Source organism: Eumetopias jubatus, unplaced genomic scaffold (genome assembly GCF_037043125.1).
Source record: "Eumetopias jubatus isolate StellerSeaLion01/CBP00866 unplaced genomic scaffold, mEumJub1_p1.0 scaffold_3, whole genome shotgun sequence".
NCBI lineage: Eukaryota > Metazoa > Chordata > Mammalia > Carnivora > Otariidae > Eumetopias > Eumetopias jubatus.
This window is the reverse complement of record NW_028274809.1, coordinates 82,568,953-82,713,131: the sequence shown is the minus strand read 5'-3', so window position 1 is coordinate 82,713,131 and position 144,179 is coordinate 82,568,953.

Sequence of the window (144,179 nt, the reverse complement as noted above, 5' to 3'; positions counted from 1 at the left end):
TGTATTTGAAACTCAGATTTTTGTATCCCTCATTCTTATTGTGTTACAAATATCCATACTTGCTCAGTTAGTTTAAAAGGATGGAGAGCTGGGGCGCCTGGGTGGCTCAGTCAGTTAAGCGACTGCCTTCGGCTCAGGTCATGATCCTGGAGTCCTGGGATCGAGTCCCATGTCTGGCTCCCTGCTCAGTGGGGAGTCTCCTTCTCCCTCTGCCCCCCCCACCCCACTCTCGTGCTCTCTCTCTCTCTCTCATTCTCTCTCTCAAATAAATAAATAAAATAACGGATGTAGAGTTTAGGGGAGAAAAAAGAAAAGAAGGAAAATTGACTACCACATCCAAAAACCTCGGTGTCCATGTCCTAGTAATGACAGTAGTCATTTATTCACCTTTATATGATTATATGTGTCTATATTGACATGTAAATACCATTAATCAATATATAACCAATGATTGATCTTTCCCAGGCAGTCCTGTAAATGAAATGGTCCACATATTACAACAGGGAGATGTAAAAGGGAAATGACAAGTAGGAAATATCACTGGAATCGCTGGAAAGATCCCAGGGCTAACAGGTCATGGTTCCGATCTTGGCTTGACTAGCAACTAATTGGCTTGTGGTCTTAGATAAAACCCTGAGCTTCTAGATATATTTCCTCACATATAAAATGAGGATGATCACTATAATTCTAATCTAATATATTCTCATTTGGCTACAGAGAAATGTGAAAGAGGTATTTCTCTTCATACCAAGAACCAGTGAAAGTTAAAGTGGGTAGATGTGCTCTAAAGTTAATATACCTAAATATAAACTATAAACCTGAAAAAATAATAATAATAAACTATAAACCTGTCACATTCTCACTGGATAAGTTGGTCACTTAGAACTCTATGCATCAGCAAAACGGGTATAACAACAATTTCTACTTCACAAGGCTATGTTACAAGTTTAAATGACAGAATGCACATAAAAGAATATACCATGGTAATAAAGTAATATGAAGACTTCAGTGAATCTTAGCAGCTAGTTCTAGTAATAATAATGGTAGACAAGACACAGAAGTAGTACTCCAAAGTCAAATACATTAAGGAGACAGAAAGCCTTCAAGGTTAACAAAAACTTAGAACCTGACTGAAGATAATAAATAATTCAAAATAGCCAACAACCCAAAGGAAGACTATTTAGCAACAGAAGCATAGGTACAGAAGAGCCATGAGGAAACAGCCACTAATCATGCCATCATTATCAATGCAGGAGAGGTTGTGTTAGATGTATGGGAATACAGGTCCATCAGACAGGTACATTCCTATTACAGGAAATGACTTATCAAGTTATGAGCTCCTGATAATATTAAAGCTCAAAAAACATTAAACAACCTCTATTCCTGTTGTGATTTCAAAATAGCCAAACAACTATCTGATAATTTTTCTTTTTGCATTTTTATCTATATCAAGAAAATGTAATGATCAAGCTAACAAGAGAATTCATTCATTCATTCTGTCTGCCACATTACTTATTGAGTCAACAACCTAATATTCTGGATTTCTACTTCAGTCTCTGTGAGTTATGACAGCAAGAAACAGCACCTGAATTTGATCAAGACTTCAACACTGAAAAAGTAGAATTAGTTTATTAGCCATAAAGCCAGACTCAGGCTTATAATGAATTAATTAAAACATTGCTTTGAAACCCCTCTTAGCATCTGACCTTTGTTTTTGATATGCGAATCTCTTTAAGTCCCATTGTTTTGATTTTCTAATACAATTCAAACATTATGCAACACATTAACCTATTAGCAAATCATCACTGTAATACATATATAAATATATATATTAGTAAATCAATGTCCTACATTACTTCTTAAGGTAGCAAAAAGAAATTATATACATATATATGTATCCCAAAGCCAAATGCTAAGGATAAAACATAAAACAGTTAAGCATCTGACTCTTGGTTTCAGCTCAGGTCATGATCTCAGGGTCCTGATTCGTCTCCCCCTCCGATTCCCCCCCTTTATTTTTCCCTTCCTACTATTTTTTTTCTTTTTCTTTTTTAAATTTATTTTCTTTAAAATTTTTATTTATTTATTTGACAGAGAGACAGCGAGAAAGGGAACACAAGCAGGGGGAGTGGGAGAGGGAGAAGCAGGCTTCCCGCGGAGCAGGGAGCCCAATGTGGGGCTTGATCCCAAGACCTTGGGATCATGACCTGAGCCAAAGGCAGACGCTTAACAACTGAGCCACCCAGGCACCCTTTTTTTTTTATTTTTAACATATAATGTATTATTTGTTTCAGAAGTATAGGTCTGTGATTCAACAGTCTTACACAATTCACAGCACTCACCATAGCACATACCGTCCCCAATAAAAAAAAAAAAATTAAACAAATGACCTCAGGGTCCTGAAACTGAGCCCCACTCAGTGCAGAATCTGCTTGAGATTCTATCCCCCACCCTCTCCCCCACTCCTGCTCACACACTCTCTCTCTCAAATAAATAAGTAAATAAAATCTTTTTTTAAAAAAACCTATATTGTTCAGGTAATGATGTGGAAATCTAAAAGAATACAAATGCTTTGGAAAGAAAAATTTTTTCATAAATGGCAAAAATTGCACTAATTGGAAAAAGCAGTATAAATTCAGTCTATGTAAATCTATAATTATGCTAAAAAATTAAAATAATAAAACATGAATAAAAAAATTGAATTCAAGTTTTTCAACACAGTGGACTAAAATACAGACTTCCACCTCATTCCAAACACATAACAATGCTGAGCAAAATATAACAATTAGAACAAAGAAAGAACACAGCTGACCTTAAAGAAAAGAAAAATGTCCAGGTGTCAAGAACTTGAAGTCAGCAAAGCAAAGCACATGAAGTAACCCTCTAATATTAAGATCTAAAATATGAGATGAGGGTAATAGATCTAAAATGATCCCAGCATGTAAAGAGCAGAGTACTATTACACAAGCAGGGAACATGTTCTTGGTTCCCTAAAGGCCACAGAGTTGGAAATGTAGTCCCTGAATGAGACTTAGACCCTGAGAAATCTTCCCTCTTAATGAAAATGGAATTAGAGAAATTATGCCCTTGGGCCCAGGAAAATCATAAGTAAGTTTTTGTGTCTGACTAAGATTTTATATAAATATTTATTTATTTATTTATTTATTTATTTATTTATTTATTTATTATTTATATTTAACTGCTTAGAACCAGAACCCTCAAAACTACTCTGCATATATAAATATCAAATTTACAGTATGCCAGTGGGTACAGAAATGACTATGAAATTTACATAAAAATTCATACTGGACCAATTAAATCTCTGAGGCCACTGGCAAATGTAAACTAAAAATCACTCTGAAAACTACTTCCATAACTTTGGCCTCATAGAACACACACACACGGAAAAAAGGAAAAATAAAAAAGAAATTCCTAAAAGTGATTTCCACCAAGAGGGAGAGAAAGAAGATGTAATGAAAACTGAATGGTGAATTTCCAAAAAAGTATCACAGAATGTGGAAAGGGTTGAAGGAATAAATTAACTTAATAATCCAATGAAAGGGAGAAAGGTAGAAAAACCAGGCAAGGAAAACAGGGTAAAAAGAAAGCATAAGCTAGTATAGAAAGCCAAACATAACAGCAATCACAGCAAAACTTTATCACATTCAACTCAAATAACGAAGGACAGATTTTCAGATTAAACACAATAGGAATTCAGCTGTTAAACTAAAATTCAGCTTATAAAATTAGTATTCAGAATAGACTATACTGTGATAAATTAACTCTACAAACTCAGTGACGTAAAGAAACAAATAATTCTTTCTCCCATGAACTTGAAATATTCTATCTATGGCTAGATATCCTCTATCTATGAAACATGATCACCATGCTCATTGGCCAGGTCTAGTCACAACTGAAGTGAGGCTGGGAAAAAACAGAGATGACATCCATAACTTGATGAACACTATCTCTTTCTCACTTTTTTTTAAAGGTTTTATTTATTTATTTGACCAAGAGAGACACAGCGAGAGAGAGAACACAAGCAGGGGAAGTGGGGGAGGGAGAAGCAGGCTTCCCATGGAGCAGGGAGCCTGATATGGGGCTCGATCCCAGGACCCTGGAGATCACGACCTGAGCCGAAGGCAGACGTTTAACGACTAAGCCACCCAGGTTCCCGTCTTTCACACATTTTTAAATGTAACTCAGAAATATTGAAAATAAAGCTACAGAACAAGTTACACCTTGCAAATATTAACCAAAAGAGACCAAGATATTCATTTAATAACTATGAAATTGAGAAGCAGTCACTCTTCCACAAAAGAAACAATTTGCTAGGAAGACATAATAATCCTTAACTTGTATAATGCAACAAGACAGTCTCAAAATATTTAAAGAAAACATTGCAGAAATATAAGGAAAACCTAGTAAATCCACTATCCACTATATAATATAGATGTATTAGTTAATTTATATATATCTCTAAAATACTCTTGGATATATATAACATATAACAAAAATTTAATTATCTGAAAGACAGAATCATATAGAGCCCATGAATAAAAATGTAATCTAATAGATGTATATAAATAGATTTATATACAGGAGACCACATCCACAGAATATACAGTTTCCAAACACACACATAATTTATAAAAAATGACTATGTACTATCGATGAGAGAAGTTTAAACAAACCCAAATCCATGATCAACCAAATCCTCTTATAAAATGCCATGGAATTATAATTAAAAAGTCTATTACAAATACATTTGAAAATTTAAATTACATTTGTAAATATGTCTTTGGTCAAAGAATGAATCACAAAGGAAATAATAAAGTATTTAGAACTGAACAATTAAACTGCAATGCATCAAAACTTGTGGGATATAGCTTAGCATAGAATATAAAGTCTTCTAAAGACATACTTATGACCTAAAAATTGGATCAAAAAATTTGACACACACAAGACATGAAAGCAAGCCCAGAGAGAAAACAAGGGAAGGTATGATGATAAAAGCAGAAAACTGGAAAAAGTAAAGAATGAGTAGAAAGTATCAGTGAAACCAAAAATAGTCTTTGAAAAATACAAAAAAATTATTTAGAAAATGACTGGTTAAGCAAGGATACAAACAAGAATTTTCAGGGATTGTAAAGACAGATGCATGAAGACAGAGTAGAAATACTATGAAGAAATTTATGAACACGTAGATAAATTGCATATCCTTTCAGAAAGGTATAAATTATGAAAATTCAGTTGCACTGATATAGAAAGACTGAGAAAATGTGTAACTATGGAGAAAATGGAATTACTAACAGTCAAAAAACTACTCAGAGAAAAGCCCTCTTAAATTAATAATTCATTTTTACGCAAATTGATCCAGATTATGAAGAACAAAAGGAAAAGTACTCCCAGCCCATTTTATGACACTAGAAAAACCTTGATATTAAAACTGGGCAATGGGGGCACCTGCGTGGCTCAGTTGGTTAAGCGACTGCCTTCGGCTCAGGTCATGATCCTGGAGTCCCGGGACTCGGGATGGAGTCCCACATCGGGCTCCCTGCTCGGCAGGAAGTCTGCTTCTCCCTCTGACCCTCCCCCCTCTCATGTGTTCTCTCTCTCTCATTCTTTCTCTCAAATAAATAAATAAATAAATCTTTAAAAAATAAATAAATAAAACTGGGCAATGACAGAATAATAAAGTTACAAGCTAATTAAACTTTTTTTAAAGATTTTATTTATTTATTTGAGAGAGAGAGAATGAGAGATAGAGAGCACGAGAGGGAAGAGGGTCAGAGGGAGAAGTAGACTCCCCGCTGAGCAGGGAGCCCGACGTGGGACTCGATCCCAGGACTCCAGGATCATGACCTGAGCCAAAGGCAGTCGCTTAACCAACTGAGCCACCCAGGCGCCCGCTAATTAAACTTTTAAGCACATATGGAAAAATCCTATCTAAATGATTGGTGAATCAAGTTATGAAATGTCTTTTATGATGAGAAGGGTTTACTCGGTAATGAAAGGATGTTTTAATTTTAGAACATCTATTAATGTAATTTTCCACTTCAAGCTGTCATATGATCATATAATTATCTCAACAGAGAAAAAGCATTTAATAAAATCCAATTCTTAATTGTGATTCAAAACTGATAGCAAAATAGTAACACTAGGGATTTCCCCTAGATATTGACTAAAAATTATAGTAAATATCATACTAAATAGTGAAATTTTGGATTTCTATCTTTTAATTCAGGAACCTAGCAATGGTATTTATTACCACTGCTATTAAACATTGTATTGACTATATTAAAGAATGAATATAAACAAAAAGATGACTGAAGAATTTCAAAAACGGAAATGGTAAGAGGAAATTGCCATGATTAACAAATAATATGAAAGTGCACTTCGAAATGCAAGAGAATATCTAAACAAAACTTAGGTTTAGTAAGAAAATTCAGTAAGTTTTCTAATTACATGATAAACACATGAAAAAATTTTTTATTCATCAGAAAGTATATTTTTAAAAACCTATTTATTAGAATAACAAAAAAATATATAAAGTACCAAAGAGTAATTTTTGGACAAAATAATTTTTTTAATAAAAAAAACAAAAAAAAGATATGGATAAATGTAGAGAAATACCATGTTCATGAATGGCAGGATTTAATATTGTAAATATGGTAATTTTCCCTAAATGAATCTGTATTTAGTTAAAGACAAATTGATACTTCATAGAAACCTTTGAAGAATTTGAGAAGCCAATTCTAAAATTAGTGTGAAGAACAAAGGGAAAGGAGAAGCCAAAACGGGTTTAAAAACTAAGAAAGGAACACACTCTATAAAATATTAAGCATTTTTATACAGCTAATCTAAAATATGTATATGTATATATTCAAATTGGCAGTGTACATTACATTTACATAATTACATAATGTATGTACATATACTACATGTGCATGTATATGTCTAATGTATATATGTATATAGTGTATATATAAATAGCAATTATGAATTCTAAATATGTAATATATTTATACATTAGTTATATATTAAATAGATTTTATTTATGTAACATTTATATTAATATATAATATCTTTAAATTTATTATATAGTTTATATATAAAAACTCTAATGAACATTAAATTTTTTAGTCACTAAATGGTTAAAAGTGACACTGAGGGATGCCTGGGTGGCTCTGTCAGTTAAGCATCTGACTCTTGATTTTGGCTCAAGTTGTGATCTCAGAGCTGTGAGATTGAGCCCCAAGTGGGGCTCCTTGCTCAGTGTGAAGTCGGCTTGAGATTCTCTCTCTCCCACTGCCTCTGCCCCTCCCCTTGTGCTTTCTCACTCAAAGTATATAAACAAATAAATCTTTAAAAGTGACATTGAGTATTTTGGCTATTGTAAATATTTATGCTAAGTGAAATAAGTCAGACTGAGAAAGACAAATATCATGATTTCTCTTATATGTGGAATCTATGAAGCAAAACAAATGAAAAAACAAAAATCAGAATCAGACTTCTAAATACGGAAAACAAACTGATGGTTGTGGGGAGAGGGAGAAAAGGGTAGAATGGGTGAAGGAGAGTGGGAGATACAGGTTTCCAATAATGGAATGAGTAAGTCATGGGACAAAAGGCACAGCATAGAAAATACAGTCAATGATACTGTAATAGTGTTGTATGGTGACAGATAGTAGCTATATTCGTGTGAGCATAGCAAAACACAGAAAGTTGAGGAACTGAGCTGGACACCTGAAACTATTGTACCATTGTGTGTCAGCTATACCCAAAAATATTTACATAAATAAATAAATAAAAATTTTAAGTGACAATATGTAGTAATTGAATGATTGAGAACTGGCACATAAAAAAAAAAAGCATAATAGGCAAGTTATCAAAACCACTCCATGAATATATGACATAGCATTACAAATCAATTAAAAAATGAGTAGTATGTTTATTAGTTTGGATCTCATCAGGAGCCAGAAAATACACAGAAATTTAAACATGGGAAGTTGATATAATTTTTTTTCTTTTTTTCACATTTTTCACATTCACATAAAATAAAATAAGAATTTTATTTTATTATGTTATGTTAGTCACCATACAATACATCATTAGTTTTTGATGTGGTGATCCACGATCCACTGTTTTTGTATAACACCCAGTGCTCCATGCAGATATAATTATTTTTATGAAAGAACACGAAATATGAAAGTGTAACAAGATCTCTCTTAAAGACTACCCTAGAGCTGAGGAAGTATCCAAAGAAGGACAAACTTGAAATGAGAGTCCCTAGCCTATAGGTGGGAGTCCAAAAGGTGTTCTTAAAGCCCACTCCTGTCAGATAAGTCCACTGGACTGGCTAGGCCAGAGCAGGTCTGGAGCATGTAGTGTCTGCCTCTGAATGGTCTGGAAAGATGGTCACTATACAGGCCAGGATAGAGGAGTTGCCAAATGACTGAGCACTCTGGACACACAATTGATCACTGTCAGATTTTCTCCACACCTGCGCCATTGACCAGCCACACAGCAGAAGCAAAAAAGCAGCAGAAGGAAACACATCAGAAAGAGGGAAGAGAAGTCCTCTACCTACTGGAATGTCCTTCAAGGCCCCTCTCCAGAAAAAAACTTAACATCATGCCCATTATGAAAGAGGAATGTTAATAATTCCAGTCCATTAACATAACAGGAACTGGCAAATACTGAATCTTCACAATTTGAAATAAATATATATGTAATATTGAATACTTGAATACTGAAACTTAAAATTTTCATAAATTAGACTATGTTTAGCTTAAAATTTTCTGTACAACAAAGGACATGTTAAATAAAATTTGAAACAAACCACCATTTGGGAAAAGATATTTACAACTCATGTAATTGACAGTTTTAGTTTCAAGAAAGAACTCCTACAAATAAGTAAGACTTACTAACAGAATATAAGCAGACAATTTAAAGAAGAGAAATATCAAGTGAGTCAGTAAATACATGAAAACATATTCAATCTTACTATTACTTAGAGACTGCTAATTAAAATAACAATGAGGTACATTCTCCCACCATTAAGCAAAAATTTGAAAGGCTAAAAATACAAACTTTCAATGAGACTTTAGGAAAAGAGATCTCTCACAGAATGGGATTATAAATTGTTATATTCAATACTAAGGGCAATTGGCAAGACTAATAAAGTTGGTATATGTGGATTTCATGTCCCAGCAAGTCCAAGTACATATTCTAGAAAAACGTCCATGCATGTGTAAAGAAAACATATATGATGATTTTAATCTCAACACTATAATAAAAAATCAGAAAACAACCTATACATGTGCCTACCAATAAACAAATTATTGTACATTTACACAATGAGATATTATGTATCCATTAAAATAACATACCAGATCTATGAGTACCAACAGGGAAGTCTCTAGAAAAGAAAATGAGTGAAATGGAAGATCAAGTTTCAAAAGAATAGCACAATATGATACTAGAAGTCTTATTTGTACGTACATATATGTATTTCAGATAGCAAAAACAAGGTATTTAATATTTATGTATGTAAATGATGTAGACTAGTTTTGTTCACGGTATGAGAAAGACTTAAAATTGTATGTAGATATGAAGGTAGGTATATACAATTATTCCAACATGTATTGACTAGCTTGTTCCTTTCTCTCCTATTTTAAATAATATTTTTGTCCTGCACTAAATTCCAATATATGTGTTAATACATTTCTTGGTTTTCCGTCTCTTTTAATTCACCTGTTTTTCAGACCCTGCAGTAACACTGCATAATTTTAAATACTACAGCTTAATAAAAGTCTTGCTTTTAGATACAGTAAATCAGTTTTCCTTGTTTTAAGAAATTATCTGAGCTAATCTGGCCATTTCTTCAGGTGGCCTTTTCCTTCTTTATTATTATTTAAAGAATACAATCAATTGGACATGAATCCATCAAACATTTACAGAGCTCCTACTGTGTGCTAGGACTGGTACCAAGTGCTTTCCAAATTGAAAGCAAAATACTCTTATTGAAATATATCAACAGTTTAAAGACTCAACTTTAAAACTGAGAGAGTAAACCCTGCAGGCAAAGAGAAACCTTTTAGAATTATCTAGGAATAAGATGTGTGTCTTCAAGAGAGATTCTAAGTCCATACATCTGATTTAGAAGCTTCCTTTCATCTCGCTCCATGGTTCTCAAATGTTAGTATACATAAGAAAACAGTACAGCCTTATACACAAACGTGATGCACCAGTTTAAAGAGTTGTTTTAACTACAAATGATTTATACCCCATGTGCCGACTTTAGAATCTGAACCTTGAGTAAGTTACATTGATATATTAAGTGCTTAATTCTGTGGCATATACTATATGAGAGAAAACTGTAGAGAGCCTAATGGCACAGTGTAGAATTGGAGTTCCATTTCATGACTTGGATTGAGGCAAAAGTTGGACTTTCCAAATAAAAGAAGCACCTCAAGTGATGATAAGTGGGCAGAAATAAGGTGAAGTACTCAAAAGCGTAATACATATATACAGTTGTACAGGTTGAGGACTGGAGAATATAATGGGGTGCATTAACACTGGAGTCTATGTGAATTGTCCAGTACACAAAGGGTACAGCACTATCTGACCACCTTAATTACTTGAAAAATCATAATGATATTAATCTTATTTAATTAGTTAAGCAAGCAGACTGGAAGAGACACAGACCAGTCAGAAGCTGCTGACATTGCTACTTTACACATGGACACTCACTTTCTAATAGCCACAGAAATAGTAACTGGTTGAAATGTTGATTTCTAATATTGTTATTATATAAAGAGTGATTACTTTGCCCAGTCTCTCTCTGAAGGAAATGTTGTTAGTGGCCACTATTCTATCATGTAATCTTTCCACCACTTAACAGCCATTCACTATTAGACTAAGCATAGTGGACCTGTGGGCTGACAAGCATCAAATTATGTGGCATAGAAAGATAAGGTGAGACTATAAGACACCCACCAGGAAATTAGCTACTAAAACTACCTACACTTCTTTTCCTCTCCTTCTTAACCTCCCATTTATTCAGTATCTAAACACCAAGAAACACATATAAACACAAGAGTACATATTATAAAATATAGTGTATCTATACACACACACACACACGCACACACACACATTTTGTTAATTAGACAAAATAACTCTGGTAATCAGAAAACCCTGAAATCTCAGGGGCTTAATACAGGTTATTTCCCATCTGTGCAAAGTACATAATGTGTCCAGTGGCTCTCTAAAGCAACTCCTGTCCAGTGACTCAGGGATCCAGGCTAATTCAATTGTGAGATGCTATTGTCTCAACATGTGGATTCCAATCTCACTTGGCAGAGGAAATGAGATGTATTATTCCAAGTGGGTGGAAAGGTCTTCCTACCCACTAGGAAGGGGAAGAAAACTAGATATGGTGAGCACTAGTCATGTATGTAGTCTCTATATTCTACATACAAACATGAATGAGGAATTTAACAAATAGTTATAAAGGGAACTCATAAGTACCAACAGAGTAAAGAAGTAGAACACTGCCCATAGTCCCCAAGGGCTCCACATGCCCTTTCTAATCACAAGACTCTCCCTGCTCCCTGAAGTTGATCACCACACTGATGGCCACAGTGACTGACTGACTTCAAAGTTATGAGCCAAAGAAAACAGAGTGTTAAACTCAATTAAATTTTAACTTAATCAAGTTATTTTTTTAAAGATTTTATTTATCCATTTGAGAGAGAGAATGAGATAGAGAGAGCACGAGAGGGGGGAGGGTCAGAGGGCGAAGCAGACTCCCTGCTGAGCAGGAAGCCCGATGCGGGACTCGATTCCGGGACTCCAGGATCATGACCTGAGCCGAAGGCAGTCGCTTAACCAACTGAGCCACCCAGGGGCCCCCAAGTTATTTTTTAAACTGATGTAAAAATTCAGGGTTTTTTTTTACTTATTGAACAAATTTTGTCATAAAAATCCTTATGAGTATTAATATATTGTTATACAAAACCACATTTTTAATTTATGATATTACTTAAAGATACTAAAATATTATAGCTTAAAACTAACACTTGACACTAACTTGGTTATTTTAGCATTTTGTTTTGATTAGCTGGAAGAGAAATATGTGTAAAATCTTGAAGAAAAATATGTGTAAAACTGGGTAAAATTACATGGTGAGATATATATATATCCTTTTTTCTTTCTTTTTTTTACCCAGTTGCTTAAATAACTTGGATGTTGCAGTGTGTTTAAATGAGCTTCCTGTTAATATTATGTAAAGACAGTACCCCAAAAATGAAAAGATAAAAAAGTACCTAACTACCTTCAGAGAAGCACTGGGGAGAGTTCTAAGTATTTAGATAGAAGTGCATTTACATAATAAATAAGAAAAAGTACAGATAAAAATAAATTATTGAAACACTGTTTAAAGATTCTCCTTTAATACTTCATTTTTAAGAACAAAGACCAGCCCAATCTTACTTAATCTATCGCTGGCTGGTATCCCTCAGCTATTAGCCCTCTCTGGAAATTGTCCTTGCTTATATACAGCTGTTCGGCTCAAGTCATACACTCTTCATAAGGTCAGCTACCATCCAATGACTTGTCCAAATGAAAGTATAAAGACCCGGCCCCTTTGCTCCAAAAGAGGACAACTCTGAAGGGCCATCCCAGCTTCAGAATTTCCATAGCAGTTCTCACTCAGCCAGTCCTCTTTCCTCCTCTTCTTTTCCACAGATACTGATCTCAGGATCACCCCCTAATAAAATTTCTGCATGCCTATCTCTCAGAATCTACTTCCTAAGGGATTCAACCTGCACTATCCACCTCAAAATTAGCAACATTAACACACACACACACAGACACACACACACACACACACACACACACACATACACAGTTTGTGAATGAAAATCTTTTAGAAACATAAAAGGTCTGATAGGAAAGAAATTTAATGGCTTACTTAGGAAAAAAAATCTGTGAGTTAATAAAAGAACCAATTTAGCACATATAGGGTGGGAAGAAAGCTAAGCTATGGCTAGACAATTGTATTGGTGTGTATGTTAATATTTTTCCCAACCTAATGTTTTGTGTATTTAAATATACTCATTAATAGAATTTGGCAAGATAAAAGGGAGATTAAAAATACAATCAGCCTAGGGAACAGAAGAATAAATGTAAACACATTAAACAAGACTGTTTTGCCATATTAATTAAGAAAGAACCAATTAGTTAAAATAACTACTTTTTATTGAGAAATTTAGTTGGTTAATTAATTTTGTATAGTATAGAATATAGGCCTATTCTGTGTATTTTTTTTTCTGAAAATTATTCTGTGTATTTTTTGTTGTTGCTATTTATCTCTGTTAGTTACAATGCACAAGGTCTTTGCAAGACAGTATTAAGGGAATACAGCTAGAAATTATGCTAACATATATTTGATCCATCCCCTTACTCAAAAATAACTGAATCATTTTTCCAGGTGAGAAAACAAAAACCTGCAAAGGTCTTTAATGCCACTGGGTCTTCATATGATATTTAATTCCATGTTCATTTCCCAAGATGCATAGTACATAAATTGATAGCATCAATGGCTTAATTTCTCTCTATGGACATCTTTGAATTTTGTAATACCTTCTTTTTTTATTAAAAAGAATAACCTTGTGATGTTGAGGTATGTTCCCTCTATACCTACTCTGTTGAGGGTTTTTATCAAAAATGGATGCTGTGCTTTGTCAAATGCTTTTTCTGCATCTGTTGAGAACATCATATGGTTCTTATCCTTTCTTTCATTAATGTGGTGTATCACATTGATTGATTTGCAAATACTGAACCACCTTTGAAGCCCAGGAATAAATCCCACTTGATCGTGGTGAACGATTTTTTAATATACTGTTGGATTCAATTTGCTAGTATTTTGTTGAGAATTTTTACATCCATGTTCATCAGGGATATTGGCTGGAAATTCTTCTTTAGTGGGGTCTTTGGTTTTGGAATCAAGGTAATGTTGGCCTCATAGAATGAGTTTGGAAGTTTTCCTTCCATTTCTATTTTTTGGTATAGTTGGAGAATAACAGGTATTAGCTCTTCTTTAAATGTTTGGTAGAATTCCCCTGGGAAGCCATCTGGCCCTGGACTTTTGTTTGTTGGGAGATTTTTGATTACTTACTCAATTTCTTTGTTGGTTATCAGTCTGTTCAAGCCAAAGAAATCTTGAAAAAGAAAAGCAAAGCTAGAGGCATCACAATTCCAGACTTCAAGCTCTATTACAAAGCTGTAGAGATCAAGACAGTATTGTACCGGCACAAAAACAGACACATAGATCACTGGAACAGAAGAGAAAACCCAGAAATGGACCCACAACTATATGGTTGACTAATCTTTGACAAAGCAGAAAAGAATATCCATAGGAAAAAAGTATCTTCAATGAATGGTTAGGAAAAGTGGACAGGAACATGCAAAATATGAAACTGGACCACTTTCTTACACAATACACAAAAACAAATTCAAAATAGGTGAAAGACCTAACTGTGAGGCAGAAAACCATCAAAATCCTAGGGGAGAACACAGGCAGTAACCTCTTTGACATCAACCATAGCAATTTCTTACTAGATATATCTCTGGAGGCAAAGGAAAAAAAAACAAAAATGAACTATTGGGACTGAATTCATCAAGATAAAAAGCTCTGCACAGTGAAGGGAACCGTCAACAAAACTAAAAGGCAACCTTTGAGATAGGAGAAGATATCTGCAAATGACATATCTGATAAAGGGTTAGTATCCAAAACCTATAAAGAACTTATCAAACTCAACACTCAAATAAATAAATAATCCAGTTAAGAAATGGGTGGAAAATATGAATAGACATTTTTTCCAAAGAAGACAAAGAGATGGTTAACAGACACATGAAAAGATGCTCAACATCACTCATCATCAGGGAAATACAAATCAAAACTACAATGAGATATCACTTCATACCTGCCAGAATGGCTAAAATTAATACAAGAAACAACAGATGCTGGTGAGAATGCAGAAAAAGGGGAACCCTCTTACAGTGTTGGTAGGAATGCAAACTGGTCCAGCCACTCTGGAAAATAGCATGGAGGTTCTTCAAAAAGTTAAAAATAGAACTAACTATGATCCAGCAATTACATTACTAGGTATTTACTCAAGGGGTACAAAAATACTGATTTGAAGGGATACATGCACCCTGATGTTTATAGCAGCATTACCAACAATAGCCAAATTATGTAAAGAGGCCAAATGTCCATCGACTAATGAATGGATAAAGAAGATGTGGTGTGCGTGCGTGCGTGCGTGTGTGTGTGTGTGTGTATACATATATATAAATATATATATATACACATATATAATGAAGTATTACTCAGCCATAAAAAGAATGAAATCTTGCCATTTGCAAAGACGTAAATGGAGCTAGAGAGTATAATGCTAAATGAAATAAGTCAGTCAGAGGGCACCTGGGTAGCTCAGTCGGTTAAGCATCTGCCTTTGGCTCAGGTCATGATCCCAGGATCCTGGGATCGAGTCCCGCGTCGGGCTCCCTGTTCTGCAGGGAGCCTGGTTCTCTCTCTCTCCCTCTGCCTGCCTCTCCCCCTGCTTATGTACTCTCTCACTTTCTCTCTCTCTCTGTGTCAAATAAATAAATAAATAAAATCTTAAAAAAAAAAGAAGTCAGAGAAAGACAAATGACATATGATTTCACTCATATGTGGAATTTAAGAAAAGAAACAGATGAACATGGAAGGAAGAAAAAGAGAAATGCAAACCATAAAACAGACTCTTAACTATAGAGAACAAACTGAGGGTTGCTGGAGGGGAGGTGGGGGGGGATGGGCTAGATGGGTGATGGGCATTAAGGAAGGCACTTGTGATGAGCACTGGGTGTTGTATGTAAGTGATGAATCACTAAATTCTACCTTTGAAACTAATACTACACTATAGGTTAACTAGCTGGAATTTACACAAAAACTTGAAACTATAAAAAAAATAAAACAAATCAAAATAAAATAAAATAAGCTGATAAGTTTTCTATTCCTGTGTTAACCTGGCTGGTTGTGGGGACTAAGAATGGCAGGAGGGGAGAAGTGCCTTGAGGAAGAAAGTGGGAGCATGTTGTACACAGAGGTGTGCAGGTAGAAGTACAACAACCCAGTAATGGTCTAGTGCAACTGACCAGAATGCACACACACCTGTAGTTATGCAGCTACCCATCTCTCTGACTAGAGATAAAATGCTGCCTCAGGAGGGAAAAAGGAGGAGGGGTAAGGAACTACTGTCTCGGCTGACTAGAATTAGTATGCTCTACTGTCACAGCCTTCAATTACAGGTCAATGTTAGAAAAATACATACATCTCCTCTCTCACTGCAGCCAGTTTGATGGCACAGTGGGGAGTAAGGAAGGATTATCTACAAAGCTGCCTGGATTACAAATCGGTGTTATAGATCATGAGTTCAGCTCTGCCTCTGTATTGTGCTGGCAATTTCTCTTCACTAACCTCCCCCTGGGCTTTCAGGAAAACCATGTGGGTGCCAGAGAAGTCACGAGCTGAGCTCCGCATGCTATTCAGCAGCTGCTCTCAATGGTGCAGAAAAGTAGCAGAGAGCACCCATTAGGGAGGAAATGAATAGGACCATGTTACCAGCAACAAAAAAATCAGCTTTTGTCTCCTGAGCTGACACTTCCACTCTTCTCTTGCTGCTCCATCATCATTTTCTTTTTACATCTTCCTTTTTGTTGCAGTTAATATTAGAATTTTATTGGTACTTAAAAGGTCTGAGTATCTCTTGAGAGATAAAACTTAGGAATATCAAACCCAAAATAAGTTCATATTGATTCTGTAGGTTCTTCTCTTCTTGCTTGTATTCCCATTACACAAGTTATTCTAACTCAAGAGTTTAAATCAGTTAAGAATCTCTGATGGTTAATTTTATGTGTCAGTGTGTGCTGTTGGTTCTGTTTCTGTGGAAAACTCTTATAAATAGAGAACCTAAATTCAATCACAGTTATCTTGAAATCAAATGTGGGTGTTTTTTGTTTTTTGCTTTTTTAATCACCAATATTTCTCTATGGGATAAGTACATGTATATGACACGGGCTATATATAGAAATCCTGACTCTAGAATGGCTTCTCTGCAAGAAGGCAGCAGATATTACCTAAACAAATACAAAGATAACCATCACATGGTATCTTTAAAACAATTATGTTGATGCTTTTTAAAAGCCTTTATTTTTTTTTTCAGTTAAAATAGTTCAAAGGGAAGTTAATAAAAATCTCATTAAGTTCTAAGTTTCATTTCATTATTTTAAGCTCCTAATCCTTTCAAAATTTTGCCTAGTTATATTTAACATGACAAACTATTTTTTATTAACATCAATATCTGTAAATTGCTCTAAATCAGCATTTCCTCTACATTTGGGCAGTTTCTATTCATCAATATGATAGGTGGTCCGTTTGTAAATCAGCTGGTTTCTCCCTAGTTGTCATAATATAATAAAATTAATGTTGTACATCATATTCTAAAGTAACCTGGCTGATTAATTCAAGGTGATTCCAGGCTCCCAAAATAATTAATCAACACAGGGATTTATGTCCATGTCTTTCTACATTGACTGATGTCTGTGCAGTGAAGTAGTTATGAAAGTAGCCATTACTAAGAAATAATGTAAAATAATAAATATCAATATCTCCATTTTCCCAATTTTCAATTCTCAGAACATATATATATTTATATATAAATACTATTTATTATCCTATCGTTTAAGAGGTCAGAAGTCCAGTATGGTTCTTACATTTCTAAAATCAAGATGTCAGAGACTCCTGGGTGGCTCAGTTGGTTAAGCGTTTGCCTTCAGCTCAGGTCATGATCCCAGGGTCCGGGGATCAGGTCCCACATTGGACTCCTTGCTCAGCAGGGAGCCTACTTCTCTCTCTCTCTCTCCCTCTGCCTGCCGCTCCCCCTGCAAATGAGATAAGAGCATGATTCTAGACTTCCTGAAATCTGGGTTATAGGGGAAGGGAAGGAGCTTATAAAAGTTTTAATTTAAGGAAACAAAAGAAAAATAATAATTGTACCTGGATGCGCTATATATATTCAGATATTGATGCACTATATACATTCATATATATATATTCATATGTATTATTATATATAAATATATAAATATAACTAATAATATAACGATAACTAATAAATATAAATATATATAACAGCCATTATCTCTACCATCATCATCTTTTTTTTTATTTTTGCAGGACTCTCAACACTAAATAGTTCAGCTATATCCATGGCAACGACAGCAATTTCAGGGACCTTTGGAGATTATTCTCATAATCCTCTAGAGTTACCTGGAGAATCAAAAGTAGTCATTGGTACACAATATAACAATATCCTATTGGCACTCTGACCATCTCATCTTTCTCAGCAGCTTGCAAGGTGGACGACATTCACTGCTATCCATGTACAACTGCCTCAATTCCATTATCTAGATGAGTGTATAACAGCTACAGATTTCTCCTCAAATGCATTCACCCAGCCCTTACCAGTTGCACATTGGAGCACAAATGAAAACCATGTTCAAGAAATAGGCCCATGTAGTTTATGTGTCAGACAGGCCTAGAGTAATCAAGTCCCACAAACAAGCAATCCTGGCACACACCAACATTTCCATAGTATTCCTCTCCTTTGAGGCAACAGTGGTGTGATAGATGGGCTTGTTGATGTAAATAAATTATATATATCACATTAAACCCAATAATATAAATGACAAGACTTCCAGGAAAGTGACATTTCAGAACTTCAAGCTTGTAGAACCTAAATAGAAGCCCACTTTCTCCCTCTTTGACCTCACTTAATATAGAAAAAGAAGTTAATTCCTTCCCCACTGCTAATAATTTCTATGAAGAAGGGACATTAAGAGACAATGTATTTAGTTATTATAAAATACATCTGTTTGGAATTTTTTTAATCATCAGGCATCATGGGATCCTCAGTTTTAATCATGGGATAGGCTTTTACCAGGACCTTCCATAAGAACCTGATGAAAAATAACTCCTCCAGCTATACTGTCTTTAATCTTCTAAACCACAAGCTCATAACCAGAAATCATACCTAGATTTTTATCATAATCAGAAAAATATTTATGCTCAAATAACTTCATTCATACTCTGAATTCATTAACAAAGAACCATGTCAAACTTCTACTACTTTTTCTTCCTTTACTGAAGGTTTTCTGATGTCTATAAGGTAATTTCAATTAATTTTAAAATGAATTATATACCTAAACATACAAAACACACTAACGGCACACTGCTTCTCCACAGGGACTTCTTTTTAAATTTTTCTTATTTTTTTCTTATAAATTTTACATTATAAATGTAGAAAATGAAATTTATTATGATGGGGGAATTCACACCCTTTCCCATCTTTAACCCTTGCAGTTTTTGAAGTAATCAGGAATATATTTATTATAGCTCTATTTCTCTAGATTTAGGTTTTATTTTGCAAGAAAAAAGGAGAAACTATCATTTTCTAGACATTTTTTCTAGACAGACTTAAAATATGTCTAGTATATTTTCTAGACACACTAATATATATCTAATTAACCCACATTCTCTTATTTCATCCTTGCAATGACTTTTCTGTAGGAACACCTGAAAAGTAAAGTAACTCACCTCCCTTGTGAAGCACTACATCAAAATTCAAATGATTGTCATATACTGTTCCCAGGGCCTCAGAGAGAAGACCTGGCCAAGATGAAACAGGCAAGAAAGAGGCAAGAAAGAGACAGAGTAGTCAAGTGTGGCTTGTCTATTCATCTCCCACAGAGCTCTGAATCAAGGTTTGCACAAAACTTCTGAGGAAGCAGCAGACTACACACAGCAGATGGTGTCCTCTGATGAGCAGCTACTCCACCGTGACAATGTACAGCTATCATCCAAGACAGCTCAGATTACTCAGTCTATCCATACCCTGGGCCATGGTCAAGTATGCTAAACAAGAAAGAAAGTATTCAGAGATGGTAAATAAAGAAGGCAGGGCTAGGAAATTTGGGACACAGGCCCCATGAAGACATGCTCTGATTAGCTGGAGATAGCTCCAGTTTCCTTCCTACAGGGGGGTGTGACTCATACTTACAGATTTTTAATGTTCTCAAGTTTCTTGAGTCCAAGGAACCATTTTGATATGGCTTTTTGCCATATTTGCAGCACAGAACAGGTCAGTTGTCCTCTGCTCTTTGATATCTTTTCCTACTTGGCAGTTGTATTTCCTCCTGACTCAAATGTGCTTCCTCTCTTTGGGAAGGCACAGGATGCCACTGACTCAACATCAGAAGAATGTATGCTTCAGGTTGTTTTGCCCAGCTGGATCAGCTTCTCTCCTTCACTTATAAGGTACATGACCTTGGACAAATCATGCTGGTGTCTCATATTCTGCATTTGCAGAAAATGAGAGCAGAGGATGTGATAACATACCTGCAAAGCAGAGGTGGCTAAAACAATGGCCTTCTAGAAGTCCCATCTAAATTCAAGTCCAAAATTATAAAAATAGTAACAGCTAATACACTTTTTACTGTGTTCGAAGATCCTTGTTGAACATCTTATATACAGCATCTCTATTCTTCACAAACCCTATATGGTAGTTATCACTAGCCATGTTTCACAGAAAAAAACTGTCAGAGGACTGAATAAATTGTAGCAATGGACCTAAAGTTTTTAGTCCTTTGTCTACATGACTACCAACCCTGTGTTCTTTCCTTTGTGCTCTGCTGTTCTCAGGTGTATGACTTATGCTATGTGTGATCGACATTTCCTATAATTCTTTCAGGTTGGAAGCAGTCAACCATGTTTCATGAGCCCCAGTCTCTGATGGCTGAGTATGCACAAGAGGAATTCTGTGTTGCAATTAAAATTACAAGAAGGTTAATCAGACACATATTTAATGATATGTATAACAGCTATTGTGCTACACATCATTAGGCATAAATGGTAAGCTGCTCATATAAATGAAAATAATTATTTTTACACTGATGAAGAAAGCATGGCCATACTCAGACAGGAATTGAGATGGAATGGAAAAAATGTTGGAATAAAAATAATTGTTTCCATGTATTAACTTATTACTAATATCCAAGCATTGTGCCAGGTATTTTATATGCATTATCTGATTTAATCTTCTTATTAGCAATAGGAGAAAAATACCAGTAATAAATCTTTTTTTTACAGATGGGGAAATAGAAAGGTTAAAAAAATTGTCCTAGCAGTTACTGGGATGATATGCCATGCTAGAAAGTGTCACTTAACATCCTCCTCTAACATACTTGTGTTCCACAGCCACATTTAAATGGAAAAACCACTCCTTTCCTTTCTCATTTCACCATGTTTGCTTGCTCTTAATGGGAAGTGCCGTCTTGCCTTCAACTAATTTAGCCTTAGAACACCAGTGTTCTTTCTGCCTAAATTCCAAATTTGTAATATATGAGCAACTCTTTCAGCCTTCTGTTTCAAGAGCAAAATTCCATGGACTTTTTTTTTAAGATTTTATTTATTTATTTGAGAGAGAGAGAGAAACAGCATGAGAGGGGAGAGGGTCAGAGGGAGAAGCAGGCTCCCCGCTGAGCCAGGAGCCCAAAGTGGGACTCGATCCCAGGACTCAGGGATCATGACCTGAGCCAAAGGCAGTCACTTAACCAACTGAGCCACCCAGGCGCCCAAGTCCACGGACTTGTTATCATGAGGGAAAACAGTGGGAAATATACCAGTTAGGACAGGCTAGCTTCTGTTTAAGATTTGGTAACTTACTAACCAAAACCAGTGGCTCAGAGTTTACCTGTTCATGACAGGATGGAGGCTGAGAGGGTAGTCACTAAATAGTGCTGACCATCTCAACAGAGGAAAGAGAGGATTGCAAAACCTTAGTTCCTTCCTTCTCCTGTTACATGCCACAGAAAGTGATGTTTGGGTCAGCCAAAGCCATTTTGGGATGAGGGCCCCAAGATTTCAGCAGACAAGGAGGAAGTTTTCTTACTGATTAAAATAAGTGATCCATAAGGAGAAAATTCAAAGAAAAATTTCACTAGCTTTGACAATGTTTGCAATCTGCCCTCAGTGACCTAAAAGGTCAATTCAGGTATCACTTAATCCTGGACCATTCCCTTTCCCAGGACCACCCTTTCTTCACCTCCACTGCCTAGAATCCTGAGACTAAGCAGGCAGGGAATGTTGAGATATCCTGCTGACCTTTATTATATTGCTTTGGATGGCCTCTTCGATGTTAATAGCATTTACTTGTAAAGCATATTATTCCTTTAGTGGTGGAAAATATATACATTTTGTGAAACAGTTTGTGTCCTAGGATTGCCCAATCACCATGTCTGGCTTGTATCAAATGTGGTAGGACGGCTAAATGGCCCATAATAGGAATAAACATTGCCCTGATCAGTTCATTGCATGCATTGATGCAAATAACTAAGTCCCAGGGGGCCATGGATTTATATGGCAATAAGTTATTGTAGTAGTAGAATAGTTATTAAACATAATACCAAGAAAAATAAGCAGTAGTGACCAACTTCCTTTCTGGTCAGTTAGCAATATTATTGAGAAAATGTATACCGAACATTTCACAGGATAAAGGGAGTGGTTCTGAGTCAGAAATTTGAGGACTCCAGGCTTCTACCCCATTAGGTGATAATGATATTTCTGCACCTCAATTCCTCAATTTAAACAAAAATAATTAATGAGATATATCTGAGGTCCTCAGAAACCATAATCCAGCATTGTTTCCTCTTCAGGTTTAAGTACCACTGCAAAATATTCCCTTAGTTTTAGCAGGTAAAAGCCTCCAGGGAGAGGATGAGGAAGAAGGAAGAAATGCTCATGCTCCCACTCTGATACAGGACTTCAGGCTTGAATAGGAAAATAATAAAGATAGTTTTGCTTCGCAAAGATCCAATCAACTCAGAATTCACACAGTAATAAAGGCATCACTGATGAGTTAAGATGCTTTAAATTTCCCTTCGAGAGTTGGGTGTGTGCATGGGTATGGCCTCAACTTCCTTGAAAGTGCTTCTCTCTGTCCAGAGAGGATTATTTAAGACTGTAGTCAGAGACTGTGGCAGAGTCACTGAGAGCTACTGGAATCAGGCTCTCCTAGCATTATGAAGGTCTGGTACCTCTAGTCCTGAGATCAGAGCCTTTTCTGCTTGAACCAAGGTCTTCCCTTCACCTGTCCCCTCTCTGCTTTATTCCAAGTTCACTCCTTTCCTTATCTGCCTCCAAATTTCCGATACAAAGCTGTTTCGGCCAAGCATGCTTCCACTCCTCTATACCACCACTCTGACCCCTGCAGTGAAGTATGACCAGACTGATTTTCTGAAGGCCAACTCAAAAATACCAATTCTGCTGAGTCCATTTTCTCTGCCCTCAAAACTTCCATGTTCAGAAGACCTGACAGCATGGTGGGAACTGAGACTGAGCGCAGTTGGACAAGCTGTTCAAGGACTAATCCTGCTTGTGCACAGAGGAAAACAGATGGAAGGAGAGAGATTCCTGAAGAGCATATGGTTGATGGGGCAAGGAACAAGTCTACTGAAATGAACTGCAGATTTGGAGAGATGAGAGGATGGCTCCACTGCCTACCGTGGAATAACATGCTTAGCTTATGCAGGATGTTCGAGATCTGAATTTCAATTTAATCATCAGCAAAATGAAGATCTAAAAAAAAACGTATTTCTTAGAGTTAAAAAGATTAAAAGATACAATCAATTTGAAATTACCTGTTGGTTATTACTCTAATTACTATTACTAAATAGATAGCCTATTGTCTAACACTTTAAAGTAGACAGAATAGAATACTTTTACAGTCATAGATGATTGTGGAAGTCTGATTCTGCAAAAAAGAAAGAAAATTTCCCAAGAAAAATGAACATATTACAAAATGTAGCACATTGATTTAAAGGGGTTCACAAACTCTCTGAAGTCCACCTGTGGATTTCTGGAATGAAATAAAACAAAGTAAAATGCCCAAATATATGACAAGTTTATAGTAGGAACATTTCAGAAACTTCTTTTGAATTCCTAAGTCTTTATTTATCTGATTTGTTCCATAGTCTACCTACTCATTACTCATCTTAATTACTCAATTCAGAAATTCCCAGCAAAATAAATAACTCAACAGGTAACTAAGTAAATGTATGGCTGAAGGAAAAGTAAGATTTGTTTTGATTATTTCACTTATTTCTATGGAACCTGTTTGGAAAGCCATGTTGGCAGAAGCATGGCATTTTTGCAGATACTCCTGTCAACTAAGAATGTGTGTGTGTGCATAATTGTATGCAGAAAAAGAGATCATTAAGATTATATATAATAAACACATATATGAACATGCGTATGCATATATGCATATGTATGTACATACAGATACATGAAATGTCTAAAACTAAAATGAAAGTATCTTAGTAAAAAGCTGAATCTAGAATTCACAAGGAAACTTAGAATTACCACCTCCTTATTTCTTCCCTTCAGACACTAAGGAAGCATCATCAAAGAGGCCAGCAATCCCTTCACCACTTTTTTTCATTTTCCAGGAATAACTTGTTTTTATAAATTTTTCACTCTTCTATCATGGGCTATGAACATGTGAAAGAATGACTTGTACTTGTAATGTACACTATAACAAGGGTAGTGCATACTCTTGTACAGAAGGGGAGGTAAATTAACACTACCTGAAAGGGATCAGGGGTTGATTACCCAGAAGGTGATCTGGAACACAGAAATATGTTCTCTAGAAAAAAAAGAGAAGGAAGGATAAAAAATAAAGCCTTTCAGAAAGGAAGATTATGTGATAAGCAACAGAGTTTGGGAGGCACTAAGTGAAAGAGGGAGCACAAGAAGTTAAAGTTCTTTCATCTTGTAAAAAGAAAGTTAGATTGTGAGCTTACTACCAATCTTGATGTGTAGCCACAGAAAGAGCAGTTGCATTTTTAGTACCTCATCTAATGACTCTAATTCTATTCTCAAGGAGTGAGGAGCTCATTCCTAATGTATCTGCTTTTCTATAAAAAATGTTCAGTGATAATCTCCCAATTCATTAACTCACCAAATATTTACTGAACACCTACATTATACTGGTTTCTATCTTTCCAAAGTCCTGTTTACTTAAATTACTACATTTTGGAATTCCAGTCCCTCCACATTCTGGGGGGAAAAAAATCTCCAAACTTATTTCTCTAGTCCTCTAATAAACCTATCCCTCTAGCTAAAATCAGTTACTTCCTTTTGCTCCATCTCTCCAGATCCACATTAATACTCCCGTCAAGAACATCTCGCCCTCATCACATCTACCTGTGTGGAGCTTTGCCCTTATTAAATCTCATTTTCTCTTCTACCAAGAAGATTTTCCAGAACAACCCCCCCCCCCCAAATTTTTCCTTTCAACAATACATGCTATGAATCTTAGTTACTTCTCAAACATTTTCTCCTCATCTTTGCTACTAGATCTTTTTTTTTAAAGATTTTATTTATTTATTTGAGAGAGAGAGAATGACAGAGAGAGAGCCCAAGAGGGGGTAGGGTCAGAGGGAGAAGCAGACTCCCTGCTGAGCAGGGAGCCCGATGTGGGACTCGATCCCGGGACTCCGGGATCATGACCTGAGCTGAAGGCAGTTGCTTAACCAACTGAGCCACCCAGGCACCCTTTGCTACTAGATCTTAATCATCGTTGGAATTAGAACTACATCTTACACTTCTTGTTATCCCTTTTAGTAGCCAATATAGTGCTTTGCACATCCTATTTCATATCTAATACATGCTCGATTTGAAATTTAGATTGAACCTCTACATTCAATTCTAGCAGAGATGTTTTAATGGCATAGATAAACATGGAAATACCTTTAGATTCGATTAAAAGGATGTGGAAGGTCAATGCTTAGGCCCAGAACTGCTTGGCCATTCTTATTGTTACCTTCCTTTCAATTATAAGAAGTTCAGAATGAGATCCAAGTTTTTGAACATGAAACCATCTGAATTTTATTTCTTCTGAATAATTTTAGCCTTGCCAGAACCCTGATATTTCCCATTTCTAAACTTTAGCACATTATTACTAGCATCAAGAAGGCTCTATCTCCAGATTACACTGCTCCCCTCTGCCTTCCTGGCAGTGTTATATTTGAGCTATATGAAAATCACCAAAGAAGTTCTTACAGCTGTTATGTTTTTCTATGTGCTATGGGAAGAACTGGCACCTAAGGCTATGTCTACATTATTTATACCACTTTGATAGATTAAATCTTAACTGTACCATAGAGCTTTTAAAGACATGTCTGTAAATGTTTAAGGATTCCACAGGTGTTCATCCCAACTGCAAACAAAGACTCCTTTTTGTGGTTGAAAAACAAAATTAAAATTTAACAGTGTCCTGCAAGCCATGGTTTCTGCTTAAAACAGATACTTGACTGGACATGTCAGATAGATTTGTTACTCTTGACACATTTTTGGAGTTCAACAAAGTAACCTACATCAATGGAAACATTTCTGTGATCCCATATTTCTAAAATTAATCTCTCTGATGGTGACATTTCATAAAGGAACTATAATGTTGGTATTCTACCAATGTAGCAAAATCCTAAAGGACTTTCATCCTGAAATGTGCCCAAGCTCTAAAGTATTCTTAAAACTGTTTCATTCTTTTCTCTGCACTGTTACCAACTCCATGGTACAACTTTGATGTGTTACTAAAAGACAAGAGCTTTATTTTTGGAAAGTATTGTTCATAGGGGCCCAGAGGATTTTTTTCTCCTGTTTATAACTAGAGGATCTGATTCTAGTTCCTGAAACTAAGGATTTGCTAGAGTTTCTTTTCAAGCAGGTGGTAATTTCATGAGTTTTCCCTGAAAATAATTATACTCACCTTTGATTCAGTGAAAGATAAATATATTCTCATTTATCTAAGGTCCACATCAGTACATATCATTGATTTACTCAAAATTACAGGAGCTGTGAGATAAGGCAATGAAATATTTAACAAAAAGAATAAGGAAAAGCATGATGGTAATTATAAGGTATAAGGATTGTAATCATGTTTTCCTCAATAGATAATTGAATTCTAATTGGATTTTAGTTTTTCAGATGTCATAGTTTCTAAGTAGAAACCCAATTATTTACTGAATTCAAGCATTCACTCCTCTTTGACCCTCCTTTGTATTTTTACTCTCCCATCTTTTTTCTAGGATATTATTTTTTTTAAAGATTTTATTTATTTATTTGACAGAGAGACACAGCGAGAGAGGGAACACAGCAGGGGGAGTGGGAGAGGGAGAAGCAGGCTTCCCGCTGAGCAGAGAGCCTGACATGGGGCTTGATCCCAGGACCCTGGGATCATGACCTGAGCCGAAGGCAGATGCTTAACGACTGAGCCACCCAGGTGCCCCTTTTCTAGGATATTATGGGAATATCCCACCCTGGAGCAGAGTGAAAGAAGATTCCTCTTATAAATGCTGAATTTGAAAGGCAGAAAGAAAAGACACATAAAAATGGAGAATAGGTTTTAAAATATTTGTCACTGGTCCTTCTTGAGCCATATTAGACTTTCTTCACATTCCTCAATTCTCTTCTAAATCACGTAATCAGATCTATCTAACACAATGGATAGTAGTTTACCATATCATCAGTGATCTAAAGATCATTAGCTCCACAGGCAGGAGAATCATCAGGTCTGGCCAAGGATCAATCAATTCCCTTTTGGACTCCAAATCTAAGACTCCCATCTAGGCTTCAGAGGATACTGTGCATTCTATCCCAGATCAAGAGATTTCAAAATACCAGTAACTCATTATTTTTGTCTTCATCTAGTATTATACTCTTCAGTATGTCAATGTAGAAATTAAATTGTTGGGAACCTAACTATGCTGACTAATATGTAAGACATTTACATATTAGTGTGACTATTTACATTAAATAAATTTTATTCTAAAATTTATTCTAAAATTTAAAATTCAGTTCCTCAACTGCACTAGCCATGTGTCTAGTGTTCAATAGCTACAAATGACTAACAACCACTGAATAGGTATCTCAGATACCAAACATTTCCATCTTCGCAGAGGAAGTAAAGCTAGATATTAAATATTTTTTTAAACTAATACTTGCCTAAGAATAAATCACATTGATGGTCAGAAAATATTTTAAAACATATGAATACTAACCATCACATATGACATATCAAAGCTTGGGGATAGAGCTAAACTAAGGAAAACATAGTCTTAAAGTAGTACTACAGAAGAATATAAATGAGTAGAGTAGAATCCAGAAAAATATGAGCACATTAAAGATAAAGAAGGAAAGAAAGCATACAAAATCAGACATTCACCAATGAAAAAATAAATCTACTATAGAGATAATCAACAAAACCAAAGATGGGTTCTTGGAAAAGATTAATAAAACTGGTAATGAAATAGCATGAGTAAAGAAGGAAAAAAAGGTGACAACACAAATTGACAATATCAGGAATGAAAACGAGGACATCAACAGATATCCTACTGACATTTTTTAAAGATATTATCAAATTTATGCTATAAATGTCCCTAACAAACACAATTTACTAAAATTGACAGAGACATTAAAAATATGAACATTCTTATCTAACAAAGAAATTGAGCCAAATCTTTAAAAACTTTTCACAAATAAAACCCCTAGCTCAAAAAACTTCAACAAAGAATTCTTTCAAATCTAAAGAAATAACTCTAATATTACTTAAACCCTTCTGAAAATAGAAAGAGAACTCATTTCTTTTTATAAGGCCAACATAACTTTGATACCAAAACATAACAAGGACATTATAAGAAAGAAAAGTTAGAGACCAACTTCTCTCTTGAACATAGACACAACAATCCTTAATAAAATATTAGCAAACATAATCCAGATATGTATAAGAAGGATAAATCATTTCCAAGTAGTTTCAGTATAGTAATTCTAGGTTGGCTTAACATTCGAAAGTCAATCCACATGATTTAACACATAGAAAATAAAGTGAAAATCATATGAACATCGCAAATAGATGAAGAAAATTCATTCGATAAAATTCAACTCCCATTCATGACAAAAATGCTATTCAACATTTCTTGGAAGTAATAGCAGTACAATAAGGGGAGAAAAAAAGACATCATGATTGAAGAGGAAAAAATAAAAATAATATTATTTCAGATCTACCAGAACTTTCATTCACTTCTGGACAGAATAAAAGTTGGTAAAACCAACCCCTTTGGAAAACTCTTTGGAAATGTCCACCAACTCTGAATAAATGGATACATGCAACTCAAAAATTCCATTCCTCCTTGGTATATACCCAATAGATTCTGTAAATGACATTTACAATAATGTTTACAGAGCACATTTTTCATAGTACAAACTGGAAAACTGCTCAATTGCTCATGAATGGTAATACATTCATGTAATGGAATACCATATAGTCATAAGAATAAAAATATAGCAATTGCATAGCAGTCTCACAAACATAATGTAAAATGAAAGAATACATACAAGGAGAGTACAGACTGTGGGATTCCAGATACATAAAGATCAAAACCCTGCAAAACTACTCTCTGTGATGTCGGAAGACAGTATAACACCACTGGGGTGGTAGTGAAAGGATAATTACAAAGGTAAGAACAGTAACTTCATTAAAAAGAAACCTCTCAGACATCACCTTAACCTGAGATCAAAGTTTATATAACCACAATTGAGCCAAAATAATATCATGATGCCTCTTGGTATGATTCATTAAGAAGGGCATATCACTTGGGGTTTTTTACCAAAAAATGTGTACCCGAAATCTAATCAAAAGGAAACATCAAGTAAACTCCAAAGGATGTGCTACAAAATGTCTGCGACAAAAATGTCAAACTGAAAAAGACAAAGACTGGGTGAGGAACTGTTAGATACAACAAAATTTAAAAAAACAGTGGACTGGACACTGGACTAGGGGATGGGAGAAGGGGCTATAAAGGACATTTGGGGAACAATCAATAATTTGAACATAGACTGTGGATTATCTCACAACACTGTATCAAATTATAATGTTAATTTTTCTGATTTGTATAATATGTTGTTACATGACAGAATGCCCATCTTCCTAGGAAATACTGGAATATCTAGGGGAAAGGGAAAATTATGTCTCTAATACATCATTAGAAAAATATTCCTGCATGCACATGTATGTATATATACACAGATATCTGTGTGTATACAGAGGCAATAATAAAGAAAATAAGGAAAAATGTAAAGTATTCTTACATCTGGGTAAAGAATATAATAGGAATTCCTTGGATCCTTCTCTCAATTCTTTAAGTTTGAAGTTATATCAAATAAAAAGTATTTTTTTTAAGATTAAGGGATGAAGGGTTTTATTTATCTTCTGCAGATTGCTGTGGATGGAAAAATGAGATTTCAGAGAAGTCTTAAAATTGATCATCCAGGGATCCAATTATGATAATGTTCAAGGAGGCTAACTCATGTTAACTAAGCTCATAAGAAACTGATACATCAAGTGGAATGCCAGTTTATTAATATAACAACAAAAAAATGATACTGCTAAATGGGATGTAAGACTTGTGTGAGCATAGCTGTTACATTTTTCTTCTTGGCAGATGTAAATGGAAAATCACTTGATTATAAGAGGACGGCTTTGTGAGCCAGGTTCAGAGCATATACAGTTGGATAAGGGTATCAGATGCTTAATGTTCAGGTACTGAGAGTCTAATATATCAATTTCACAAATATTCTTTTTACCAAGAAGCATCTTATTTTTAAACTGCTTTTCGCCTAGAGTTAATTATATACATTATGCTTGATTTTACAATTAAACTCTGTGTCAGGAGGGTCCTGTTTAGATCCAGCCTACAGACTGTATGTATTTTAAGCTCCTGTCCAGTCTGGAAAATCAGGACTTATTCTCACTATAGCTAAGAATGTCCTCATATTTCTTATTAACACAAGTAGAAGAAACAAATTCAAATGTGAAAGCTTGAAATGATGAGTTTTTTTGGCAAAACATTTTCACTAAATATAGAATTCTGGGCTGACATTTTCTTTCCATACTTTAAAATTTTAGTTTGTCTTCTGATCTCCATTGTTTCTGAAGAGTTGTCAGCCACCATTCATATTGCTTTTCCTCTGCATATATTGTTCTCTGGCTGCTTTCAAGATAATCTATTTAAATCACATTTGGCAATATGTTAAGTAAATTGATCTTGCAGCCTGGAGTAAATATATTAAATCAGGGTATTTCTATAAACTCCACTAATATGAATTCCATATTTGTATTAGATTCATATTTCAAAAATAATTTTAATGATCTCCCAAGTCATGCACAAATGGAAATCACAGAGCATTTAATATATATTCTATATTTAAATCATAAACATAGTAACAATATACTTTCTGCGAGAATGTACAATAGTCTCAATTGTTGGCTATGTAAATCTTAGATATTTACCCTATATGCTTCCATATGAAACACTGATACCCATCAGCAGCATATAATCAAATTACAGACTCAGTATCTAGCTGGAATTACAGAAAATTCAAATATATATCAAGTGAAGGGGGATACTACAAATTCCTAGCATAGTGTTATGTTTAACATACATGTTACACATTAATACACATCTGCTGTCACTAGACAGATATTTATGATATTGCACAGAAAATATAGTATCTGCTGAGTTTTGCTTCGTAACTTGGACTCCGGGCAGGATGTAACTCTTCCTGTCGAAAAGTGTCTATTTCTGGACTCTCTACTCTATTTCATTGATTTTTACACTACAGCCACAATCACCCCATTGGTGTAACTTTATAGTAAGTATTGAAACCAGGAAGGTAACCTACCAACTTTCTTTTTTTTTTTTAATTAAATTTTTTATTGTTATGTTAATCACCATATATTACATAATTTGTTTTGGTGTAGTGTTCCATGATTCATTGTTTGTTCATAACACCCAGTGCTCCATGCAGAATGTGCCCTCTTTAATACCCATCACCAGGCTAACCCATCCCCCTACCCTCCTCCCCTCTAGAAACCTCAGTTTGTTTTTCAGAGTCCATCATCTCTCCTGGTTCGTCTCCCCCTCTTACTCTCCTTCATTCTTCCTCTCCTGCTATCTTCTTCTTTTTCTTTTTTCTTAAAATATGTTGCGTTATTTGTTTCAGATCTGTGATTCAACAGTCTTACACAATTCACAGCGCTCACCGTAGCACATATCTTCCCCAATGTCTATCACCCAGCCACCCCCTCCCTCCCACCCCCCACCACTCCAGCAACCCTCAGTTTGTTCCTGAGATTAAGAATTCCTCATATCAGTGAGGTCATATGATACATGTCAACTTTCTAAGCCACCAAATTTATGAACGTGGTAATATTGTTCCATCTACCTAGATTTTATTTCATTTCTGGTAGCTCTGATTATTTTTTCCTACAGGTCTTTTTAAATAGGCCAACCTGTAATTCTGTATTTAGTAAGCACATTTTGCCAAAAAACTTACCATTTCAAGCTTTCACATTTGAGTTCGTTAAATAATGTAACCCTAAGTCTTGAGTGTTTCAATGCTAATACAAATAGTATCAGTTCTTAAATTCTGCATATTCAAGTGCTTATAGCTAGTATATTGAAGAGTAACTGTTTTATAAAACTAGACCCTGTAGCCTGTGACTTTAAGTAGTTTTATTAGTTTTGTAGATTAAGAAGGATTTTCCTTGTACCTGAATATTCTAACTGAAAATAAAGACAATTTCCTTTTTCCCCCCAATCTCCACACAATCTCTCTCTTTCTCTCTCACACATTGCACCACTCAGTTTAAGGACTGACAAACTTATTCTTAAAGAATCGCATAATAAATATTTTAATCTAACTAGTTATATTTCCTGCTACACTCAACTCTACCATGCAGGCAAAGGAAGCCATAAACAATATGTAAACAGATTAGCTATCACTATGTTCCATTAAAATTTTACTTACAAAAACAAGTGACTGGCATGCAGGCTGGAGTTTGCTGACTCCTGACCTAGGACTTGCAGAAAGTGCTAAGCAGAAGTGATGAGAGGGGGCATCCTTCCCTACTTCTAATCTGAAGAGAAAAATGCTTAGTCTTTCCCCCATTAATAGGTTAGCCATAGTTTTGGTTTGATTAGATAGATAATAATTTCCTTGATCAAGTTTTCCAAACCATAAAAGATAAATTTCTCCATTTATTTAGACTTCCTTTACTTAGGTTAAACAAAATTGCTTCTATTATTAAAATGCTGAGAGTTTTCCATAAATAGGTGTTCATTGAATTTAGTAAAATATTGCTTCTGTAACTATTAAGAATCCAGTTTTTTCTCCTTTACCCTACAGATGATAAATTACTAGATCTTCAAAGGTTAAACCCATTTTGTATTATTAGGATAAATTCCAATTGGTAATGATTTATTATCTTTTTGATATATTGCTGGATTTGATGTCCTAACATTTAAAAAATTGTGCACCTAAGTTCATATGGATGTCAAATTCTAAGTTACTTTTATTGTAATGCCTCTTTGCCTAGTTTTGGTATCAGGATGATACTGCCTTCATAAAATGACCTGGCAAGTATTCATGTCTATTCTGTTTTTGAAAAAAGTTGTCACTATTTCTTCCTTAAACCTTTGACAGAATTTATCAGTGATATTAAGACTGAAATTTTCCTCCTGGGAGTATTTTCAATTACAAATTTGATACTATTGGATATAAAGCTATTCATTAATTTTTTTCTTTAGCCATTTTGGTTATGTGTTCCTTTCAATGAATTTTTCCATTTCATCTAAGTTATGTTTGACATAATGGCATAAAAATTCACAATATTTACTTATTAAAATGTTAATGGATATAGGTTCTGTACCTATGCCTCTCTCTGACACCATCTATCAATAATATGTTTTCTCTATTTTTTCCTTTGATCACTCTGGAGATTTATCAAATTTATTGATTTTTTTCAAAGCCAAATTTTGTTGTCACTGATTTTCTATTTTTGTCCATTTTATATTTTCTTAATTTCCAGTTTCAGCTATATTATATCCTCCTTTCTACTTATTTTGAGTTTAATTTATATCTTTTTCTAACTTCTGCAGGAAGATGCTTAAATCATTGGTTTTAAACTGAGGGTTGCTGGAGTGGTGAGGGGTGGGAGGGATGGGGTGGCTGGGTGATAGACATTGGGGAGGGTATGTGCTATGTTGGGCGCTGTGAAGTGTGCAAGACTGTTGAATCACAGATCTGTACCTCTGAAGCAAATAATACATTATATGTCAAAATAAAAAGAAGATAGCAGGAGGGGAAGAATGAAGGGGGGGAACCAGAGCGGGAGATGAACCATGAGAGACAATGGACTCTGAAAAACAAACTGAGGGTTCTAGAGGGGAGGGGGGGTGGGGGCATGGGTTAGCCTGGTGATGGGTATTAAAGAGGGCACATTCTGCATGGAGCACTGGGTGTTATGCACAAACAGTGAATCATGGAACACTACATCAAAAACTAATGATGTAATGTATGGTGATTAACATAACATAATAAAAAATAATCATTGGTTTTAACGACTTTTGTTTTCTAATAAAGCCTTTAACTCTATAGCATTTCCTCTAAGCAACTTCTTTAGTAAAATCATTTATTATGTTGTATTCAAACCTTTTTATAATAAAAAAGATTCATGCACTTCAAATCTTTTCTAGTATTCATTTTGATCTCTTAGGGAATTTATGAAGAGTGTTCAATTTCCCAAGTTTTGGAAGGATCTAAATAATCTTTTTGACTTCTAATTTAATTCAATTTTGTCAGAAAACATACTCTATGGAACTATAATACTTTTAAATTTATTAAAAGTTGCCATGTGGCCAAGAATATGGCCAATTTCTGTAAATGTTCCATTTGTACGCAATGTATATTCTGTTGCTTTGGAATAGAGTATTCTATAAAAATAAAAAGAATTTGGTTCATAGTGCAGCTTTAGCTTTCAAATCTTTGACTTTGTTTAAATCAACTATTTAAATCCTTTGAAATTGTTTAAATCCTCAACTATTTGTCCCATCAGTTTTTGCTTCATGTATTTTGAAGCCTTGTCATTAGACACATATACATTTGGGATTGCTGTCTTCTTGATTAATTGGCTCCTTATAACTATAAATGTTCCTTTTATTTTTAGTAATATTCATTGTCTTCAAGTCTGCCTTTCTGATATCAATATTACTACTTCAACTTCCTTATGATTAGGGTTTTCTTGGTATCTTGCTGTTTGTTTTTTTTTTCCTTTTTTTTATTATTATGTTATGTTAATCACCATACATTACATCATTAGTTTTTGATGTAGGGTTCCATGATTCATTGTTTGCGTATAACACCCAGTGCTCCACGCAGAACGTGCCCTCTTTAATACCCATCACCAGGCTAACCCATCCTCCCACCCCCCCTTCCCTCTAGAACCCTCAGTTTGTTTTTCAGTCCATCATCTCTCATGGTTCATCTCCCCCTCTGATTTCCCCCCCTTCATTCTTCCGCTCCTATCTTCTTCTTCTTCTTTTTTATTTTTAACATATAATGTATTATTTGTTTCAGAGGTACAGATCTGTGATTCAACAGTCTTACACAATTCACAGCACTCAGCATAGCACATACCCTCCCCAATGTCTATCACTCAGCCACCCCATCCCTTCCACACCCCACTGCTGTTTGTTTTGTCAGTGTTCATTCTCTTCTTTCTTTTCCCCAGCCTTCTTTTGGGGATGAAAATATATTTACATTTCATCTCAGCTACTGGGTTATTAGTTATACATCAATGTTTTACTTTTAGAAGTTTATCCACTGTTTACAGTAAGTTTCTTAAACTTGTCAGAATCTTTCAATTAAGATTGTATTGTCACGTATAATATAACATCCTTTTAACAGTATATTTATGTTTCTATTCTTACATTTTTTCTTTGTATATATAAACTACTAATTTTTATTATTTTGCTTTAAATGGTCAATTTTCTTCTAAAGAAATTAAAAGAAAATAAAGATATTTTATAATTACCATGATATGTACTAATTCTGTTGCTCTTTCTGTTCCTTTATTTGGCTTCAGAGTCAGTCTGGCATCATATGCTTTCAGCCTGAAGAACCATATTTAGCATTCTTTATCTCTCTCTGATTGTCTGAAAAAATTTTTAAATCTTTTTTTGGAAGGACATTTTTGCTCATTATAGAAATTTGTTAACTTTTTCCTTTAGCACTTTGAAGGTGCTATTTCATTGTCTTCTGTTTGCATTGTTATCATTTTTTAAATTTGAGTATAGTTAATACACAATGTTACATTAGTTTCAGGTGTACAACATAGGATTCAACAAGTTTAAACATTAAGCTTGTTTCACCACAAATGTCGCTACTACCATCTGTCTCCATACATCACTATTACAGTATCACTGACTACATTCCCTATGCTGTGCCTTTTATTCCCATGACTTATTCATTCCATAACTGGGAGACTTTATCTCCCACTCCCCATCCCCCATTTTGTTCATTCATTTTTGTTTTGTTTTGTTTAGATCTCACTTATGAATGAAATCATATAGTACACCTGTTAGAATGGCTAAAATCAAAAAGACAGGAAATAACAAGTGTTGGTTGGTAAGGATGTGGAGAAAAAGGAACCCTTATACACTACTGTGGTAATTTAAATTGATACAGTCACTTCGGTAAACAGTATGGAGGCTCCTCAAGAAATTAAAAACAGAAATGCCATAAGATCCAATAATTCTACTATTGGGTATTTACCCAAAGAAAACAAAAACACTGGGACCCCGGGGTGGCTCAGCTGGTTAAGAATCCAACTCTTGGTTTCAGCTCAGGACATGATATCATGGGTCATGAGATTGGGCCTCGCTGCCCCACCCCCGCTGCTCAGTGGAGAGTCGGCTTGAGCTTCTCTCCCTCTGCTCCTCCCCCAACTCACACCCATGCACACACACCCTCTCTCTTTTTCAAATAAATAAATCATTTTTAAAAAAAGAAAAAGAAAACAAAAACACTAACTTGAAAAGATATATGCACCCCTATGCTTACTGCAGCATTATTTACAATAGCCAAGATATGGAAACAACCTAAGTGCCCATGAATAGACAAATGAATAAGGAAGATGTGGTAATATATAAATGTTACATTATGCAGCAATAAAAAAAGGCTGAGATCTTGCCATTTGAGACAACATGGATGGACCTAGAGGGTATTATGCTAAGTGAAACAAGTCAGGCTGTTCGCATTGTTTTTAATGCAACATTTGTATTCTTATTTTTGTTCTGTATTATCTAATGTGTGTTCTTTCTCTTACTGTTTTTAAGATTTTTTTTTTTAGTTACTGGTTCGGCAATTTGATTATGATTTCTTGGTGCGGTTTCTGTTTTATTTGCTCTGCTTGGAGACATCAGCATCCTGGATTTGTGAATTCATTCTTTTTGTCAAATTTGGAAAATACTGGCCAATATTTCTTTAAATATATTTCAGTGTTACTCATTCCTTGTCTTCTGGGACTCCAATTATATGTATGTATGTTAGATCAACTAGCATTGTCCCAACCTGAGATCTTTGCTTCAGTTTGGAGAGTTTCTATTGCAGTTCTATCTATGTTCTCAGTTCATTAGTCTTTTCTTCTGCAGTCTCTATCCTGTGGTAAGCCTATCCAGTGAATTTTTCATTATAGATATTCTATTTTCTAGCTCTAGAGTTTCCAGTTCCCATAGTTTTAACTTCTCTTCTCATTATGGTCATGTTTTCATTTAAATATTAAGTATATTTCCAATAATTTTTTAAAGCTCTCACTTCCAAATTCATCTATTTTCTCTCTGTTTTCTATTAACTGATAGTTTTGCTGTTTCTGCATCATATTTTTACGCTTCTTTGTATGCCTACTAACTACTGAGGGGGTGAGAGGCCTTGTGAATACTATGTTATTGAGTGTCTGAATTTTATAGTATTTCTTTAGAAAGTTTTAAATTTTGTTATGAGAAGTAGCTGAATTACTCATGATATTATTCTGAATATATATATTCATGGCATGTTTTTAAGACTTCTTTTGGGCTTGTTTAGAATAATCTTTACTCAAATGTAGTTTGGATCTACTTTCTGGTGTCCTACAGTATGCCTCTGGTGCCCAAAGAAATCTCTCTATTCTGCATGACAAAAACTCTCAACTTTGTGTGAGCTCTGGAAATTATTTGACTTCTAACACCCTGATAATTGTTTCATCGGTCTTCACTCTGCACACACATAAATTATTATTCAGCAACAGACTGAAGGCAAGCCTATGCGTATTTCAGGAATTCTTTTTCTTCATAGTTCCTAACTCTTTAATGTTATGTTTTACAAATTTGAGCTGCTTCAACTTCCCCTGAGCCCCTGTGTTAGGATTCAGAAAGTGATTCCATGTAGAAAACCAGGGATGTCACAGAGCACACCTCACTTATTTTCTCCTCTTAGAGTTCACAGTTCTATATTGTCTGTTGTCCAATATCTGAAATCAGTTCTTATATATTTCATTCAATTTTCCAGTTGTTTACAGTGGTAGGGCAGGACTAATACCAATTACTCCATCATGGCAGAAGTATAACAATTCTATAAATTTTAATGTGTATAATAATGTTAGTTCTACATAAACTAGGATTTTTCCAATTCCAGGCAGATTACAAATCTTTTCTTAATTACTTGGCCCTAAGATATCACAAATTGTATGGTTAAACCCTCTCAACACTTAAGAATTTTTTCCTCACTCCTACTTACAGCTGATACACTTGACTTTCCTGGCTTATTTTTTTCCTTGATGGTATCTTTCAAACCTACTTATTTCCTTTTCCACTTCCACCTTAAATATATTCATCTTGGGCAACCGCCAAAATTTCCTATTGTTCTTGACTCACATCCCTTTCTTATTCACAAGCAATTTCAGGTGTAATTCTTCAAATACCACTTCCATCATGGCACTGGCATATTCAATCTGATCAACAATCTAGGGTGGCTTTACAGTCTACTACTTCAAATATCACCTGCCTCTCCCTTCACAGAAGTGTACATGTAGAGCATAAACTATCAAGCAAGACTAGTGGCTATTTTTCATTCATTCATCCATCCATCCATCCATTCATCTAACATTTCCATTATACCAAGTATTTTGTTATGCACTGAAGATTCAAAAGTAACACAATCTGGCAGGGGACACAAATAAATAAGTATTATAAATATAGTCACAGTACAAAGATAAAAATACTCAGAGGAAATTTTACCACCCTACACTGGGCATTCAGTGAAAGATTCATAGCATTAATGGTGATGCTTAAACCTAGAATATGAGTAGCAGTAGAGAAGGCATTCAAGGAAGAGAAAATAGCGTAAGAGCAGACAGAGAAGGGAGATACACCATGACATAACTGGGAACTACAGTTTATATCTTACATTAACATAAAGTCAAAAGTAGAGGGCAAGAGAAAATATGGCCAGAGTGTAAACAGGAAAAAGTTCAAGGAACCAGTTGTTTAATATCAAAGTTTGGGTTTTAATAATATGCTGAAGGAGTTTTAATCAAGGGAGTGAGTGACATGTTCAGATTTTTGTTTTAGAAAAATAAATCACTCTGGTTATGTTACTGAAGATAAATTTTGGTAAGGCAGGAATGGAGGCAGGAAAGTTGTTAACTGAGAGTCTAAGTAAGTGAAAAGTCTGAATTATACTAGTTGTAATAAAGACAAAGAGGGAGGAATGATGGTAAACCTAACATTATATGGTAATTTATAGGACATGAGGGCTAAAGGTGTAACTGAAGCATCAACGGTGACTCACCTTTCTAGATTTAGTTGCAGCTGAGTGGATAACTGTGTCATCTACTTGAGAGGACACAATTAACATAAAAGGAAGGGCATATTAAAAAGTAGTTAGAAAGAGTATTGTTTGTTTGGACATCTAAAGTACCCAGGAAACAGCCAGCTGAAAAGGTCACATATGTCATTAGATAGGAGTCCAGAGAATATTTATAAAAACTTTAAAAACTATAAATATTTATACACTCCATACTCATCCCTAAAACTGCACAGTCCAGGTCTCAAATTCTTAGTGATCTCAGTAAAGCCCCCCTCTCTTGATTTGAAGTAGAGTGGGAACATCCTACACTCGTCTCTTTGGAAGAAGTTGTGATGCAAAGCATATTAACCACTGTCTCCAAACTTTTTCCTCAATTTCCCCTATGTTAACATTTTACTTAATTCCCTCAACATGGTGAGGGCTTTAAGAGTTATTTAGGTAATTCTTGTCCTCCTCTTTGGAAATGATTCAGTATCAATTTATTACTGGGCCTCTGTTATAATTTCTACTGTAACATCAAAATACATGTCTGTCTCTTCCACAGGCGTATGAGCTCCTAAATAAGAGGGGTGGTATCTTTTATCTTTGTATACCCTGTCTTTAGCACAAGAATTGAGAAAATCCTAGTGCTGAAATGAACATCTAGGAGTAAAGGAATGACCTTCCAGAATATGATGTCTGATACCCTGTTTGGTGGATTTAAAGTCACCGTTAGAGAAAAGCGTATTTAATTATTTGGGGCAGAAAAAGGCAGGGTCTCTCAAATTCAGAAAAGGATTAAATTGTATTTAAAAAGACAGATCTTTTAAGTAGGCTCCATGCCAACACAGGGCCTGAACCCACGATCCTGAGATCAAGACCCGACCTGAGATCAGGAGTCAACTCTTGAGCCACCCAGGCACCCTGACAGATCTTTTAATGCAGTGATTTGAAGCTAATGATAGATCCCTACCAAAAACCTCAAATTGCATAGATTTATTAATGGACATTACAGAAGGGGGTGGTGGGCTCAGAGTTCAAAAGAATGGCTGTAATAATTACACTAAAATTCAATGATCAATCTTCAAGGCATAATTCTAGAACTCACTCTTAAATAAAGGTTTTTTACTATGAAAGGAGATTTTTCCAGATTCTTAAAAAGTAATTTTTTTCCAAACAAAAATATATATATCTAAAAATAGGTACATCTTTAAATAAATACTTTGAAATACTGGCCTGTTTCCTCAGAAAAGGTTTGGATGGTGGGCATTATTTGATGAACAAGTAAACAAATTTAGCTCTGAATTCAGAACTATCATGCACAAGACTGCAACCTACTTTTCACAACTAAAATCTGAAATAACAATATCTTATCCAAGGGACCAACATAATTCATTTTTCATTCTGATGGATATCTCATTTATTAGGCACAGAATTCACTGTACTCCAGTGCCAAGAATTACTAAGCAACAGAACATATGTAGGCGGATGTGATGTTTGCATATTCACACAATATGACATTTACACCAAGATCAGAAGTAGAGTATTACTGAAAGAGAGGAACAGTAAAAGAACGAGAGGTAGTAATGTTTTTTTATTTTATAAGGTACCATTCACAAAAGTGTCTCCATGATCTTAATAAATAACCCTCTCCTACAGAAAGCAAACAAATCCGGAGGGACATTCACAACTCCCCACATTTAGTTTCTCCTAAATGCCAGAAAGGAAAACATACTGCTTGAAGCAATTTTTTTATGCCTTCTATAGCATAACACCTAGTATGGCGTGAATACAGGAATTGCCTATCAGCCTGAGCAGAATACTAACTGTTTTACAGCATCAAAATTAGGAAATATTCTGGAGTGTTCTACTCAAGACATTTTCCTGGGGACCCTGAAACTTGGCAACTTTCTCTGATAGGCAGCTACTTCTGTTCCCATGCTGTCTTTCTGCTGAATACCGGAACCAAAGATGAGGACAAGGTTGAATAAATGTGACTATTTCCTCACAGGGGTAAAACAACAAGGTCTCAATGCCAAACAATACATGAGCCAGTCCAGTTCAAACTGATATGTGGCTTCAGGCAGTTAAGTCACCTCAACCCAGTCACAGGCCCATTCTTAGTTGTACAACTTCAACTTTTACTACAATTCGAATACAAATTAAGTGAATAAAAAAAATGTTTTCAGAAGAAAATCTCTTGAACACCTCATCAAGCAAGATAGGCCATTCTATTCATTATCAATAATTCTTAGTGAACCGTTATATTTTATATAACGTTAACGTAGGTTAAATTTCTGAGTTTAACAAGAGATACACATATCTTTAAAATATCAAATATTTCTTCATATTTTTGGTCTAAATATCCGTGGCTTATACCTTTCATTGTTTCCTTGGTGGACACCATTAGATTTCAAGACAAAAAAGTTTCCTCTGACAGTATTCTGCTACAATGACTCATTCACTAAATTTATTTTTAAAAGAGCGAAAAGTTCTTGAAGAAGTGGACCCCTCCTTCCTTCCCAGGGAACAGATTTTATAACGGCTTTCGTATTTGTTTAAAGATTTAAATATGCCAGCTACATCTCCTAGAAGATCACTCCTTATTCATAACCATCAGAGTAACTGCACCAAATTATTATTTGAAGGTAGCTGGGATAGCAATCCTTTCTCGTGCAGTAAGATCCAAGTTCATCATAAGCACGCCACTGTCCTGATTTTCACTGGGTCCTAAACTGGGGTTTACAAAAGGAGTAAGAAAATTAAAAGTAAGCTAGCAACAACCTCTAATAATTTTTTTAGAAGTGTGTATGTGTTCAAATCACAATAGTCTACTGACAACACCCCTATCTGTAGAGATTTCCATCAATATGGCAGGCATAAGGTAGCTATCATCACAAGGAAAGCTGAACAGTCACTGGAATTTGTTAGAATGAAGTTTGTGCACTATCCCCCCATGCTCTTTGTCATATGGATTGATTTCCATAATTGGGAATAGTCCTATAAATGGATCTCTCATCTCTTCTGAGTTTAGATGGACCTGAGAGTTATTTCATATAAAAAATACCCGATAGAGAAAAATGTTACCTTCAAATTATTTTTAAGTAGCAAACTAAACTATTTTCAAATAAAGATGCCAGGAGTTAGAAGGGGTAGAGGTCGTTCTGTGAACAAAGCAAAAGTATATCTGAAGTATTCTCAGAAAAATATTTCTATTCTACTTTTAAATCTCCAGAAATGTTTAGTAATGATAAATAATAATAATAATAATAATAATAAAAGCCCTCTGTTTTCTGAATAAAGGATTACAAACCCACAAATAAAAGACCATTTACAGCAAACTCACCTGGTTCACTTCTTGTGGGCTTCATACAAGATTTCCTGAATAGAAGTTGCAAAGCTGAAGACCAAGTGTCTGCATTTTTAACAAACTTCAATAGTAATTTTGTTGCACCCTATGTTTTGGAAAACACTAGATAAAAACCTGGAAACTAGAAACTAATGTTACAAACTATTCTAATAATAATCACATGATTTTGGAGTCACTAGGATTCATCATTAGAGCTGCCTTTATCTTTGTTTCTGCTGGGTGGTCTCCCTGTTGCTCTGGTCCCCCATTTGGGGAAGAGCAGCATGACATTCTCCTTCCCCAACCGGCAAGCCTTACCTGTTCTGAACTCCATTCCTCAGGACCCTTCTTTCCTCCAAACAATGGTTTTTATAGAACCAGGCCCAACAACTGCCAGTTTACCTGGAACATTTTAGAAATGCAAATTCTTGGGCTCCTCTGCAGATCTTCAGAATCAGAAATCTGGAGGTGGAGCATGGAAACCTTTTGTTAAACTAGGCTTCAGGTGATTATGATGCGCGCTGGTGTTTGAGAAACACACTATAGACGAACTATGAAATTAGAAGGAGAAAATATATCAACATATATTAATTCTAGACATCCTCTCTCACAGATAACATTTGCATTTTAACAGAGGCCTTCCACAATGATGCAAACAGGAAAGGATTAGTGTGAAAAAGTCCCAGGAATAGAGATGCTAAAAGGGAGCTACTTTGAACCACAGAGTCCTGTTCAAATTCCAGCTCTTAAGCTGTAGTGACTTTGCTTCCAGCCTAAAAGCAAGGTCTAGAGAAATAGGTCTCACCCTTTGTTTAAAATGAAATCATTTGAAGTGGGATTTTTGTTTGTTTCCATTCTGTTTTTACCTTAAAATAATTTCTAGACAAGGAGCTTCCCCAGGTAAATCTAATACTAATCAGGTTTGAGTATCAGCAGCCTTGGTGGGGGAGTGGGGGTGTGTCTCAAACGTTAGCCTACATCAGAATCATCTGGAGGAAGTGATACACCATGGACTGCTGAGCCTACCCCAAGCAGAGCCAATAGGTCTAGTACTAAGCAGAAAACTTGGATTTCTAAATATTTTGTTGCTGCTGGTTCTGGGAGCACCATGTGAGAATCACTGTAGTAACCCCTGCTATCAATTCCATTTGCCTGAAGCAGAGCAATAGGTAGTGAGCCTATAGCCAGTAGATTTGAATTGCAGTCAGGGTAATACTCAAGTTCACACATTTGTGAGCTGTCTCATTTACTCCTGTAACAAATATTGTTACACGTGCCTCACTACCCCCTCTATCTCTTGTTTATTCTTTATCCAGACTTTCTGTAAACACAGCAAACACTGACATCAAGAGGAAATTCAATTTAATATTATAACACCTCACTTTTTCCAAGGTGCCTTATCTAATACTTTCACTTTTAAGAAGCAAGCGGTCCCCGGAAAGCAAAACAGATCCTACCAAGTACAAAATCCATGCAGTCAAGAGGATTTGCTTTACTCAGAGGAAGGCACTCCAGATGCTTACTCCGAGTCAAATTACTCCTAATTTATTTCAAATTAATTGAGTTAATAATCTGATTTCTCAGTTTGCAGCAGATTAAAATCAGAAACTTGCAGGGTGGGCAAATGATAAAGGAAGCAGTAAGTGAAAGCCAATGGTTTAAAAATAGAGACAGAAAAAAATGATAAAAAGCAAAGAGAAGAATTTTAAAGCTGAAGAACTTGAGGACACATTTGAATGCCCCCTAGAAGTAACATTGAATTCCTAATAGAAACAGGTGTGTCAAAGCAGAGGTAAGCAGCAAAATGGAGACGCATAAAGATGAGAGCTCAAGGACAAGGAGAATAAACACAACTCACTTCTCCTTATTTACCATTGGTCAGGAGCTGTTCTAGTGCTTTTCCATGAACTTAATCTAAGTATCATAACACTCCTGTGGAAGAGTCACAAGCATCTGTACGCTCCCTTACTGAATGGGAAAATAAAATCATGGAGAAATGAATTTGTCCAAGGTCACATGGATAAAAGTGCAGTGAAAATATCTGAGTTTTGAGAGCTATGCCTCAGAGTCTAGATACTTGACCACCCCTCTACACCTGTCCTTTCATAGCAGCTTTGCTATTAACTACTCACATCACCCTGAAAAAGGCAGGAACCATGGAGTATGGTCTATGTGTTGGCAGGGCAGGGAGAGGGAGAAGCTGGTTAGTGTTTTCTGTTTTTTTAAAAATAATAATATATTTAAAAAGACACGATTATTTCAAGAGGGAAACTTCAATGCAACTGGAAAAATACTTGGACAATGTGAGACTCTATGTACGAATAAATTAGTCTTTATCTTAGGAATTTTGCAGTTCTACACTAAAAAGATGTGTCCCAAGGAACAAAAAATTATTCTCAGAAACTTGTCAAAAATTTTGAATATATGTTTTTCAGAACCACTGCAAAAACAAATTAAAAGATAGGTTTGTTTTGTTTTTGTTGTAGTGGTTTTTGGTTTTTTGTTTTGTTTTGTTTTTTGTTTGTTTGTTTGTTTGTTTGTTTTGCAGATGGCTCTAGAGCCATCTAGAGCCAAATAGATACATAGCCATTGTAACTGTCAGGCAACAGCATGCACACTCCATGGGAAATAAAATAACCATCCAAAGAACACAGGCTTCTGTTTGTTGAATTAAAAGAACAGTTCTATTAGCTCTGTGGCAGAGGGAATTAATAAACATTTGGTCTTGCTCTAACATTCAGCCAGTGGAAAGCCACTTTACAAAGCCTGTGGCATTTCTAACAATATATTTTTAAAGTTTTGTTTGGCAAATTAAATGTGAACATTCCAATCATCAGGACAAAATATTTCAGTTAGTTTCAAAAAAAAGTACAATTAATTAGTAAGTTAAGAATTCTGCTGACAATTCCTTAAATTTCCTGGAACACTCTTTAAGACTGGATGACGTTCAATGCATTTGGGAGAGAAAAATCATTTGTGGAGAAGCTGTGCTTATTTGTAGAACGTGTGATTCCTAAGGGATTTAAAAAGAGAAATGAGTTGGATAGGCTTCTCCGAAAGTCCCCAAATCCAACCATGTTTGTTTACTCATCTCACTGTCCCACATAAAGGAAATTAATCTTTTGATTAATAATGGCCTTAAATAATTGCTTAGTGTCATTTATGTGAAAATAAATGCTTGATGTTTCTACTGAAAAGGGGGAGGCACTGACTGGAAAATTCTGGTACAAGTTTTCTCTGCCATCCTCCACAATTACAGCACTTTTTCAAGGGCTATAGAAAACCTAAAGATGATTTCCTGAGGAAAACCTGGACATCCTTTCACTTTACTCCCTTTCAGCAGTGGAATGATTTCCTTCCAGGTGAGAATACTGCTATAGTTTCTCCTCTTATTGACAGAATGACAACTCTACCTAATGTTCTTCTGGCCTTCAAAGTATAGGGATCTCTATTAAGCCAACATCACCCAAAGGCAGCAAGTCAGAAACTAGCATGATTTTCAACTAATACCCATTAACTTCTTTGTTTTTTAAAGACATTTATTTATTTATTTGAGAGTGAGAGAGTGCACATGCACAGTGGGGGGAAGGAGGGCGGGGGCAGAGGGAGAGAGAGAACCCCAAGCAGACTCTCTACTGAACACAGAGCTTGAGGTGAGCTCAATCTCAGGACCTGGAGATCAAGACCCCAGCAGAAAACAAGAGTCGCACGCTTAACCGCTCAACCCAGTGAGCCACCCAGGAGCCCCTACTCCATTAACTTCTAACTGAAACCTTCTAGAGAGAAGGGAGTCTAAGGGATACACTTACTATCAATTTTAATCTTTTATCATATAAGAAGCAAAAGAAGCCTACTTATATGACCTTCATTGGTTTAATTTCTCATATAGTAATTCACCTTCCCTGAACTGTACTCTCAAATGCTCTGACCTCGAATTTACCCAGTCTCCTTATTTAAAAAGAATCATATGCCAATCACTTCTACATTTATTTGAAAACTACCATAGAGAGCATTATTTATTACATTACTCTGAAGCTCCTACATAAAACCCAAGATGCAATCAGTTCTTCATTGAGTAATTTGAGTCTTCCCACACTTTTCTCTTTTTGCCACAGTCACTAGGAAACCCAGAGGCAAAGCTAATGCTTACTTGATAGCAAGTATGAGACATCATGGTGAGATTACGTCTTTATGTCCTTGATACTGACTTAATTATTGTTACTTACCTTTGGCATATATGTCTTTAAGTCTTCTCAAAATGGTTTTGAAAAAGGAGAGCATACAGTATGCCAAAATCAGCATGTTTTAAATCTCTTATGTAAAGCCACAGGTAGGATTTTTTTTAAGAAGTTTAACACGTCGAGTTACTTTAGCTATTATGACGGACCTTCAAAAATGCATTTTTCTCTGTTCTATTTCTTTTCTTTTTTATTTTTTTCCCTGGGAGTATAATCAATAAACAAGCCCTCACTATCAATCTCCAAAATATATAGTCATATTTCATTTTCAAAACTAAACACCTGCTGTGATGAATTACAGTCATTAGCAAGATGATTGTCTGTACAGAAACTTCAAGCCACTCAGAATGACTGAGCGGCTGACAGAAAATGTAGGAGGGGGCAGAGGAATTTCTGTTCCAATTACTTTCTGGTTTTCAAATGTAAATATTTCTGAACCCATGCAGCTCTGCTTGACACTCCATCAAACTAAATTTCAGAAAAGTTTCCAACATTCTTATTGTTGCTGTTATATTTCCAAATGAGGAGAGAGAGACTTTTCTCTCCATACCATGCTTTTTCCCCCAGTACCTAAGGCCGGACACCCTCCATCAAGACCTTATCATCCACTATGGGGACAGATCCGGTCTTGAAAAGTTAACACAAAGAAGGCTGCATTTTACACTCATTAGTATTATTTTATGAAACGCTGTCTCATCCAAATTTAGGTTTTAATTAAATCTGTGGCCAGGGTTTTAGAGGGGATGCAAAATGAAACACTGTCCTGTCACCACACCACCAAGGCCAAGAATAAGAAAATTCTCTTTACCAGACTTTCAAGATTTCTAACTATAAGAAGTAGGGTTAGGCAATATATGGAAACATTTAAAGCTGGTTTTCTGATGAACAAATTAAGAGCTTTAAGTGCTCTTCTGCTTAGAATAATTCATGCTAATTTCTTTTAAACTCTTTACCCATGAATCTCTAACTAAACTCTTCTCTCCTTCTCCAACCTTACCCCAATCTACTTTTCTAACTCTTTCTCTATTTCAGCGGTTTTCAAACTTTAGTGAGCATAAGAATTACCACTAAGGGCTAAGTAAACACAGATTGCTGGGCCCAACCCCAGAACTTTTGGTTCAGTAGGTCTGGTGTGAAACCAAAGAATTTACATTTCTAACAAGTTCCATGTGATGCTGAAGCTGTTGGTCCCAATACCACACACTTTGAGAATTGCTGCTAAGGACTATCAAATTTATCAGAGAGAAGACAGAAATTCCTATCTGACTTTCCAGAGAAGCAATTCAGATGACTTTAATGACCTGTGATAGGAACTGGTAATACACTGTTTTTTACTAAATCTTGGCCAATTTGATCATTTTCTACTTACGGCACAGAGCTGCCAGATAGGAAGACCATATCCAAAGGCCCTGCCAAGCTTTTTATGTCTGGCTGTTCTCCTACAGTGTTCAGCCCCCCTTCCAAGTGTTAGTTTCTCCTGTGATCCCTTAAATAAAAGTTTTTATCAAGACCTCCCTCCCACTTGTCACTAGCCTCTATCTTACTCTCACTTTTTATATCCATCTCTTTTGATCCCTCTGCCAACCTAAAGAAAGTTACAATATTATTCAGTGTCATGAGAATTTATTTGAAATAAAATCTGTGTGCCTGAACGAGTCTGCATGTGCAAGTGTGATGTAAGCATATAAAATTCTCAAAGGCAAGTATCAAATTTCTCAGGTATGGAAATGGGAAAGACAAAGGTAAACTTCTATCAATACATCTTTAGATCCCTCTGCATTGGTAAATAAATTTTTGCATTGTTCTTTTTATTCTCTTTGGTATTCTAATCCCAAAACTTAACACTAGGAGAATCAAACACAACTGGAATATTCTGACACACTGACACACTCACACATTTACTGGATACACATGGTATATATTCATAGTATTAAGTATGTTACTAAGTCTGGGATGGAAGAAAAGGGGGAGAGTTTATGGGAAGATATATTATGCAAAAACAGTAACACATAGCAAGTTAAAATAACTGCCATAAAAAGATATAAAAGAAGTATGCAATGGGAAGGCTAAAGAGGAGAAAAACCACTTCTGAGAAATTTGTCAGGGAATATAAAGTAGTTAGCACTTGGGATGGTTCTTCAATAGGAGATAGAATAAATCTAAATAGGTAAGGGCAAACAGAATCAGAAGGGACACATTCCCAAAGAGCCATTTCCAGGAATTCAGTCAGCATTTCCATACCATTCCTACAACTATAGGCTTAGTATTCTTCAAGGAAAGACAGGATTTGGTGTGAGAGGATTTGATTCCAAGTCCTTAGACTAGTACAATGGCATTAATAGTAAAAATGAATTTTCATAAGTGTGCTATATGTCTATGAAAAGAGTTTTACAAAGTGCAAAGCCCTACAGAAAGGTCTGTAAGAGTCGTAGCAGACTAATTTGGGCTGTCCAGTTATGATAGGCATTCTCAAACTAGACCATTTCACCTTGGTCCTGCAAGTGGAAATAAGCTTAGCTGTCTTCTCAGCTCAAGAACTCATGCAGTGAGGATCAAACTACATTGAGAAGAGTGTGGCCTGTCCTCTGTCCATGGTACGCAACAGGAGACTCTGAGAAATTCTTACCTAAGAGGCAACAGAGAAGAGGATATAAAGCAAAGCAGCCCCTCTCAGTTCAAATTTCTAGGTCTTCTGTGCATCTGGCAGCTGCCTTGACAGATCCTGTGATCCTCCAAAGTCTTCCTGAGCTTTCCAATCCCCAGAGAATTCATGGGTTGGATTTACTGCCTGCCTGAACACTCATAGCCACCATTTCCTTGACAGAGTCCCTAACTCTCTGGATCCAGTCTGACTCACCCACTTCCTGCCAGCTTCCTTCCACTGGCTGAGATTTCTAGATCTTACCCTTGGCCAACTAAGCTGTGTGATAGCTTCCTTTATTTCCTATCTTCAAAATGGCAGTTTATTATCATTCTTTTGAAAAAAAATGATCTAATAGAATCTGAAAATTCTCCGTTACACAAGTACAAGGTGCAATTGCATATGGAAATAAGCAATGTGTTTTTTACAAGATAAGAATTATCCAAGCACACTTTCCAAATCTATTATTAATATGCAATTATAATTAAAAGGAATAAATTCAGGCTAGATCATAAATGTTAGGTCACCTAAGTGAGGTAAATATTAAATTATCAAAATGACAACTACTGGTTTGGCAATGCCAAATTAACAGGAAGTTCAAAGAAAGGCTCCAGAAGCAAGAGCAGTTCAGCAGGTTGGAAGGAAATCAATTAAAAGCTGGAAGGAACAGTTAGGGGTGGAATTAGAGGAACCAGCTGATACCAAAAACTTGAATAGGAAGCAGAATAAGATGATTATAAAGGCAGATGACTTTTTGGTGTGGCTCATCTGCTACTAATGAGCTATATAAACTCATCTGTTATGTCTCCACTGGATCAATTCACCCAGTCTCCACGTCTGTGACCTTGGCCCTTCCGAACCTACAGCCAGAGGCATCTTTCCAAACGTAAATCTGACGATGCCACTTTCTGGCTTAGAGCCCCTTGGAAGTAGGGCACGTCATCAGTCTCAGGACCAAAGCTATGAATCTTAATGTGGCCCACAAAACTCTTCATGATATGGTGCCTGCCTTTCTTATACTTCATCCAACTACATCATCTCCAGTCCCTTCTTAAACTCTGTCTCCTCACATACCTTTGTTATACCAAAGAATCTGTAGTAAAAATATTCTAGATCCAAATCCTGGTTCTCCCACACTGTGTTTAACTTTTAGCAAGTTACAGAACCCACCCTGAGATGCAGTTTGTTACCTTTAAAAATGCAACCAAACCATGAGAGACGATGGACTCCGAGAAGCAAACTGAGGGTTCTAGAGGGGAGGGGGGTGGTGGGATGAGTGAGCCCTGTCATGGGTATGAAGGAGGGCACGTGCTGCATGGAGCACTGGGTGTCGTACGCAAACAACGAATCGTGGAGCGAGCGCTACGTCAACGACTCATGATGTACTGTATGGTGACTAACATAACATAACGAAAAATAAATAAATAAAAAATAAAAATGCGCCCAGTGTGATGATAATGCCTACCATAGATGTTCTGGGGGGAGAATTAAGGCTAACATAATAAAAAGTCTAATACTAAATGTTTAATAGAGGGCAGTTATTATTGTGCTTATTAACCAATATCCATACAAGATCTGTAATTGTTGAAAAATTCATACACTAACACCATACACATACCTAAGCACTTACATGTCCTCTGCCTTACTAGTATATTTTAATATTTAACCTAGGATTCATCTTCTTGAGGAAGATCTCATTGATGTCCCTTAAAGTGAAAGGAGCTGCCCACTTGTACTCTCACAAGCTTTCTCTGTATAGAACATTCAGAATTTGAACTCTGTGGAAAGCAGTCAAAATTTGGTTTACATGTTTGTCTCTCATTGAGTCATGAGTTCTTCAGAGCAGGCACCTTATCCTTCTTCTGAATAGCATCAGTGCCTACTGCATGGTAAGTTCTTAGTAAAAGTAGTAAGTTTTTAACTTATTGGATGACTATGTGGTCAGAGAACAGATGCCAACAGTGATTTTAACCTTAAAATAGAAACAGAAAGTAGGCATGAAACCCAAGCATCTTCTCCTCACCCCCCTTCCCAGACATTATTAGAATTTGAATGAGGAGTCCCCAGAAATGTAACCTTTTTTCACAGTCTAGGATAGAGGTCCATAAATGCTGACAGAGGCCATGTCTACTCCAGGTGTATACTAGTCTAGGTGGTAGAAATTTCAGGCGGACTTTGTGGAGCAAGAATCTTAATAACACAAGGGGAGAAAAGTAACAAAGAAAATCTCATGGGGCCACCACTTACAAGCCAGGGTATGAATAAATAACATGACAGATGAAATTTCTAAGTTTCACACTGTTTTTTTGCCTTTCCTTATCAGCAAAGTATGATGTGAATTTATTAGCTGTAACAATTAGTTAATTGTACCACACTCACCTTTACAGGCTTAAAGCCAAAACCCTTTGACCCTAATATTCAAATTTACAGAAATTTTAATCCCCAGAATGCTTTTTTAATCTGCTTCAAGCATCTGCTACAATTCCAAATTCTGGTGTTATCTCTGAGGAGTACTTAATTCCTTTAGAAGAGGGACTGGGGGTTAAACCACAGAGACGGGGAAAATTTGCAAAACATGTATTGGCAAGCATTTCCCCTTTATTTCTTAGGAGTGGGGGAAACAGAGGAGGACAGAGAGAATATAGATAATGCATTTTATATTCATGTGATGTGACTAGGGGACATTGTTGCAGAAAAGAGGCCAGCAGCAGCACCACTACTGTCCCAGGAAACAACACGATGAGAACAAACAGAAATCAGCAGCTGGTGAACAGAATGTGTCTGTACATGGCATGGGACAGGAGATGTCTGGCGGACGGAATAAAAACAGCATCTGAAACTCATCTCTCCAACCTTTCCATGCCAACAAATGAACTAGATTAACAAGACCAGGATGATCAGCCCTACGACTGCATTAATAGTTGGGATAAGAAGATCAATTTAAGTAAAATGATTAGACTGGAACGGTTTTCTCCTTTTACTACCCAAAGGCCAATAAAATTTCAGATTTGAGACCAAAATTCATTCATTCATTCATTCATTCATTCATTCATTCATTCATTCCTCCTACAAACCTATTAGTTGCCAGGCACTATACTTGGAAGTGGAGATGTAAAGATGAATAGGATATAATCCCTGTCCTATAGTAAACTAGCCTTGCAGAGGACCAAGAAATATATGGGGGAAAAAAATCAAAGTCAAAATGAAGGGAAGAGATCCAGGACAGCTTCTTTCTGAAAAGCTGGTAGACTGACCAATAAAAACCTCTGAACATCTGCAATTTATCCTCCATGAAAACCAGTCTTGAAAAGTTTTCTTCTTGCACATCATGAACTCTGCCTTAAAGATATTACCTTCAGAAAAGCAGAGCGGTCACAAAGACTTCCCCACATGCATTTTCAAGGATAATCTTCCCCACTTTAACCCTGTTTAGATGTCATCTTCTTTCTACGTGACCATGAGAATGAAAAACCTGCTCTATACATATCCAAATTGCATTGCATGTGTCTTAACCAAAACTTCCCCCAAGAGAGAAAACAAAATAGGCCAAATGCCATAGAACACTAAACACAAATGATATTCTAGGGAAGATATGTATAACTCACATCACAAATGGTTAGTTTCCCTAATACATAAAGAATTCCCCAAATTCAATATAAAATAAGACTAACACATAATAGGAAAATAGGAAAAAAAGCTTTTCTTCTTCTTCCTTTCTCCTACATTTCCCGGCTTTGTCTGTCACCTAGAAGCAGTGATCTCAAAAAGAACAAGTAGTTTCCAGCTCCTGGCTTCTAAATACCATTCTACACTAGAAGAACCAAAGCTCTTTGGAGAAAAGACTGACTCTGGGATATTACAGGGAAAATATAAGAAGATCGTAAGACATCTTTTTGGTCAGAAATTAAGTAAATACTCAAAGAATGATGGAAAAATGCCAAAGAGATACAAGAGTCATCGCAAAAGGCTTCCATTGGGCAAGTATGGAGCAATTTCAACATCAAAATGAAAATGGTAATAGTAATCCTTCAAGTAAAATAGGAATTCATGAATTCATACTGCTATAAATACTGTTGTGGATTTGTATCATATCAGCTTGGCCAATCTGTGACTACATTTCCCAGAATTCCCTTCCCTGCAGAGTTCTGAGTTAACATGAACCAGAAGTGATATTCTGCACAGGATTTGCAAAACAGAAGTAAATGAGCAGCAGGATTACTTTATTCTCAGGTCAGGGCAATGAACAATTTGCTGCATGCTGTTGCATATCTTGTCAGGATGGAGTAAAGTGGACTGCAAGTTCACCAGCAATTACTATATCTTTGGCCTCAGTTTCTCTGGCACCTGGCCAGATGCATGTTTAGCTCCATGAAGGGCACTGGCTTCTCCTGCAGGATATCAATAATCTAAGTTCAAGGCCTGGAGAAGATGAGAAACCAAAGCGGATTCTATTCTATCCTCACTGGTGCCAGTTGTGCTTGCTTCCCCTACTTCATGTCCATTGGCCCTTCCTGACTACCTGCCTAGTGCAATTCAGTCCGGCTCTAGACATAGAAACAGAGGCTCACAAGATTGTGTAGTCAGCTCCCACAACTGCATTAGATGATACCTCAATAACAAACCCTTTGTGCCTCTCTACTCAAACCCTGATTGATATAAATACAAGTAGTATTCATATTCATAGTGAAGGAGTAAATGAATGAGAAGAGAGAGCTTTGTGGCTTAGTAAAAATATCAAAGAATCTCCCCACAAGATACTTAACTGTGTATTAATTAACGATCACAAATCCTTATTAATGAGCTTTACAGTGAAGAAGCCTGGCAGAAACTGTGTTAACCAAGTAATGGCATTTAACATCACCAGTAAAGGAACAAATTGACATTGCGTACTACCTGATATGAGATGAATTCAGCATTATTTCTGAGGTAAAACTTCTGAAGATGAGAGAAATATCAGACAAATATAAGAGACATTTTATAAGTAACTGGCCTGCGACTTCCAAAAGGTCCAGGTTATGAAAGACAAGGAAAGACTGAGGAACTGTCCAGCTTGAAGGAGCCTAAAGAGATACGACAATGTATGGACAACAGGAAAATCTGAACAGAGCCTGAGGATTAAATGATTATAATGGAATTACATTAATTTCCTGATTTTCCCCAAATACTTCTGTTTTCAGAAAATACATAGTTAAAGGTTATCATGTTTGTATCTCATTATCAGTTTACCATATATAGAGATACATGTATTTGTGCATATTTATACATAGATGGATTAACTGATATTTACACACACACACGTGGAGATGTAAGGAAGAGTGGGAATGAAAGGGAAGTATACTAAAATATTAACAATTTGAAAATACAGATGAAAGATATACAGGAACTCTATTTTTCATACTGCTTTTATAAGTTTTCTGTAAATTTGAAATCATTTTAAAATAAAATATATGTCATAGGGAAAGGTTCGGAATAGATACAACAGATAAAGAAATAAGCTCATCTCTTACTTATTTCAAAATATTTTAGCTTCACTCATATTAAGAAAAATTCATAATCAATATTTTATCTCTCAAGTAAATAGGGATAAAAATATCCTGTTAATTATCATGTTGGTGGAAGTGTGAGGAGGTGGAATGGGCTAGATATCTTCTGCTTATGCCTCTAGCCCCAGTTCTCTACCTGCTCCATACTCAGCTGGCTTACCTGCGTGAACAGCATCAAGGGTCTCATTTGCTCTCTGGCCATCTGTCCAGGGTGGGCCATGATAACACCAGCCAGACATCAAAGGGAGGGAGGAGAGTGCGGTCTGAATATTTATCCCTCAGGCTTCTTCTCTGAGGGTTTGTTTCTGGCTGGCTGCCTCCTTGACCAAAGATCACAGTCCCTTTAAGTTGGCCCTTTCCACACATCCTTTTTGTCTTTAGACAACAGTAAGTGTTCCCTCCGCTTGCCCTTTCAGGTCTAGTGGACAGAACACAAACCCTTACTAGCCCTGGGATATTACAGCATGCCTTGGGGTTTCTCTGTACCCTGCCCATATTTTGTAAACAGCCCATTTACTCAATCCTCTTTGAATTACCTAGAATACCTAAGGACATAATGATATCCTCAACTTCTGGTTGTAGTTAAATAGTACAACTTCAGTGAAGGAAAATTAAGTGATTTCTATCAAAATAACAAATGTATAGACCCAACGACCCAGCACTTTCATATCTAGACAATCATTGTACATATATGATATATGATATATATCACCACATTGTAGCATGACAAGTATTTACCATAGCTTTGGTTGTAATATAAAATACTGGAAACACTCTAAATGCATCAACAGATCAGAGCCCCAAATAGAATATTGTGCAGCCATTCAAAGTATGAGACAACTCTTTAAACATGACATGGAATGATCTTCAAGATATAATGTTAAAGAAAAAAAGAAAAGTGTAATACAACGTTTTAGTATGCTTCCATTTGTGTAAAACGTGCGTGATTTTACACACCTATAAATACACAGTCACCATACCCACATATGCTTGTTTATACTATACAAATATACACATTATCTCAAAAAGGGTGATAAAGTGACTATTAACAGTGGTTCTATCTAGAAAGGAAACTGAGCGGCTGGGGTGTTGTGGGAAGTGTCACAGATAAACACTACTAAACCTTTTTTTGGAACCTTTGAATTTTGTACTATGTATATGTGTTATCTATTAACAAAATAATTACATTGAAATTTGCCTGCAGAGCGCCTATGTGGGTCTCTTTCAATGTATACAGGAAAAGGAAAGTCATCAGGTTAGATCACTGACCAACTTTAATTCAATTCAGGCTGTTTTTATAAGAGAAATACTGAGGCGTCAAAACTATGAGCCTACAGATGAGGGGTTGAAGTTGACTACTTGTGATGGATCATGGAAATGAATTCAGTCATGGGGCTGACCAGTCTGAGCACAGCTTGGTGGTGCAATGCCCATTTTCTAACATGTGTGTTATACAATTTCAAGTATGACTCAGTGCATCACTGATTCTATGTGGGAGTCGGGGGTAAGGTAGGAAAGAAAGAACAGAAAATATAATAGATTGGACCCTGAGTTAGGAGATCTTTGAAGTCTGGAAGATGGTGGTTATAGCACAGTCTGGGAAACACCATCCATTCAAGGCAGGACACCAGCTGGTAGCAAGAATTTAATGAGTCGGGGAAGTAGAACAGGTATGAAGATGGAACAGTAATAAGAAGAGGGTCAGTTTTCCCAGCAAAAGGAGACCGGCATGAACAAGGCAGTGTGGTAGAGTCCCAGAGCTGAGCAGAGTGACATTCAGGGAGGGCATTTACTTAGCAGAGAACCAGAGCAAGGGCTTACTGAAGGGAGTAGGTAGTACCTTGTAGACATTCAGGTCCAACGGGCACACCCTCTAATGGAATAGAGACCACACTGCAAGCCCCCTTCTGCAGTGATTGTCTCACAGAGGAAGCACACTGTATGGGCTGGCTGAGCAAAGAACAATCAGACAAACAAGAAAAACTGCAGTGGGCCTGGATCTAGAGGTGGGATCCATCCATAATTCCAGAAAATGGATTGTAGGACACCAAAGCCCATGAAATGTGTCTGCAGATAAGAACAGATAGGATGTGAGCTGTACCTTGCAGTATATGGGTAAGATTCAGATAGGGGAAGACAAGTAGGACATTGTGCAGACCCAAAAGTAGCATGTTTGTCATGGCTAACTGCTCTGAAAAAGACTCATTCTATACAGCAAAAAGTTCATATTCCTATTTTTTTGAAATTTTTCCTTTCTCTTCCCTGAATATCTTTTATATATTTTTGTTCTTCTACCTCTTGGATACTAGTTCATCAGACAGGTGTTAAGAGTAAAACTTTATTATTCTTGCAGCAGGAAGTGAAGTAATTGTCACAGTTATGATAAAACTAGACACAGTTAGGGAAGGATATGCAACAAATAGATGTCCACATTATTTTTCCTCTAAGTTCTTTCTGTAAACAATTCTGAAGTTCATTTAAGATTGTTTTTCTGTCAGGGTGCCTGGGTGGTTCAGTCTGCCTTCAGCTCAGGTCATGATCCTAGGGTCCTGGGATCTAGCCCTGCATTGGGCTCCCTGCTCAGCAGGGAGTCTGCTTCTCCCTTTCCCTCTGCCTGACGCTCCCCCTGCTTGTGCACTCTCTCTCTCTCTATGTCAAATAAATAAATAAAATCTTAAAAAAGGAAGATTGTTTTCATGTCACTTTTTCTAAACCTTGAAAGGATATACATGAATATACCTCAGAAATACAAGATTTAAAGTCACTAGTATTTAATGAGTGGCCAAGAAATTAAATGATTTTTTAGAGAAAAGGGAAAAGAACCTAGAAAGCAAATTAAAATTCCAACTTAATGCCCTGGAAAATAAATTATATGCAAAGCAATGGAGACAGCCGAACCCACCTGATTACCACCGCCTGAAACCTACACTTTCTTGCTCCAGGTCCGCAGACACAAGTTTACAAAAATATGAATCAAATTCAATATTCAGCTTGAACACTCTGAAATAAAGAGATAGGGACCTTTTCATCCACATATCCTCCTTTTTCCTCACATGTAAACACCATTTCCTGGTTTCCAAACAGCTCCTGTGTCAAAAACACATCCTTGTTTACCTGGATTTCTGGAACTTATCAAGAGAGTAAAAGCAAAAGCAAGGTCTCAGAGGAACTGTATACTCAAAGTAGAGGTGCTAAAAATAACTTTGGTGTCTTATCTCTGCCTTTTCCCTTTCATTTAGAGAACTATCCAAAAAACCTGCTGCCTAAAAGGATGTAACAGTTCAAAACCTACCAATGCTTCAGCAAAAAACTGCATTTTGATCTGTGAGTGCCACCTTCTTTTTTTAAAAAAATTTTATAGGCTTATTTTCCTCATGACAGTTTCATTGCATTTGTTGGGTTGTAAACCATGTAAAGCTCAGCAATAAAATGACTGCAATCTGTACAAGTAATAGCAAGCATGTCTCATAAACAAGATAAGTTGTGCCTTGCCAATATTGCTACACTTCATAAATATGAACTCAAGTCTGTTTTGTGTTTTCTAGATCAGTAGCATAGTTTTATTTTAATTAAACACAACATATAAAATATTCACTTATGAAACAAACATCATTGTTTTTAAAAGATTATATTAAATTAAATTATACTGCTCTTGCCATAAAGGCATGCACAAAAGAACCATTCTGAATTTTAAGTGGATTGATACAGTTCAAGTGTCCATCAATAAAAACTATATTAGGAACACAGTAATGCTACCATGAATAAATGAGCTATTTATATTTCCTGATAATGTAAGTGCTTACATGAACTCATTCCAATTTCTAAACACTAGGCATCTCAGCTGTGGTGGTAATTAAAAAACTATAACATCCACAGAAGAAAGGTAGATGCTGCCAGAGTTATTTCATACAGCAGATTTTAGTGTTTCACTTTATCAATGACATCATTTATTGTCACATTCTATTAGATCAGGTCTGGATAACTTTGATAAACCAAATGAAGAGCCCTTGAAGGTGTGTAAAGGAAAGTGCACAGAACTAGAAATGAATAGATCTATGTTTTGTTCTTAGCTCTGATACTAGCTAAGAGTTGCCCTTCTGCAATCAAAGGGAACTACCCTAAATTAACCTCGCACATGCGGATTCCATCATTATTTCCCAAATAAAGGTGGAGCGAGGTTTTATGAAGTCTCATTTATACAAATTGGGAGGCCTTTTAAGAAAAAGAGTATAAAATTACAAATATAAAAATGGGTATAAAAGTGAATTTTACTTCGAATGAAAAAAAGAAATCAGAGTAGATAACGAGTCCTTTAAGATCTCCCTAGGTAAGTTACCAGCAATGCTTCTGCATATATGTCTTTGGTTTGCAACCTTGCTTCCCAAATCACCCCCTCAACACCGATACTCTACAAATCTCTGCACTCCAAGGGCCAAGGCAAGTGGGGGCCCTGAAGCTTCAGCCTCATTAACTTAGCAGTAAATCTGCCACTGCTCTTAAATGACCAGAAATCCTTATCATACATTATGAGTCAGTCAGAAAGAGTTCATCCAAATTCTACCATTAGGATTCTAGTGTCTGTTCTATGAAGCTTAACCTAACCCATTATTTTTCAATGTTCCCCTTTCTCAAAATTCACAGTTCTCACAAACTATAACACACAATGTATCATTTACAAGCATGTACACCATTGTATCAAACATGGTCTTCCCAATAAGAAGAAATCAAAGGCATGAATTGTCTCGCTATGCCCCACTCTAACAAGGGTGGTTTTTATAACCAAGTTGTTGTTTTTAAAACTAGTTGATGAATTTCTCAACTGAAAGAAAATCTCTTGTGTATTAACGATGCGGAGTATTTTAACTTAAATATCATCTTCCCAGCTCAGGCCTTTCAGGTACATCTCAACTTCTAGTTTCTATGAAGGCCAAAAATGCAAAATGTTATCCTGAATTCAAGTCATAAAAATTGGAACTTTGGAAAGGAACCAATAATGTTTTGCCTTATTATGCTATAATGGGTTGAGGTGTTTTTAGGTGCTAAAGAAATATTTCCTCTAGAATCCACCACTTTGAGAAGATGTTTCAAACATCCAGTCAATCCTATTACAAATCCCATTTACACATAAAACAATTAATTCACACTTCACGTGAATAGGTGAAATTCTGCCAAATCTTAAGGGTTCAACTTGGGTTAACATATTTTTATGGAGAAATTGGCAAGACCTAGGGGAATAAAAAAGAAAAAGAAAGATAAGTCCAAGCTTGCCCCCAAACTATCACAAATCTAACCTCTCTACTATAAAGGACATTTTCAATGCTAGAAAAGGTATTATCAATGTGCATGAAGAAAACTATGTGCTTATTTGTTTATTTATTTGATAGTTTTTTGGGCAAGGCAAATTTGTTTTTAAAATACAAATAAGCATAGTTTCTGTCTTTAAAGGATTTCCATAATTCATCTTCAGCTCAGGTGCCAACATTTGGTTCTCCTTGCTTTGGTATAACAGAAAAGGCCATCAGGGCATAAAATGAAAGCTGGTAGTGAAATGATACACCTAAACATTTCTGAATATGACACAAGAAGAAAATGGGAATGTGAAAAAGCAGAAAATGAAAACAATGGATGAGATAAAGCAGAGGAAATCACGTCACATGTAAGAAAATGAATGCCCAGTAAAGAAATGTAGATAGTCAAAAGTTTTTGGTGACAGGGACATCCAAAGGGGTCTTTCCTATTATGGTTGTTTATATTCAAATTTGAAATTATTTGCTCCATAGTGGCTATAACGTTATTTCCTCCACCCCAATGATCTCTGTACTCCATTGCATATACCCACTAAATATTCAGTAAAATCTACTACACATATAAATATCTTGTAAAAATGTTCTTTTCAAAAAGTTAAGGAAAAGTGTCAACATTTCACATCTTAATTGGCATGGAGAAAAGAGCAGCTACTGGAAGCAAAAAGCAAGAAAGAATGAAAGTTTAGCAGGAAAAGAAACTGGAAATAGATGTGGTTGGGAGAATACATGCAACTTAAAGTTTATAAACCTTGAGGAGGGCATTATATCTAAATCTCAAAGAGAGTTTGGCAGGTTCTGTTATCCAAAGATGACTGCGCCAATATATTCCATTTCTCATACTCTTCTTAGAATGACATAACACTCCTCCACTGAAAGGCGCAGAACGTTGTTCCCTCTCTTTGAAGATGAACCAAACTTGATAACTAATTTCTAACAAATAGAATGTGGCAGAAAAAAACGCAGTGTGACTCCCAAGACTAGGTCATGAAGGCAATGCATTTTCTGCCTGGCTTTCTTTCTTTCAGGACACTTATCATTGGAATTCTGCTACCATGGTAAGTGGAAGCCCAGGCTACATGGAAAAGTGACAGATAGATGTTCCAGCCATCAGCTGCAGCTTAAGACTCAAATGGCAGCCAGGATCAACAAACAGCCCTGTGTGTGAGCAGCCTTCAGATAATTCCAGCCCCCAGACTTTGCATCCAACTAAAACTCTTGACATGGCAGAACAAAGAGTTCCCCATTGTGCCCTGTACATATTCTGACCAACAGAATCTATAGGCATAATAAATGGTTGGTTTACACCACAAAGTTCTGACATAATGTTTTATACAGCTATAATACCTCAATTTCAATACCATTGCATTTAATTCTCTCTGGCCAATCAAGCCTACTAACTGTTCTCCATCTCTATAGACACCAGAAATGGGGTTGAATGGAATTACAAAATGGTGTAATGGTGGGTATTAAAAAGAGTTAACACTGCATCCTGAGATGTAATATACTAGTAATGTTAACAAAATGAGACCTAAAAGTAGTGCACACAGTACAGGGTGGGTGGATAGATGGAAATGAAGCTATTATTTTATCTGTTCATTCAAATGAGAAATATTCATCTAAGACAGAGAAGCAAGAAATAGATTCAGTTGCCTTTATTTACTGGATTCCTCCATGAGAAATAGTTTTCCAAGGAAAATAAAGAATTCAAAAGAACACATTGATTAAGTTGATTAACTTCAACATGTTAAACTCTATATATTTATATACATTTACTTATATTATTTATATTACATATTTATATATTCTAGAGAGAGAGGGAGGGAAGGATGGGTGGAGGGACAGAGAATTTATATGGGAAATAAAGCTGGGGAATATATTTATAAAAGACATGAAGAGGTTGGGACATCTGCGTGGTACAGTCGATTAAGTGGCCAACTCTGGTTTTTGGCTCAGGTTGTGATCTCAGGGTCGTGAGACTGAGCCCCGCATCAGGCTCTAGGTTGAGCATAGTGTCTGCCGAAGTTTCTTTCTCCCTCTGCCCTTCCCTGCCTCACTCTAAGAAATAAATAAATCTTCAAAAAATATGAAGAGGTTAATAACTTTAATATATAAAGGACAATACACAAAGTTCCATAGAATTAAAAATCCTAGAGAAAAATGGCTAAAGGATATGAATAAATTATTCCAAATAGCAATAACACACATACATGCAAACACACACACGCACGCACACAATTTTATCCTCACTAATAAACAAAGGCAAATTTTAATAATGAGGGGGAAAAAAGTGTACCTGAGGGAGTAATATAGCAATGGGATAGCTCTCTCCCATAAAAATGGTGGGGATATTTGTGATATTAAGCATCTTTTCAAGTGTTCGTTGGCCATCTGTATGTCTTCTTTGGAAAAATGCCTATTCAGCTCTTCTGCCCATTTTTTATTTTTGTGTGCATCTGTTGCATTAAGTTCTTTATGTATTTTGGATCTTAACCCTTAATCAGATATAACATTTGCAAATATCTTCTCCCATTCAGTAAGATGCCTTTTCATTCTGTTGATGGTGTCCTTTGCTATGATAAAGCTTTTATTTTGGTATAGCCCATTAGTTTATTTTTGCTTTTGTTTCCCTTGCCTGGGAAGACATATCTAGAAAAATGTTTCTACAACCAATGTCAAAGAAATTACTGCCTATATTTTCTTCTAGGAGTTTTATGGTTTCAGTTCTTAAATTTAAATCTTTAATCCATTTTGAGTTTATTTTTGTATGGTGTAAGAAAGTAGTCCAGTTTCGTTCTTTTGTCCAATTTCCCATCAACATTTGTTGAAAAAACTGTCTTTTCCCCATTTATATTCTTGCTTCCTTTGTCATAGATTAATTGACCATATTAGTGTAGGTTTATTTCTGGGCTCTCTGTTCTGTTCTATTGATCTATGTGTCTATTTTTGTGCTAGTACCATACTATTTTGATTACTACAGATTTATAGTATACTTGAAATCTAAAATTGTGAAACCTCCATCTTTGTTCTTCTTTCACAAGACTACTTTGGCTATTTGGGTTCTTTTCTGGTTCCATACAAATTTTAGTTATTTGTTCCAGTTCTGTGAAAAATGCTGTTGGCATTTTGATAGACACTGCATTAAATATGCAAATTACTTTGGGTAGTGTGGACATTTTACCAATATTCATTCCTCTAATCCACGAGCATGGAATATCTTTCCATTTGTTTGTGTTGCCCAGTTCAATTTCTTTCATCGATATTTTATACTTTTTGGAGTACAGGTCTTTTACCTCCTTGGTTAAGTTATTCCTAGGTATTTTATTCTTTTTGGTGCAATTAAAATGTGATTGTTTTCTTAATTTCCATTTCTACTACTTCATTTTCAGCATATAGAGTGTAACAGATTTCTGTATATTAATTTTGTATCCTTCAACTTTACTGAATTCATGTATCAGTTCTAACATTTTTGATGGCATCTTTAGGGTTCTCTATATATAGTATCATGTCATCTGATAAACCCACAATGATCTATCATCTTACATTTGTCAGGATGGTTAGAATCAAAACGGCAAGAAATAACAAGAGTTGGCAAGGATATAGAGTAAAAGGAACTCTTTTGCATGGCTGGTGGGAATGAATGCAAATTGGTGCAGCCACTGTGGAAGAGTATGGAGGTTCCACTAAAAATTAAAAATAGCAATACCATATGATCCAGTAATTCTCCTCTATATATTTACCCAAGGAAAACAAAAACACTATTTCCAAAAGATATATGCATCTCTATGTTTATTGCAGCATTATTTACACTAGCCAATATATGTAAGCAACCCAAGTGCCCATTATTAAATGAATGGATAAAGAAGATGTGCTATATATACACAATGGAATACTACTTAGCCATAAAAAAGAAAGAGATCTTGCCATCTGCAACAATATAAATGGACCTAGAAGGTAAAATACTAAGGGAAATAAGTCAGACTGAGAAAGACAAATATCATATAATTTCTCTCATATGAGGAATTTAGGAAACAAATGAACAAAGAAAAAAGAGACAAACAAAAACAGACTCTATACTCAAACAATGAATCATGGAACACTACATCAAAAACTAATGATGTAGTGTATGGTGATTAACATAACAAAATAAAATTTAAAAATAAAGAAGATAAAAAATTAAATTAAATTAAAAAAACCAGACTCTTAAATAGAAAAAACAAACTGGTGGTTGCTAGATGGGCAGTGGGTGGAGAAACGGAATAAATAGATAAAGGGGATTAAGAGATACAAACTTCCAGTTACAAAATAAGTAAGTCATAGAGGTGAGAAGTATAGCATAGGGAAGAGAGTCAATAAAATTGCAAAAACATTGTTTGGTGACAGATGGTGACTACACTTATGGTGAGTACTGAGTAATGCAGAGAATAATCAAATCATTATTTTGTACACCTGAAACTAATATAACACTGTATGCTAATAAAATAAATAAAATAATAAAAATAGTAAATAAATAGATAAAAATAGTGTGACCATACAGGGCTCAACATTTCTAAAAAGCAAGTTAACCTGAAAAGATTCCTTAACATGCCTTGACAAGTGATAATGCTTCTGAGAATCAATACAAAGGAGAAGAAAACAAGGTTCATTAAAGCATTTGTAAAAATATCTGTACTAAGCAGAAACCTGGCAGAACCCAAGGCTCTGCCCCGGTATGGCTGGGGCCATCCTGATGCAGTGGGCCACAGTTTCAAAGGAGCTATTCATATGAGCTGACTGGAGGCAAGAGCAGGATGATTGGACTTAGGAACCTGAACTCCAAGAGAACAGATATCTCCAAACACAAAAATTAAATTATGAAGGAATAAAGTTCCCCCTATAGGGCCTTTCTCTCTTCTCATCTGGGTCCAGAGTTTCTGGAGTATTTAATGATAATATGAATTCACAACAAAAAGCCTTCCAGTTTAACAACTAAAAGGAATTTTTTTTTCCTAAATATCATCCAGGAGGTGAGTAGGAAGATCCAAGGAGATTGCACCCACCCAGATTTGGGGGAATATTTGGCTTGAATAAAGCTCTTGTCTTTCAAGGATGAGTAAACAGAAAAACACCAACCATAGCAATATGAAGCTCTAAAAAAAATCAACCAACCAGAGAGAATGGAAAAAAAACATTTTTCTTATAAGATGAACTTACATATTATAAAAGTATAAATTCAACAAAGAAAAGCTGGAAACTACAAGTGAACAAAAAGAAAGTAAACTTCACCATCTGCCCCACACCAGAAAAATATCTGGTACCACTTTTAGGAATATCAGAAGTCTTGAACAGACCAGTTTCAAAAGAGAGTAAAATTTTATAAAGCATCTACATTGTATTCTCAAAAAAACTTTTTAAGAATATAGATTCTACGAAACAGGAATTAAAAATAATATAAAATAGGGCGCCTGGGTGGCTCAGTTGGTTAAGCGACTGCCTTCGGCTCAGGTCATGATCCTGGAGTCCCGGGATCGAGTCCCACATCGGGCTCCCTGCTCAGCAGGGAGTCTGCTTCTCTCTCTGACCCTCTCCCCTCTCATGCTCTCTCTCTATCTCATTCTCTCTCTCAAATAAATAAATAAATAAATAAATCTTTAAAAATAATATAAAATATTTATAAATAAAGAGGTGACTGAACATCAGAAGAAATAAAAAGCAAAGTATAAAATAAATTAAAAATCTAACTAAAAGAAAAGAAAAAATATCATTTAAAATGGAACTTCAAGCACTAAAATCAGGCACAGGCTTGCAAAAATTTTCTCAGAAACATATAACATCACTTTGAAAACGTATACACTGCAAAGACAAGAATAAAAAGAATTAATAGAGATGAGAGGGGCTTCTCACCAAGACAAAGCCATAGGGACTAGATTTACCCTTTCCCATGAAACAACAATAATGAAAAAGCCACACAAAATATATGGCACAGTGGTTTGCCCCTTCACATTAGGAATGAAGAGGGTATGATGTCTGAGAGATGGGACTCTCTCAGAGATGAGTTTATTGTCCTGAGAAAGTTTCCAGACTGTAGCACTAGTCGGGGGTCGGGGGAGGAATCTAGGGAGAGCCCAGCAGATTCCCTGAGTTGAGGAGACGGAGCTAAGAGCCCAAGGAAACCAAGATGGGTAGAGTTCACAACACTGAGCACTGAAGAGGAGAGAACTACAGATGGAGACAACTCCAGATACCCTTGAGTGTCCTTGTAAGTACTCAACAGGATATTGCTCAACATAAGCATGTGAAGAAACTACAGAGGGTTGGAGGAAAAACAACCTGAAACAACTGAAGGGAATAGAACCTGGCCAAGAACTAAGTCTTTTACCAATCAATCAGGAAAAATTCATGATTCACAGAATACCTGGTCGCATACTCAGAAGGATCTTATCTCAATAGTGGCAATTAGGATAATACTGCTCTGGTACCACCTAAATAATGTTAAAAAGCGAGACTGGAAAGGATAAAAATCTTCTTAAGTAACTTAACTGTATCTAAAAACAGAGCTCAAGAATATTTACAGGAATACAAAAATATAAGGCACTCAACAAAGTGAAATTCACAATGTCTACCACCCAAAGAAAAATTTGGCAGAAAAAGATAACCCATAATAAAGAGAAAAATCAATCAAGAACAATCCAAAATTGACATAGATCTTAGATTTAACAGACAAGAATAATTAAAAAATTATTATAACTACATTCAATTTGTTCAGAAAGTAGAGACGTAGAATACACACATGCATGTGCATGCACATAGACACCCCAAAAATGAACTTTTAGAGATGAAAACTAAAATATGTGAGATCAATATACACTGGATTGGGATTAACAGCAGATTAGATATTACAGAAGAAAAGATTAGTGAATTTAAAGACAGAAATGAAACTATCCAAAATGAAACACAGAAAAGAGTTTTTTTTTTGTAATTAGCAGAATATCAGTGAGCTGCAGGACAACTTTAAATAGTTTAATAGATGTATAATTAGAGTCTCAAAAGATAAAAGACCTTAAGAAGGGGGACAGAGGAAATATTTGTAGAAATAATACCCCAAACTTTCAAATTTGACAAAAATTATGAACCCACAGATCCAAGAAGCTCAAAACATCCACGAATAAGAAATAATGAACATAACTGTACCTCATTACATCATAATAAACTTGTTCAAAAACAGTGATAGAAAAAACACCTTAAAAGCAGCTGGAATAAAAAGACATATTACATGAAAGAACAGCAAGAAGGGAGACAACAGGTTTTTAAAACAGAAACAAGGCAAACAAGAAGATATGGTACAATAGCTTTAAATTCAGAAATAAAAAGAATCTGGGTGAAATCTATACCCTGAGAAAGTATCTTTCCAGAAAAAAAGGTAAGATAACTTTTCAGACACACACACGCTGAAAGAATTTATCACCAGCAGTCTTGCACTATAAAGGAATTCTTTCAGGCATAAAGAAAGTGACACAAATGGAAATACGGATCCATGCAAATAAATGAAAAGCAACAGAAACAGCACCTTCCTTGGGTAAATATATCAGATTCTTATCTCATTATTTAAATCTCTTTAAAGATAAGTCATGGTCTTTCAAAAACTCACAACCACCATCTAATTATGAGAAAACATCCAAAAAATCTCAGCTGAGGGTCGTTCTACAAAAAAATGACCATACTGTCAATTTTGAATTATATATACAAAAGGAAATACTGTTTCAAATGTATTCTTTGAAAATATAAATTAAACTGCAATTAAAATAAAAATACTCATGGGGCGCCTGGGTGGCTCAGTCAGTTAAGCGTCTGACTCTGGATCTCAGCTGAGGTCTTGATCTCAGGGTTGTGAATTCAAGCTCCGTGTTGGGCTCCACAACGGGCATGGAAAAAAAAATACTTATAGTTTTTGCAAAAACAGAAAAAGAAAAATGCAAGAATGCACTGGTCAGTATAGGGAAGGAAAGTAAGGGAAAAAAGAATAAGGAAATATAAGAACCATGACATCATAAATCAAGGAAACAAATAAGACATGCATGTCTCATATGGAAATAAGTGAGTTCATGTCCTTTAATAAAAGACAAAGATTCACACTGACTTTTGAAAAAATTCAACTAAATTCTACCTATATTTAATATATCTAGAATTTAGATATATTTTAGTTTAGGACAATTTTATTTACTCATTTATTTTTTAAGCAGGCTACATGCCCAACGTGGGGCTTGAACTCATGACCCTGAACCCAAGAGTCACATGCTGCACTGACTGAGCCAGCCAGGTACCCCTCAGATTATTTTAAAAAGCTAAAAGATATCTAATTCACATGCACTGAAAAAGAAAATGAAGTTTTATTATATAAAATTATAATCAATTAGAAAATGGAAATAAATATATAAATATGGTTGTTTTATTCATAAAGTTTATAACCAACATCAAGGAAAATCATTACCCAAGTGTTATACATCAGGTGCCACAGAACAGACTGTGAAAGCATATAAAGTAATAATAGAAGGGAAAAGGAGAGTGGGAAGAAGAGCAGAAAGAAGGGTAATAAAGAAGATAATGGAAATAAGAACGAAAATGAAAGAGAAAGGATGAGAAGGATAGGAAGAGAGATAAGGGCAGACAGAGAATGAAAAACAGTTGAAAAGTAAAATAATAATGGAAGTCTAATATATCTCAACTTTCACATCATCCAAGAAGCAGAAAGAGATAAATACTAATAGGAAAGAGGGAAAAAGAGATAATTAATGTAATTAATAAAGTTGAATGATTAGATAAGACTTCACCGAAAAAGAATGTACATTTTTGCTAGCATCAAAGAATCATCACATTATTTTCTGAAGTATAAAGTATAGGGAAGATTAGCAATGTCTTCTAAGAAAATGGAATAATACAGTTTGTGTTCTCTTAACACAATACAATGAACCTAAAAATCAATAATGGTGTTAATATTTTAATATATATTATAGATCATCTTTCATTCACAAGATAAGTATGTTCTCAGAATCTTTTGTGAGCAGCCACTATAATAAGGTGTCTCTTACTGCAGTATTTACATTACAACACACAGGACATCCTAGGAGGAGAAAAGACAATATGCAAACAAATAAATATGCTTATTTTAACCTTCTCTTTGGCTTTTTTGAATACAAGGCCCTTCCCTGGTTGTATCCAAGAAATCAACCTTCAGGCTCTACTGGCTGTCTTAGGTGAGTGTCATTTTGTTGTCTCCATTCTTTTATCCCTGCCGCAAGCTCCCCAAACCCTCAGCAATTTAACAATTTTGCTTGCAGAAACTAGTTCACAGTGTTCACCTGAAATAATAAAAGTTATTCTTTCTGTCATTAAGATCTGATGGAGTCAGGAAGCAGGAAGGCATAATGTAAAATGAGAAAAATAGAAGTTATACTCTCCACAGTGCAAGAAAAGGAAACCAAGAATTTGTAAAAAAAAAAAAAAAAAAAAAAAAAGGCTCCAAATGAATGGGTTCTTGTGTTAATATTTCCCTTTCCAGGCTTTAGTCTGGAGGACAGGCGGTGAGAAGTGAGTTAGATAAGCCAGGTCAACACCAAGAGCAGTGGAGGCTTACTCCATCCTGTTCTCCCTTTTGACTCCAGGAAGAGGCCTATTTGCAGGCTGCCCTGTAACAACTTGAGCACACATACATCATTGTGTGCTGGGTAGCCCAGTGAGGTCTAGATGATGCTCTTGAGGTTTGGCTCTTCCCAGCTGCCCTCGGCTCCTATGTGCTACAGAGAGAACTCAGATTCTGGCTTGAGGATCTCACCAAAGAGTTTGCCATACAGTAAGCAAGGTGACTCTCAGCAAAGACTATCAAATAATTACCCAAGCTAGAACCCAAAGAATCCAACAGGAGAATAGTCTGAATTATTTTACTCTGAAGTGGGTCAGCTCAGCCAAGGAGTGATCCTGGGAGCATTGCCTGAACCAAAATGATAGTACATGAGATACAAAACTATAGCCTTCAGTAGGACTTACTTCAGTTAGGATCTGCCCCTCAAATTCATGCCTACAAAAATTCGTATGAAATAAATTCCTTTTTAATTTCAGAGACTCCTAGGAACAACAGTTCTTATACAAACAAACCCCTTCCTCTTGGACTACAAAATTGTTCTCTATAGGCAAAGACTGCACTGGACAGGGGTTATCTGGCATTGTTTGAAAAGACTGAGAAATTCCTAGCTGACTGGTCTATGGAAAGTGAAAATAAAAAGCTAGAGTAAAGATGAGAGAGAACTCATGTTAACAACACCTCTCATTATTTTCAACTGTGATAAATGTGGGTATAGACATCAAAATTGGGCTGAGTAATATACGGAACTGTTGAATCATAAAGTGTACACCTGAAACTAATGTAACACTGTACGTTAACTACATTGGAATTTAAAAAAAAATTCGCGGTGCATGGTTAGAGACTGGTTTTGGCAACTGGAATCAGGGAATAAATCTAATTCTGAGAATCAGGCAAGTAGAACCGTGGCTGGTATTCTATTTGTTGGTTACAAAGTACTCAATCAATTCTCCCCAACATGTAACATATTTACACCATCACATAAGTATCCAGTGTACTAAACATGTTGGCTTGCCATAGGAAGGACTAACAAAGAAATGTATTTGCCTGAATATTTGTGTAATAGCATGGAGCTAGACCATAAACATAAACTTTAAGCATTCATAATTGATATTAAAATGACTTATAGTCTACTTGCCAATAAAAATTTTTATTATTATTACTTATTTCCACAATCACAATGGAGCTAGATTAAAGAAGAACACTGACAATACACTGTGACTAAAAACCAAAGAGAGACTAATTCCTCCATTAGATAATATCAAATGATAAAATATGTTAGATTTAAATTGTTTTTCCTTCACTAAATTAATGAATCTCCATCAGTGAATGAAAAGAGCTTTTCCATTTCTAAAGGGTACGATCATGCTTGGATGGTTAAAATAATAAACCTAAAATGTCATTTGGGATTTTCAGTATCAATTTAAATCACACTGATTACAAAGTTTATCAGGGCCTAGCACACATAGGTATTCTAATAAATAAAATTAATACCTCATAATTGGATAGTTTCTTAAAAATCACAAATCACTTTCATATACCTCATCTCCCTAGATCTTTGTAACAACCTTATGACATTATAAAACAGAAATAAACCCTTCACACTACAATTATGTGAAGGTTTAAGTTCAAAAGTCAATCTATGAAAGAATACCATTTGTGACAGAAATATAAATAGGATCCACAAATTGGCAATCTAGGTGGTTGATGACGATGACATATAAATGAATATACACACCGCTTTCCAAAAATCAGTGGTTAAATTGAAATAGCCGATTATATGAATAAATAAACCATACCGGACTTCTGAACTGAAGCTTTAATAAATCCAAACATGGGGCTTCTCTCTCATAATAAAGCTTGTTGATACTCCATACGCTCAATCATTTCATGCTTGCAGAGTATGTGACCAAATTACACGCAAGAATGAATGGGCCAGATCATACTCACTATAATTATAATTTAACACACTTGAAAGACTATAGTTGAAGACTCATACAGAATAAGGTAGTTGCAAAGTAGTTGTGAAACAACTGTCAATTTTAGCACAGAAAATGTATATGGTATGATCAAAAAAGAAATGTCTAATAAAATCTGGAAAATTGATTTAAATAACTATCTCTTTGGTTCCAAGGTTTTCATGTTATTAGTGCCTTGCTTAGCCTCAATGTATGGCTGAAATGATACCTAGAGTATAAGTATTCCTGACTCCATGTCCTTTGACTTTCTCACTGACCCACTCCTCTCAAAGGATATATTAAAATCCATTATGCCATCTTCAAATCTGTTATGTCTTTATTCAGAGAACCAAGGTTTGTTAATGCTTCCGAGTTTGTTTCCTATAACCTCATGACAATGCTGAGTATTCTGCTGACTATTTTTTTTGGCAGCAGCACACCTTTTAAAATGGTATTTAGAAGCCAAAGATGACATGATGTTTATGAAAATTTACCTTGTAGAACTAATTTCCTCCAATTATGAAATTATGAAATAATGAATCTTGGATGTGCAATATTTATCATCTCATCTCTACATATCATTCTATGATTTTGAAGCATTTTAAATTATATTATCTAAATTAATAGTCACTAAAATATGACTTCAGTTGTGAAAAATATGTATTTTAAGAAAGTTCAAAGATATTGGAATCATTTCACTCAATGTAGAAAAGATTAATATTGACTTCTTCTATTCATAAAATATTTTTAGAAAGAAAAGAGAGTCTAGTGTACCTGCACCCTCATTGAAAGAATGAAAAGAAGAATAGCAATGGAGTGAAGAGTGAAACAGAACAGACTTAGCTTATTTAAAATTACATGAAGATGGGGCACCTGGGTGGCTCAGTTGGTTAGGCATCTGCCATCGGCTCAGGTATGATCCCAGAGTCCTGGGATCCAGCCCTGCACTGGGCTCCCTGCTCAGTGGAGAATCTGCTTCTCCCTCTCCCTCTGCACCTCTGCCTACTATTCCCCCTACTTGTACTCTCTCTCTCTGTCAAATAAATAAATAAAAAATAATTACATGGGGGTAAATGCTGTCATCTTTCCATGTGGATTTCTTTAAAAATGACTGTTGGAACAGTATTTACAGTATTTACTCTTGTGCCAAAGACCATGATAGTTATTGTGGTAGACTCAAGGATTTCATAATCTAACTCAGAAAACAGATATGTTAAAAATATGATCATTCCATGGGATAGGAACCTTAATGGAAGTATGCAATATATACATATACACAGCGTGGAATACACAAGAGGTGTCTGTTAACTTTGCTTCAGTTAAAAGGACAATCTTCACTGAGGAGCTAACTCTTAATCTTGAAAAAAGAATCAACATTCATCAGGAAGAATAAAGCCTGAGTAAGAGTATTTGGATATAATTATAAAGGTTTGAGATTCAAGAGAGAAAAGTGAGGCATAAAATGATATAGCTCAGCCATCAGGGCTTCCATTAATGCTGTTGTTCCTGTTGTTTTCCCACAGAAATCTAGGAGGCAAAAAGATAATTCACATGCTATTTTTAGCTTGAACATCCCTCATATAACCTCTTTATGGGAAAAGGATTCATGCTTTGGTTTTATTTTTAAATAATAATATATAAGAACTGAAAAAAGCTACCTCAATGGTCTATAAATTAGTCCATTCCATTCTTTTGTAGTGACTGAATTCTTGATTCTATTCAAAATAGGCATATTGCTTTTAAAAATTAATAATGTTCCAATAGCACATACAGAGTTTGAATCACAAAAAATAAATCTGTTGGAGTTCCTCTAGTGAAAAGGCCAGTGTTCTAAAGATAGGTTAAAAAATAAATTTATCAACTTCTGAAATCTTAAATATCATCTCCCTTTTTGATGTGTTCAATCATTATGAAGTATCTGTTGACAAGAGCTGATGGCAGGGAATATTAGCACACTGAAAAAGTTAGAGGTTCTACTTTTTTTAAAATTTAAAGTAACATTTGCTGTTAGGTCGGTTTATCATTTTTTCAGTCAACATTTATTTACATATATTTATATAGTGGACACTGAGCTACTACATTAGGAAATGATTTCATAATAACTTTTACCACTTTGGTGGTTTGGCTAAGTTCATATTTTCTGGCTAATAAGAGGCTTAAGCATGACCAACTACATAAATATCTACATGACTCTCTATAATCCAGTACCCGATGCATTAAGTAAGCAGTCTTTATGAGGACACACTAAGCAGTCATCCATTATGTTTACAAACATGAAACACAAATTAAAGAGATTACTGAAGTTATCTATTTATTTTAGACTTAGTCCATGTAATAACATGGGAAATAGATGACTGGCAGAGGTGGTGAAGTGTCCATGGCTAATGATATAAAACAATAGGTCTTCTAAAGTCAAAGAGCAAATCAAACTATAAGTCAACACTAAAAGATCATATGTCAAGAACTTTATAGGGAGCAAAAGCTTTATGTTCTTCTATAAATAAAATATTTTTCCCTTCTCTGCTGGCTTTTAAGAATTTGTCTTTAAACCCTGGATTTGTGTACTTCATTATCATGTGCCTTCGTGTGGTTGTCTTCATGATTCTTGCCCTTGGAATTTGTTGAGCTTTTGGATCTGCAAGTTTATAGTTTTCCTTAAATTAAAAAAAAAAAATGGCCATTATATACTCAAATGTTTTCTTTGCCTCCCTCTCTCCTTCGGAGAATGATTACATGTATACTAAGCTACCCAAAGAGTTCCCTAGCTCACTGATGTTCTGTTCGTGTATTTGTTGCAGTTTTATGTTTTTAATCTGTGTGTTCCTTTGTGACTCATTTCTATTGCCATGACTTCAAATTCACTAATCTTTTCTTCCACAATATCTAATCAACTGTTAATCCTACCCAGTGTGTTTTTCATCTCACACACTGTATTTTTACATCTCTAGATGTTTGATTTTGTATCTTTTTCATACCTACCATATCTCCATCTAACATTTTGTAACATATGGACTAAGTTATAACAATGTTTAGTGTTCTTTTCTGCTTATTCTAACATCTGTGTCACTTCTGGGTTCATTTCTATGTGTTTATTCTCCTCATTAAGGGGGTCTTACATTTTTGTACTTGTACCCATCTTTCTAGGTGCTGGATAGTTTGTACTCCTAAAAATACTTCTGAACTTTGTTCTGGAACAGTTACTTAAAACAGTTACTTAAAACAGATACTTAAAATCATTTTGATCCTTCTGGATCCTGCTTTTAAGATGCGTTAGGCATAACCAGGGAAGTGTTCATTCTAGGACTAATATTTCCAATACTGGGACAACAGTGGTCTACATACTCTAGCCAACCCCCATTAGTAAGGAGGCGCCTCAGTCCAGCTGGTGGTAATGGGCACTCTCCATGGTCTGTGTAAGCATCAGGCATTATTGCATTTAATCCTTCCTTATGCTTCTTTCCCTGGCCTTGGAAAGTTTCTTCACATTCATGTACCAATCAGTACTGTGCTGAATAATCAAGCAAGACCCCTTGTAGATCCCTGGATTCTCTTTCTGAAAATTGCTTTCGTCTTAAAGTACTTCACCTTAAGAATTCTCACTGCTGTAGTCTCCCAGACTTTCAGCTGTACCTCCTCAACTCAAAGAGTCTGACATCACATATTTGACATCAAATATTTTACTTACAGAAGAACATAAAGTTTTTATAATGTTTTGACATATTGTCTTTAATTGTTGACTTTCAGTTTGATTTGCTCTTTGACTTTAGAAGGCCTATTGTGATCTTTTAATATCCTCAGCCATGGACACTTCACCACCTCTGCCAATCATCTATTTCATATTTTATTGCATGAGCTAAATCTCTGCTTAGAGACTTTTTCAAGGAAGTAAGCTGGGGCAATCACATGTTTCACCTCATCATTTTGATAGCCATCAGAGAACACTGCCCTTCACTGCCTAATGCCCTGTGCCTAGAAAACTGTTGTCGCATTATTTTTAAAAAGTGGAGTAAATAGCAATATACATTCTTCAAGTGATAAAACTCATACATGAAATCAAAAGCCAACTTCATATTTAATTTCCATGTTCCTCCAAACATGGAAAACATTCCCAATAAAGTGAAGGATATCTTCCATGAACATGATTGACATTTACCTTGGAGCTCTCACTGATGCAGTGGGATTCTAAAAAGAATAAAATGAATAATGTTATTTATAGTTGGAATTAAAGTGTCTTCTGAGGAAAACTAAGGAGTCACTTAGAAAAGGAAAATATGTCATTTACAAAGATTTTCTTAAAAAAAAAGTTTGACCCTCAATCTATCCTAAGTGTATCATCACTCTTTTCTATGTGAAGACTCTGAGCTGAACCAAGTATTAATAATAGTAACACACAGCACTGACTATATGTCAGACACTGTCCTAAGTACTTCGCGGATATTGACTCCTTTCCTTTAAACTTCATACTTGTCTTCATTTTAGTGATGTTGAAAGAAGGAATGGAGAGGTTAATTAAGTAAATTTCTCCAAATGGAACCAGGACTGTAACCAAGACCAATGACATCACATAAAATACAAAAGTATCCATTCTGATCATAAAATCAATAGAAGTTTACTAGACAAAACTTGATATGAAGAAATGTCTAAAGGAATGTTCATCCATAATTTCTCATGCCAGTACCCTTCAGACACAACTGACATGAATAAGTCTAATACCTAAATTTCAACGCTCCTGACTTCCTGCATGCAAAAAATCCGGACCTCAAATTTTTCCCAGTGGCTGCTGGGATTTGTGTCACATGTGCTTAAGCCTAGTCTGTTTATATTCTTCTACTCTACTTTCTTTTGCTATAGCATATACCCTGTTGCTCTGTCTGACATGGAACTCTTGCACCAGTGGCTTTTTTGAGCTTTCAATTTGCCAGAAGTGCCCAGTGACCTGTGGTAGAGTTGGGAAAATTGTCAGTTTCCCACCTCTGCTAGGACATTGTTCTGTGGTCCCAAAATAATACCATATATCCCTCAAGACTCAGACTATATTTAATCCAATAAAGTTAATGTTTACCATCCCCATTTTTTTAGAAATATAGTCCCTTGGGAAAAGAGAGGACAAAAGCCATAGTGATCCCTATTTATCACTTTCTCCCTCCTTTTTCTCCACCAAAGTTTCAGGCACTAACTTCTTTCATCCTCCTTCATATATAACTGAAATCTCCCATGAACATCAACTCTGGCGAATGAATTTTAAGGGTGGATATAACCATACCATGTCTCCATAATTGTAGATCAATGAGAGAGGAGAGAGAGAATTAAAGAAAGGAGAGTAAAAGTAAGAATGGGAGAAAAGACAGAGAGAACTGAAGAAAAATGGAGAGTGAAAGAAATATAAGGAATGACAGAAAGGGATGAAGTGTTGAAGGAAGGAAAGAGGAAGGGCGTGAGAGAGAGGTGGTTGAGGGAGGGTGAGGAGGGCAACACAGACAGGCAAAGAGAGAAAATGAAGGAAGATGAGAATGACAGATTGAGACTGTTGTGTATGAAAAAGAGAAGACACACAGAAAGAATGACAGACATATAAATTTCCCTAAGACTTGAAACATTTTTCAAAGGCTAAGGTTTTAAGATCGACCACGTGACAATTCTTTTGTGGGAATATAAATGAGATTAATAAATTGTGACCACTGTCCTTAAAACAGTTGAGAGCAAGACTTTCAACATTCCTTTACCAAAATAAAAATATATACATATTGCAACAAAGGACAAGGATATAATTGGTTTGCAAAAGTCTTATAAAAACATTATCTGTATCTAGAAAGTATGCTTGTTTTCTGTTAAAGGCTTCCATTAGAAAAGAGAAGGAAAAAGTCTCTCCTATCCAAATGTCTTCAATAAGTCAGAATGCTTTATTTTCCACACCTTATCTTGGAAAATTCAGAATACTACAATCTTAGAGGAAAAGAAAAAGACTCATTAACAAAGAACTGAAAAGCATTGTAGGTAATATCCAAATTAAATTCAACAGTGTAGTATAAAGAGAATACGATGACAGCAAAAAATCCTATTGACTGATCTTTGTCTTTTAGAAACTTTAATTTTATTGCAGTTAAAAGAATCAATAAAGAAGGACTAGAAAAGAGAACAGAGACAGCCTGTATTTTAGCAAGGTTCTAAACACACGTGCTGGCTGGCTGGATAGATGGCTGAATGGATGGATGAGCAGAATTTCTATTTTCCATTTTGTGATATTACGTGAACAAGACTGCTGATGGAACAGATGTGGGCTGGGGGGAGGTGGATGGAAAGGGAATAATCAAGGACAATCCTGAATTTTTGTCTTGAGAAAACTGGTAGATTATAATAGAATATACTTGCTCTAGTACATTGAGGGACAAATTGGAGGGGTAGAAAAATGAAGGTTTCAATTATAGCAGGGGTAAGTTGTAAATTCCTTTCAGATACTGACGTAGAGCTATCAAATAGGCTACTGAATATGTTTTAGGCAAAGATCAAGTCTGTGAACAAATATTTGCCAGCCACTGACCTGTAACTAGTATGTAATAACATTGATGGATGTGGTCACTTAGATAGAACATTTGGATGGAGAAGGGCAATCCCAGGAGCACTCCAAAATTTACAGCAGAGAAAGAACCAGGAAAATGTGGTATCCCAAGTCCAAGAAGGCATTTCAAAAGGGGAAGTGTGGTCAGCTGTACATAAGATTGATCCAGAGAAGTCAAGCAAAATATATTCAGAAAATGAGACTCCTGAATTTTGCTCTATGAACTTTACTGGTGGTCTTGATACTAACAGTTTCAGTAGAACTCAACAGAAACATACTCCTGACATACTATTAAAAAATATGTTTAATGGTCACTTAGAAAGCCATCATGTTCAATCTGTGTCACATCATAATTTATCTAATAAATACTTTATTAAATATGTTTAGTTGGCATCCGTTTTTGCACTATAACAAATAACATAATTCTGAAACTCTTCATGCAACTAGAGTTATATCTTTGATGATCTCCCTAAATAAATTCATAGCTGAGGTATTTTTATTTCAAAGATAATGAACACTGTATAGGCTTTGAATACATATTGCCAATTTCTCCTCTTCCCATACAGGTTAATTTAGAATATATTATAATTCTTGATCTGGTGATAAGATGTAAATGAAATAAAAATTATTTGAGTTAAACTGTAGGTCTCAATTTAAACAACCCAATTCATTTGTTTATACTTATTTTTAAACAATTCCTATTTAAGACATTATTCTATTTTATACTTAACAAAGCCAGATTTTTTTCAGTTTATGTGTGGGAAAATATTAGAAGAAAAAATGATCATTTAATCTCATAGTTTCTATTATTTTGAGTCCATGTTCTATGCATCCCTTAGTGAATGAAGGTGAGCTCTGAGCAAAACCAACACATTCTGAATTATTTGAGTTACTAGGTAAACCTACAATTAAAACTACTCAAAGAACATCCTAACTAGAAAAGCACATAATATAGTCAGTGTAAAAAAAAATCTTTTAGGTTTATCTATACCTCACAAACCAGTAACAATCAAAGTTAAATCCAAATATCCTTAGTGCACATTACCTGGCACTTAATGGGTGCTCAATAAATATTTGTTGAATGAATTAAAAGTCAGTTCAGGAGGAAATAAAACAGATCAACATTACATTCCCTCCTGTGGATGAAGAGCCTGTTTTGCAAGGCAGTCCAAGAATCAATAGTAAAATAATTACTTTAGGATTTTGATGCTTTTGGAAATAAAATTGAAAAGTCTAAATTAGGTTTTGTGTTGGTTTCTCTGTCTCTAAAGTGTAATACCTTGCTTTCTAAAATGAACCTACAAAAGCATCTTTTCTCTCCAAAGCAGTCAAGTATTCTTTAAACACCAAATTAAACACTATGGTTTATCTTTAATGCATGGTAATAGAATAAATGTGTGTTCCCAGTAATACCCACAATTTCCTCTTTCCTATTACAAATATTCACCCAACATGAGCGTGTTTTAGGCTGGTCAAAATCAACACCTCTATTAAACAGTATTTTCCTCCAGTCAATATTTTTCTATTTCAAACATTTACTTTCAGCAATCCTTAAACTCCAAAGATCTAAATATAGGCAACCTCAACTTGAAAAAATTCACAGCTAAAACTAACATATACTCTATGCCAATCTGTGCACCAGCTGTGGATTAAAATGTGCTGAAAAGCAGAACATTTTGTCTCTCTTCAATGATCAAATAGTCTCTTGCAGCATATACAACTCTCCATTTAACAGGGGGAGGGTGGTGTGGCAGGAGAGGGGGGAGAATCTGGGTGATTTTGTTTTGAGGCATCCGAAGGTGTTGAAATCCACTTAATTTATCGTTGTCACATGGTTCTTTCAACAAAAACCTGTGTATTAAATAGGGACAGGGAAAGTAGTGCTAACTGAGTTAGATTCTTGGAAGGAGAGTATCTTCCTGACTTTTTCGAATTACTTTGAGATTTGCTTCCTGTTTATTTTCTGGCAAACATTTAAAAATAGTTGTCTAAATGAGGTCGCATTTGCAGAGACTGTAGAAATTCCTTTAACTGCAGAGTTCCAAGGAAAAATGACAGATTTATTACAGGGGCAAGCGTTAGTCAAAGAATTCATTTAATTCTTTTAAGTCTCTTATGTAAATGCATTTTTATATTAATACAGTATTTACCAATATAAATTTTTCTAACATTTGTAGCATAAAATTTGTAGCCCAACTTTTCCCTAGAATCCTATTGATCTCTAATTCTTTGCTTATTCTTTCATTTTAAATGGTCTCAAGAATTATTCTGGGATTATCTAGCATAGGATGTCTTACTTAAAGGGATGGGATGTTCACTGACCTGCTTAAGAGATGAAGGAAGCATAGCATCAAAAGGGGGAAAAAAATCCCAAAACTGTTGACTGCAAGTTCATGTTCAATATTTTCCCAGTATTTTGCAGAATGGTCGTACTTTAGTAGAGACTTTTGACTAGTGGCGAAATAATTTGTATTACTTATTTAGCTCCCCAAAGCACAAGTCCTGTTGTCTTCTAACCACATGGCAGAACATTTAGTTACAATCCTAAGCAGAGTAGCATTATTTCATTTTAATGAGCTATAACTGAAATTCTTCAACATAATTTTATAAAGACAAAGTACATATCCGTTAATCAGATTGATAAATTTGGAATCATTATTCAATGATTGTCAAAATGAAAATCTTAAACTTAATGAAAAATACTAAAGGAAAATATTTGTATATATGTTTGTATATCAGTATATTAAAATATGTAGATACTTTAGATATTGTCCTAATGAAAGGAAAGGAAAAACGGACAGTTTAAGTAACATACCAACACTTAAAATGTACCGTATAAAAAGCAGAACTATGAAAAATCAAGGAAATATAAGTAATACCTTTCTTATATTTAAACAGGATTTAATACTTTTAAAAACACTTTGTTTTATTATCTCATTGTGAACTTTATAACTACACTTTCAGATATGAAAAGACAGACATTATTATTCTTAATTTCTAGATAAGAAGACGGACAGAAATGATTTCCACAAATCTTAAAACTGATCTTATTTTTTTTACCTTTTTTAACTTCAAACTGATATATACACACATTGAATTACAATGAGACAGCCAAATAAAAAATGGATACCAACTTCTATCTTAAAAGGATAAAAAAGGAAGAATTGACATATGAATTAAAATAAGATGACATAGACAATCAGTCCAAACTAAAAAGTTAAAGCACAGAAAAAAGCATAAATGACTGAAACAAAACAACAATGTGACCATTTTTCTCTTCCTAATACCAAAAGAAAAAAAGACTTAATCAGAAATCCAATGTGAATTGCACCAAAACAAGGCTACACCAAGGAAGAGTCGCACGGTATAGGTTAAGGACCCCTTAATTACTAACTATAATCAGCCTACTTCAATTGACCTTTTAAACATGGTCAGAGGTTTTATCATTGAATTTCAGGGGTTTTTTTTGAGCCAATTTTAATTCTCTATCCTCGACTAACTTGCAGAAGGTTACGATATTAAATATACCACGTCAGACCTACTACTGCTTCCATTTATAGTAGTGCTGTGATGGACACAGTACACTTACCTTAATGGAGATCTCTCTCTCTCTCTCTCTCTCTCTCTCTCTTTCTCTCTCTCTCTCTCTCTCTCTCTATATATATATATATACTTAAAAAAATCACTTTCTCTGAAATTCAACACCAAAACTCCTCTCCAATAACTAGTAACATTTTTTTTTAGGTTGAGGTTTTAAGTATTAGGTATTACAGCAAATCAGAGGCAAACACCATTAATTCCAGAGAATTTGCTGTGAATTGGCCAAATGTTGAGCTCAATTACAGAGTAGCCTATTATAACGAGGGTTATAAAAGTCCTGTTTGCCCTCATATATTTTTTTGAATCTTATAGCACCTCATGGTATCTCAAATGCTCACTAGACCTAAGATTCTGAAGGTCATTGAAGAAATGTCAACGTTATCAGCATACACATTAACACATCTCACACATTTTCCTTATCAGCTATCAACACCTCAACTTGGATTCAACTAATCAGTTACCTGGCAGGGGCCTAGGACAATAAAATATAGGACTTGTATATTTTAATTAAAAGGAAAATGTGAGAAACAGGCTCTCTTATGAGGTGGGGAAGGTAGGTACAACTGGGAAAATAAGAGTGAAGCGCAACAAAGGATGACAGAGAGGGTCTAAATGGGTGGAATAGACTACTCTGTCTCTACCTTTCCCTGCTTCATGAAAAACTGCGGGACTAGGTTCATCTTTGGTTCTAAACCAGCCACTGTAATCTTTGTAATAAACCAACATATTCAATATTTGATTTCTTGAATTTTCGCCAAATCGCAGCCTCCCCTCCACTACACACACAGAAGCTGCCATGGAGGCTGTTAAAGGTTTTCCACTTCAAGGTCTCTGACACCTGGGGTAGCAGAGATCAGAGGAACATTGCCAACGTGTCAAATTTGCCTCAGTTTCCCTGCCAAATTCTTTATCTTGGAACAAAGCCAAAGCCTAGGCCTATTATGTCTACCACCACCAAATGCTGAGGTAAACAGGAAAGCAGGAGAGGAGCACCTTCATCATCCCATATTGTAAGAAGCTCAAAGATGTTGGATCTGTGAGCACAAAGACAGGGTTTTGAGTCAGCAGGGGCAACTGTAGTCTGAGGACCAAAGAAGATCCAGGAAGTCCCCTCACGTGGGCCAGAAACACACACATGAGAAGGGTTACCTGCATGGTCTGATTTGTTTAGATTTATTCTGCCTAGTGGAGTCTTTCTTTGTTTTGTTTTGTTTTTTTCAATATTTGCTTTTTCATTTTTATAAGTAATTCGTGTTAACGAGAGAACACTTGGAAAATAACACAGATGAAACTATACGTCACCTGAGATTCTACCACCTGGAGATCATCACTAATAACATCTTCATGTATTTCTTCCCAATATGTTCTTTTCCTCTGCATATATAGTTATAGATAAAAATACAGAGATAGAGATATTTTGCCTCATATGGTACATATGGTCCTATCACCCTTTTCATCAGGCAACTGTTTGTTGTGAATATTTTCCTAGCCACACAAATTCTATACTATGATTTAAAGGCCACAGGGTCAGGTACAGTGTATGGTATGCCACCTATGGGTGCTGATAGCCCACAGGAACTCACAGGCAAACTGACACCGTCTAGTTCTTACCAGTCTCTTCTTTGAACACTGAAACACTCTTGAGTCCTGGCTCTTAGATGAGATGAGCCACCGCTGGGCCAAAACTCTGGTACGACGCCACCACCATCTGACTCGATATGAACACAGCCTACAACTCTCTCACGCCTATGGGATTGAATTTACCTGGAAAAAACATCTGCTGAATTGTCTACAACCTTTGAGCGGTGCCCTGGAGGGCTGGCTGGCCACCTGTGCCAAATCAACAACTTCTGCAGCCCCATTTCTTCAACTACACCTGATCCGATTCCCCTCCCTGTTTGTCCTGTGGGGGCGATGCCAACACATCCTCTTTCTGAACCAGTTTCTATGATAAGGGTACAGCAGTGTTAATAAAAACAAATACCGTGCTCTATATTATTTTCCCCGGTGACCCTTCTACAGGTATGTGGATTTTAGTCTGGCAGTACCTGCAGTAGATCTTCTCACAAAGGGAGGGGATCTTCTTTGGACTTTTGTCATATTCATTTAACTTTTTTTTTTTTTTTTTAACTTTTTCGCCTCCCCCAACCCGCGCCCCGGGCCTCAAGGCTCACTTCAGCGGCGCTCCTGCACGTCCCTGCTAAGCGCCCCGGTACGCGTCAGCTAACGATGGCTTAGCACCAGTTCCAACCAACAGGCTTTGCGACCGGCGGAGGGGGTGGCACCCTTTCCATCACGCCCAGTTTCCCAGGAAGAGGCGGTTTTGGCGCAGGACCTAGTCAAACCACGCGCTGGGATTAAGTGGGGCCACTGCGAGGCATGCGCGGGGCTGCAGGCTGAGGCAGGAATGATCGAAGAGCCCTCAGAACAGGGGGTGGCAGGGTTTCCCACTGAAAAATTATTTATTGAGCGCTTACTATGTGCCATTCGCTTTGTGACATAATCCTGGTCTTTATGGAATCTACATTCCAGTGAATGCTATCAAGGAACCAAAGGAAGAGAGGTCTCGAGCAAAAATACTTAGGGGACCAGTTTAAAGAGTACAGTCAGAAACACTATCTTGAAGAGGTTTCTAGCACATTGGAAGACTTCCTTTCCCCGGGATCTCAGACTTAAATTCTTTTTCTTGCCATTTTCTGCAGCACCTGATACATTACAGGCTAGGATCCTTAGGACTTCACCATTTCTGCCCCGCATTCCTCAGCCCCACCAATGTCCAGTCTTTATTCCTCCTCATTCAAATAAGTCTATTGCCACCTCACTGGAAATGCCTAAATACCCGTAATGAATGAGTTAAAGGATTAAACATGATAAAATGCATTTTTCTTTCCAGCCTGCAACAGTAAAATACATAAATTATGTCTTTGATCCTGGCAACTCTTCGGCAACTAAAAAGATGTTTGAAATAGGAAAACAGGAAATGCCACAGAGAAATGTGTCTTTTTGTTTCTTTTGAGGGAAACCTTCCCTTCAGAGGTGCAGAGTGGTGAAATATGCTAGAATTTAAGAGTCAGCCACACCTTGGAATTGAATTCCAGCTCTGCCACTTAACTTAGTGTGATGACCTAAGGCAAATTACTTAACCATACTGAGTGAACCTTAATTTCCTCATCTATAAAATGAGAGTACAGTACACATTGCAGTATAATTCTATGAATTAGAAGTAATGTATGTAAAGCATTTAGCACAGTGCTCTCATATGGTAGCACTTGACACATTGCTGTGGCTATCAGTATTTAACAACCTGTAATGTATGAACTATTAGCCTTCATTTTATCTGTACATTACCCTCATCTTATGCCCACCAGGCTCAGAGAGGTTAAATAAATAACTTTCCCATAATTAGAATCAAGGTGAGGAGTTAGCTTTAAAACCCTGTTCTTAACTGTGTTTGGAGCCCTGGGGAGGGATTTAAATGTGGAGTAGCATCTTAGTAGATTCCAAAAGCGGTATCTCAGGTATAAGGCCATTTAAAGTAACACTCTGTGGATGGAATAGTATGTAGTGCCAGGATGTACCTTAAAATCAAGAACCGTGGCAAATTGAGGGCTGGGAGCACTGCTTTCCTGCAACTGTCATAACTCAGGCAGGAGTGAGCTTAAGGAGCAATGGGAGAACAGGAAGGATAAAGAAGATTAGTGGGTGGTAAGAGGAATCTACCATAAGGGGTCCCAAAGGAGCACCCATCTGCACCAAATATCAATGAGGGACTCTAATTCAGACCACATTTCAAACACATTTTACATTTTATGGTGGGAAAGAAGTTTTATTTGAAAATACTTGTCAAAGGTGATAGTGCACTAATCACTAGCCTGGACTATGCAGAGCTCAAGACACTTCTCTTGGGTGGAAAGGGCTTGCCCAAGAAAAAAACTATAGTACTCCAACTGTGAGATTGAGCTCCAGCCAAAGTGAAGAGCAGGAACCACAGCAAATCCAAGCCTTTGGACTGAGCCAACACGAGGACAGGTAAAAGAGAAGGGGTATGAAGATGCACAGCCTCACAGGAAATGCTCCTGGGGCTCTGGTTATAGGTTTCTTGGCCGCAAAGATATTGGGAGAGCAAGAAGAAGGCCTGTCAGTCACAACTAAGGCAAATGTTCACCTCACAGTCTTAATTCTAAGTCCCATCAGATGGAGGGATTGAAGCACTTATTATATTTCCTGATTCAGTAAAAAATGCTTCAGAATCAGGCAAAAGATTGAGTCTGTATTTAGAAGACTTGATTGCACATACCTGGAAGGGTTGGGGAAAATAAGAGTAGGGAAAATAAGGCCTAAATTAGACGTCCACTTTCTTCATCATAAGTGGTTATATTTGTAAACGGACTTTCAAACAGGGACCTGGACTATAAATCATTACTGGTCCAGAACAAATCTGAGATATATCTCCAGAAAGGTCTTTAAGCATAATATTATTAAAGACAAAAACATTGGCTGGAGGTCCATTCCCTGCAGTATAACATACTGAACCCTAGAGGGTAAAAAAGGAATAGAGTTTAAAGTCTAGGGGTTCCTGGGTGGCTCAGTCAGTTAAGCATCTAACTCTTGATTTCATCTCAGCTCATGATCTCAGGGTTATGAGATTGAAACCCTTGTCAGGCTTCACGCTGGATGTAGAACCTACTTAAGATTCTCTCTCCCTCTCCCTCTGCCCCCCCCTTTGCATGCATGCGCACACACTCTTTCTCTCTCTCAAAAAAAAAAAAAAATACATATACATACGTATATGTATGTATATATCAGAGCAGGAATATGGAGAACATGCATTGACTTATTGTGGCAATTTCAAGATATTCAACTGACTTCAGCACTGATATGTCTTCTGATGTACACAATACCCTGAAGACAGAGCAAGCTTCAGAAGATAAGAAGATCAGTGTGCTTGACATGAGGTATAGGAATTGCATGACTATGTGTGTTGGGGGTGGGTGCTAGAGAAAGCAAGAGTGGAGCCCAGTGTTTTTCTACAATATTTAGTAAGAAAGTGGGACGGCTGGATGGAAATGTCATGGATTCTTTCTAGGTATTGACTCATCTTTGATAATGAGGATGTTTTCCATCCATATAATTGTTCTGCCCCCATCCTCTTGCCTGATACTTCTTTTCCCATAATGGATAATGATTACTGAAGCTCTTTCATATAGCAGACCACCCAGGTCAACCCTCTTGGAGAGGACCCATGATGATCATGATAATAATAATGCGGCCTGTGACAACAACAGCTACTGCTACTAAGGTAGTAAAAAGTCTATTGCTACCATCACTATTACTGTTAACATCATTGACAATACTACTCCTGTCGCTGCTACCACTCCTATTATTATTGTTATTTTTATTATTATTATTGCTGTTACTATTATTACTATAATTTATCTCTACTATTATTAGCTTCTAGTGAGCACCTTCTATGTTCCAAGCACTATATTTGGCCCATTAAATAAACTTTCTTTCATTTATTAATAGCACTACACCATAAATAATATCAGGTGCATTTAACTTTTAAAATAGTTAAGTGGCCTAGCCAAAACCATTCAGCTATTAAATTTGGAATCAAATTCCAATCCAGATTTTATAGATTTCAAAGTCCGCACTCTCTGCACTCCACAATGTTGTCTTTCTATAGGAAAGTACACTAGGAAGCTTATTTTAATTATACTTTTATTTCAATATATTTATAAGGCAACTCATTCTAAAGCTATTTTTATTTTAAAACATTTACAAACTTACAGAAAATTTAGAAGTACAGGACAAACACTTCTGCTTTCCCAGCCATTTGAGAGTAATCTGTCAACCTAATTCCCCATTGTATTTCATGTGCATTTCCTACAAACGGGTATTCTCCAACATAACAAATCCAATGATCAGAATAAGAAAATTAACATTGATACATTACTATCATTTAATCTTTAGACCCCATTCAAATTTTGCTAATTGTCCCCACAATGTCTTTCATAGAAAAATAATTAGTTGAGAATTATGTGTTGCATTTAGCTATCATATCTCTTTATTCTTCACACAGGAATTCTTCTCAGTCATTTCTTGACTTTTATGACCTTGTGATTTTGAAGAATTAGGGACCAGTTATTTTGTAAAATATTCCTCAGTTGAGGTTTCTCTAATGTTTCCTCATGATTAGATTCAAGCTACGTTTTTTGATGAGAATATCACAAGAGTGATGTCATGTTTTCCTAATTGCATCCTATTAGGTGGCATACAATTTGGATTTGCCCCTTGACTGATGATGCTCACTTTGATCAGTGATTAAGGTGGTGTTTGCCAGTCTTTTCCTCTATAAAATAACTCTTCCTAGCCTCCTTTCTAATCTTTTATCAAACTTCTAATGTATTGTTTCCTAACTTTTTGAATAAGTAATATTCTGTTACTGTCATTTTTTATTTTGATGATGGAAATTATCCCTGGTTTGTCTCGTGGGAGTCCCTTCAAACTGGTTTCTGGATCTTTTTGACATTATCCACCTAATCATTCTGTGACCTTTTTTATTTTTTCCTAGAATAAGAAAGATCTTCTAGACTGATATGTGCCCTGCCTCAATCAGCTATACTAGAATCAACCACTTCTCCTAGGAGCATTGGTTTTTTTTTCAGTGGAAAATGATATTATGAAGCCACAATCTGGGCACTAGGTCTGTTTATGATATTATGAAGCAACAATCTGGGCACTAGGTCTGCTGTATATATACAAGTATATATATGTATGTGTGTGTGTGTATACACTTATATGTGTATATATATATGCTTCTATGTATACATAATTTACACTTATGTGTATATATTCTATATTTCTTTATGTATCTATATGTACTGAAAACTAAAGGTTCTTTTTTATTTTATTCTTTTCCATATTTGTAACAGTCTTCTGATACCTGGGTCACTTCATCTTTAACATAGTTACTTATTTGATCAACCCTCTGTATATAAGCAGTCCCTCATCTCCAATCTTGCACAGATGCCCTTCTCACCTCACTGTGGCTCTGACCCAGGCAAGGCTGCTCCCAGGGCCTACATAGAAGCTGCCTCTCCTTTCTTAAGCTTTGATCTGCCCAGTTCAGCAACTTGCACAAGTATAAATAGAAAAAAAAGTCTTTAACTTTAAATATCTATGATTTACATTTTATTTTTCAGTATGTTAGGAAGAGTTGATTTAAGCAGTTTTCTATTTAGTTTCTATTAAAGACCAATTCTTCAATGTGATAGATATTCAATTACATTAGTCTGGGTCAGGGGTTGGCTCTGTGGCCCAAATTCTACCTGTAGCCTCTTACAGCCCAAAAAGCTTATAGTCCAGCAAGCTAAGAATGGTGAATGGCTTTTACACTTTTAAAGAGTTGTTTAAAACATATATATATATATAATTATAAATTATATATATATATATAATTATAAATTATATATATATATAATTATATATATTAGAGAAAGGTTGCCTACCCTAGTCTGGGGTATCTATTCCTCAGCCAACTTGGCTACTTCTTTACCTAGAGTTAGTGACATAAAGTGGAATAAGTTCTTGAGCTGCTTTAGGCCACAAGGACTCTAAATAAGTTGCTGAGAACCATTGAATTGCCATCTTATGAAAACAGAGATATGAGTAACTTGCAAAATCATCAATGAGAACAGGATAGTGCTAAGGATAAAATCTTAGCCACCCCATTCCTCGTCTTAGATTAACCATGGCCAGACTTGCATGGCCATTAGTAGAAGACTGGCCTCCAACACTATTTATTTCAATCAACATCCTCCTATGTAAACACTTAATGTTTGATTATATGTGTTTGTATAAATACAGATTGAGTATAACCCCTAATTCAAATTCAACACGAAGTCCACTTGGAAATAAAATATGATTGATTGCAAGAATTGCAAAACCCTGGAAGTAGAGTTTTTCAAGAGAACAGGGTCATTATTTCTGAGTTACATGCCAAATATTAATAGAGTAGGAGGGCCAAATTGCCACCTTCGGACTAATGTAGTATCAACTTATTAATGAACCTTGCATACTTGGCTTACTACTTTGTATTAGAAACACATAAACCTGGTTCTTTAGAGGCAAAACTGCAGTTTCTGGATGAAGAGAAGGATATCCCATTTGCAGTAATGCAAGAAAACGAGGAATGTACAGAAACAGTTCAAAAGCCCACTGACAAAGGCATGTCTGACACCATTTTCTTTCCTTACCACCACAAGAGAAAGGAAAGCTGCACTCAGCATTATTTATCAATTTAAGCGCATCAATTCTGTTTCCTACATATTGTGATATCCCTGCCTTACAAACAAAGTGTCTTCTTTTAAGGTTTTAAATAGCTGCAGTCTGTTTCCTTTTTTTTCCCCCTTACCCAAGCAGTGCCCCAGATAGAAGTATATAGAGGAAAGGTACTGGAGGAGGGAAAAGAAACAACAAAAATTTTTTGTTGTTGTTTTTACAGTACACTTTTACAGTGCCATGAATTCATATTCCAGGATTATTTTATCTTCTCACTGAACAGCTTGGGCTGAAATGTGAGTTCCAGTGCTATGCTAGTATTAATTGCTCTGAATAATTCAGATTTTATCACTCTCCAGGGCCTCTCTGGAGCCGGGCTGCTGGAAGCCATGTTTCATACTTCGGAACCCACAGCATGAAGGTTCTCAATGCTGCAAACTACACAGGAAGCTGGAGTTGCTTGATTTTGGTAAACTGGGAAAGACAGGACAGAGGAGAAATTGGAAAGCATCAGCTAGTCCAAGGAACCGGTTGGTGATATGTGCATTCCATACACACTAAGATTAAAGTCGTACCTGGGGGGGCGCCTGGGTGGCTCAGTTGGTTAAGCGACTGCCTTCAGCTCAGGTCATGATCCTGGAGTCCCAGGATCGAGTCCCCGCCCCTGCTTCTCCCTTTGGGGCACCTGGGTGGCTCAGTCGGTTAAGCGTCTGCCTTCGGCTCAGGTCATGATCCCAGGGTCCTGGGATCGAGCCCCTCATTGGGCTCTCTGCTCGGTGGGGAGGCTGCTTCTCCCTCTGCCTCTGCCTCTCTCTCTCTCTCTATCTCTCATGAATAAATAAAATAAAATCTTAAAACAACAACAACAACAACAAAAAAAATAAAGTCATACCTGGGTTTATGGATCCTCATTCTATGTGGTCTTTTTTTTTTTAACAAGGTTAGAGAAAGCTCTAATTTTCTGTGGCTCAAGAGAGAAATTCTGAAGCTGCCGATGACTTGAAATAGGTCCTAGAGAGAATAAAGGAAGAAAATTAGAAGAAAAATATATATATATATATTTCAAAAATACCTCACTCAACTGCCTTGTCTGCGTAATAACATTGAGCAAGACTGTCACTCTGAAGACATATTAGCTCATTTAGGTAATTAGTGTGAGCAGCATGTTTCCCTACTTATTCCATTCAATTATAGGGTTCTCACTTTGTCATTACTGGAGTGTCTTAATGTGACTTGTAATTAGTGTAATTACAATCCAATGTTAATTATATCTGCCACTTAGACATAATTTTATATAGTAATGGTCTCTAATCTCAATAACCTTATTATGTTGTTTATTCAAACAGGAATTAAGTCTTCTTTCATGCGTCAAATATGGAGATTACAAAAAAGTACTGCTTGTGTCATTTTGGTAGTTATGACAAGGGAATCTCTGAAATAGCAAAATCATAATTTGAGACAATGTCTCCATGTGCAAACAATTACAGCAGTTCCTCCCTGTTTCCAGAAATATGCCTATGTATCTCCAAATGACTGTGCAGAGGCAGTTTGAGCCTTGACTTGCTCATGAGTTCTGGGAAGAACTAATGTGTGTACATCTTAAAAGAAGCCTATTATGGTGGTTCGGTTTATTAGTATACCAAATACACTCATTGCTGACCATTTAATGGACCATTGCTCTGAGTAACTAACCATTGTATACAATGTAATAATATCACCTCACATTTGAAGAGGGCATTATCTTTTAAAGTGCTTTTAAATATATTATTTCAGTTAATCCTGAAAACAACTTTGTGGGAGTAGCAATGGCAGGTATCAGATAATTTGAACAGGTTGAAAAAAAATGAAGAACATTGACCATTCTCACTTAGCAAGGGTAGAGCTGCTAATCAAAAGGCAATTTAGCAGAGCAGTTAATAGCATGAGCTCCAGAGTTAGATTTCTAGGTTTTGAATCCCAGCAACTACACTTAGAAGTTCAATGCCCTTGAGCAAGTTACTTAACCGCTCAATCCCTCAGTGTCCTCTTCTGCATAACAGGAATAACAACAGTATCTACTCCAGAGGGTGGTTACAAGGATTAAATGGGCAAGAGAGAAAAAGTCTAAAACAGTTCTTGGCACAAACTAAAAACTAAATAAATGTAGGCTGCTGTAATTGTTACTCTCAATAGCATTCTCATCTCTTGATTTGTAACTGGGAAGTTTTTTCCTATAAACCTCATCACTTCCCTATAGTTTTTCTTATGCTAATTGCTAAGATTTGATCTATATACCGCATGGTTTTTTGTACATATAGCATATTCATTTAGAAATAGATAATCCTGCCTCAGTGCTATTTAATAAAGCTAAAATAAAGAATCCTTTAGCCAACTCAGCTGTTAATAGGAATACAAGACTATGAGGTTCCTTGGGAAAGGATTCGGTGGTTTAATTGCTCCATGCAAACACCAGGGCTTCACACTTCCTGACATCCTCAGAGTGATACTTCCTATTACTCTAGCATTTCACGAATCCTCAGAAACTTAGCAGAGTTAAATGCAATAACATATGCAAAGCATTCCTTACACTAAGACCTACAAAAATGTTAGTTTTATTTATTTAATGAATCTTAGTATCTGAATTTTTAAAAAGTATTAAGTCAGAATATTATAATTTACACAATTTCCTGTTGAGCTTTTTCATTTCCTTTAAGGTCATGTTCTTTTCCTAATTTTTGGGAAACAAAGAGCTTGTGTACCAAATTTTGAAATGACTTGGCCTCTTTGGACATATGCTCCCTTCTCTGACAAAGCTGGCAAAAATAGGTATTTTCATAATCTATTCCGAAATAGATTCCCATAAGCTTCTGTATTAAACAAGACGGTGGTTTTTGCTACTAACTTCTCCTGGTTAACGACAACATCAACAAGGAACCAGCACATCCCCAGCTATGGATTTTGAGACCGTTTTAAAAATTCTCAGGTAGGAGAAATATTAGCTCTTGGAGTGTGCTCTAACCTCAGAGAAAAGCTGGGCCTGTTGCAGTTTATAGCTGTATGAACATGACTGGTTGGGAAATCTTTGGAATGTGCCCTTCTGCCAGAGAACTGGTAATTAAATATTAACTAGCAGCTCTTCTGACTTTTTGTTTTATTTATAATTATTTACACACAGTATTGGGCCAGTTTTGCCGAATAGACAAAAAAAAAAAAAAAAAACACTGAAAATGTCAATTCATCCATCTTTGAATTCTTCCGGTAACTACAATGACTCATGTTTAGTCATGAAGCTTTGGTTAAATGTATGGATGAATTCTTGCTTCCAGACCAAGCTTTTGCAAGGAGGCACCAGGTTTTAGTGTCCTCAACTGCACAAAAACGACAGCCACTTTAAGGGGCACTTGGGTAAAGAGTTCACAAGCCCTCCCGCCAGCTGACCATGCTCCAATTTAGTCAGTGATGTCCCGCAGACTGCCTACCCAGGTCCCCGTTTCCTCCACTATTGCCTGCAAGCATTTCTCTGGAGTGTTATCAGTAAGTGGCAATATCCCCACCAAGAATCTCCCATGCAGGCAGCATGAGGCCCTCATAGGAAATGTCCTTGGTCAGAAGCTTGTGACATACTTCGATTCTTAGTCCCAGAACTGGCTAATTTTTTTTTTTTTTTTTTACCTTGAACTGGTAAAAAACTTGGCCATGGCTACCTTACATCTTACTTTTCCCATCCAAAACTTGCTCCCCACCCAGTCAATTTCCAAATATGTTATGAGAACAAAATACAAAATTAAATCATATTTATTGAATACTATATGTTCCTACAAATAAATATGAGTTACTGATAATGATAATGACTTCATAGGTGAAGGAGTTGACTGAGAAGCCAAAATAATGCTTGTTTAAAATGAGGGTAAGAGTTTTCAATTTTTATATAAGTAGACATTTTAAGAACAAGTACAGTAGGCCTTTGGAATCAAACAATACTGGATTCAAATCTAGGCTCCAATACTTCCCAGCTGTATGACCTTGGGCTAGTTATTCAACCTCATGAAGACATTATCTCTTTACCTGTAAATAGTGATAATAATAACATTTGTGAGGGTTATTGTGAGGATTGTATGAGATAATGAATTAATGGGTAAATTGTATGGTATGTGAATTATATTTCAATGAAGCCATTACAAACAAACAAACAAACAAAAAAAAAAAACCAAGAAAGACAAAAGACATTATAAACACCCTGAACCAGGAGTTTGCAAGATTAATAATGGTCCATACTAAGTGAAATGCTGGAACTGCCATGGCAGATGAGATCCAAAGGCTCAAGGAAGTAGAATGTTAGTGTGGGCATTCTACATAAAGCAGACAAACTCCAGCTAACTTTATTCCATGGGAGAGCCTGTAGGAATCACCTATTACCAAAGCACAAAATGCATTGGTAAGAAAGGGTCAGCATTTTTAGAAGCAGAGTGATGGCCGGTGTCAGCCAGCCCTGCCAGTAAGAGATGCTGCTATAACACAAGGATAGCAATGGGAGTGATGAAAAAAGGAACTGCTAGAGGAAATGTGGCAGTACATACTGATCAGAAGCAAGGTGGCATAATTATCATATTGAACAGCAAGAAGGCTTGTCTGCATGGCAGAAAACTATGGAGATAGTAGAATGTAGCATACCTAGGATCCAGATAGATGGGCAGCTCCCAAGGGTATTCATCAAGGATGGGTAATTAAGAGGTTGAGAAGGTCACTCTAATAAAAAGTCTGATACTTTGACCAGTTTCCAGACCTGAGCTCAGGTCTCTTTACTTCACAATTATGACTCCAGGGCCTAGTATTGGAGCTGGTATATACAGTGCTTGATAAATAAATGTTGAATGGATGAAAGTACCTTCCATAAGAAATTATCCAAGAAAGGAGGGAGATGAAGCACATGCTTTGACCCACTATTATTTTTGTACAAAACATAAACAGTATTTTATATATATATATATGTATATATGTATATCAATTACTCATATACCATTACAATTATTTTAAGATTATACAGTTCACAAAGATCAAAAAAACTCTACAGTATGCTTTTTTTTATCCATCAGTATCCTTGCTGTACTGTCATCATTGTTTGCATAACTAGATTAAGTCTTTTGCTGCAAGAGAAAAACATTTACTCTCCCCTGGGTATTGCTTATCCTTAGCTTGTGAGCGGTTCACCTTGCTCCTCACTCCAGCCAACTCAAACAGAAGCATTAGAGCTCAGCATGAAATTTTACCACTCTTCAATTGGCTAGCTAGGTTTTTGTCCACTTTGGAAACCACCAGTGAGCAGAGATCTCATCAGTATCTTACAAACCTTATTGAATCTTGCCTTATCTCTGTGAGACCCTGCTCTCTCCACCCTTGTCAGAAATATACAAAATCCAGAAATAGAAAATATACAAAAATCCAAAATCCAACATCACAACATTTCATGACTTTCCTTTTCCCCTGACTTCCTTTTCTCCTATTCCAGTGAAAGTTTTTGTCGGTTATGTCCCTTTCCCCTCAATCAGTCATTCCTCTAGTAAACTTTCCCTTCAGGTGAATAAAAGTGTCGTCTTCTCTCTCTAAATGCTTCCTTTTTTTTCTCTATATCTTAGACAAATACAAATACCTACAAATGAAATATTAAAATAAAATCTTGAAGAAGAGCAGATTTTAATACTGATAAGTTTACCTGTTAAAAATGAGCTTGGAAATTTGCTTTGATTTATATTTATTTGCTTTACAGACTTTGTCAAAACATTAAACAATCAATAATTTTATTGAGCACCTATTGTGTACACTATATTCGTAAGGTCTAAAGAATCTCTGAGTTCATAGAGTTAATTTACAGTTTCATCAAAGAGCAAAAGTAAACTTAGCGTAGCTTCATATACTGAAAACAAAATTATATCAAGAGTCAGAAACCCTGTATTCTTGGTCTTGGCTCTGTAAAAATGTAAACAAGTCACTTAATCCTGCTCTTTTCCCACACACTAAAAATAGAGATCATATCTACCCTATTTCACAGAATGACATAAAATAATTTATGTAAAATTGCTTTCAAATGTAAAGTATGATATAGGGTAAATAAAACAGGAATACAATACACCTTATCACAAAATGCCCATCACTGAGAGAAAGAAGTGTTTAGGAATTCAGGGTCAGAGAGGTCTTCACAGAGCATGTGAGACTGTTTGAAGCAGGGGGTATTTAGGTTGGCAATAGGAGGCCATCGGCAAGAATTGGAAATAGAGTAAATGCTCCTTCCCACAAATATGCTATTACTCAGAGGGCAGAAGAATTGTGGAAAGAGGAAGCAGAAATAAAGGTTACAAGGAGGATGAGGAGCAAATGTGGATAGTAAAGTCAGAAAAGGGACACACACACACACATGCACATACACACAAATATATAACACAGTACAAATTTGAGAATAGACAAATAAGCAAAATGAGAAGAACCATTATCTGTAATCTTACTCTGCAGAATAAACCCCCAGTCATTTTGGCTTACATCCTTCTAGACATGTTCCGTGTTTATTTAAAACACTTGTTCCATGATACTTGATTTCTTGTTTGAATCTGGAGCATGTGGTGATATCTGGAGAGTAGACAGTAGACACAGAATAAATGTTTGCTGGACTGAATTGAAGCTTTCTGACTCATTTCTGTATGAAGTTTGGTAAAAGGTTTTTATTTTCCTCTCTTTAAAATTGAAGTTAGGAAATTACTTGATTTTTCCCTTTGGGTTTATTTTGCTAAGTTAAAATCATCAGAAGTAACATCAACTTTGCATTTTATCAATTCTCCTTCTGACTTTGTTGATGCTGTGGTTGACATCCAGTCACCTGTACTGACTTTGAATAGCTATATTTTGTTCCATTCCAATTTTTCTAAAGCACAGGTTGTTTCATAATTAATCAGGGGAATTAGGTAGCTACAAGTTAATTCCTTGTGTGGGTAGAAATCTAATGGGCATTTTCTGATTTTTCTTACTTCTAATTAAACAAACATGTAGTTAGCAGCTTTAGAAAATTTATAAAGCCTAGTGAAAAAGTTAATATCAATAATTATATAACCCAGACATAATCACAGTAACAAACATAAGTGGAATAAAACTCATTTTAGATTTGAAAAAGTATGTATTGACACACACTATGAGAGATGTTTTTCTCTCAAGGCAATAGCAGTATGGTCAGTGGATTCAAAATTAAAGCATTTACATATATATATGTATGTATATATATATGTGTGTGTGTGTGTGTGTGTGTATGATTTTTTTTTTTCACTTTCTTCAGTCCTTCTACCAGAATACTAAACATGGGATTCTGAAAGTCCCCAGGTTTTTACCTACTTGTTCGGCAGGTGCATCCAGACTCGCCTTTACATTAGAAAGTAATCAGAAAACAACTACTTTGAAAAGGTAATAAATAAGAATGGCTTATTCTTTCCATCGTGTTTGAATTTCTTGAAGTCAGCTATGAAAAATGCAAAGATTTACCCGTTCAAATGGTCCTCTAATTTCAGGTGTGATGAAAAGATAGTGAGAAACAGTACTTCTGGGACCTTCTGAAATCTCACCATTCAAGCAACTGCCTCTTCTTTCAACCACAAACTGACCACACACACACACACACACACACACACACACACACACACACACACTCACACACACACAGAAATGCATTCCATTTCAGACAGACTCGAGAATAATCAGGCATCACTATAACCAATTAAGAATTCTGCTTTCATTTCTACACTTGACCAGAATCAATCCTATGGTGACTCAAGGCACAGTTCTCTGTGTATCATATTCCACCAATCTTTTTATATAGATTAAATAAAATGAAAACGAATATGAGGGGCAGTTTATAAGAGAAAATAAATAATAAAATAAAACCACAACATTTTAGAAGTATTTAGAGGGAGGACAACAGTGTTTTCCGACTGAGATTTATGGGCTGGTTGTACATGCGCATATGTAAGAATGTATGTGGATACATCAGTGCAGGTATGCACACACATGTAACAGCTTAAACTGTTCCCTCACCAACTGATAGACTGGTCTTTTTTTCACACTGTGACTACCTATTGTAATCAATGTCGATTTACTTTCTATGGTAATCTAAGTATGTATTACCTCATCATCCTTGAGAAACAATAGGTCAGTGAAAATATTCCCAATACACCACTCTCTAAGGATGCTCCATCTCCCTAAGTAAAAAACAGTATAAATAATAATAATATCTAATGTCTTAATCCGTTCTGTGCTAAGTGTCCAGTAAATGTTATTTCTTTTAATTCTTCCAGCAACAGTAGTGGCTGATAATAATATCCTTACTTTACAGATGGCAAGACTAGGGATCAGACCATTTAGGTAACATGGACAAGGTCACAAACTAGAAGTAGTGGAACAAAGATTGAAACGCATGAGCTCCTGCACCCAAGTTCTTAACTGCTATGCCAGCTTGTCTCTGTTGAGCATACAAGGCAAACGAATCTTAATTATGAACTATCCCTGAGCAACATAGATGGCCACTACCTACAAATAATCAAACTGCTTCTTAAAATCTGAAATAAATAAATAAATAAAACACCCTCTGCTGTGATAGAAAGAATTACATTTTGCTCACAATCATTGTATTTACTTTTTGGCTAAATTCAGTAACCAGAGTTATACATAAGAAATATGCTAACCAACTAGATCTCCAAATGAATCAATGGTTTTCAAACTTGAAACCTTAAGAGATATGGCTCAATAAAAATTTCACTGATCCTTTCCTTCATTCATTCAGTCAGCTCAATATATATATATTTTTTCAGCTATTATATATATATAATACATATAAAATACCATTTAGAATATATATATATATATATATATATATATAAATACCATTTAGAATCAGACACTGTTAATTACCTAGGCTTCACCAATAAACAAATCACGGTCTCTGCTCTTAGGATTGTACTCTATTGGGGAAGACAAAAAAGTAAAAAGCAATTTCAATTGTCTATAAGGAGGTATAATAAGTGCTAAATATCGATAAATAAGCCCAATATTTAGGAGAGATCCTGATCCAGGCATTTGGTAGAAAAGATCATAAAGGAATTTATGTTGGCTGTCATTCTTAACCTAAGATCTAAAGATAATGACAAGTTACCTAGTTGATGTGCAACTATAAGTACAGCTAAAGAAATCAGAGATGATGGCAGCCTCATGAAAATCAATTAGAAAAAGCAAACATTCAACAGATAACCAGCTAACTGTATGAACAAGCAATCTACAGAAAAAGAAATGTAGACAACAGACATATAAAAGAAATGCTTACCCTGACTCATATTTAAAGAACTACAAATAAAAACAAGTATATAACTTTATTTCACTCATCAGATCAGCAAAATATAGAATTTGATGACAATGCTGGCAAGCTCATATATTTTGAGCAAGAATTTGAAACTTTCAGGAATGCAACAAGGCAATAGTTACGAAAACTATAAATTAAAAATGAAGGTAACCTGCAGTCTCGTAGGGAGTTGATGCCACAGTTAACACTCACAAGGACTTGTTCAGATATAAATTCAAAAATGTTCATTAAAATGTGTTTGTAATAGCTGAAAATGAAAATGACAAAAATGCTTATCAATATTATTCTGGTTAAATAAGTGTTGGCAAGTCCACTTATTATGCGCTGAATTGTGTCCTTCCTTAGAATTTATGTATTAAAGCTCTAACTTCTGGTACTTGAGAGTGTGACTGTGGAACCTTTAAAGTGGTGATTAAGTTAAAATGGAGTCCTTTAGGGTGAGCCCCCCCGATCCAAAATGCCTGGTGTCCTCATAGAAAGAGATCAGCACACAGAAAACACAGACAGAAGAACAAGGCCAGGAGGACACAGCAAGAACGTGGTCATCTGCAAGTCAAGGAGAGACACCTCTGCCAACACAGGTTAGAATCACCGAAACAAACTAGAGGAAAGGCATCCCTGGAGCTGGGGCCTAGAGCTTTGAAGAAACATCATCCCTGGAATGATGTTGGTGCTTCCGAGCTAGGAGGCAGAGCTCTGTGGGTCAGAGACCCAAAACAAGGGCCAAATGATCCATTAGGCAATGTAGACACAGTGCCTAGACCCAAAACAATTTTATGGGCTCATGAGAATGTTTTGATTTGTTTTTAAAGAAAAAGAATAATAAACTTCCAGGTCAAAGAAAAAAAAATTTGTAATAGTATTAATATATTTGTCCTTATGCTAATGCCATCATAAAATACAGTTTTTAAAAATCTATTATGGATGAAGGAGCTCACAAAAGCCTAAGTGCTCAGGACCCATGGAAGTCATACTGTGGCCCCACCTGGATTTCTAAGAAGCAGCTAAGGTGGTACTTGTGTCTCTGAGGGACTATGAAGGAGTGGATTCTGGGTGTGTTAGAAAACTGAAAATTAGTATCAATCGTTGCTACTGGAGTTAACTGCTACTTTCAGGAGGAAGAAGTGATGCTGGAGTGAGAGATGGGACAGAAAGCAAATAGGAATAAGAATCGAAGGAAATGGGAATAGAAAGAAAACAGGAATGACACTCTCCATCCTCCAGCCTTCGATTCTTCCCCTGCCCCTGTTGACAGAGATGAATGGAAAGTGCGGGAGAGAGGTGGGTAGCACACAGAAACATGGTTTACAGAGTTGCAGAAGGGTAGGTCTGGAACCGACAGATAATAACATAATTTTTGGCACCTTCTCATAACAGAGTAATACACAGCTGTTAAAAAGAATGAGATACACCACATCAAAAACTAATGATGTATTGTATGGTGATTAACATAACATAATAAAAGAAAATTACAAAAAAAAAAGAATGAGGTGATTCTGTATGTGTTAATATAAACAAAATCCAAAATATACTATGACATATTAAATCTAGATGTAGAGTAATAGATAATAGGATGGGATAATACATTAAGATAAATATAGATAGACAATTAATTAGATAAATATGCCTATTTCTCACCCCTGAAGGAACTCAACAAAACTTTAAGTGTAGTTAAATTTAGGGAGTTTGATTAGGCTGATAGTTTATTTGATGTTTTTTTTTGTATCACGTGAAATTTTCTCAGTTTGAACATGTAGCTTTGTTAGTGTGCTTTAATACCAAAAGAAGTTATCTGGATAGTAGGATTATATTCCTTTGTATTTCCTTTCAAATCATCTGTATTAAAAATTAATTACTACTATTTAAACACAATGAGATTATAGTTCTAAAAAACATATTTTAAGAATCTTTCAAAGAAATACCTCTATTTTGTGTTTTCTCATTTCATCTCCCGTCACTCTCCTTTTTGTATTCTGCTCCAATAAAATTGAACTCCTTTCAGTTTCTAAAACATGTGTCTCTCTCTTCCCACCAGTCTCTTCTTCAGCTAACTTTGGCTTCTCCTCTAGCTTTCAAGTTAGTACCACTTTCTCAGAAATATCTTCCATGATTTCTAGTTCAGATTGTTTCTAGTTAGGTTGTTGTATGTCTTCAAAGCTCCCTGAACTCTTTTCTTGTAACACTCACTACACTTCTGTTTTCCACTATTTGTTTAAACAATTTTTTTTTTTTTTGTGGTAGACTATAAGAAGCACTAGGAAAACAGTAGCTCTATCTCTCTGGTTCAGATAGAAAATTGCCTGGCTCTCAATATGTAATGGGGTGGGTTATGGATAGAAGGATGGATGCATGCATGCATGGATGGATGGATGAATACACACCTTTAAGTTGCTTATCACTTAGTTAAGAACTTACATAGTTGCTTACACACTAAAGAAAGATGTCTTCGAGACTATGAAATAATGTTAGCTTTAGGGTTAAACTAATTATAATAAATTATATATAAATTGATGAGGATAATTAACTGTCTTGAAATCAACTTAGGGAAAGGGGAACCTTGTTAAAAGCTGAGTTTTATTAAAATTCGAACAACGTGACCAGTGAGTATAGAAACTCAGAAACATTTACAAATATAGTGCAGGTTTTTTAAATCTGTAATCTATCTGAAGAAAGAATGAATCTAAGTTTAAAAAGTGGTCTCCAAGGATATGAGAGGGGGAAAAAATGAGTGAGTTTAAAAAGAAGGATATCTGTATTCTGTATTTACCTAGAACTATCCAAGGGAGAACATGTAGAAAGCAGACTCATGCTCAGATCATACCAGGTCAAGGAGCAAGGATGGTTTACAAGGCTTTTTACTTTAAATGAATTATCCTTTAATATAACTACATTTATTTTACCCTAGGTAACAATATTTTTATTACAAATTTCATTTCCCAGACCCACAGCACCAGAAATATTATATTCTGCCAAGAAGACATGGATTAATCATTAGAAAGGCATATTCACTATTGTCTTTTAACCAGTGGAAATGCTAATCTATGCACCAGTTTATTATAATATCGAATAGTATGAATCAGTTCCCAAAACTTTACCAAATTTAGGTATATTAACCAAATTTAGTTTCTGGTGTACAAAACTGAGACCCAAACTCCAGTTCTTTCTTTCTAGTATGTTCTACCTGAATAATGAGCCACACTACCTCCCTAAATTCCATTTAATTAGGCAAACATCTATTTAATATATATTATTTTCTAATTACTATGCTAGAAACTAGGAGGAACATGGAGGAAAAAGATAGAGATGAAAAGTCCTTGAAAATTTTACAATCTAGTTGGGAACATAGGCATGTAAACATATTATTTTAATTTTATATAATGAAAATAAGAAAGAAGTGTATCCTGAACTCTTGGAGAACAGAAAAGAGTTTACATCAACCCAGCTGGTGCTAAGGCAGATTTCCTGAAGAAGAGAATAGCTGAATTAACCTTAAAATGACCTAAGTATTGAAATTATCCAATAAAGAACTTAAAGTGGCTATTATAATGATGCTTATTGAAGTAAAGGAAAATATGCCCGTAATGAGTAAAGAGATAAGAAATATCTTCAAAGAAAAATAACATATATGAAAGGACCAGATGGAAAACTTAGAGCTAAAAAAGAAATACCTGAAATAAAAAATTATATCAATAGATTTACAAACAAATTAGAGACAACAGAGCAAAGAGTCGATGAACCTGATCAGAAGAAGAGATAAAAAAGGTTTTACTTTTGTTTTTTTAATGAACAGAACCTAGTTATCTATGGGACAAAATCAAACAGTCTGACATACACGTAATTGGAGTTCTCAAAAAGGAAGAGAAAAAAACAGAAAAATATTTGAAGAAATAAAGTTCCCAAACTTCTGAAACCCGGTGGAAAAGTGAAACTTATGGATTCCAAAGCCAAACATAATAAATTTGAAGAAAATCTCCCAAGGCACATAATAGTCCAATTTCTGAAATCCAAGAGTAAATATATATATATATATATATTATATTCTGCCAAGAAGACATGGATTAATCATTAGAAATATAATTATATTATATATATATATAATTTAGAGGATATATATATTTAGAGGAACAGTGGTTAAACTGGCAAATTATCAAAGGAGGTAGAGTATAATTGAGGTAAGGACTAAAAAGTTCCCTTTGGAACAAGCAATATGAGATTCCAGAAAGGCCTTATTGAGACAAATTTCATGACACAGAAAGAGTAAAAATCAGATTATAGTGAATTAAACATTGCCTTCTTTCCTAAAAGAGGGACATACAGTAAATGAACACAAAATTATATAAGCACCCTAATTAAAAACTTAGAGAAGAGATTGTAGAAGGGCTCCTTTTAAAAGCCTCCACCTGTAACACTCTTCTATGCATCTCTTACACATAAACATATTTCTGAAATGCAGTGGCCACAACTGAGCATAAATGTGATGTCCATTACCTGGACTCCAACAAAGAAACAAATGTTCCTCTTAATTTGTCGGCTGCTAGAAAGCAACAGTGTGAACAAAGTGATTCAGTGTGATATATTACACAAAACTTAGATCAGAAAATGCAAAGTTCTTACAGTGCTGTGAGTGACATTATGAAGAAATTAGCAGTGAAGAGGAAACTCTCATTGTCCCTTATCACTGTTTTATTGGCTCAGGGTTTTCCTCATCCAACAATTGTGGAGGAAGTCACATTTATTGACCTCACCTGTATATTAATGAAACTTATTTTATAAGAAGGCAGTCAGTGGAGATAAAATAGCTAGAGATTTAAGCTTTGTATTTCTGTAGGTGCCATTTTCAATTGTAATGAAAATCTTATTTGGTGGTTTAAGCAGAAATACAGCTCCACCATTTCCTTTTATTTTTTCATATCAAAAAATAATAACGCCATTAAGGACATTTTGAGAAACCAAAGGGGATTAAGAGGTACAAACTTCCAGTTTTAAAATAAATAAGTCATATAGATGAAATGTACAGCATAGGGAATATGTTATTGTAATAACATAAAAAATATATTTTGAAAGAACAAAGACCTATTTGTAAAACTCTCATTTATTGCACAAGACTAAGCTAGTTGTTTAGTTATAGAATATAATACTTTGAAAGATAGTGAGAGGAATAGAATAGTTAATATTTTGACCAATGTCTAACACACACTATACATACTCTGATTATCATTAATGATGAAAGAATTAGAGTAAATGCAAATACCAAAACTACAGCTGGCCCTTGAACAACATGCATTTGAACTGTATGGGTCCACCTATATGTGGATTTTTTTTTTGGATCGTGTGTTTTCTCTTCCTTATAATTTTCTTAATAACACTTTCTTTTCTTTAGCTTACTTTATTGTACAAATACAGTACATAATACATATAACATACAAAATATGTGTAAATAGACCATTTATATTATTGGTAAGACTTATAGTCAATAGTAAGCTGTAGGCAGTTAAGTTTTTGGTGAGTCTAAAGCTATATGTGAATTTTTAACCATGGAGGTCCTGGGGGGTGGGGTGGGTGCACTTAACCCCCCCAATGTTCAAGGGTCAACCATATGTTAAAAGTTGTCAAACTGTCAAAACTTCTACTGGCTCAGTAACTTCACTGTGTACACCAAGTACTGAGTTAGAAATTATAGAGCTGATTGTTACTATGTATAGCACCTCAGACTATATTTACTCCTTTGCTCGATCACTTAAGCTTTCTCATTCCAATATTCACTTTAACTATTTTTCATAAAATCACCATATGTTTTTAATTTAACTATCATTTATATTTCAAAGACAGAAAAACTGATGTATAACAAAGGTCAAAGAAATTGTCCTTAGTCAGAAAGCAAATATTCAAAGAAGTAGCAAAAATGAATTAGAAGACATATCTAAAAGTAATTAAACCAAATCACAGTATGATAGATCTACACACTGATAAACTAAGACCACCTTTTTAAAAGCATGGACTGAGCATGAATTAGTTTTATTAGAAAAGTAGGATGAGGAAATAGTATTTTATACTTTAATCAGAGATATTTTATGACTCATTTTATTTTATTTACTAAATAACTCATACTTTGGGGCTCAGATAAGATATAACACAAAATTTTATTTATTTATTTTTTTAAAGATTTTTTTTTATTTATTTATTGAGAGAGAGAGAGAATGGTAGAGAGAGAGCATGAGAGGGAAGAGGGTCAAAGGAAGAAGCAGACTACCTGCTGAGCAGGGAGCCTGTTGTGGGGCTCTATCCCAGGCCCCTGAGATCATGACCTTAAGGCAGACACTTAACCGACTGAGCCACCCAGGCACCCCTCAACAGGGAAATTTAAAATAAAGAATTAATAACAGGAGAGTGGATTACAGTAATAAGAAATTGACTAAGGATAGTTAAAGAAGGTATAAAAAGTAGAGGAATGACAGATATAGGAAGAAGCTACTACCTGTAGTGCTGAGATAGAGTGCCTAAGGAAGGACTAATCACCCTATGCCTCCCGGACCAGGGTTGAGATCAAGACCTCATTGGAATGGGCTCAGCCAGAGTCCTCTGGATGATGGGGAACTTGCCGAGGAGCCCTGCTGGTGGGACTTGCTGGAAATCTGCCCTACGAATGGTCAGGGAAGGGAAGCCATGGTCAGGGAGGTGCTGCCCTCAGAACTTGATGTGAAGTCACATAAGAGGCAGTGGGAGAGGTCATCCAAGGGGAGGTGCCTCACCAGCAGAACTCCATCATGGGTGCACTGGAGTTAGTACTAGGGAAAGCTACTGGGCACTAGGCTCTGCTGGTCACCCCATACTTCAGGGACAAAGATCTGGAGAAGCCACAGTCTGTAGGAATCGGCACTGGAGAAACAGTGCTCTACATGTTGGAGAAAGCCACACTTTGCAGGAGGCAAACACTAGAGAAACCGCATTCTGCAGGAGTAGAACATTGCGTAAAGTTAAATGCTGCAAGAAGCTGACCAGCAAGGAACACTGGAACCAAAAAGGAAAAAAAAGAAAAATCCCCTCTGCCTCCATGGCCCCTTAGCCCCTCCAAATGGCAAAGCTTAATATCATGACATCTGGTGAAAAAAATATTTACAAAGTCTACCTCTATGATCACATAGCAGTCAAAGAAGGAGAGATTTGGGGCTGAGAGTAAATTGAAACCTGGCATACTTGTTTTCATAACCTAATTAGATTTTTTCTTTTATGCTTTAACACCAAAACCAAGACTTATTTCATTATCTGGCTACTTACGGAATCTATGAAGAGTGATATATTTTTTTTCTTCCAGAGATTTTCTTATTCGTTCTTGATTGGTTAGTGTTCTTGCAGAAGTACTAAGCCACCCAACATGCATTTTGTTGTGTCACAGGATGCAAGCCATTTCCAAAGAACAGAACCCCTGTCACAGTTCAGCCCCAAGATTTGCATGATAAGCGCTGAGTGACCAGAGACATTCCAACTTAGGTTTATTTGACCATCCTTCTCCAGGTTTTCCAGATATCCAGTACTCAGTAGCCACTACGAATAGAACTGCTCTTTACTGGATACAAAGTATTTTCACATTGGAACAATATTTTTATTATTATTTTCTCAAAATTCAGCTGTAGACACTGTAGCTTAATGCCTTGATGGAAGTAACAAAGCCAATAAGAGCCCAGCTGAAATTCAAACCAAGTTGTATATCTTAAAATTAGTACTTTCTCTAAGACACTAGTTTGCCTTCAAATTAGTACTTCCAGATAATAAAGAAACAAAGAAACTAAGTTGACTAAAAATTTGTGAAATCAGGTCTATCGGAAGTTTCCAAATAAATTGCAATTGTCCCTAAGGAAGACAAACACTCGAGTATATGAAAGTTGGTTGAAGGTGTGATCAATAATTTTCCAATTCTGTTTTGGAACAAAAAGCAAGAAAATTCTAATGAGAGTTTTAATAGTGGCTCAAGTAACTCAGGAAGAAGACAGATTTGATTAATATATTTCACTTCAGGTAGGATTCAGTAGTTCCACTGAAAATTTCACTTCACAGAATATGATGAGTTACCAAACTGACTTCGGTTTATACTGAAAATGGTTTTCAAAATGTGCTTTTCAAAAAAATGAGTTAGCTGTAATTAGCCTAATGAGCAATATTAGGAGGGACAGTTTCATCCCATTGCTGTAATCATTGAAAAGACAAGATTAGAAAAAGGACCTGAAAATATTAGCAAATATGCTTTTGGAATATTTTTTCAATAATATGCTAAAGAAACATAGAAAAAGAAAATAAAGTTGCACGGGGCGCCTGGGTGGCTCAGTCTTTAAGCCTCTGCCTTCGTTCAGCTCAGGTCCATGGTCCCAGGGTCCTGGGATCGAGCCCCGCATCGGGGTCCCCGCTCCGCAGGAAGCCTGCTTCTCCCTCTCCCACTCCCCCTGCTTATGTTCCCTCTCTCGCTGTGTCTCTCTCTGTCAAATAAATAAATAAAATCTTAAAAAAAAATAAAGTGGCAGTTAACCAGTGAATTGATAACTTCTGTGAAAAACCTAAGTGGAGCCATTTAAAAATGGAGCCTGAGCAGCCTTTGCAGAGGAACTACCTCACATGTCCTGTTTTCTGAATATTTGAACAGGGCCAAACCACCAACATTCCAAGAAGTCAGCAAGAACAAGAATATCCTATTTGAAAAGACTGATAAAAGTGAACTTCTGCTCAGTGACCGCTTTGCCAGACCAATCAATGAATTACAAACCGAGCCCTGCTTGTCAGCACCAATGAGCCTTTCTTGAAAACAACTTACCCAATTTTCCTTTTATTTTGCCATAAAAACCCTGAGTCTACCTCTTTTAACTGGAACACTATTCAGGTTTCTACCCAAATCTGTGTGCCCCAAATTACAATTCTTTGATCCCAAATAAAGGTTTTGCCTCTTGAAATGTTTTTTGTTTGTTTGTTTGTTTGTTTGTTTTTAGGTTGACGCTCCATTAACAATTCTGGATAATTTAAATGACAAAAGAAAATAAATGTGAGTATCAGTAAAGATAATTAAAAATATGTTATATTTACCAAGCACTAGCGTGACTTGCATGTCTACCATGTAGTAATTGACCTAATTCATCATCCCATTTTGACTTGACACTCAGGTTCTAACCTCTGTAAATTTTCACTCTAAGTAGAAGATGCAGAGCCAGATTTGCAAAGAGTGATGTCAGAGTTCACCATCTAGGATCTCTCAGCCTTGTTCAATCAGCATTTACCCCTGGTCTCAGCCTGACACCCCTCAAGTCATCATATGAGGTCATATTCCATCAATGCTCCCATAATCCCAGGGCAAGAGAGCCCCTATTAAAATTGGGGACAACTGCTCGGTGTGTTGGAGCTAATGAGGTACTGACTTTTAGCCTATGACAACTGACTGTCATAATGTACCTATCAGAATGCCCTGAGCACAACATTTTAGAGGAAGCCAGGGTAAATTGGATTCTTAATGGAGCATTTAACAGAAGTCAGTGAATAGAGGTTAACATAATTCTCAGTATGCACTTTTAAATTGCAAACAGTTTTAGAGGGACCATTTCCATAACAGACTGGACTGACACACCACACAATGGGCTTTTGGCCTTCCTAGCAGATGGGCCTCCTTTGGTTTTGGTCCCGAATACAGCATTAGTTGAAAATGCATTCAGTTCAGAATAGAATGGCTTTTTTTGTGGAAGAGCTGGCTTATTGTTTGATTCAGACAAAGAACCCTTTATCTGGTGAGTGACTTGTCATCTTATGTCGATGTAAGCTATGTAAAGAATGACTTTTCATTAAAGCAAGTTTAGCATATTTGCAATTGTCTTGGTCAGATGGGAAAGTTTCTGGCTGAAATAGTAGAATTATATCCCGTGGTTTATGCAATCCACAAAGTGATTCTATGTGGGAAAGCAAAAATAATAATAATAACAAAAGAGATTTTTTTTTTTCTCTTGGCTCCACAGAATAGCTGTGCCAAGCAGCAATTTTTTGACATCCTGAAGAAAATCCACCACCTGTACACTACCTCTTGGATTTGATGAATGTGACCATTTTGCAATGGTCTACCTTGCTAAGGGCTAATGGGATGTGAAAAGGACCTAACAGAACCATTTTGAAAACATGCATCTCCTTTATCTTTAGTCTATTGGGGCCGAGGCCTAGAGATGATCTTGATCCTTCCCAGGGACCTCAAGGACATCCTTCCTCCCAACCAGCTCACATAGCCATAGGTAATCTAACATACATGGCTCATACACTATACATTTTACATAGACATCATCTTGGACGTCAGAACACCAGAAGTCATGGGGCAGAAAAAAAGAAAGATGGTTGGGGAACATGGCCTGTTTTGGTATGATTTCTCCTTGGATTTGTCTTTATGGTTTACCTGTGCTTTTTGAGCTGATCTTAACAAAATTGTGATTTTTACACTGTCACAGAACAACCAGAATGTTGCATACTTTATATAAGAAATTTTGTATTCTTTGTATATTTCCTATTTTATATCATTTCAGTTCCTTTTTTCTCCCTACTCTGATGTTTAATGCTATGTTTGGAACTTATGTTGAGATATACATTACAGCATATGAATCATATTGTAATATGGTGTGGCAACATTCTTCTTGTGTCCTTCCATTCATCAGGACTAAGACACTGGCTAGAATCAATCCCCTGTACCAGATATAGAAAGAAGCTATGAAGAAGACAAATTCTAGACCTTTTCTTCTGTTCCTTTTAAGATTTACCTATAATGATGTTCCATTCTCATATTGTGAATCCAAGCTCAATACATCAACTCATTCCCTCAAACATATTTTTCTCACCCAAAGTGCCTAACTGCCTTTAACTAAGTGCTTAAAGTATACCTAGGTCCAGCAAAAAAAATTCTTTAAAATAGTACGTCTATGAGGTGAATACCAGCATCTATTACCAAGGTTGAATACTGGAGAAAGTTAAAGTTGTTTCTTAGAACTCTGGATTATACAATTTAAGAATCTTCTGATGCTTGCTCTGATGCATAACTGATGCATATTTGTTTTTATCTTCCATAAATTTCTTCCATCTCCATGGCAAGAATTTTCACTTCTTGAGTTAATCACCAAAATAGTTATAAACTGCAATTCACTTACCTTCAAACATAGCCCTTTAACCAGGACAGAATGAATTGCTTAGGTATTTCAAACTTTGTTTCCTTTAATTCAGTGGTTCTCAGATTATGTATTTATCAGAATCACCTGGACAGCTTGTTAAAACACAAAATGTTGGGTTCTATTCCTAGTGTTTTTCACTCAGGAGGTCGCAGGTAGGACCCCAGAATTTACAATTCTAGCAGGTTCTTGGGTGATGATGATGCTGGTTTAAGATTCAAAATCTGTGAACCACTGGTTGAGGATGTAATCAACAGAGGGTTAAGAGCAAAGAATTTAGTGATATTATATTTGGTATGCACAAATTCCAACAACCATGATAAATTTTGCATAACTTAATGATTTACTTGACTGACAAACATAAACCACATATTAGATTTAAATTTCATTGTTAACTAAAATTATAAATTATACATTTTTCTGGGAAGTCTTAAATCTCTGTACACAAGTTCACAGGAAAACCATTAGACATTTCTTCATATTGTTCTTTAGGGTACTCTCTATAAGGTGAACTTTTTATTTTCAAATGTCTTGTGTTCTGTTTGAATTTGCCAACATAAGCTTTTTTTTTTTTTTCATTATAAAGAATTCTGGTTACATGGGTGATTGTGCAATCATTTGGAAATGATGACCTGTTTTTATCCTAGCCGTGAGCTATAATACTCTTAAGATAACACAGGCTCCTAAAAGGGAAAGAGACTGAAGGCAATTGGGCAATCAGTTACTCATCCTTGCATACTCCATCCCACTCTGAAATTGTCCATCCAGATATTTTCCTCTCATACATCTCTCAAAAGGCTGTTCTTTCTTCTACTTATCAATACCTTCCTGACGTTTTACAGAATTCTTATCCCAGTGTTCATATCATTCCTACCAAATGTGATCCTCATGAGGTAATTGCTACAAAGTTCCCCCTCCCTCAACCAAAGGAAAGTAGAATTAGAGCTTTTAATACTTTATCCCTTGGTGAGAGTAGCTGTTGGCAAAAGGGAAATCTCAACTAGAATGACTTTCATTCTGCCATAAAATGGAGGAAGGAAGAAACTCATTCCATTTTCCCATTAATTATCACTTCTTTAGGATAACACTGATCAAATAAGATGACAAGTCAGGATCATATTAAAACTTTCAAAAAAAAAAGCACTACATAATTCATATAATTGTGTTAGATGAACATGTGAAGTTATCATATATCTTGTAATAAGAAACTACTATGATCTGCCTTTGAGCATGTGCATGGTTAAAATATGCAGCAGCCATGTTAATCAATCTTTATTTGGGGACATTTTAAAAGATAGACATTTTATTGCAGAAAACTTGAGAAATATAGAAACACACAGGGAGGAAAAATATAAATTATCCATTAACTCCACTCAGAGAGTAACATGCCCTTTATATAAGAATATAAAAAGAATTAGCCTGAAGATTCCAGAAGATAATATTTCAATGGAGAAAGTTGCCGAATTCCAGGTTATTTCCCTGCTGGGGGAAAGGAAAAGAGATGATCCCTTCTATCTCAAGAAGTGATAGAGCTTTGAAAGGACCTTATAGTATGTGCTGTGTATTTCCTGGGATAAGAATTCACACAGAAACTGGCGTTTGAAGCCCACCCGAGAAGAATAAATGCCAAAGTCTGTGGCAGGAAGTAAAAAGAACAACACTGAAAGCAACTATCCTCCTCTATGCAGTGTGACAAAAATGCATGGCGTCCTACCACAGCCTAACTGGATAATGCGGAAGGGAATTGGGTTAGAAATCTCTCCAAGAAATCTCAGTAATAAAAGTCTGTAGGATGTACCAGCAGGGGCAGAAGCTGAGAGAATAGTGCTGTGCCTATGTCAGAGAACTACACTACCCAGAGATCCCCAGGGTTAACATCGAAAGAACACCAAACAACCTTTAAAAAAGAGACTGTGTGGAACATTCACTAATCCCAGAGCATGTCAATGCCAAGTCATAAAAATACCTGTAGAGTAACAACTTCCCTGCTCCTTACTCCTGTCTGCCCCACTCTCCTGGAACAATTCGAGAAGCCAAGGCTAAGGAAATGGGAGGAGAAGGAGAAGAGAACGTTGGAGGAGACAACAGCTGAGGGCACCTCTTTCCCACCAAAAGTCTCCAGACTCAGCAGGGGAAGAGAAGCATCTTTAAGTCTAAATGTAGTTCAGAGTCTTGACTGTGGAAATGATCATTCCAGATATTAAAATTAGAGTGGAACTAAAAGTGACTAAAGGAATTTTTATTATCAGAGTATGACCATAAAAATCATGGACTGCCCCTGGACTTCATCCAAGGGATGGGAGAAAACTAGCTTACACAGAGAAAAAGGAAAAATGTGCTTTCTCTTAATCTTTTTGGAGTCTTGCTCTTTTAGTATAATGGTAATACATTGTATTCCAATATATGGTTGTGCCAAAATGTATTTAATTTTTCTTTTTTTTTAAGATTTTATTTATTTATTTGACAGAGAGAGAGAGACAGGGAGAGAGGGAACACAAGCAGGGGGAGAGGGAGAGGGAGAAGCAGGCTCTCTGCCGAGCAGGGAGCCTGATATGGGGCTCCATCCCAGGACCCTGGGATCATGACCTGAGCCGAAGGCAGACGCTTAATGACTGAGCCACCTAGGCGACCCTGTGTTTAATCTTCCACCAGGTGCGCTTGTATTTAATCTTTCAACTTGTTTCTAGTTTATCATCATTTCTTGAAAATCACCATAACTTAGACACTATTTCCTTTCTCTTCTTAATTTTAATGTTTTATCATATTGGTAGTCAATAAACTCTTATTGAAAAAAATATTAAAATCTTATTTAAACATAGTGCCTGAAACATAAACATAGGTGATTGATGAAGATATGTATGAGTATATGAATGAACAAAAGCTCATTTCTTCCTGTTTTCTCACCATATGGAAAAGTAACAAAATTCTTTCTTCATTACCTAATTTTAAAAAAAATCACTGAATTACTCTTCTTCCTTTTTAAAGGTTTTTTATTTAACTCTTTAAAAAAATTAAGGTAAAAAGTATTTTTTATGGACTCTAGAAGTATAATCAGTGCTCTGTCATAGTTGTGTGATGAGATGACACAGGTAGAAGCTTTCTGTACTAGAAGATAACTTTAAAAAAATCCAAAATAGGAGTGGATTAAGGGGTCAAACAGTTAAAAGAATAGGAACGGGTTAACAGCACTAATTTCTAGACTAAAATAGATGAGGGGTCATGACAGATTGAGATGCTTAGATAGCTGTTATGAGAAATTCTGCACGGTTTGAGCAAAGCAAGTACTTACAATCTTGAATTATTCCAGAGTCACAGAGCTAATAAGCACAAAGCAAGAGTTGAGGCATGGGAGTTAGAGTGAGAGTTTGCTGTGGCTTGGGGTTTTAGAATCAATCCTCTCTGAGGACCCAGGACTGTATTCCCATGACAGTGACTTTTTCAATCTCAAATGTTATGTTACAAAATTAGCTGTCAGACACACAGGCATTTTCTACCGACCCCTTTCTAAGGACACATCATCACTTTGTTATCAGGTATTTGTGAAATCTGTTTAAAAACAACTTCAGCAGTGGACAGAAGGGAGGAATGAAGTAGAGAAAGGGTAGTCTTGAGTGTGGAAGGGTAAGTGACAGGGCATTGACAATGGCTAGGGAAAGAGGGGGATGGGTAAACAGTTCCATGCCAAGGACGACTGCCTTGGCAACGTCTCCTCTTCCTTCCAGGCCAGACCACCCATAAACTTTAATCCACTCCGCCACCCTCCCCTCACCACCTGGGGCCAAAGACGTGATCAATTTATACGTCCTGAAGAAAAATTGTTGCTATGGAATCACTGAGATCCCAAAAGAGCCACTGATAACCCTTTAAGATGTATGAAAAAAAAGTTATTGCAGCCAAATTTGGATTATTTCCAAGAGTACAACTTTTTTTTTCTTAAATTACAAAGAGTATTTTATGACACTGGCAGGAACATAGCTTTCTCCAGCATTCTAGGCTTCTTCCTGTCTTTCTTGTTCCCACACGTTAAATCAGCAGTGCATGACTTAACAATTTGACTTGCTTCCTTTTTTGCAAAGTAGTCAGAACTTGACTCCATTCATGAGTGACCTTTCTCCTCCCTCTCAGATGCTGATTTGGGCAACATTCAGGTCACTTTTATTTCATCTTGAGAGATAAAAATTTGGTAGCCTCAGGAGTGGGAGAACTTAATGACTGCTTCAGTAAAGCATTTACCAAGTCCGTATTCAAAGCCATCTGAAATAGTTGGCACAGTCAAACAATAAGTGGCATTACTTTAATAATTTGGGAAAGAAGACTGCCCCATTGTGCCTAGCAACTGTTAAACATTATGTTCTCTCTTAGAATCTAACAATGTAATGTTTGTTTCGTTCAGCAATCTGCATTGTTTCTTAAAAATAGATATTGAGATGAATTGTGAAGTATATATATATTTACACACAGACATATATATGAAAAATTATATGAAAAAATCAAATGTCACTTTTTAGATCTAATTGGCTGGCCAACCCATAAATAGATAACCATGTCTCAGAATAAGCAGATTTCATGTATCTTTAATGAGTATACATAACAAAAAACTGACATAGGAGAAACAGAATAATAAATTGCTAAGAGCTCAGCTTTGGATTCAGAGGGACCGCTGCCATATAAAAATAAGTATTTAACTTCTTTAGCCTTTAGATGTAAAAATTATCTTTTTAGATGTAAAATTGAGATGATAAGAGCAGTGTCATCCTAGGGCTAGTGTGAGAATTAGATAAACTAAGATTCTCAAAATGTCTGACAAGTGACAGCAATTACTGAATACACAATAAATGTTAATTTTCACTATGGTCCAATCAGGGTTATAACACTACTTGGTTTTAGATTTTGAATATTTAAATGAAGCCATATGTGAGAAATTCAAGCATAGGTTTCTATGGAGCTCTTTATCCATACTACAGAGCTCTTTATTCAATATCAATCTTTATTTGGTCTATAGTTTGTAAGTTACTCATTTTTTTTCTTTGCTAGGTTTATTGTATACTTGAGAACTTCCATGAGCTTGTACAATTCAAATAGGATGGTATCTCTGGCATATACAAGTCATGCTACATAAAAGAGAAATAGCCTTGTACAGAAAGCATTTTCTCTGTTTTATGAGTGTGTATGTGTGTGTGTTCACACACACACACACACACACACACACGTGCATATGTGATAAAGTCAGGGGAGGCATATAAAGAGTCATACTCATTGTTAGACTCTTGTATGGCCCTACAATCCTGTATCATGTTTGACAATTAACAATGGCTTGTACGTCTAATATACCTGATGACCCAGTGTGTACAGTTTAGTTGGATGCTTGTACTGAAAGAAGATACAAAAAAGATTAGAAGATGGTGATTAGCCAAGAGAAGTGAGAAAACAGAGCAGCTGCTCTTCTCTGGACATGTCTCTTCTTTCAAGATTGTAAATGGTTGTGTGAATTTTTCTTCAATATTTTGCCTGCAGGATGCAAAACTTAAGCTCATCACGCTCTCAAGAACCCATATCTGTAGCATTGCTTATCTGTGACATCAGAATCTTCAAAGATTCTTTGTTACCTTGAAGTGCAAGTAACACTGACCAATATTACCCCTTAAATCTATTACTATAAGACAAAGGATTGGTAAAGAAGAGGGAACTACCACTTCCTTTTCCTCTGTAGAGGTCTGGGGCACTCCTGCTCCTCTACACACATCTATCACTGGCTCCCCCTCCAAGGAGGATCTGATCATCTGACTGGTAGGTACCTGGAGGATTGCTTGGGCTACACTTTACTAATGTGTAATATTACTGAACCTTAATGGAAATAATAATCCACGTTCCTCTTGCTGTCTTTGATTGCTGTGTCCTGTGCAGTAAGAATGAACAGATGGACAGTTGTAGAGTCAGGAAAACTATTTGTCCATCATGGAGCTGGTGAGTAAATGGACTCAAGAGGACCCAATCACAGGTCTCTCTCCCTCTACAGGCATCCCTGAATATAAGGGTCTCAAAATTGGGGACAAGCAGCAGTCGTTACTGGGCCTTTGAACCCAAGCTATATCCTCTTAAACTTACCAGAACCTCTTGCCCTCAGACCAGATGAAAAGGGAGGTAGGGGGAGGTAAGTTTGGAGTAAGAGGGGAGTGTGTGCACTTGCTTAGCCATTGCTGAGACAATAGTTTGATTTCCATTGACTATTGTCCTTTAGTATGCAGTTTCCTTCACAAAGAATCCCAAAGAGAGAAGCATCATAAATAGTAGGGTTAGGATAAAGTTCACCTTAATCCCTTAACATGGGTGAAGTTAGCTAGAAAGTCCTCAAAAAATGTGATGATACAGATTACAGCTGAACCACACAATTAATAGAATGTAAGGGTTGTAGAAATACATATAATAATGAATGTTAATCAATAACTGAAATTAACCAAAGATCAATTAAAGTAATTAGATATAGAAATTAAAAGTAATCAAGCTACAATACCTGGACATTAAGTGATGGTTGTTTGGTGACCATCCACCTCTTAGGTATTGCATTTAACCTGCGACCATGTAAGCAGTTCAGAAATTCCAACTCCAGGTCTGAATAACACATTGTGAAAAACTTAAGCAATCTGGATGTTCCTAAATATTTATTCAGTTTTCATCCATTGTTCTAGCTTCATGTGGATATAACCATTGACTCATGAGGCTTTTTTTCAAGAACCATGATTTTTTTAGATATTCATTTATTCATAATTTGCTTTATTTCAAAAAGGATATGAAACAACAGAATACCATGACTAATTATCTGAGAGGAAGTTGCTTGTCCTAAAATCGATAAATTTGCCTTTCTCTTTTTACAAAATTGTATTTTAGAACATTAGGGATGAAAAAATGTCCATCGGCTAAAAGAGGGAGAAGAATTTGGAATTGTACATTGATACTTTCACTCGGTCACTTAACAATCACCCAGTTAACTTGTGTTCAATTCCTATTGTGTAGATACATGGCATTATAATATTACTTACACTCATGTGATGTCTAACATATTTCAACATTCAATGTCTCATTTGTTCTTCCAAACTTCCAGTGTGTCATCTGGAGACAATTATCACCCCCCACCCCCATTTAATATTAGCAAAAACAAAACCTCAAATATTTTTGAATATTTGACTATGAAATCACAGTGTCCTGACAAACAGTCCAGCTGTCCTTCCATTGCCCTGTCACATGCTCTGAAAAGGTGCAGAAACTGCCTCAACTCCATTTACTCTCCTGTGAGAAAGTTTTATAAAACTATGTGTGTGTGTGTGTGTGTGTGTGTGTGTGTGTGTATCTCCTATCATATTTGATCAACAGTGGAAAAGAATTTAAAGATTATTGAAAAAAAGATAGTTGAAATTTGTTCAATTTTCTGTCACTTAAATTCTCAGGTTGTTAGGACAATGTCCTATTACAAGAAATTTGTTATAAATTTCGCCTGACCCTCCTCCTTTTTCAAGATGTATCACTCCAGTTACCATCAAGCTTGGTAGAATGGAATCACCTCCAGCAAGGAAAATCGCTCATTATTTAGTTATTACAACATTCAGTGGCTTTTTGCCTACCATGACCTTAAGCCTTTCCTGGAAGGTAAGCTTTTCTCTCAGGTTGACAACATGCAGACTTGAAAAAAGAAGGCAACTGACAGAACTTGTGAAGAAAAAAACAGCGCCTGAGGTTGCTTAAGGATGGGAGTTTTGTCTCAATTACTCTACTGTCTCTCTGAGAAAGATCAACATAAAACCTAATCGAGGAATTTCCACCTCTTAAACAAGCAAAACAACAGTCAAGAGTATCATTTGGGAAAAGGAATTTGACAACTAATAGTTAATACGATCGATAGGTAAACATAACATTCTTGTCTGAGAATGCTAGAGAACCTCTGACAGATAAAAATTGCGAGGCTTAGAAAAATAAAAAAATTGGGATTGAACATGCCAATGGAGCAGTCACATAAACTTGCCAAAGGGAGAAAAAAAAATACTTAGAATTAGCCATAGTTAGGGTAATCATGTGTCTCAGTTTTCCTGGATCGGCCTCAGTTTAACCTTTAAAACTGGTAAAATTAATAATGGCAACCTGTTTACTCTCAAAGGTGTCCTTGTTCAGACCAAATATTATATATGTGGTCACTGTAGCTAGAGAGGATGAAGCAATCTTATTCCTATGCATAGCAACAAGGAAAAGAACAAAGGGAGTGTCTCCAAAAGCTGGGATGTGCCATTCTGTTTATGACATGACAGTTCACTACCAAAAGGCAAATGCAGTGGCCTCGACCAATATACGTTTATTTATAAAATAAGTACCAACCCACAAAACTGTTTTTGAATTACTTAGTGGAAATCAGGATCTTTCATCACAGAAATAAAGGAAAGCAGAGAAGGGGAGATAAAATTGGCAACATCCTCTGAAACTCAAGCCGAAAACCATGTTTCAGCAAAGGAAACACAGAATCCTTACCCAATGCCATGGCACATGAGAGCCTTTCCACATGCCAGACAAACCATTCTCGCAAGAATCCTAGCCCAAACTGGGATTGTGAGTATATTTGTATTTTCTCTACTTTAAGAGAAGACTAGCAGAATTTTTCTTGTAAATTTAGGGATGCATAATCACATGTTGTTTTACATAAACATGTATTCCAATTTACATAAATTTGCATAGCATTTTCCCAAAAAACTAGCTCTGAATATGTAAAACAAATTAATCTGTGCTCTCTAATATAATTGTATTCAAATACGAGATCCAAGGCTACCACAAGAGGTAGGCTTACCAGAGATAGCAATGGCATCACTCCAAAACTCTTTACAGAGAATAGATAATAGATTTAGGTTAGATAAAACTTGGATATTTCCAAAAATTAATTAGAAACATTCAACAAACTGTTGATGAAATAATCCCAGGTTGGAAACCTCTAGATGATAAACTGACACAGTTCGTTAAAGACTGACATTAGGTTTCCTGTTTACCACATTCTTCATAGCCATGTTCAACTTCAGTTCTTCAAGATTGTTTGCTCTAAAATGAGTGGTCATAAGCTATAAACAAAGAATTGTTTTCAATCTGTACTTTAACAAAAAATATTGGAAATTATTACTATAGCTAAAAAGCTATAAAAAGCATTTAATTTCTGATTACCAGTAAAATATTTCAGGACTGGTTCTTTCTTCTTCTTATTAAATGTAAACAACAGAAGGGGAGAGAAGTAGTTCTCTTCCTGTCTTTCATAAATTAAACTGCTACTTGGTAAATGATTATTTCTGTGCTATAAGATAGTCTAGCACTATGGCTTCTCTTCAAAGTATTTTTATTTTAAAGGATTTCCTTTATTGACTCTGAGAAGCACAGTGAAGTCTTCTGCAGCCCTTAACTAAAATCCTTTCATGCCCCACACAGGTGTGGGGTTCCTAGCTGTTTAGATTAGATCCAGAGTTGGCAACTCTTGATATCTTAACATGCAAAACTAAAACAAAAACTTTCTGTAAGAAAAAAAAGTGAGAAATTGATAAAGGTGAAAATTTTGGACTACTCAAAAGGGAGCATCAAGTAATCCCAGTAACACACAAACCAGATCATGTCAGTTGTCTATGCAGTAGCTTCTAATAGCTTTCCATCATCTTCAGAATAAAATCCACATTTACCAGGAACCACAAGACACTACACGATCTGGCCTCTAGCTTCAGCTGTGGTCTCATTGCACTGTTGCATCACTTACTGCACAAGCCTTTTTGCTATGTTTTTAACATGCCAAGCAGCCTTTTGCCTTAGGGTCCTTGCTCTGGCTTTCAATGCTACAATTGGATTTGGGGAGAGGAAGATTGGAATAGGTCAAGCTAAAACACCATCAATCTCTCTATTCTTACCAAGATTCAGCCATTCTTCTTGAATGAACCATGCTTAGATTATTACATGCCTGCAGTTAATTTCCAGAGTTCTGAAAAAGTTGATTTTTGATCATTTGTGCCAGTGTTCTTGTTGCTTTATGGAAGAGTGTCTTTTTATTTGGGGGGGAAGTCCTTACTTTGCCATTCTGGAAATGCCATTCTGAATATTCTTCTTTAAAACTGACTAAAACTTGACAAGTGGTAGGTTGTTAACAATTAGTTGTATGTTATTTCTGAAACTGTAACAGTAGAATTTTTGTGCTCTGTTTAACATTAAACCAGAAAATTTATTTTTTTCTGTAAAAGATTAGGTTAAATTTTATTTATTCAACAAATACATTTTGAGTCACTGCCTTGTATCAGTCACTATTCTAGGCACAGGAGATCTGGCAGGGATAAGAAAGTGACATTTGCATAGAGGTTCTAATGAAGTGAGGGAATGTGCCATGGGAAGACAATTCCAGACTGTCTGCAAAAGACACATTTAGATTCAGTGACACAAATAGATCGAAAGTAAATGGATAGAAAATAATATACCATGCAAACAGTACCCAAAAGAAAGCTGGAGTGATTATACTAATATCAGATAAAATAGACTTTAAGGCAAAAAATGTTAGTAGAGACAAAGAAGGACATTTTATAGTTATAAAAAGGTCAATCCATCAGGAAGACATAATATTTTCAAAACATATGTACCTAACAACAGTGTTCCAAAATACATGAAGCAAAATTGACAGAACTGAAGGAAGAAATACACAGTTCAACAATGATAGTTGGACACTTAATTACCCCATTTTTAATAATGGATAGTAATACTGGAGAAAATCAATAAGGAAATAGAAGTCTTGAATAACCTTTATAAACCAACTGGACCTGATAGACATTGATAGTATAGTATAGACATTCCACCCAACAGCAGAAGGAATACATATTCTTTTAATGCACATTGAATATTCTCCAGGACAGACATAGAAAATAAAATAAACCTAACAGAAAGAAATGTGGAGAATTGTCATTTGAGAAAAATGGCAATTTTTAAATTTTAGAATGTTTATTACAATATATTATTTATGTTACTGTGTAGTGGATTTATTAATGTTAATTTTAAATGAATTAATAAACATTTAAAATTAATCTCCATTTTAATTTTTAACATGGTAAATATTGATAGATATAATCACTTAAACAAAAGTTCTTTAGGAATTCTCAATTTTAAGGATGGTTCTGTTATCAAAAAATTGAGAACTATTGATTTAGGCTAATAATTTGGGAGATACGTTTAGGAGTCTACCATAAAAACCATTATACCACAACACGTAAGCAACTATTTGTAGTGGTTACTTTGGGGGAAGAAGCTTAATTATTTTCTATATTTTATACTGGTCTGAAATCACAGAAGTGAGAGATATCAACTTATATTTGAGAAATTGAAAGTAGTACATTGAGATTGGAGCCTGGAGAGGGTAGGTGATGGTGGGAGAGGGGAAATAAAAAAGGAGAGGTATGCTGTGAGCATCTGTCTTTTAGGAAAGATAGAACGTATCCAAAAATCTTTAATATGAGGGAGTAATAACTACATAAAAAAGTTATCAACTGTTATTGAGAAAGATAGAGATATCACTTTATTGTCATCTAGAAGTCAAACTCATTACAACATTCCCTCTTGAAATGCAGAACTAAACCCACTGAAATGTTATTAACAATTTCTGCTATTTCAAAATATGTACTCTCTCATGTAATCTATGGATATTATTCAGCTCCTCCAAAATGAAAACTCTAAGGCTGCAGGTATTTTTAGTCTAAGCAAGTGAAGAGAATTTATGAATGTGCAACTCTACACCCAGAAAGCAATTGCCATGAGTTGGGAAAGGGGAAAAAAAATCACTTCAAAGAAAGCAACGTGTTTCACCCATTTCCACCTCAGCTCCTTAGGCTTAGGAACACCTAGCCCCCATCATTTGCTAATCTTCAGCAGGGATCTCATACCTCACAGCTGTTATTTAGGTAGCCTCTTATGCTATGAAATTCAAACCCTCATTTTATATCCTTTCCTTACAGCAAAAATTGCAATATCTCACACCCAAGCTCCAGCTGTCGGATTCACACACCATTTCTATTTCAATGGCTAGAATAATCCCGTGCTCCCTTGTTTTCATTGAACAAGAATGTGCCAGCTTTAAAAAAATAAATAAATAAAGGGACAGGGAAAAGGCATTTGTCTAAACTAAAATATTCAAAGGGACCAAACAGCTTGAAGAAATATGATGCTTTGTAATAGACGTTTTGTATTCAAAGCACAGTTTTTCTTTTCTTTTCTTTAAAGTACATATGTATACTCACAAATGGATAAATATAGATAGATGGACATGAGACTCCATAGACTTTCTTTTTCAGAAAGCACTATATAAGTCAGGGAAGATATACACACATATCAACTCCAAGAAACTAGACAATGTGAGCATATCTATGGCAACCATTCTTAAGTAAAATTTTTCTTTATGAGTGAGAGAGAAAAGTACTGGTAGTTTCTCAGTCTTTTTTGTCCATTATGATACTGGCCACCTATAGTACACTTGTTATTGTTTAATATTTACAGAATTAGAAGCCCAAATTCCCAAACAGCCTTCAAAACAAGGTGCCTAGTTAAAATAAGCCATCCACAAAGGCACCTTTTCAAAATGGGCACACGGATGCAATCTCAGCTGTCCCTAGCCTGGACAGGAAAAGTCAAATGATCTTTGCAAGGAGAACAGAAGCTCTGACCGAATTTAATGTCTGATTGTACATGAAGGAGTACATGAAGAGAAAGGCTCTAGAGTATGTCTTACATGCCTCCTAAGATCTGTGGCACTGACATAACCACCTGAAACCAGAAATGGCCTTCTAGCTGTGACAGAGGACAGAGATATGAGGGAAAACATCAAAAATCTTCAAAAAACCCCATTGAATTATTTAAAACAAACTATAAGCAAATGATATGAATATCAGAGTTGTCTAGTAAGTTTTACTCTCAAGATCTTTTTATTTATTTATTTATTTTTAAGATTTTATTTATTTATTTGACAGAGAGAGCAAGAGAGCACAAGCTGGGGGAACAGTAGGAGAGAGAGGGAGAAGCAGGCTCCCCACCAAGCAGGGAGCCCGATGTAGGGCTCGATCCCAGGACCCTGGGATCATGACCTGAGCCGAAGGCAGAGGCTTAACCATCTGAGCCACCCAGGCGCCCCAAGATCTTTTTATTTTTTTTAAGAGCTTTTTTACCAAGATCATTTTTCATTTCCTCCTGCCTTGGGCCTCATCACCTACTGCTCATGGGATCATTCCCTTCTAGCATTCTGGCTGGTCTCCTTGAATTAAATGTCCCAGCCCAATGAGTGACTCTTTATTTTCTCTTCCCACTGCTTCATTTTTCTAAAAGCTTCCACTGCTTCCTATAACTGCAGTGTGATCCTAAATTTCCCATAACTTGGTTCTGTTTTAGCTATCCAAACTCATCCCTTTAAGCTTTTGATCAACAACCAAGGCTGTTTCCTCACCATTTCTCCCTGAGCCATTTTCTCACTATCTTCCCAACACAGCAAGCTCATCCTCAGCTGAGTGTATTAAGAAAATGGCCCCAATTTTCCCTATACTAAACACTGTCTCCCCTCCATCAAGTCAAATCAGGCCCAGCTTTCAGGTTCCACTCAATGTCCATGAAGCACATCTTGACAGCATCAACCCTCATTTATTTCTCTGACATCTGGAGGGATATTTCATTATATTATGGACAAGAACAAATGAAATTCAGTACTAAATAATTAGGTTAATAATAAAGGACTGATTTCTAAATATAATACCTTAGATATTGAATTAGGACCTGAGGGATTATTAAATCATTCAGAAAGCAATTATCATAATTACTCTTAAAAACAAAGTGGTAACAACCAAGGTACCAATATATGTAAAAGATCATCATCATCATCATCATCAACTTTCTTTGTCATTGCAAATACCAAATACACATGACATTATCTCTCCTCCATGCCCCCCATTATTATCTTCCTATAATAAGTATTTACAAACTAGAACCTTTAAAAATATATATATATTGAAAGCAGGAACCATAATAGGCTCTGCATTTTTTTCCCTTTACACTGGAAAACTTTACCTTCATTAAAGCACAAATAGAATCTTTACTTATAAAACTTAAAACTTTAAGCTAAATGAAAAACAGCTAATGATTTTGCTTTAATGTTTTGCTTTCGGCTTGCCAACTTTAGAAAAATATCTTCAATTCTTCAAACAGATGGCAAGGCCACCTTTAAAAAATATTAAGCATGCTAAAATAGATACAAACTGATAGTTCTACTCCTGATAAACGCTGCTATGGACAACCGAATGCCTCCCATTCTGTTTCAGTAATAAATCACTTTCCTGACTTGAGTTAGTAATGAGATTTTTAATCATGTGGATTGAACATATCCTCCAGTTAATAAAAAACGTATCACCTCCTTTTTATCTTTAATAAAAGATTTGTACACTGCTCAAATGATTGGTATTACATTTTTAAAGAACCTGAGATTGATGTTTTTCAATTCTCCTTTCCATCTTTCTGGGCTTTTATAATTCAAAGGTAATATGCCCTGTAATTAATAATTCATAAGGTAATTTTAAGGTTTTTTATTCAGAAACCTCTTTCCTATTGACTTTAGAATGTGTCATAAAAATGCAGGTATTAATATCTTGGCAATTCCCAGCTTTATACAGATGAAGTCCTTGAATTTAAACAACTCAAGTTTTGTGCTTCAAAAATCAAGAGACATAATTTTGAACTGTAAGGTACAGAAAAGACAAATATCTTTTTAAAGTGCTATTTATACCCTTATATTTCTCTCAACTGACAATTAATCACAGGAAGATTCTCTTATTATTTAGGTAATTGTCAGATTTTTTTTTCGTGTAAGAATTATTTAGAGGAATAAATCAGGGGCAAACAGTTCTGTTTGAAAATGATTTTTTCTAACTACCACTGTAAATGTGCATTTAAGCATCTGGAATCTCTAAAAGATTCATTCAAAGGCATTTTTACCTGAAGGTAAAACTTTGCTTCTCTCATTATATTATTTTTCAGCTACAGCAAAGTAATACATACCAGGAGAAGGAGCACAGGAAAATAATTTACATTTTTTTCTCTTCTAAATATTTTCTTGCATGCTATTCTAGAAATTTATTTGGTCAGAGGGTATAAAGGTGGCACTTATCCCAGTTTGTAAGGAAGTGATCCTTACAAGGGTACACACAAGAGTCTGGTAGCATTTACTAGCCAGTAAATTTCACTCTATTCTCATAAAACTGCCAGGCATCAAATAAGGATGATTATGCCTGGCAAAGTGCATTGTAAATATAAAAGGCTGCAGAAATGTGGGGTTATCATCATCTGCCAAATATCCCACATTAGCTTCATGGAAGCCGGGTTGAGTGCAGATGGAAAATTATGAACCTATTGCTACCTATTGAAGAACAACTTAAGGTACATCAGGACACTGAATAAACAATGACACACTCGTTTAAAAAATAAATTGTGGCAACAAATAAACACATTACTATCCCCTTCTAGTTCATGGACAATATTAGTGGTGGACTCATCTCTGCATTCCTTGAGCAATTAACAAGACCTGGGTTATATAATAAGTCTCATTTGATGTTGGGTTAAAAAATAATACCTGAAACATAGAGAGTGATACCTGACCCACTCGGGCATGGTAAGAAAGTACTTGGAGTTTGTTACTATAAAATAAAACAGGCTCTATTCCCCCCTAATCCAGATGTTGTGAAAATAGTTCAGATAAGACCAATAAATTTGAGTCATTCTTCTACTATTACAACATCTGACCAGTAATCAGTTTCTTTCCTTAGGTATAAACGAAGCTTGAAACCACTGTAAAACAAAATTTAAATGCAAGAAGGAAGCTGAGGAGCTTAGTTTTTTTCTACTCAAGAGCAAAAATCTAAGATCTACAGTACTTGGACCAAGGATCCACTAACTCAATTTGAGATTTAACTGTTAAAGATAAAGGTACAAAAACTGTCATCCAACTAAAGGAAGCACTATGCTTTACTTGATTCAGATTAAGTATGACACATCCAAGTGAGACACATAAGTGATGAAATTTGTGTCCTATGGGGTTATAGATGCTATATTAAAAGCAGATGGTAACTATAGGGCACAAAGAAAAGAAGTCAATTCTTTGGGAAGTGGGAAAGTAATTTCAGGAAATTTCGAAATTTTAAAATTTCAGGCAATTTTATAGTGAAATGGGTGTTAACAGATGAGTAGGCATTTATCAAGTGGCCATGAGTATGAAGAAGGCCATTCTAGGCATATGCAGGAGCAAGAATGAGCAAAGACATCACAGATGGAAAATATAGTTGAGTAATGGCTGAATTATAGGGCGTTGGAAGGTTGGAAGAGGTTCTGTAAGAGGAAAATGCTGGAGAGGCCACCACATCATGGATTAACTTAACTTTTCATAAAACATGGTTTTTAGGGGCACCTGGGTGGCTCAGTTGGTTAAGCGTCCAACTCTTGGTTTTGGCTCAGGTCATGATCTCATGGTCATGAGATCAAGCCCCAGCACACTCTATACTCAGCTCAGAGTCTTTTTCAGATTCTCTCTCTCTCCCTCCTCTTCTCCCTCTGCCCCACTTTCACACACTCTCTTTCTCTCAAATAAATGAATAAATGAATAATCTTAAAAATAACTTGGATTTTTTTCAGCAGGCAATTTTGAGTTGGTAATGGGGCTACCAATAAGGGAGTTACATGATTGAATTTTTTATTTTAGAAAGATCACACTGGAAACAACAGAAGAACAGTTTCTGAGAACAGTTAGAAGACTCTGGAAATAGTCAAGGTGGTGGTTAATGAGGCTGACCTAAAACAGAAAATACTACATATCAAGGAAATAGTACTTAAAGCTTGGGGTGACTAGATTTGTGGAAGAGAAGCATGTGATTTTAAGATAAACTTATAATCCATTCATTGGTAACTAGAAGGGATGCTTCTCACGGAGATGGAAATGCAGAAAGAAGTGTAGATTTGGACTTAGAGGTAATTCATTCTTTTTCTTTTCTTTTCTTTTCTTTTCTTTTCTTTTCTTTTCTTTCTTTCTTCTTTCTTTCTTTCTTTCTTTCTTTCTTTCTTTCTTTCTTTCTTTCTTTCTTTCTTTCTTTCTTTTCTTTCTTCCTTCCTTCCTTCCTTCCTTTCCTTCCTTTCCTTCCTTTCCTTCCTTTCCTTCCTTCCTTCCTTCCTTCCTTCCTTCCTTCCTTCCTTCCTTCCTTTCTTCTCTCTCTCGCTCTCTCTCTCTTTCTCTCTCTTTCTTTGTAGCATTTACCTTCCAAAGGCCAGGGTGTAAAATTCCAGGAGACAATTTGGTCTGGAGCTCAGGGGTTGAGCTGAGAAGTAGACTCCGTGCTCACGTGAGAGAAACAGTTGATGTCTTAAGAGTGAATGAAATACCGGTAAGGAATATTTCTCTCTATCAGAATCACCTACACTTATATTGAAAATACATATTCTCAGGCCCTTTCACAAATTTACTCAGTCAGAATCTTGAGTTCGGGCCCAAGAATCTGCAGTTCAACAAAATTTTCAAGGTATCCTCTTGCTTACTAAAAATTGATAGCAGAGATTTTTATCTCCTTTGTTCGAATCCCTCATTCCTTGAAAGAGTGCCTGGCACACAGCCAGTTCTCATAAACATTTGCCAAATGAAAGAAAGAAAAAAATAAAGAGCTAAGAACATTTCAAGTATTTCTTATCTCCTCTTTATTCCTTAAATAAACAATTTCTCTTTTGCATTCTAGAATTATATTCCTATGGGCTTATTTTGTCTGTGTACTCTATTCATTACAGAAATAAGTATTTTTTCCCCTCTTTTCCCAATATTACATATGGGTTACTAAGGAAATTGTGGAAAAGACCTTCATGAAGTTGGTTCAAATTATATACACGATTTTTGCTTTTTAACGGCTAAATACTTGGTGACATGAAAATAGATCATGAACCCTCAAAATTCCTTTTAAGGCTATAGTTATCTGCATAGCTTTGTTGTTCTGTATCATTATATTCTTTCTTCATCCCCTTTACCATATATTATTTTTAAAAAATCACCTACAATATTTCTTGAAAGTTCAGTTGCTAACCTCCTTGCCCCTGACTACAGTCTCCAAATTCCAACTCCAGTTTTTCCCTTCTTATACCATTGCTTTTTATCTATTTCCTTTCCTCTAGCTGATTTTTTTTCCCCTCTCATTTCAAATGCCCACCTGCTTTCTCTGTTCTTGAACTCAAATGGATTGTTAGCAAGTGAAGAGATGAGAGCCCTTTGTAGCTGCTGGAGGGGAGTTCTGAAGTGGTGCGGATTGTCTAGCTTCAGTTGACAGGTCACCTCAGACCAGCAGGAAAAGAAATTAGACCCTCCATCCCATGCATAGAGGCATTTGGTCTGTGAGCCTGCACTGCAGTGATAGCCCAGGCACAGATTGGGGACATGCTGAAAACTCTCAACATCCCCACTTCATGTTCGATGGACACAAAGAGAAAAGAGACTTGCTTTTGAAAGATAACTTCACCTTCTTGAAAAGTAAATCAAACTCAGAATCCTCCCAGGCCCCAGGTAACTCATTTTCCAAGCGTTACCCTGGCCAGGCTGTTTGACCCTACTTATTCGGTGGGAGTCCTTGGGGGCATCTTCTCTGATTGTATCCAGCTGCAGTCTAATGGCCAGCTGTCCTCTCAGCCTCTGATCAGGACCTTCCAAAGGTCTAGTCAGAAACTCCTGGTGAGTGGTATATGGTATCAGAGGCCTGAGTGTGCTCCAATTTGTCACGGTGCTGATTACGTGGATGCATAACAGATGGTGTCTTGTTTTAGATGGAGATGAGTAGGTGAGAAATTGGCTACGTTGAATTTCTTTATTACAAAAAAAAAAAGAATGGGAAAAATAATCTGCAGCTGGTATGTCATTTTTACCCTCTAAGTACAGTTTTCCTTCGTTTCAGTCATAAAATCCAAAAGGAAACTCAAACTCTCAGTTTGTTGCAAAACTAAGAATATCATTTCCTCTGTTACATGAAGTTAGGGTAGCAAACGATTTCTTTAAAAAAAATTTTATTAAAATCATGTGTGTTTATTTGTCCTTTTGTCCTTTGAAATGGACAGCAGAAGAAGGGGATTCTTTGAGCAACGGTCTTTAAAGTGATGTCCAGACCAGCATCATTACTCTCACCTGGGAAACTGTTAGAGCTACAACGTCTCAAGCTCCATAACAGACCTAATGAATTAAAAACTCTGGGGGTGGGAAGGAGGTGGGACTCAGCACTGTGTATTTTCACAAGCTCTCTAGCTGATTTTGATGTACAATAAACTTGAGAACCACTGTGTTAGAATATTGAAAACTCATGAAGTGTACTGATAAGAAGACTTTAGTTTTTTAAAAGGACTTTCGGCATCAATTCCCACGTCAGTGATATTTGTTTTGACATTTACCAAAGACATACAATGTGAGGAACCTGAAGAAAGGCTGTGGAATTTGCCTAAGTTCACATAGCCAGTAAGTGCCAGAGTTGGGATCTGGACCCCGGGAGCTGAGTTCTAGAGTGCATGCTTGCAAGTACCACTTTAGGCAGTTTTTCCCAAGTGCAGCTCAGGAAGCTAACTTTGTCTCCAGACTTAGGTTTGGGATAGGTGGCTTATATACTGCATAGTCCAAGCCACCTTCTCAAAAATTTCAATAGCATCCTATCAACATTTCATATCCTTCCTCCCCTCAAAATCTTACTGTTTTTTCTACTGAACTCATTTTACCATCTAACTTACAATATATATTTTTCTTAATTATCATCTCCTCCTCCATTAAAATGCAAGTTCCATGAAAAGAGGCATTAAAAATGTATTGTGGAAATCTTCAAACTTATACAAAAGTAGAGAAAATAGTATAATTAACACAAATTATCCATCACCATGTTCAACAAATCCCACTAAATGGCCATTCTTGTCTCATCTTTATACCCACTCGCTCTCTACCCCCTGGATTATTTTGAAATCCTAGACAATGTGTCATTACTTCTATAAACATTTCAGAATATATATCTAAAAGATAAGTGCTCTTAAAAATATAGGTGTAATATCAGAGCTAAAACAAAATAAAAAGAAAGCTTAAAAATTTCTCAAAATCATCAATATCCCAGCAGTATTTAGATTTTTAAAATTTTCCTTAAAGTTATTTACAATGTGTTTGTTTAAGTCATGATCTAAATTGACCTACAAGCCATAGTTTGCTGACCCTTGCTATGGTATTCTGTAGTCTGATTCCATTAATTGCACAATCCTGGGTCCTTAACAGGTCTTCCATTTTTTTTGTTTGTTTCTGTAAATTGGTGGATCTAGAGGCGTGATCAGATTCAGGTTTGATTATGGGTTTTTTGTTTGTTTGTTTGTTTTTATTTTGTAAGGCAAACTATGTATTTTTTTCATGTTTCCATCAGCAAACAAAACAAATCCCAAAATAAGATAAACAAAAAGCAGTATACATCCATCATAGCATCTCTCTGCCATTTCTTAAAGATATTATTAATCATTGGTGATTATTACCTAGATCCATTAATTCATCAGGAGTTGAAGGACAATAATATTCTAATTTTATCATTACTTCTGTATTTATTAGCTAGAATCGTGTTATAAAAAGAAACGTTCTTTCAACAACTCTTTGGTTTTTCAGAGTATAGTCCATACAGAAAAGGCAGAATGCATGCTTGATTATTTAGCTTTTCAAAATAATGAGTTTGTTTTCTAGCATCCTCAGATAATTGAGTTTTTAAAATATTAATGTAAACTCAAGATATATATATATCTGAAGTTTTTTTTTAAGACTTATTTATTTATTTTAGAGAGAGAGAGAAAGCATGTGTGAGCAAGGGGAGGGGCAGAGGGAGATGGAATGGGAGAGAATCTCAGGCAGACTCCTTGCTGAGCGTGGAGCCTGCCATGGAGCTTGATCTCTCGATCTTGAGATCATGACCTGAGCCAAAATCAAGAGTTGGACGCTTAACTGATTGAGCCACCCAGGTGCCCCTACATATTTGAAGTTTTTCAATCCATTGCCATTGTTATTCATTCTGGTGCACAGATTTTTCATTTTTGGTTAGTGGGAGCTTTTCAACTTGGCCCTGAGTCTTTTTGACTTAATCCTATCAGTCTTTGAATGCATCCCTTGTTTTTTATGATAAGATGTTCCAGATTTATCTTATAGATTCCCTGACCCAAACTCTGAATGACCCACTTCTCCAAGGTGTCCTGGTTCTTTTTAGTGGGAAAAGGCATTTAAAGACCATTATCTGAGCACTGGAGGTGGTGTTGCTCCTACTGGGTTGGTCATTGTTTCAACCTAAGCCTTTTTGGGTAACAGTTGGGAAATATTTTCTTAAGTAAACATACCTCATGAATTTATAAAGATGCTTTGAAATTTTTTGACTTAATCTTATCAGTCTTCAGTCTTATCTCCTTCCAGTCATGCCAAATAACTGAGTTCTCAAAGATATCAACGTAATTACTCATTTGATTTATTCACAATGTACACCCTAATAGACTCAGAATAGCACCAATATTACGATAAAGACGTCATTACTGAAAACAGCTTAATATTATTTTTAAGTTCTTTTGGCTTTAGGGTATGCACTAGGGATATGCAACCAAATTATTGCATTTTAAAATCATTTTCAGTACTTCCTCTTTGTGTGATTATTCTGTTTCTGAGCTGTCCAGTATGGTAGCCACTAGACACTTGTGGCTATTAAATGTACATTTTAAATTAATTAGATATAATTTAAAAAAATTTAGTTTTTGGGGTGGCTGGATGGCTCAGTTGTTAAGCATCTGCCTTCAGCTCAGGTCATGATCCCAGGGTTCTGGGCTCGAGCCCCTCATCGGGCTCTCTGCTCGGTGGGAAGCCTGCTTCTCCCTCTCCCACTCCCCCTGCTTGTGTTCCTTCTCTCGCTATGTATCTCTCTGTTAAATAAATAAAATTTAGTTTTTAGTAACACTAGACACATTTCAAGTGTTCAATACTCATATGTGGCTAGAGACTACCATACTGAACAGAGCAGATGGAGAGCATATTCATCATCACAGAAAGTTCAACTGGGTAGCACTGATAGCGAGGTACATGGTTAAATTCACTTACAATCTTTTGTATTTTAATTTTTAGAAATTCCTTTTATATTTATTTCATTTTTTGTTATTAAATGAGTACTTATATAATTCCAAAGGCAAGTCTATAGACAAGGTGTGTTCAAGGAAATCTAGTTTCTTTTCCTGTTCCCTCTAACCTGTTTTTCTCTCTCTTCCTACAGGTAAACTTTACAAAATATGGTTTATGTTTCCATTAGTTTTATTTTTAATGTAAACAAAGATATATACATATAATATACATATATATAATTATAATTCCCCTATTTTCTTAGATAAATGGTTAAATCTTATGCATTGTTTGATTGAGTAGCATTTTCTTGCAATAAAAAGCATATGTAATAATAAAACCACTAACCCTTTAGCAGGGAGGTGGTGGGGGGATGGGTTAGCCTGGTGATGGGTATTAAAGAGGTCACATACTAAATGGAACACTCGGTGTTATATGCAAACAATGAATCATGGAACACTACATCAAAAACTAATGATGTAATGTATAGTGATTAACGTAACATAATAAAAAAAAAAAGAAGTAAATCAATGTTAACTTGCCATAGTAGTCTTTTTAAAACAATGCACCTGGAGAAGTGGTGAGACCAGCGAGATACTAAATCTCAGGAAAACCTAAAGTTATGGGGCAGTTTTTAACAGAAAAATTTGAAGCTCAAGTTAATGATCAAAAATAAATTCTGAAGATCCCAAGTGGTGAATGAAGGGTGCCATGTGTGTTGGAACACAGAGACGACCAGTTCAGCCCAAAAGGATGCCAGAAAGTGGTACTAACTTGCTCTCCAATAAGAAAATTTCAAATCCATCGAGATGGTTGCCAACAAATGGAGTTTTTTTTAAAGGGTGGAACATGTTCATATTTCCTTAGTTTTTGTCAACAACTTAACAGCTGTGTTCCAAATGGACTGAAGTTGAGCCAAAATATTGTCTGGCAGCCCTGAAAACAGAATCTGACAATAATTGATTTTCAGAGCATTCACAGTATGAATCCCAACATTCCACAGTCTGGAGAAATTGGAGAGACAAGGGGGAGGTGAACATGGATCTTTATTTTCTTAATAGTGTAGATAGTATATGACCAAAGAAAATCTGAACAAGAGATTATCTTCATCATTGTGCTCCATCTCTTAAGATGAAGTGAAAGATCTCTGAGATAAGTAAAAATAAAAATATATCTCTCTGTTCGGATGTTTTCTATTGCTCTAGCAAGTGACTTGACTATTATTGTGCCACTGATTTTATGGGTGACACAAGACAGTATGCATATAAGCTTGATATTCTCTATATGAAAAATTTTTAAAAATCAGGTCTTACATCCAATACTGAGGAAGATATGGAATCCAACTCTCACAAGTTCTTGGAAACCTGTGATTCTTCCAGTGAGAAATAAATGAAATGCAAAGTATTGAAAACGTTTCCCTTAGAGATGTTCTCCAAAGTATTTGAAAGGCATTGCAAAATAAAAAGTAGTCAGTGATATTATTTAGCAATTCAGTGTGGGGAATAGGGAATGCAACTAAGACTAATCTCAGAACATTCCTATAAACCATAAAAAACAGAAAAACAAAAAACGCATGTTCCATTCCAAATTTTCAGAGCAAATCAACTAAGTGTACTTGAATTTCTACAGTCAATATTTACACAACTTTTAATTAAAAAAATAACAAAAAACTTTTTCTATTAAAGAAAAAAGATCTCATTTCTTTAGTAAACAACCTGGGGCAAAATTACTTAATCACTTTGGTCCCTGGTTTTAAAATTTTAAACTTTTCCCAGCTGTCCAGAGACAGCTACATGCAAATATTTTCAGTCTGCCTTACTCATCATAAATATCTACCTTCTTGGAAAATATTCCCTGTGTAAATATGAATGAGATTGTAAGCTTTAACCCTGTATACTAAATTTTTGAACTCTGTTGACTCACTAGCCAATATTTAGTTAATTTGGAAACTATACGGTAAATCTCCTATTCATACTTTTAACACTGGTGTGGGCCAACCACTGAAAAGACAAAAAGTAAAGAGGGGAGATTGTGCTTTATTTTACATTACTAAGGTATAAATCTCTAGTGAAAAATTTGTGAACTGCAAATGTACAGACAAAGACTAATAAGTTGACTAATTGTTATCCTAATAGACTAAATAGACTATAGACTAATACATTGAATGAGACTAATATAGACTAGCAAAGTTGACAAAAAGTTGAAAAACATCTTGATGGTCACCTTGTCCAATCCTCTCGTTCAGAAGAGGGAACTGAGACTCTGAGAGTTTAGAGATATGTCTTACCAATGATTTTGTACATGTCAGTGGCAAAATAAAACCAGATCTGGGGTTCCGGACTCCCTGCCCAAAACTATTCCCTCTCATGCCTTCAGGTGCATTGTCATCTATGAGCAGGTATCTAGCTTCTTCCTGTTCAAAACAAACACTGTAAGTGATCACCTTAATGAGGGTTTTCTCTGCCAGGATCACATCCTCTTTCTGATTAACATTTCCTGACATGAAGAGCACCAGCTGGGATGGGTTAGATGACCTGGGTGGTGGAGATAGTTGGCTCCATGGACGTGTTGAAGGGCTCTGATCTTGGACATATTTTTTTGTTTGCTGAAGCCAAAAATGTGCTTGTCTTGTCAGCATTCTGGAAAGGTTTGCCTTTGAGTCACACTTTTCCTCCGGACCTCTTGTTCACCCACTTCACTTTTTTTCCCCACTATTAATCATGATTTAACATTCATTTAACACCGTCATTGTGTCACCATACCATATACTACTCAGACATTCCACAGAATAATAACTAGAAACAACAGTAAAAACTAGTATCAACTACAGTATTTGGAGCATTAATTATGTGTCAGGCAACTTATACACTTGTACACTTTGTCAGTTAATCCTTAGACTATCCCTTTAAGACACATTATGAGGCAGGGATTATTAAAACTGATTTTACAGATGAAGAAACAGTCTCAGAGAGTTTCAGCAAATTTCCCAAGGGAAGGGGAAGACACAGGGTTCTCTGACTCCAAAAGCTCTGTTCCTAATTACTACTCTATATGGTCTCTAGATTTAAAGTACCATTTTATCCATCTCGGGTCCTATAGCTGGATCACAACTTATTCACAAAGAGATGGGAAATCAAGGCTGTGATAGAACATCTTTAAGAAGGAAAAAATCAGTCATTACTATAATAATTATACCTAACATTTTTAAGGAACTTCTACCTCTTAGGATCCTAAGATCACTTAAAATCTTTTAGCTATTCTTGAACAGAGAACAGAAAGCCCATTATAATCCATGCTTCATGGGTCCCCACCTAACCCCACCCTGTTCCCTGTTCTTGAATACCCCATAGCTTTTCTCTCTCCTAGCAGCATCTCTCACAGCCTGGTCTTTCCCACACTTCCTTATCAGAATTCCTTTAACTTTCTCATGTTTTATTTTCCTCAGGTTTGCTTCTCTTTAAGCACATCTCCTAAAACTAGGAATTGCATTTTCTGGATGTTATTGACAGAAACTTCCAGATTATATGTCTATTTTTACTAAAAATGAACAGAAAAGTTATAAAGTAAAACAAAAACAAAAACAAAACAAAAAACCCAGTTTGGAAGAGTTTTACCAAAGCAGAAAATTATAAACCAGCATCTTATGGAACCACATTATTCAGACATTTCCTTCTTTTCCAGCTCTTCTTTCCTTTGTCTATGTTTCCCCCAAAGAAGACAAAAACTCAGATGATTCGCAGCTTATTAGTAAATTGAACAAGTGATAATAAATTCCTCCCAGAAAATTTAGCTACTTTCAAACTGCCATTAAATAATAGGTAAATGCTCTTTGTTCTAGTGTTACCTTGGTGTCATGATATTAGATGTGTATGATATTTGTTCAAATAAACATATTCTCAAAGGATTTAAAGACTATCCCTTATCACACAGCCATCATGATTCACAGCTTTAAACACATCAAGTTGAAATTTATTGTTATCATGAATTTAATAAGATCATAGGATTTGATAGAATTGGAAATGAATGCAGAACATTCCCCTATCTTCTCTTCAGATATGACCATGCTCCTAGACTGATAAAAATCAAGCCTATTATGAACAGGTAGATTCTAATCAACCTTGTGAAGTAATACACCGCAGGACTTTGAAACCTTATTTGGTTGCAACCTGCCCCTGGATCATCTTCATCTCGTCTTCCTCTCAAAAGAGGTAGACCATAATGTGTGACTATTCTCAAGAATGGGTAATCAACTCCTTGGCATCTCTCATGAGTTTTTATCCTCAGGCTTTGTAGTTTTTTATGGTAGGTCATTTTATCATCTCTATACAAATATTTATATCTATTAATATCATGCCACCCCTTCTGAAGCCCTGCTTTCTAACAACTGTTACACAAGCATTAATTCTCATAGTAGCTTTGGGGTTTACAGGCCCTTTATCAATAGGAAAATGGGGGGAGGCCTAAAATCACCCATAAAAATCAGTCAACTATAGACCAGATCTCTACACTCTAAATCATTTGCAGTTGAAAAAAGTAAAAAAAAAAAAAAAGTACAGTAAAAAAAGAAAGTAAGAAAGAAAAGACGGGGGGAAAAAACAGAAAAAGACAATAATCTCTTGGATACACTGACACAAAATTATAAACAAATGAAATTGAGCATGATTGCCAGATACTGCTCACCCTTTCAAGATTCTCAAGCCCACTTGATGTTAAAGAAATTCATGTGATCATGCTAACAGATGTGATGGAGGCAAAACCAGCTATGTTAAATGGACAAAGACAGTGCCAAAAGCCTTTAAGAAATCAGGAAAAGGAATTCAAGAATCAGTCCTGGCTAAATAACAGGGAGCTGATGTGAAGATTGCAAATGTGATGAATATGCTGTGACCACCTCTAACAACACATACCGCTCTGCTCTGGGGAGAAAAACTAGGATTTTGTCATTCTGTAGCAACTACAGGCCCTGAAAGACAGCATCTTCTAAGTAGAGGGTTGGGTTCTCAAAACAGGGAGAAAGCATGAATCTAGGTCTCTGATTAACCTGAGGCCGCAGAGGAAGGAAAGAGTATATGCCTTGTTCAAGTAATGGCTAATACTGACACTGCTCTCCCTGGTGTGTTTCTCACACTACTCTTCAATGCAGACCAGTGGCCTAATATTGAAGCACAATGCTGTTTAAGTAACTCTCCAGAAAGGAAAAGGATCGCATTTATTTATACAACCCCCTCTGTTATACCGCTTAATCTGAAAAATGATTTTAAAATAACTGGAGGAACATATGAAATGAATACCTTTCTGTAATTCCATCATAAATATTGTTTCTTTCAATTATGTTTCTGCAAAAAGTAGAGCTGTAGTAAGTTCAAGGTTTTACTTTTAGGAAGTTACCTGGAAGGAAATTAATTATATTTTGACAGACAGCAATATGGGTTTTGAAAATGAATAAATGGGAATGGGTCAGAGATTGTTGATTTTCTAGCAAGACAAGAAAAAGAACTAAATCTATTGACTTGTTTTATGGAATGGCAGGCTTACAGATATATTTTAAAAATATTTTAATTATTAGGGGCACCTGGGTGGCTCAGTCATTAAGCATCTGCCTTTGGCTCAGGTCATGATCCCAGGGTCTTGGGATCAAGCCCCGCATCAGGCTCCCTGCTCGGTGGGGAGCCTGCTTCACCCTCTCCCACTCCCTCTGCTTGTGTTCCTTCTCTCCCTGTGTCTCTCTCTGTCAAATAAATAAATAAAATCTTTTAAAAATATATTTTAATTATTATTTTAAAAAAACTCTAAAAATCTTTCAGATTATCACTCATAATAAAAATTAACAAGAGTATATAGTAGTGATGTTATTATAATATAAGAAATATTTAAAGGGTAGGTAGTTTACCTTGCCTTCTCTGGGAATCAAAAATAAGAAATTTCAGCAACCTACGTGTTGATAAACACAGATAGATGAATGGATAAAGAAAATGTGATACACACAGGCACACAATGGCATATTACCCAGCCACAAAAAAGAATCAGAGCTTGCCTTTTGTAGCAACATGGATGGACCTAGAGGGTATTATCCTAAGTGAAATAATTCAGACAGAGAAAAATTACCATATGATTTCACTTATACGTGGAATCTAAAAACAAAAAGAAATGAACAAACAAACAAAAAAACAAAAAAATAGAGAATCAGAAATACAAAGAACAAACTGGTGGTTTCGGTGGGTGGAGGGGGGGTTGAAGGGTACAAATAGGTGATGGGAATTAAAAGGTACAAACTTCTACTTATAAAACAAATAGATCACAAGGATGAAAAATACAGCATGTGGAACATAGTCAATAATATTGTAATAACGATGTATGGTGATAGATGGTAACCACACATCCTATGATGGGCACTGAGTAATGTATAGAATTGTTGAATCACTCTGGTGTACAGCTAAAACTAATATAACACTGTATTTCAACTATACGTCAGTTAAAAAAAGTCATACTGAGATAGCCTCTGAAATGACACCCTCTCTTCCTCCACCAGACCATTATCTCCTAACATTGCAATTCTTCAAACTAAGATAAAAAATACCCCACCTCACATGGGGCAGGGGATTATAAATCCCAAGGTAATCTACAGAATCAGAAATTATAGATGGGGAGGTCCTGAAATATAGGAACATATACAGAAAGTTTGTTGTATGAAAGCCGAGATTGAAACATAATGGGTGGTAGGAGCTTTGTTTAAAAAATTAGGGTATAGTCATACAATAAAAACTTGGCAGTCATTTAAAAGAATGAGTAGCTCTTTATGTACTAGTGTCGAACAGTGACCTGTGTATTCTGTTAAGTGCATAAGTCCGAGTGACCAAATAGTATGCCTAGTAGGATCTCGGTTTATACTTATATACACACATGTGCAAGATTTTGACTGAAAGAGAAAAAGTCTATTAGCAGAACTTACTTCTGGAAAGTGGGATTGGGTATTTACAGCCTTCTGTACTACTTATTTTTTTCTCCAAACAAGCATGATCCTCTTAATTAAAAAGAAAATCGGTAATAATAATAATTAAAAGAAAGCATATAACGGATGCACACTGCTATGAGTACCATAGGCTTGCAAAATCTTTGTGGAGGACTAATTGGCAATGTCTATCAAAAGTTTTAAATATCACAGTACTTTTAACCAGCCAGCTAGTTCATTTCTGGGGATTGATTGTAAAGAAGAAAATCTCAGCTTTAAAACAATTTTTAAAAAATTAAAAGAATTAGAAATTATATGAGACTCTTTGTGTTTATGTTCAACTATGAATAAATAGAAATATGATGAATAGATGATGAAAAATAGATATAAAAATTACAGAATGAAATGTCTGAAGTGAACCACAAGAAGACTTCAGGACCCTGCCTCTGCCATTAACAAAGCTTCCCAGAAATATGAACAGAGATCTTAGAATCAAGGAGGAAAATTTAAAAGTTTCAGGAAAAGAAGGAAACTTTGGAGCCTGTCCTTGCCATGTCTCCAGAAGTTCAAATTCACCTTGGCCAATTTATATCATGAGTCAGGGAGGAGTCATACATTTAGCCTTTTTCAGGGTTGAGCTGAGTTAAACCCGGTGCTCTCACCTGCTGAGCTATGAGCAAGGGTGCTCGCTGCCCAGGATGCCTTTAACCTTACAGAACACCAAGAACCCACCTGTCCTATCTAAATTCTTCCAGTGTGTGGATCTTAGCACCTCCCACCAAGCCAAGTTTCTTTGTTTTTTAACAAACCTATCAAGTGATGGACTTTAACCCAAACAGGACATCACAACTAGGAGATAAAACTAAATTTTGGTTACCATATAATAGGACCGAGAAGGAAATAAGGTAACACGATGTGGTAGATACCCAGGTGCCGATTCCTGGAAATTGTGAATGTTACCTCATATGGCAAAGGGACTCTGGAGACGTAATTAAATTAAGGATCTTGAGATGAGATTATCCTGGGTTATCAGGGTGCCCCCTAAATGTAATCACAAATATCCTAAAGGATAGGATATTTGGAAATTTGTTTTCTGTGTGGCATTTTTAATAAAGTATTTTTTACTTTAGGACTTTAGATTCCTCAGCAATTTTTTTGACAACTTGATTTTGCAGAATAAAAAGATGCTATGAACTCTTACTGAATTATAACATTTTGATCGAAATATTGACTATATCATTTCAGCAACAGAATCTCCACCCTAATCTTAGAATCAGTACAACTCTTTTTTTCTTTTACAAAGATGCACTAGTAGACGATAGGATAGGAAATTTGACCACAGAAGCTGATGTGACAATGGAAGCAAGATATATCCCTGGCTTTAAGAATAGAAGGGGCCAGATGAAAGAAGCAGACAGCTTCCAGGAACTAGATGAAGCAAGTCATGGATTTTGTCCTGGGGGCTCCAGAAGGAACCAGCTTCGCTACTGCCTTGACTTTAGTCCACTGAAACTAACTTTGGATTTCTGACATCCAGAACTGTAGGAGCATAAATTTGTGCTATTGAAGCCACTAAGTCTGTGGTCATTTGTTACAGCAGCAACAGGAAGTAAATACACATGGTGATAAGAGCATGGCCTCCAGTGTCAGGAAGATCTGAATTAGAAAACCGACTCTGACACTCACTGACCTGATGACCTTGAAACTGGATTTAATTTCCAGAAGCTTTAGCTTCCTCATGTTTTGAGCAATTAATGAGATGATTCATGGGAAGTGTTTAAGCACAGATGATGGCCCAGAACGTGTGCAACTAATGGAAGCTAATATTATTAGGAAGGAAAGGAACTGAAGATGATTGAATCCAGCTAAGTCCCTGGCACTTTTCGGCTCCTTTCTCATTGAAGTCCCATAACAATCCTGAGAGGCAAATATTTCTGTTCTAGTCATTTTACAAATTAGGCACCTGAAATTCAGATTAAGATTAAATTATTTGTGTAGCTGGTTATAGTCTATATTTATCGTCCAACATTCACTCTCTATTGAAACTCTGACAATAAAATCCTTCACAGAGATTTTTTCCAAACCTAAGCAAATTCAAGATGAATGTACCAAACGCAGTTGGTGAATAGAGGGTAGTGTCAGGAATCTGGCAAACCTGGGTCCTCACCCCTCCTCTGTGCCTTTTCTGTCCTTCCTTCTTCATAGGTAAACATAAATTGGTTGAAATATTAACCATGAGATAAGTATCTGACCTTTAAAAAAATTCTCTAAACAAATCTAATAGTGGCATTTTTAATAAAGTATTTTTTACTTTAGGACTTTAGATTCCTCAGCAATTCTTTTGCCAACTTGATTTTGCAGAATAAAAAGACGCTATGAGCTCTTACTGAATTATAGCATTTTGAACAAAATATTGACTATATCATTTCAGCAACAGAATCTCCACCCTAATCTTAGAATCAGTACAATTCTTTTTTTCTTTTACAAAGATGCACTAATAGAGGGTTGAGGGGAACTAAAAGAATATTATTCTCTGGTCTTTATAGTAAATGAAGTAAAAGTCCCTATGATGACCACAAAGGCATTGTTAGAGAGTAACAGGTTATAAAAGTTCATTGACAAACTTACCAACACCATGTCTGTTTCTTTGGGGACATAGAGATAGTTGTAGGATGTGAATCTTGGTGTGTTCATAATTGGACCCTCAACATAGACACAATTCATATCTTCAGAATATTCTCTACCATGGCAACAGAGACTATTCAGACTCTCCCTCCTTGCTAGGAATGCTGAAGGATTTAAACTCTCCCAACAGCAAAGTGGCCTAGGATCAGGGGACTTAGATTCAGCAGTCTGAATCTAAAGATGCCTTGAGTTCACTTCCAATTCCAAAATGCTATGTTTTAATTGTCTTCTGACTCGTCAGTTAATCTGCTCTATGCTACACTGGCAGGGTTCTTAGTAACTCCATGATGTTCCAGAAGCCTATTTTACAAATAAAAAACCGAGAAGAGATGAGGTGACTTATCTCAAGTCCTACAGCTGGGCACCTATAGAACAAATATTAGAACTCAGGCCTTCCAAATCTTATACTCACTCCTCTCTTTCCATACCATCTGTAAACTACAGCATCCTTTACCCAAAAACAGCAAGGTGCAGATGTTTGATAATAAGCTGTCTGTGAACTGAAGTTTCACGCTATAAAAACTGTCATGGCAGGTTTGCCCAGAGGAGGTAGTACTTGTCTTTCCATTGTATTATAGGGGTCAGCCCAGTTTCTTTTTAATATAGAAGAAAGTAAATGGTCCTCAAAAGTATTCTATAACTTGGAGACCTTGCAAGGAATCATGGATCAATGAAAGGCCACTAACCTAGGAATCAGTCTTGACCCTGTGATTACTAAGCTGTGAAACCTCATTCTAGATACTTGACTTCTCTGAACTATAGTTTTTCTCATCTATAAAATAGAATCTATTTTGCAGGGTTGTTTTTTAAGTTCAATAAAAATGACAACACTCGTTAATATCACATTTTTTATTACAGTGGGT